General features: G+C 39.5%; 3 protein-coding genes and 1 long non-coding RNA gene across 4 annotated transcripts; 1 reads left to right on the top strand and 3 right to left on the bottom strand.

Moving 5' to 3' along the window:
* Nucleotides 1-5,839: 5,839 nt before the first annotated feature.
* LOC149068579 (uncharacterized) lies at nt 5,840-21,412 on the bottom strand. Its single transcript, XR_016195159.1, has 3 exons — nt 21,307-21,412; nt 6,630-9,938; nt 5,840-6,103 (listed from the first exon to the last, which is right to left on the bottom strand). It is a non-coding gene; the product is annotated as an uncharacterized LOC149068579 (long non-coding RNA).
* Nucleotides 21,413-26,330: 4,918 nt separating this feature from the next.
* Nucleotides 26,331-27,317, bottom strand: LOC149068580 (putative elongation factor 1-delta). Its single transcript, XM_089250791.1, has one exon. The coding sequence runs from the start codon at nt 27,207-27,209 to the stop codon at nt 26,391-26,393; it is 819 nt and encodes a 272-aa protein (XP_089106917.1). The 5' UTR covers nt 27,210-27,317; the 3' UTR covers nt 26,331-26,390.
* A 3,812-nt stretch (nt 27,318-31,129) lies between these two features.
* LOC149068581 (condensin-2 complex subunit D3-L-like) lies at nt 31,130-68,082 on the top strand. Its single transcript, XM_089250607.1, has 6 exons — nt 31,130-33,110; nt 34,552-34,883; nt 40,929-41,164; nt 47,164-47,315; nt 51,342-51,522; nt 62,705-68,082. The coding sequence occupies exons 1-6, from the start codon at nt 31,305-31,307 to the stop codon at nt 64,645-64,647; spliced, it is 4,650 nt and encodes a 1,549-aa protein (XP_089106733.1). The 5' UTR covers nt 31,130-31,304; the 3' UTR covers nt 64,648-68,082.
* Nucleotides 68,083-89,290: 21,208 nt separating this feature from the next.
* Nucleotides 89,291-91,585, bottom strand: LOC149068582 (uncharacterized). Its single transcript, XM_089251069.1, has one exon. The coding sequence runs from the start codon at nt 90,946-90,948 to the stop codon at nt 89,785-89,787; it is 1,164 nt and encodes a 387-aa protein (XP_089107195.1). The 5' UTR covers nt 90,949-91,585; the 3' UTR covers nt 89,291-89,784.
* Between the last annotated feature and the right edge of the window lie 52,594 nt (nt 91,586-144,179).

The raw sequence follows: 144,179 nt of genomic DNA on the forward strand, positions 1-144,179 counted from the left end.
AACTTGGTGTTGCCATTTGATATTTTCGAAATTTTCTCACTGTAACCGTAACTGTTAGAGTGACACTGTTGTTTTCCATATCATTCTTGAGCGCATACATCAAAATACCTTGTGCCAAAATTTCATTCAGTTTCTGTGAATGGTATGATAGTTAGGGGCCCATATGTTGGGATAGTTTTTTTATAATCACCCTGTATATGTCTACATAATACATTCAATCAACCGCACACATCTTTGATGTTGGAGGGGATTTTGCCCTCTTCTCTTCTTTCCCCTATATTTCCGCTCATGGCAAAAAGGCATAAATAAATTGAAACCTTAAGAATTTATTCTAAAATTCAAAATCTTTTGCATATATCTTTCTTACCTCAAGGTTAAAGCCGGGATTACACTGTAAAAGTTTGATAAAAAGTCTTTTACAAAACTTGAAAAAAAAAAAAACATCAGTTACATTCAAGCATATGTAATTGATAATGTACATTGTCAATTACATAAAAAGGATTACGTAATCCTTTTTATAGTGTAATCCTATCTTGAAAAAGGTTCTAAATAATTTTGAGACCCAGTTTTACTCAAGTGAAGTAAATTAGTAATTTGAAGTAGGCCTTTAAAGCTTATGAAAAGAAAGCATATAAGACAACCAGAGGCGATTTTATGGTTTTTCCCTCGTGTGGACTACACAAATTTTGCTGCCCTTGGCTACAGCTAGCTTCGCCCCCCCCCTACCCCAGCACTAAATATGCCTTGGTACCTCACCAACCACTGTCTAAGTCAATCTTTTGTCATTTGCGTGTTCACACACTATTTTAGTCACTCACATTCTTTAGTTCACTCACTGACCCTTAATTTGCTCTCTTGGTCATTCATTTACCTGGCCTTTTGCTCTCTAGATCACTAGAGGCTCTTTTGGTCTCTCTTCACCAATTGATCACTCTTTTCATCCCTTACATGCTTGAAAATTCTCCAGGTCACTCTTTTGGTCATTCACATGCTTAGGCACACTCTAGGCTAGGTGACTCTTTTGGCTATTTGCATACTCTTTTCTTGGTCATTCACATACTTACATATGCTCTGTCTCTTTTGATCACTCCCATGATTCAAACTCTCTGTCACTTTTGATCACTCCCATGATTCAAACTCTGTCACTTTTGATCACTCCCATGATTCAAACTCTCTGTCACTTTTGATCACTCTCATGATTCAAACTCTCTGTCACTTTTTCAGTGACTCACAGCTAGTCACCTGTTTTGTCACTCACAGACCTAGTCCCTCGCTCTTTAGGCAGAGACGGATTTAAGGTTTTACTGCCAGTGATCTATAAAAGTTTTGTAGCCCTTCTCCCATCCTACTAATTTTCTTTTTTTTTGGACATCCATGCAAAATTTATGCCGTAATAATACCTATAGTGCATGTGTGCAATAAATGGAATCAAAAGTTGAGGTTCAATGGCTAAAGTCTTGTGGCAGCACCTGTTCCGTAATTTTTATAATTTTTCTGATGGTTTCCAGTCTGTGGATAGATGGCACCAAAAGTGAAATGTTTTAGAAATTCTAATATTCCTTATTAATATTCAACTGAGAAAAAAGAAATTGTTATGGGGAGGGGGCTGTCTCAAGGGAATCACCAACAGGCTTAATATTGAATTATATATATATGTTCAGCATTACTCCCCCCCCCCCCTTCCCCCAGTGAATCAAGGTTCTACTGTACAGTAGCAAAAGCCAGAAATTGAGCAGTTTGCGAAGTGGCCGGTGATCCCTGTCCAAATAATTTTCAGTTAGAAATTCCTTGGAATGTATGGACTGGGTGACCATTCGGTTAGGAAGTACAGTAGTAAGTGATTTATGAAAAATAATCAGTTATATGCTGAGTGATTGTAATTAAAAAAAGTTCTGATTCCCTTCAAAACACAAATATGATGCTGTACTTGGCCAGTGGTATAATGTATTTTGCACAACCACATCATTTCAGTCCTTCAACTGCATCAGTGTGTGAACAGCAGGGCTGGACAAATCCCAGACATAATGGTGATTAGAAAATCGGTTTTGGCACCTAAAATTTTATATGCATCATTGCTAAAATGAAGTGTAAGTATAAGACAATTTTTTTTTTTTTTTGGTTTCGTAATATGTTTTTCAACATGAGAATGGGTCATAAAGTCCCCCAGAAAAGTAAAAAAAAAGCCCTGGTGGATAGCATGTTTATGAAAATGCACATTGCAACACCGGCGAAGTAGCTGCCGACGAACCATTTCGACAATAATAAGACGACACGACACCTGGCCTCCATGTTCACCTGAAAAGTGAACGCTACTATAATCCTTGCAACTTTTTGCTTTGGGGATACCCCAAAAGTTATGTACAGTGGTCGAATTGCAAACTTTGGTGAATTGAAAGCACTTCCACATCATTACCATGGCATATATAGGCGTACTCAGATCTGTTGTTGAACAAGCACTTTTGTTCTTTCACCTCACAGCCAGAACATGGTGGACCACATTATTAAACATTTCTTGGGAAGTTTTTTTTTTTTTTTCAAACCGAGCACAACTCAGGTCTATTGCCATAAGCAATTTACTACCTAGTGAGTTCTTGGGAAGTTGTAGTTGTTTAAATGACTTCATCTTTGTGGTTCCCACAAATTAAGAAATCGTGTGATGTGATGCTAATTAACCCTCAACTGGCGTGGTGGGGACCAATTTTGGTGGGGGGCAGTCATTTTGACCCTAGACATTGCTCAACATGCCACTCCCTTGATAAATAAAAGTATCCAGTGCATCCTATCATCAGTACCTTTCAAGCTAGTTGTTTACACGTGTTTGACAAATTTATGAGGTTCTATTTCTTCTTTCCGTTATTTCTATTTGTCTAAGTTTCCCTGAGGTCATAATGACCTCGCCATTTGCGTAAAACATTTTTTGTCTGACGGATGTAGTGTTGAAATAGAAATGTCTTCTCGGAAGAGCGCCAGTTTTCTTGATAACATTTTCAAATTAATGGTGAAACATCGGATATCTGAGGTGAGCATGAGGGTAGTTTTGTTAGTGAATTGTACATAAGATCCGTGTGATCGATATTTCATGGGTTTTTTTTTTTTTGCAAGTACTGTGTTTTCGACTTAAAATAAGACTAATTTTGGTGCATATGAAAATATAGTAAACATTATTTTAATTTGTAAATTTTATTTCCCGAGTATATTTTAATCGTATCTGTTCAGTTTTTAATCATGAAAATTGCATTCAAAAATTTTAATATATAATTTAAAAATTTCAAAAGTCATGTAGTCCTCCATTTTTTTTTTTTGGATGTTTCTTGATAAAGTTAACTTTTTGGGAAAATAATTAAAAATTATTTAGTGAACTAATTGATGGATGAAGGCGTGTTAAAAAACCCATTGCTTTTATGAAGACTCTTTTTGTTGATTTTTAAAATGAATTAATACTTGCTTGACCCCACGACGCCAGTTACAGGTTAAGTTATCATTTTACCCTGACTGGCTATCGTTTCCATTCTGCGAGCGAATTTCCCTTATGCTGGATGAGTACAGCATCTTCTATTTTACATTTTTAAGTATTTCACCCCCCCCCCCCAATACAAAATTTCATTGCTTCAGTGGTATCCATGTAAATATTTGAATTATTCTGATTCGGTTTTTATTTTAGTGTTTTGAAATCTGAATTTTAGTTATAATCACCCTTTATATCATAGTTTTCCCACCTTTTTTGTCCCATCATCCCCTTCTCCATAAATTTTTTTCTCTCAACGCCCTCCAACCCATAGAATCCTATGCTATATCCGTAGCTTCTACCGGCCCCCTGAAACAGTCTACCGCCCACGTTGGGAATCACTACTTTATATCATAGACCATCGCCAATTAATCTGCATTAATTATGCTTCATTAAACACATTGTATTTGCCTAGTTTTTATCACAGTTTTTGTAAAATAGCTTTCTTAATTAAACATATTGAAAGTAACTAGAGAAAACATCTTTATTATAGGGTTAATAATGTAATAACATTAAGAATTTTCAAATGCAAAATAAGTCCTTGAGTTAAGATATAAAAAAATTAAATTGCAAAAGTTGGTTTTTGTTAAAATTTAAGAAATATTTATAGATTAATTAATATGGGAATTCTGTTAATTACATCAATAAACATTTTAGTTTAGTTAATTATTAGAAGTTTGAATTTTTCAGAAATTTTATTGTTTTTGATGTAAATGCTATTAAAACCTATTTGATGTAAATGTTAAAAAACAGGATTTTTTGGCTTAAACCCCCAGTTTTAAGCCGAAAAACCCTGTTTTTTTACCAACCCTGGGAAAGGGTAATCACCCCCGATAGGAGTAAAGTTATTAGGAGGGCTAAAGTTATTGGAATTATTGAGGGTGGGGAAACCAAACCTAACATTTCCACAGGTTATTATGAAGATAGTGGCAAATGTTGTGGGGGGGGGGGGAACCAACAGTAAATTTTACTTGACGGAGCAATTAACTCTTCTCAACAAATTGCTACCATAACACAAATAACAGATTCAACAGGAGACAAGATTGTAAATCACATTCAGGCGGACGTTGCCCTCTCCCCCCAGCTTTAGAAAATACACTAGAAATGGTATATATATACGTTGAGTACATGTTCTTTGCCCCCCTCCTCGGAAAAAGTTGAAATGACAGCCTTGATCACATTTTCATAGAAATTCTATAGTGGCATTGATTATCATTATCATAAGAAGTTTTAAAAAAATTGCCATCTCCACAAGATTTTATATATGAGAATTAGCCTTCCAGTTTTAAATAATATGCCATTCAAATGGAATATCTTTACCATTTATGAATTTCCGATTTTCAAACTACTTCATCATCAAAGTCCTTTTGAGTCTGGTCGCATCAACTGTTGACATTTTATACAGTACAGTAGAACCTCTCGATAACAGACACCCATGGGACCAAAACTTTTGTCTGCTAATGGGTAGTGTCCACTATTGGGAAGGTACGATAAACTGTAGAACACTGTTTATACGACCTTCACATTTATATGGCGTTGGGCTTTGGTCACAATTGGTTCCTATATGTTACTGTGTGTAAAAGTGATACACTGGTGGTTATGCATACTCATCAACCATCTCGATAAAGAAAGTTTGATTAAATCTCACTACATTTATCACTTTTGCCAGTGATTATGCATAATTCCTGAATAAAGTCTGAAAAAAATGAAAATTTTTTTATAACCTTTCTTCTCTTCATTAAACCCATTAATTATTTTTATACATACATGGTACATGCACTACACATATTTTCCAATAAAAATTGAATTAAGTGTGAAGAAGAAATGAACGCGCGTTCATAACAACATTATCAGTTATGTTGGCTTTCATGCACATGTTGATGTGCAAACAAAACCAACATTACCACTCGGAATGAGTATCCTGGACCATAGGTATGTTTAGTTAATTAAGTAATTAATTTATGGATTGTCATTTACCAATACGAGTTTGTGATTATAAATAATCACCATTGAATACGATAAATTCTTAATTAATGAACAAATATTCAACAATTAGAGTTTGGAAAAAAAAAATTAGTTTGTCCAATTTTACTGTCTGCTATTGGGGAGTAAAATACATTAAAGCCCTTTTCCATGGGACCGGGGATTTATAAAGTGTCCGTTAACAGGAGGTTCTACTGTAGTATGAAATACTATCTGCTGCATGTCAACATTTTTTCCCCAAATGTTCCAAAACTTTTCTCCAAAAAATATTTAATATCCGTTCTAATTATCTATCAGTGAAACACTATTTTTTAGAAGGAGAATTAAGATACAGAGAGCAAAACACACAGATGATTGGATCAAAGTTGATTATTTAGGTGAAAAAACTACATCAAACTCATGACAATGGCAATTAAAAATACAACTATCAGGTGATACAATAGTTTTTATCATATTGAAGGTCTGCCTGATTTCTGCGGAGAGACTTTTTCAAATGGGAAACCAGGGCTTGCATTCACATCTCGAAGTTGGAAAACTGCAGAAAAACGACTTCTGCCAGCTTCTAATCATTGTCTTTTTACAGCACTCTCACACGAGTTTCTATTGAAGATCTTTCTGGAAAAAATTAAAAGTCATGAATATTATCACATTCATAAACCCCAGTTAGATAATTGCAAATGGGCTAACAATTTGGTTGGTGATGTATATTCTGCCCCCCCCCCCCCCCGAAGCAGACATCTTTGATGTTTCAGACCCCCCTTCCTTGTAGTGAAAGTTCATGCACTGTGGGCCCCGCGGTGCAGGTCAATGCTCCACAGACTCCCCATAGCATCATAAGTTAAATTCCGATGCCACCTTCCCATAAAATCTTTTTTTTTTGTATAAATTTGCACATCACAAAAATGGAATAAATTAAAATTTCAAGCACAAAATGCATCATTCCTGCAATGGTAAGAAGTGAATGACTGTGCTGTGACATATGTCGCGCAGATTTCAGCATATTCTGCTTTGGGGGATGAAGACCGCTGCATACACAGTTGGCAAACACTGCTCTCGGATAACCACTATGAAGGTTAGGAAATCACATGGAAAAAGAGGGAGAGAAATAGCTTTAGGAAATTTAAAAAACAATCTCACTCACCTTTTTCTTCATTGCCACAGACTCAAAATGGCTTGTTTCTTCTGTTTTGGCAGAGCTATCATCTTCGGGTTCAGAATGGCTTGTTTCTTGTTCGGTCTTGGTGGGGCTTTCTTCTTCTGACTCAGAATGATTTGTTTCTTTCTTCTCCCTCTGGCTTTCTTCTTTGTTCTTGACGGGGCTATCTTTTTGGTCTCAGAATGGTTTGCTTCTTTTTCTTTGAGATTAGAATAGCTTGTTCTTTCTGTCTTGCCGGGATTATCTTTTTCTGACTCAGAATAGCTCGTTTCTTCTTTGATCTTGGCAGGGCTTTCCCCCTTTGGGCTCAGAATGGCTTGTTTCTTGGCGGAGCTTTCTTCTGTATTGGTAGGCTATCTTCTTAAATTTGGCAGGGCTTTCTTCTTTGGGCTCAAAATGGCTGGTTTCTTGTTCGGTCTGGGTGGGGGCTTTCTTTTTCGGACTCAGAATGGCTTATTTCTTAGATCTTGGCAGAGCTTTTCTTTTTTCTTGGCAGACCATCTTCAGTTTCTGCAGGGATTTTTTCTTTGGTCTTGATGGGGCTTTCTTCTTCGGACTCAGAATCCGTGCCGTTCTAAGTCATGGGTCCACCCAAGCACGGCCCGGGGGCCTCAAGTGAAAAGGGGCCTCACAAAAATGAGATCTGGTTGAGATTTTTGAGAATTTACCTGGTAGGGCCTCAGAAAAATCATTTGGCCCGGGGGCCTATGATGCTCTTAAGACGGCCCTGCTCAGAATGGCTTGTTTCTTCTGCCTTGGCAGGTGTCATGTGTTCATATTTGTGTATGGCAACACTCACGAAAAAACGGTGGTCAAGGCTGCTCGTATGTAAGCACCAAGTCAAAAAGAATAAAGTTCATGTTTTTAGCTGTGTTTTCTACCTAGAACTTAATGCTGATTATGTGTCAGTAATCACATGTGAAACAGTGGCGACGAGACGAAACATAGAAGGAGTGTGGTTGCAAGCACGCATTTGTTGTTCCTTCACAATCCATACTGTTTTGCTCCCGCAGAGAGTTAGGCCTACCGCGGTGCCAACTGCTGTTGCTGTCACGTGCGACCATGGCTCTTTTTGGGAATTTGACTGCAAAAAGGAGTCATTCTTAGAATATTTGGAACATCTATCTCAATTTTTCGTGGCTAATGAAGCTGAAGATGAGGACAGGTAACAGGCGATTTTCCTCTTGATCATCGGCACCTCAACCTATAGCTTACTGAAGAACGTCTTAACACTGGTGATCTGTCGAAAAGCAGATGAATCAGTTGCTACATTCATTGCAGAACTCCAGAACCTTGCTAGGTACTGTAATTATGCTACACTGTCCAAGATACTTTGTGACAGACTGATGTATGGCATTAACGACGAAACCACTCAGAAGAAATTGCTAGCTGAAAGGAACCTAACTTTCGATTGGGCATCTGAGATAGCACTATCCATAGAAGCCATTTCAAGAAACGCATCAAATCTTTGTGTGGACATTGCGTTGTCAGCTGAGTTTTCATGGTGAAACAGAAGAACACACACAGTAGAAATTCAAAGTCACAGTCATCTGTATCAAAGGTAGGAGTCTACTGTTACTCAACAAACTGAAACGATTTTGGGAGATCGAATCAATTCCTTGTGTAAAGGTTCCTGAACTAACTCCTGAGGAGAAATTCTAATGAAAGACATTTCAAGAAAAATGTCTTGATCAACAAGAATGGACGTTTTGTTATGAAGCTTCCAATCTACAAACTAATGTGAAATTGGGAAATTCTTATGACTGTGTATTCTCGCGCCTGCAGTCGATGCAAAGAAGATTCAAGCATGATCCAGAATTTTCTATGGAATACAAATCGTTTATGCAAGAATATGCGGATTTTGGTCACATGCACTTGGCTGATGATGACTGCTCTATGATTCCAGATGATCAGAAATTTTTTTTCCCTCATCATGCATTCCAGTTCAACCACAAGGTTGAGAGTTGTTTTCGATGGCTTGTGTGCTAGTAAGAATTCTATCCTTGGTGTTGGTTCCAAACTACAACCAGATATATTTAAAATATTGTTGACATTTTGAGTGCATAAAATAGCATTTTCGGCAGACATTGCTAAAATGTTAAGACAGATACTTGTCTCCTTCTGATCAATCATATCAACTTATTTTATAGCGTGACAATTCCTCTAATCCTGTCGCTATGCACAAATTGAACTACCTACGGTTTGTCGTGTTCGTCGTTCTTGGCTACCAGATGCTTGAAGCAAATAAGTATTGACAGTGAAGGTGATTATCCGGATGCAGCAAGAATCATTTTTAATGACTTCTACGTAGATGATTTGTATCCGGTGCAGATGCTACGAAAGATGCCAAGCTGTTGTGCTCACAAGTGTCTTCATGACTTTGAATCAAAAGTTTTGAGCTTCGTAAGTGGAGATCAAATTCACAATCACTGCTAAGGGAGCTAGATGCAGATTGTGATGACCACAATATTGCAGTTGACAGCAATGAACAGTCCAAGGTATTGGGATTGAACTGGAACTCTGTGGATGATGCATTTTTCTTCACAACATGTTTGAACATTGATGTTCCCTTGACGAAACGCAAAGTCCTATCTAGATTTCCTCAGATATTCTATCCAATGAGATTAATTTCCCCATGTATAGCATGGATCAAAATATTATACCAAAAGTTGTGAGTGGTGAAATGTGGTTGGGATGATCCATTACCCAATTTTCTAATGAAGGAATGGCTTGAGTTTCAAGCTCATTTTAATGCAATTAATGTGCTACAAGTGCCTTGTTGTGTATCAGCATCAGAAGGTCCGGTATCATCAGATGGATTTTGTGATTCCTCTGCTCAAGCTTATGCTGCTGCGATTTATTACTGTTAAGGAAATTCTGAGCATACTAAGGTCACTTTGTTTGTATCGAAGACTAAGGTAGCACCTGTGAAACAGCTGTTGATCTCAAAGCTTGAAGTCTGTGGTGCATTCCTGCTAGCTCAGCTGTTTAGATAGGTGCTGAAATTCATCAAACATTCAAGTTTTTGACTGGACTGATTCCAGAGTGGTTTTGTCTTGGTTGTCGTCACATCCACGAAGATGGAAAACCTTTGTCGCCAACCGGACTTCAGAGATTCTCAATACGCTACCAGTAAGTGCATGGAATCATGTTGCATCAAAGGACAACCCGACTGATCTTGCGTCTTGAGAAATTAGTCCCGAATGTGAACTCTGGTGACATTAACCACACCATTTTTCCGTGATCCATCTACGGCCTGGCCTAAGACAAATGATGACTTGCTGAAATCATCACCTATACGTGAAGAAAGACTAGATGCAATGTACTCATACGCAACATCGATCAGTGCCACCCTGTTGTATCTGGCAACAAGATATAAAGACAGTGGTCAAGACCGTCCATGTTTGTGTTTACGTCCTGTATCAATCCCAGTCACATTGCCGGTTGATGCATTGTCTCTTTGTCTATATTCTATACATTAATTATTAATCAAGATTGTTCTTATTATGTTTTCGTTGATAAATGGTGTATGTTAATATTTCATGTCTTAATCAGCCTCAGCTCAGATAAAATAATTGGCGACGAGATAAAGAAACTTCAATTCCGCTAAGTCGCTTTCTTTTTTGGTATTGAACTAAGATGGATCCTGAACAATTCGATAAATTTTTGAGTGCGGTTCAAACTCAACAACGTGAATTATTCGAAGCATTTTTATCGACCCAGACACAGTTAAAGCAACCGGCCATGATTCAAACATTTGATACTTTCAATACAAAGAAAAATCTTTCATAATGTATAATCAGCGCTTCAAAAATTTTCTTGATATGAAAAACGTGTCATCCAACAAAGAATTGTGCGCTCAAATACTTCTGAACTCTGTAGGTGTCTCTAATTTAGCAGCATTGGTTTCGCCACGCCTACCGAACGAGCTCACATATGACGAACTCATCAAAACATTCGAAGTTCATCTGTGTCCAAAGAAGAACATAGTAGTGGCACAACATCAATTTTTGTCTACCTATCAGACGGAAAATCAAACAATCGCGGATTATGTAGCAACTCTGCGACAGGATATTATCAACTGTGAGTTTGTGTCACCTTGTCAATGCAAAACGTCTATAGCGGATATATTTCTACGTGCGCAGTTTGTTCGTGGAATTCGGGACAACTCGATACGTGAGCAACTTTTACAGTTTGAAATTCTTGAATTGAGCGATGTAATTGAAAAATTCTCATCTCTGTCCAAAATCATTCATATCGTTGCATACTTTTTCAGATTTTTGTCAAAATGCTTCTGGGCAAAATCCACTGGCAGGAACACCGCGAAACCCACTGTGAAGCCATTGCAGTTGTCTGAGGTAGAACATGTAAAGAAAGTGAGCATTCTGTGGGTTCAAGACTGTTTCTTCAAAGATAAGTTAAATTGCATTCATAACGGAAGACCATTGAACTGTAAAAGCATTCTTGGATCATTGAATACATTTATCAATAAAGATGGTGTTTTACGGGCAGGAGGTAGGATTCGATGATCCAAATTGACTGGAGCTAAACATTCTGCCAAAAGATCATCAAGCTTCCCTTGTGACTCTAATGTATAATAATTAATAGTAATTAATTAGGGCAGGAATATGTTTATAGTTCAGTAATGTACCATAAGATGGTGTTTATATTCTATTTTTATTATAATTTTTTTTAATTTTCTTGTGCGGATGGTTGGTCCTCAGCACTAAGTGTTACCACCGTTTCAGAAGTATGGCAGCTTTTTTATCCGATCAATTCGGAGTTCAATAAAGTTTTTTTTTGTTTCATTTATACCCAGAATTCTTCTATTCTTTTGCAGACACCAACAGAAAGTCGAACGGGAAAATAAGGTTGCGTGGTGATTTTAAGCTGACTGCCAACATATCGCTACTGACCTGGAGCAATACCCTCTTCTAAACGTTGAGGACTTATTTGCACGTCTTATTGGGGGCACAACCTTTTCCAAGATTGACTTGTCAGATGCATATTGTCAGCTGGAGCTGGATGAGGCCTCTAAGAACATCCTGGCAATAAACATACATAGGGGTTTATTCCGTTATACATGGCTACCATTCAGAATACTAGGTACTACCACTCTGGAGATAGCAGAGATTCAGCTTCTGTGTGTGCTATCTTCCAGAGGGAAATAGATAAGCTTCTGCAGGGACATGATAGCACTTTGTGCTATTTATATGATTTGCTCATCACAGGTAGATCAGCAGATTATTTAAGGAATCTACAAAGGGTCCTGACAACCTTGCAAGAGGCTGGCATCAAACTGCATCCATCAAAGTGTTTTCATGCAGCCATCTGTAGAGCACAGGATAGATTCAGATGGTCTGCATCTTGTCCAATTGGATGCTATTGAGAAAGCACCTGAGCCAGCCAATGTGGGGGAACTCTGATCCTTCATGGGGTTACTGACTTACCATGCTAAATTTCTGTCGAACATGTCATCTGTGTTATCTCTGCTGTATAAATTGCTGAACGAGTCCTGGATGTGGACTAAGTTGAAGGAAAAAGACTTTCTCTGAAGCTAAAAAAAGATTATCTTCCTTGCTGGTGCATTTTGACAAGACCAAAGAAGTGCGCTTGCAATGTAATGCTAGTCCATATGATGTTGGAGCAGTACTATCACATCCGTCAGTTGGTGGAGATCGTCCAATTGCCTTTGCTTCCCGATTGCTTACTAAAGCAGAGCATAAATACAGCCAGATTGAAAGAGAAGCATTGGCTCTGATATTCGGCGTCTCCCATTTCTGCAAATATTTACTCAGAAGGACCTTTATATTGGTCACTGACCACTTTTGAGTCTATTTTCAGTGAATAAGCCTGTGCCATCTATGGTTGCTTCTCACATTCAAAGATGGGCCCTGGTCATATCAGCATATTTCTATGACATTGTGTATTGAAAGGGGTCGTCACATGCCAAAGCTGATGCGTTCAGCAGACTTCCAGTACCAGATACTTGTGCAGATCATCCCAAGCCAGCTGATGTGGTTCTGTTGTTGGAAGCTGTCGACAACAGTCTAATGACAAAGTATCATTTCTAGAGATCGTTAGATTCAGATACTGTGTTGTTGACCGTAAAAAAGTATGTTGGCCAAAGTTGGTCCCAGTAGAGATTCGTCCTTTCTGGCTTCGTCGAGCTGAGTATTGGCACTTTGGCCATTGACAAGTGAGCAGTGGAGTCATATTCATATTGATCATGCAGGGCCGTTCGAAAGCCGTGTGATTCTGCTAGTGGTAGACGCTGATACCAAGTGGCTGGAAACGACTAGTTACATCGACATCATCCACAGCTGCATTTACATCTTTGCTAGATTCGGCTTGCCAAGAACTGTTGTGTGATAACGGAACATCCTTTACCAGTGAAAAGTTTTCATAATTTCTTCGCCAAAGGTGTATAACTCATGTTCGTACGGCCCCATACCATTCCCAGTTGGATGGGCTGACAGAAAGGGCGGTGCGTTCAATGAAGGATGTCATGAAAGGAATCAAAGGTAGTTCTTTCCAGAAATGGTTGGATAAGTTTCTGTTTCCTTATAGGCAGACCCCAAACGCATCAACAGAAGTGTCTCATGCAAGGGCAAATATTTAATAAAGCATCGGGAGTCGTTTTGACTTATTAAAACCTGGAAGTCATCTACCAGTTGATAGAAATACAAAGTTCAAGTCCAAGGATGAGGTTTGGCGTAGAAATTATGATAGTGGTCCAAAGCCGGTTCCCGGGAGAGATTTCTATACTGCCATTGAAAGAGTTATGCCTGGAATAAACATAGCATCAGGCTATGCTGTTTTTCATAGAAACCAGTTGTGAATGAGAAATTCGAACACACCACCACCTGTAGAAACAACTGAACCATGTGAACCAAATCTGCAGGCTAGTCCCGAGGTTTCACAGTCAGTAGTCTTCTCAAGAGGCGGATCAGACTACTCTAAAGACTATTCCAGTCTTAAGACGCTCACAACGTTCTTGTCATGTGCCTCTGAAGTTGTTTTTTGTTTTAATGTACGTAACACATTTATGTTCAGATATATAGCACTACAAAAAATCAACACTTGCTGTTGATGATGTTAAGGTAAACGATGTTAAATGTTTTGAGTTAAGTCCTCAGCAGATGGTGCCACATTGTTCTTCTTCACATTTGTCCTATTTCACAGTATTATTAGTAGTGTGTGTGTTTATTGTCCGGTATGTTCAATAAATGGGTGTAGCTCCAGTCTAAGCTTAAAAACAATATAAATGTTATGGGTTTTCCGCACAATAAAATACACAGAAGAGACTGAAAATTGTGGAGTTTTTTTCAAGATAATTCGGTAATGTGATTATTTCCTGGAAAATAGCCATTGTCACGGCAGGTTTCGTCAATCAGCCTTTTTGGGTGGGAAGAAAGCATCTGCCAGCAGCCATCGTAAACAACCACTGAAGAAATGGAAAGCAATCGGCACTTATCCGAGAGGTACTTTCGTTTGCTTAAAGAGTTCCGGTTATCTGCTAAATTGAATTTTCATGCAGTCAAATCTTAAGTTTTTGTAAAAAACAAATGGATTTGAGCTGACACATCAAGCCTCTGACTAGAAAGGGTGACTGGGTGATATGGAAAAGGAAAATACATGATGTGCTTGATTATCACGAGGGCGCAATTGACGTGATTGATGGCAAGCTGAGGAAGGCAGAGCCTCTTGGTGAAAATGCAAATGGATCAGAAATTAGGAAGCATAAATAACTTTGTGACTCGTTCCAGAAAGTAAATAGTTATGTCAAGTCAATGATTGCAAGCACGGTCACTGACAGTGTGTATCAAAAAATCATGGACAATGATTCAGCCTATGAAACGTGGGAGGCTTTAAAGAAGCTGTTTGAGGCAACTGCAAAGGATAAGTTATTCAAAATATGCACAGAATTTTTTGCATTTGGTTGGGTTCCAGTAGAAGATGTTTCCACACACATAGCAAAGCTAAGGAGTCTCTGGAATAATCTGAATAATGGCCTTGAAGCAAGAAGTGAAACCAGATTACCGGACTTAATGCTAGTGTGCAAGATTTTGCCAAGTAAATTTGAAACCTTCAAATCAAGTTGGATGTTATTTTAATTGGGTTGCTACATTTTTGAAATATATGACATCCATATTTTTATCGGCATCTTTTTCTCAGCCACCTCGTTCGGCATTTTGCCTGTTGTGGCGTTGTATTTGTTATTGGCTAAGGATGTCAAGAAGTCATTCGAAGAGTTGTCAGTGCAATTGTGCATGTTTGAGGGAAATTTCACCAAGGCAGAGGATAGCAGCAAATGTGTACAGGAGGCATTAATAGCGGCAAGAGCAGAAAGTCAGAAACATGATGGTAAAAACAAGCCGAAACCTTGGAAAAGAATATGCAACTACTGCGAAGGCAAAGCACACTGGGTAAAAGAATGCAGGCTGTGGATCGCTGATGGAAGACCACCGAAGAATAAAACCAGTGAGATACAGGTGAATGAAGCAAGTGATACAGCAGTACAAAAAGCTGCAGCAAATATAGCGTTGATGTTTGTCTCTGAAGAAATCCATGTAGCAGATAGTTCAACACATCATATTTGATCAACAATGGGGCAACAAGACGTGTCACGAACTGCTCCAGGTATTTTGTTGACTTCGTGAAATTTGATAATCCTTGTGGCATCCAAGCTGCTGGGAGTGAAATTTTAGTCACAATAGGAAAAGGCACCATCAGAGTCAAAACAACTGTTGGCAGAAAGAACCAAGAGATTCTTTTGAAAAATGTTTGGTATGTTCCAAATATTATTGGTAATATAACCAATTTTCTGTTCTCGCAGAGCAAGATAGGAATAAAAGCAGTGAATTTGTGTCAACTCTCACAGAATACTGGCTAAACGTCAACAATCAAGTAGTGCTTCATGGATCACGCAGTGTGAATGGTAGTTTATTCAAGGCAACTATATTGAACCAATTTTGCCCAGAAAAGAGATGGAAGTGCATACTGCAGTAGACAGCTCCTTGTTACAATTATACTATGAGAGATGGGGGCACCAAGACAAACGCCACATCAAAAGGACACTACAGAAGGAGTTAGGCATCACCGTGAGCCTCAACAAAGAACTGTGTGAACCATGTTTATGGCGAAGCATGCCATTTATCATTTGGAACCAGAAAGAAAACCTCTGAGCCAGGCGAACTCATTTCCGCTGATGTTTGTGGCGCGTTCAGAATCTTTCCAAAAGAAACTGTATCTGGTGGTGTTTAAAGACAGCTTCACCAAGTTTTAATATGACTACTTACTGAAAGAAAAGTCAGAAGTTAAAGATATGTTGGAACATATGCTTGCACATGCCAATACAAAAGGACATTCAGTAAAGAATTCTTCAGTGATAATGGTGGTGAGTTTGACAATGAAGATGTGCATGCAATCCTGAAATCGAGAGAAATTGTCCGAAGACTGACAGCTCCATATACACCTCAGTAGAATGGAGGCAGTGAAAATTAAATGAGCACCATTGTTGAAATGGCCAAAATATTAAAATCCTGAGGCTAACTTCCCTGCAGCTATTTGGGCTGAGTTAGTAGGCTCTGCCATATATGTATTGAACAGAACAGGCAAGTCATCAATGGAAGATAAAAGTCCATATGAACTTCTGCTTAATAAGAAACCCAGGTTGAAACACCTACGAGTGATAGGGTCAACATGCTATGCCCATATTCCAAGCCAGAAGAGGAAAAAAATGGATAAGAAGGCCATCAAAGGCTACCTGGTGAGATATGATGAAGATGAACGCTACAGGATCTGTGTCAAGGAAGATCATTGTGTAATTCTTTCAAGAGATGTCTTTTAAGAAAGGCCAAGCATTATCAGATAGAGCAGAAGAACCAAATCAAGAAAAGAGTGAAAAGCATGAAGTTGAGATAGAAGATCCTGAAAAAGAAAACAAGAGGCAAGAAAGCATTTTGAGTGATGATGAATCACAAAATGTCACATCAGACAGGCAATTAAGAAATCGTTCCCTTCTGCATAAGCCTAAATGTTTTGAGGATTACATCATGGAAGCAGAGTCATTCCTGAGTGACGAAGATAATCCCCAAACATATGAAGAAGCAATCAGCAGCAAGTGCAGCATGAATTGGAAGAAGGCTATGGACAGTGAGATGAGTTCTCTTAAAGAAAACCAGACATGGGAACTGACTGACCTTTCACCTGGAGACAGGGCGATACCCTGCAAATGGGTTTTCAAATAAAAAACAAACCCAGATGACAGTATCAACAAATATAAAGCCAGACTCGTTGTTAAAGGATTCACTCAATGCCAAGACATTGACATACAGTCCAGTAGCAAAATTAGGCACTATACGAGCAGTGTTGAACATTACAGCTGAAGAAAAAATTTATTTAACACAGTTTGATGTATCAACAGCATTCCTTTATGGAAAATTGGAGGAAACAATCTACTTGATGCAACTGGAAGGTTTTAATGATGGCACAGGAAGAGTGTGCAGACTCAAACGTAGCATCTATGGCTTAAAACAATCTCCCAATTGTTGGAATAAGTGCTTTGGAAAGTTTTTAGAACAACTCTGTTTTCAACCAAGCAAAGCAGATCAATGCTTATACATTCGTGAGAACAAAGGTAGAAAATTATTGATAGCATTATATGTAGATGACGGGTTAATTACTGTGTGTGTGCATCTGATCAACATTGAAACGTTCATCAAGGAGATAAAAGTAAAATTCAAGGTTCCCGTTGGTGAAGTCCTCATGTTTTCCAGGACTTGAAATTGAATGCCATGGTGACAAGTCAATAACAGTTAGCTAGAAAGGATATGCTAGAAAAATCCTTCAGCATTTTGATGAATGAAAACCTTTTGCAACTCCTATGTTAAAGAATTCAGAAGTGCATAGGACTGAAGATACCAGATCTATCTTTCCATACAGACAAGCTGTAGGTGCTCTGACGTACACTCGTGTTCAGAATTAAGAGAATTTGCATATTGTGTCTATTTTCACAAAAAGCACTGAACCAAAGATACTAATAATGCCACCGAAGAAGTATGCAAATATTCAGTGTCGAATATGTAAGCGTACACGTGCGTGTGGGTGGAGCTGTGACCATGGAGGGAATAATAAGGGCACAAGGTGTTTTTCACGATTCATGTGCTTGTACTCCTCTGCGACATTTGCTGTGTTTCTTGCAAGAGTTTGGTACATTTTATTAACCATCAGGTAAAATGAGTAGCCACAAATGTATGGATGATGGAATGAGATTGAGAATCGCTGGTAGATTGTAGGCAGGACAATCACAAGTAGCAGGTGGCTAGAGCTTGATCTAACACCCAGCGTCATATGCAACAGTCTGGAAACAGTTTCAGGACACTGGATCCATATCGAAAAGACCTGGGCAAGGTCGTAGTTTGACCACAATGACCAATGGGGATCGTCATTTGGCACTTTCAGCATGGCACCACAGGACTGCTACAGCATCACAGCTCTCACATGAGCTGCATGCTACCACTGGAACTCGAGTTTCACAGTTTACTGTTGCCCGAAAGCTTCACGAGAGAGGACTTTATGCCAGAAGACCCGCTGTTTGCATCCCACTAACTGCAGCACACAAGAGAACATGTTTAGCATGGTGCAGACAACATCAGCCTCGGACCAGACTTCAGTGGAGCACAGTGCTCTTCACAGATGAGTCAAGATTCAGCTTGGACACTGATTCTCGATGCACACTCATCTGGAGAGAACCTGGTACCCGATATCATGCCTCCCACATCAGGGAAATGGACCACTATGGTGGTGGAGGTGTCATGGTCTGGGCAGGCATCATGTTGCATACCCTTCCATGTGTTTGGCAGAGGATCAGTAACTGCTAGGAGGTATAGAGAGGAGATCTTAGAGCCGTATGTTCAACTTTTCAGGGACACAGTGGGCCCTCGGTTTCTGTTCATGGATGACAACGTTCATCCACTTCGGGCTCACCTGGTCAATCATTATCTGGAAAGTGAGGATATTCGGCGACTCTGTGTACGGATTGGCCAGTCAGATCTCCTGACCTAAACCCTATAGAACATGTCTGGGACACTGTTGGGAAGGCAATTGCATGTCGCTATCCCCCTCTGAGAACCATCCCGGAACTGAAAACTGTTGCTTCAGGAGTGGGACTGATTGCCACAGGGACTCCTCCACTGCCTCGTGTCCAGTATGCGGTCGCACTGTGCAACCTGTCTGTGAGATGGGACCATAAACCATATTAGGCTCATTTTCGGTTTGATCTCGCAGTAGATTTTTAACATTCCTGCAATGATGAGCTTTACTGACGATCATGCATGCGTACTATGACTTTTGTATGATACAGCTTTCTCTGTTATATAACTGTGTATTCGTATCATATTTCATTAAAATCTGTCCACTAGTTTTTCAGAAATTGGACATAATGTGCTAATTCTCATAATTTTACACACGAATGTATCTAATGGTAGGAACTAGACCAGATATAGCCTAGTGTAGGTTATTTATCTCGGTCACTGGAAAATCCATAGACCGAGATAGACTTGGAAGTCTGGGGGGGGGACATGATGTCAATTCACATATACATTAGATCAGTCAAACCCCCCCCCCCCCCGTATCTCCACCCATGGGAAAATCCAGCAGCAGAAGATATAGTTAGAGTAAATAGAGTGTTTTGCTACGTCGCTGGCACAGTTCAATATGGAATCACTGATTGTGCAACTGATACAAAAGGTGTGCTTCAGTGTTAGTGACTCAGATTTTGATGGATGTACAAAAACTGGTTGGTGTCAACATCTGGATATATGATGATCATAGGCATACGCAGAATTTTCTCGAGGGGGTTCAGATTTTTATCCTTCTGTTTTTTCCTGCAAAATAACACTATAATCTTGGTTCAAGAGGTCCCCCCCCCCCCTTTGCATACGCCAATGGTGATGATATGCTGGAGGAGCTATCTTTTGGCGAAGCCAAAGACAAGCTATTGTTGTCACAACTGAAGCTGAAGTTGTTGCAGCATCAGAAGCAGCCAAGGAAGTCATTTGGCTCCAAAGACTTCTCAAAGATATTGTGAATTTAAAGAACATTCCCATCCTTCAAGTAGACAACAAGACAGCAATAAAGTTATCACATAATCCTGAATACCATCGGCATACTAAACATATTGAACTAAAACACTAAACTACTTTATCCATAAGAAAGTGCTCAGAGGAAAAATTAATGTCGAACAAGTGTCAACAAAAGAACAGGTGTCAGATACCATGATTAAATCCCTAATGGAGTCAAGACTATTGACTTTATGTTGCCAAATGGGACTTTGAAGATACAAATCAAACGGTTAACAGGGAAGAGTGTTAAGGTAAACAATGTTAAATGTTTTGAGTCAATTCCTTGGCGGATGGCGCCACATTGTTCTTCCTCATGTTTGGCCTGTTTCACAGTATTATTAGTTGTGTGTGTATACAACTAAATGGGAAATATCTATTTAAAATAAAAATACTTATATTAAAAAAGATTGAAAAATAAATATAATGATAATCTAAATATTGTTTATGTTGAAAAACCAGGAGGTGGTTTCAAAAAATACTAAATGGAAATGTATTAAATTTAGAAAATGTATTATATAATAAAAATATAAGAAATTACGAGTTTACTAAACAATGTGTAATATTATGGAAAAAAATAATTTTTTGTAATTTTAGTGGAAATACAATAAGCAAATATGGGTTTAGGAAAATAAATACGATGTAGTAATAAATTTAATGTAAATGCATTCAAAATTTAGCTCATTAAATACAAATAATGAATTTGCATAACGATTAACAAAATCAAACAGGAAAACATGTGTGAAAAGAAATAGTACCTATAGTAAAGCTGTATTAAAGATTGAATCTTGAGCCGCTTTGGTCTATAGCAGTGATTCCAAAAGTGGATGTTAACGCACGCCCCCCCCCCCCCCGGGAACGATGGAATATTCCAGGGAGGCTGTGGAAGCTATAAGTATAACATAGGATCTTACAGGTTAAATTACGTTGGGAATGATGGGAGGAAAAGGTTTCTGAAGGGGGCGAGAGATGGGACAAAAAAGGTGTTGGGAAACTGATCTATAGCATAGTTTCCCAACCTTTTTTGTCCCATCGCCTTCTTCTTCAGAAATTTTTTCTCCCAACGCAATGTAACCTGTAGCTTCTACAGCCCCCCTGGGGGCGTTAATGCCCACGTTGGGAATCACTGGTCTATAGTGTGGATAGAGCCAGTACTTCCTTGATAGTGCACATGCGCGAAAAATAGGTAAACTACGTAGTTGTGTTCCGAGTTCCAATTATTTATAAAAACATAAAACTCGCATCTATAGTACTATCTTCAAACACTGGACGGAAAATAATGAAATATTTTTCACACGGAAAATATATTAGTCAAAGCATAACGGCTTTCGGAAAAACTCGAGCCGGACCATATTTACATCAACTATGCAGATAAATAATCAGCGATATCGTCAGGCTCTGTGTTCTAATGCCTCAAAATTTTCGATTTTACTCCAAATTTCATTGAAGAGTGAAAATACTTGTTTAAATTTCAGGGTTATTTTAAGTTATTTCTGTTTTTATTTTTAAAAAAAATGTCCCTCTTTTATACAAGCTACCGTTAAAATTTTGGAGAGGAGTGAAGTTACTCTTCGAAATTATTTTATCCCATGCCACTAGTCTAACTGCGAAATCCATCGCGTGAACAGCCATGATTGTTGACATGAAAATTGGGACGGCTTTGACCAAAGCTGCATTAAGAGTTCAATCTTTCAAGCGGCTCTGACCAAGAATAAAAATACATCTTATGTTATGAATTTACTGCCATCTGTGATTTAGATACAGTATTAGTTGAGAGTTTTTCGTTTTCTTTTTAAATAATAGATGAAAAGATAAAAGCAAAAGCTGCGATATTCTAACAGGAATTTCAAATTGCATTTGTCCATACTAAGTAGTTAGGATTTCCAGATTCGAAAAAACGATGCCTGCACGCTCATCCCTAGTAATGTCGCTATTTTCGACAGATGGCGCCACTATTCGTATCAATAAAGCTGGTCAGTCACAATAATCACTTTTCGAAACTACAAACACAACCGCTAAAAAAAAACATTTCCGGGAATTTCGACGGTATTGGTGGATAGAGAAAAACAAAATGCTTATGTCAATGAAGAGAAATTTTTTAGGAGAAAATAATCCTGAAAAGCAGGACAAAATTGTGAATTTTCCGAAACGTAAGAGGACACCCGGTAACCCTACAACTGATCACACTTCTCCCGAAAACATACGAGAATTTGGGATCTCAAATGCGGGAAAATACGGGCAAAGTTGCCAATTCTCTCCATAAAATGACAAAGCTCTGAAATATTGCCACATCGCAGGAAATGAGTCTGAGAGGGAGCACATAACTAAAAATACTTATATGTGCATATGTTGATGTTGCCCTCCCCCGTATCTCCGCCCATGATGGGTATGCTTGGCAGATTTTCCATGACCTAGACCAGTGATTCCCAACGTAGGCATTAACGCCCCCCAGGGCGGTAGGGGCTACGGGTATATCATAGGATCCTTTTGGTTAGATTGTGTTGGGAGCGATGGGACATAAAAGGTTGCGAAACTATGGCCTAGGTCATAGTTTCCCAACCTTTTTTTGTCCCATCTCTCGCCCCTTCAGAAATTTTTTCTCCCAGCGCCAGCGAACGCAATTTAACCCAGAATCCTGGGTTAGATTGCGTTGGGGGGTGTTGCTATACCCGTAGCTTCTACCGCTCCCCGGAACATTCCATCGCACACCAGGGGGGCATTAATGCCCACGTTGGGAATCACTGACCTAGATCAATGTTTCTCAACCCTTTTCAGCCTATGGCCTTCTTTGGGCCACATTTTCTTCTTGTGGCCCATCTTACCCAGGGTCCTGGGCTGGGATCTTTTACGGTCTCCTTTATAGCGTGAAAAAACGGATGATAAGGATCGTTTCAGGCCGTCAGCCCCACAAGGGGAAGTCTCTCGTCATTTTTTGCTTTTTCACGTTATAAATTAACTGTAGAAGGGCCCGCAAAAGATCCCAGTCTAGGGGGCCCTGCCCTATGATGGGGAGGGGTGGGGGCATGCCCTCATCCAAGAGAGATCCTTTCTACTTACCAAATTGAGTTTAATCAAAACTAAATTTATAATGAACTTGAACTAAAAAAAATCTTATGACTCATCTGTGGAACCCTGGGCCAGGCCCATAGGCGCAGATAGACTTGCATAGCTGCCAACTTTTGAAAATGAAAATTCGGGAGATTTTCGCGCAAACCCGTATTTTATGCTAAAACCACTCCCTAATAAATACAATAGGGATTTTTCCAAATAAAATAGGGATTTTCCAAACATAAAAGTTAAAGCGTAGGGAATAAAATCCCTACTCAAAAACTGAAGTCAAATTAAAATAGGGATTTTACACACATGGAAGTTAAACCCTTGGGAATAAAATTCCTACGCAAAAAACAAGTGAAATTGGAGCCCAAAACTTCAATGATGTAAAAATAAATATTGTGTTCAATCAGAAACGCTGTGACCAAACATTCTGCGCGAATGACCCCAAAATCATCGGAAGAGATAAAGGGGAAAAAGCGTCAATTTTTGAAGAACACTGACTTTTTGTGACACTTGCTTGATGGTTTTTTTTTCATTTCACGAGTGATGATGGCAGTCTTTCCATGACCGATGTTTATGTCCGTAACACAACTTGTACAAAAAGGAAAAGTCGGCCCTCTTCTGGAACGTTTGATGAAAGGAAATTCATCGAAATAAGTATCTTTAAAATTGATTAAATATGTTTTTGCTTATCAGTATTCATGCTTTGTTATATCGCACGTACGTAACTTCAACAAAAGAAATTTTGACCATATACGCGTCACTATAATCTTCAATTATTATGCAGGACTATTGGCTGCTAAGCCATTTCCCTGCAGGATAAGACAACTTTCTTGTTACCATCAGAGGGTTTGTAAAACTTCCTTAAAAAGGGAATTTCCCCATTTACGACGTGTGACGGCATTTAGAAAGGGAAAAAAAAAGAGGCTTCATGCAGGGCCGTCTCTATTCCCTATTCTAGAATAGAGACGGCCCTGGCTTCATGCCCCACAAGAAATTTCTTAGGGATTGTTTTCATAAGCGGGGATTTTTTTTAATGAAGTAGGGAACATTTAGGGACAATTAGGGATTTTTGTGATTTTCGTAAAAATTCGGGAGATTTAAGAACTTTTCGGGAGGTCGAGCGATGAAGCTAAAATTCGGGAGACTTGGCAGCTATGGACTTGGAAGTCTGGGGGTGGGGGGCACGACGATGATAATTCATATATACAATTAGATCAGTTGACTCCACCATTGATGCTGGAGGGGGGTGTGCAATGCTTCTCCACATTCTCATATCTCTGCCCATGGCCAGGCCAACACCATCTAGAGAACAAGGCCTCTGCATAAAGCTTGTGACGTTACTGAGATAGGCCATCTTTGGTGTTGGCCAGAGGCCAGACACAGATCCAAAGGGGGAGGGGTTAACCCTTCCAAGAGCCAGATTATATGGTGAAACAGTGATGCAGCGAACCTGGCAGTAAATCAACCTTTCAAACACACTCTAAGCTGGAGTTCAGTGAGCTTCCTTCTTGTGGGGGTTTATGCATGGCAATCTCAACATCATGGGTTCCCGGTCAAAATGATGTTCTGGGGCCCTATGCATAGCAGGAAGTTTTTAAACTCTCATTTGAAAATTATTTCTCATCGTACTGGTCCCCTATGGATATGAGGCTTGGATCCAGGATATAATGGGTAAATAGTATAAGTTAGTTTGATTGTCCTGTATTTTACACAAGACAGACAAATTATTTTCCCTTATTAAATTTGGTGGTCGTTCTTTTCAACCCCCCACCTGAATCTGACCATATGCAGACATATTCAGCTGCAAATGGAGTGGAGGCAGACATTCAGATTCCAATGGAGCGAAGATAGACATCTTTACCTGCGAATACAGTAGAGCCAAGCAACTTCAGCCGCAAATGAAGCCACAGCAGTTATAATCAGCTGCAAACGAGATCATGGGCCCACTGCTGTCCCAATGAAGAAATTTTAACAGATGATCAAAGAAGACCACTGCGATGCAGGGAAATGTGAGTATATGTGTTGTATATCTAACATGAAGTGTTTGCTTGTTATTGTGCTGCCATCAACTTTTCGAACTTCAAGTGAAGTGTAATGATTAAATAAGTGTGCTGTTGTTGCTCTATTTTTAACAAGTAGATTGGAGCACATTGGTGCCTAAGTTGTGAATGAGGTTGAGGTACACATCTTCAGCTGTGAGTGAAGCTGGGGCAGACATCTTAAGTCAAAAATTGAACGGAGGCAGACAGGCAGCTGTTGCTGGAGCAGAGGTAGACATCTTCAGCTGTAAATGAGCTAAGACAGATGTTTCAGCTGTGAATGAGGCCAAAACAGACATCTTCAGCTTTGATTGGAGCGAAAGCAGACATTCGTCTGCAAATAGAAGCTGATAGATCTAAGGTGATGTGCCAGAAAATTGACTTATTGTGCTGGTGCATTGGGTCATCCCATATATTTTATAGAACAGAAAATGTTCCAAAATTATTCTCTGATCTTGGGAGGAGCTATCGCCCTCCCCCTAGATCAACACTTGCAGGCCATGTCCACATGGGCTAAGATGTCCCTCGTTTTATGAACATCTGTTGGCGAAAATTTTGGAATTTTTGTGTGTGTATCAAGATTAGGATTAAAGCTAGATAAAAATTCCTAAAGCAAAAATGGGGAAAAAAATTTTAGCAAAATGCTACAATGCTAATGATTGATGGTTGGATGTTTACTTGTTTCGTACCTCCTGTACGCATTTTTGCAAAAGTGACTACTACTTCTTCGCATTTTGTAAAAAATGTGACCATAGCTTAAACCTTGATCAACATGAAAAGCCATACTAAAGAAATATGTATATATTTCGAACCATTTTGCTCAGGAAAATTTAAGAGCTTACAGGGTCCTGAACATTTCATTGGTTTTTAAAATTTATGAAACGTGCAGAAAATGTCATCTCTCTGCTGCGCATACTAATTTCGCGACAGTAACCTACTTGGGACAGATGCTGGCTAATTTATCACATCCTGCCCGATTACCTGTACATTGTAATGATATTTAGTTACGGTTTGGAAAACCAGAGCAAATTTATATTTTTGCCACCCATTTCCCCTCCTTCTGGCACATTTCTAAATGTTATCAGTGGTGACTCCTATCGTCCCACCAATAACTCCACGGGACTGGCAATCAAAAATAATCACAACACCATAGTATACCATAGATTGAGAATTTGTTCCAGCAATACAGTTGTTTAACGATAATTTTTTTTCATCACCAGACCTAATTTGCCAGTGTCTCAGACAGGATGATAAGTACACATTTTAAGCCTAGGAAGAACAATGTTGGTAACATATTGCTGTTTTGGTGCAATAAAAAATGTAGAGACAAAGGTGTAGGCCTACAGTATATTGGGAGTTAATCTTAATTTTTCGGTCTCCATGCTGTCTAGTCTACAATTTGTCAAGCCATAGTCGAATGCAATTTTAACAAAACTGAGCGATAAGCTGAATGTTGACAAGAAAAATTACATCCATAACATTCTCATTTATTTCTCATACCATGAGCGGTACTCATCAAACCATCATTACAACTTGTTGAAAGCAGCAATATCAACACTCTGAACCAAATCTTCGATTTCTTGGATAGTCTCTTGCAGCCAATCAATGCTAACTTTTTCATCTTCTACTATGGCCACTATCTGAAGTTTATGGATCCCGAAGGCTAATGGTACGGACTTGCTCGCTCCCCACACAAGACCATCCATCTGGATTTCCCGAACTTTAGCCTCCATCAACTTGAGATCAGTTTCGTCGTCCCAGGGCTTCACATCCAGGACAACGCTGGATTTAGCTACCAGAGGTCCCTTCTTCGCTTTCTTGGTCTCGTACTCTTTGAGTCTAGCGGCTCGGCTTGCATTGACCTCTTCGTCATCCTCTGATCCAAAGAGATCTATATCATCATCGTCATTCGCAGGTTTAGATGCTGGCGTAGATGATGTCGCAGTGGGCATGCCCTGAGACTTCAACAGCTGCTCGAAGCTTTGCAACGTATCAACGGCCGTCCTCATGAAAGTGAAAAGTTCATTTACTTGGGTTTTCATTTCATCCATCACGGACTCGAGTTGCTGGACCCTTTGGTTGATGGACGCGGCTTCATCCCCGTTGGCTTTCAGGTTGGCGTTTTTCAGAGAGTTCTGGATCCGTTGGCGGGTTTTGGCGATTTCCTCGGCAATGGTAGAACCCATTGCGGATGGATCTTTACTCTGTAAGTTGCTGTCCCCACTTCCGGTAGAGCCCCGTCTCACCTTTCTTTCTTCGTAAAGACGCTCGGCCTCGTCGAACTTGTATTTATCGAACCAAATCGTTTCCTTCATCAACGGCAAAGCCATGTTACCGACCAACATCGTGGAAGAGTCGAGCAAATCCCAAGGTAAAAAATATAAATTATCCTAGACACGTTGGTCTTACGTTACACGCTCTATGTACGGAGACGAGAGGAAAGAGCTGGCAACATTCGTAGTGGTAGTTTTCCTTACTTGACTTGACTGCATGCGCATCCTTCAGACCTTAGAGTCAATCTCAGTCATTCGGCAATTTTTCAGATTTCTGCCATAATTTAGCTGTTTTAATCTCCTTTACCATAAGTTTTGGCAGCTGTTTGTAATTTCCCATACATGAACTTCCTATATGTTTTCTGATGAAATATGGTCAGTTGAGTACTAAAGCTGGGAGTCCATGAGAGAATCCTTTAGCTCATGCTGCCATCTGTCCAAAACATTTTGAACTTAAGTATTGGATAGCAAACAGAAGAAAAAATGGGACTCGTGCTGTCACCTATTATTCAGAAAGCAAACGAACAGTATCATTTTTGAACTATAGATGGCAACAAATTCATGATGTGTGGCATTTCTTTTACCATCAGTCAGAGCCGTCTCAATTCTATAGGTAAATAAAGATGGCGGCGCACATGTTATATTCGGTTAAGTGGCCTTGATGGACAGTGAAGGCACTAGAGCACCTTGGCTATTTTTGTAAGCAAGTTTGAGCACCCCCCCCCACCCCAGAATTTATTAACGGTAGAGAATTTCCGGTATGAAGATGAGCACACACAGTTCTAAAAGTATTACCATGCCTATGTTGATAAAATGTTCCTGCTGACACAGGCTACCATCGATGTAGAAAAACTTTCTAAAAAGCGTGTATAAAATATAAAATAATATATTCAAACAAAATAATACAAGGGGTGATCAAATGAAAAGGTACGAAACGACGTAAAAACGTTACAGTTAAATATTGCATATTCCGCCATGGGAGAACGTAGCGAGACATCTCGGGATGCGATTGGAGTCTCTGACTGGGATCGGAGCATGCGCGGGTGCCCGCATGCGCAGGAGAGAGCAGAGGCTCATCAAAAGCGCCGTCCAAATGATGCGGCAGTCCGTATGAGGACAAGATGGCGTTCGTGTTGCAAAATTCGACGATTGAGGAGCAGCGAGGTGTTATCCGATTTCTGACAGCGGAAGGTGAGAAACCGGCAGCTATTCATCGCCGGATGGTGACAGTTTACGGCGAGAAATGTGTCTCTGACAAGTCTTTCAGAAAATGGAGTTGGAGTGCCCGTTTTCGTGCAGGCCGTGAGAGTGTGGGTGATGACCCGAGACCAGGCCAAGCAAACACTGTCATCATGAGCGATCTCATCGACAAGGTGGACAACCTAGTGAGAAGTGATCGGCGTGTCACATTGCGAATGTTGGTGGTGAAGGTGGATGTCAGCTATGGAACCGTGTGGACAATTGTTCACGACAGGTTGCGATATCGGAAGGTGTGTGCCGCTTGGGTTCCGAAGCAGCTCACCGACCAGCAAAAGGAAATGCGTATGGGGCTAGCACTGCAACATCTGTTTCGGTATCAGGAAGACCCCGCTTTCATGGAGCGGATCGTCACAGGTGATGAGACCTGGTGCCATCACTACGAGCCAGAGACAAAGCGGGACAGCATGCAGTGGAAGCATGCGTCGTCACCTCCCCCTAAAAAGTTCAAAGCCGTGCCGTCAGCAGGCAAGGTGTTGCTCACCGTCTTTTTTGACGTTCAAGGTCCTCTACTTGTGGAATTCCTCAAGCACAAAAAAACCATTAACTCCGATGTGTACTGTGAGACACTCCGACGCCTACGCAGGTCCATCAAGAACAAAAGACCGGGGCTGCTCACGAAGGGTGTGGTTCTGCTCCATGATAACGCGCGTCCACACGTCTCTAAAGTCACACACATGGAACTGGCCAAGTTCAAGTGGGAGCCGTTGGACCATCCGCCCTACAGTCCGGACATGTCGCCCTGCGATTTCCATGTGTTTTGTCCACTGAAGAAACACCTGAAAGGGAAGCGCTTCAACTCGGACGACGTACTCAAGGACGCTGTGAAGGACTGGGTCTCGTCACGGCCACAGGAATTCTGGGAACAAGGAATCCTGCGGCTTGTTCATCAGTGGGATCGTTGTGCTCAGGCCTATGGTGTATATTTTGAATAAAGTCTACATTTGTACCCACCGTGTCGTTTCGTACCTTTTCATTTGATCACCCCTTATACATCCAATATTTATATATTTCAGATGTAAACATGGTTGGCACAAGGCACAACTTAGTTTTTCTATGACAGCTGTGCGACTTTGACAATACAATTTTATAGTGAAAAATATTTACTGCTGTTATCTAGCTTTCAAAGATGAAACTAGATGAGTTTTATTTTCTGTCTATAAATGTCAGATGGCAGCAGCTGTTCCGTAATTTGTTAATTTTTTTTCCATGTTGTTTTCCAGTCTGTCGATAGATGGCGTCAAAAAATCCCAATGCCAAAACATTAAATTCACATTCAAGAGTTGAGCGAAAAGACCCTCCTCTCATAATTTAGGGATTTCTTTCATTTCAGCAACAAAATAAAAATTCAAGTAGGTGTCGTTGATTTTACTGGAAGCAATGAAGTATTTTTATGGACAAAAAAAGTCGAATTGCTAAAAATACGGCAACGTTCCAGACATCATAGGTGAAGATAGACTTGGAAGTCTGGGGGGTACGTTCATTATTGTTGGGAGGGAGGGGGGCACGATGATGATGTCAATACATATATACATTAGATCAGTCGACTTCACCTTTGACGCCGGCCGAGGGGGGGGGGGGGGAAGAAGCGTGCCGTCCTACGCTCTCCCGTATCTCCACCCATGCCACGCATATGGTCATGATTATGCGTTATGGGTAGAGTGACCATACGTCCGGTATTTCCCGGGACAGTTCCGGTATTTCCTGGTTTTTTTTCCCGCCCGACTTTTTGGCAAAAGTGTCCCGGTTTTTCCCGTATTTTACATGAAGCCTACTTGAATTTTTATTCTTTATTGAAGTCAAAGATTGACATTATTTTTCAACTCATAAATTATTTATGATAATTACATCTATATAAATGAGAATACTAATCTCCCACATTTGCCTTGGTGAACGTTTTTTTTTCGTGGAATACGTTTTAATCCACTGCAATTTGCGGTAATGCATCATTTGCGCCATTGAGATTTTTCCGTAATTTCAACAATATTTGGCAACTTTGTTTGGTTTTGGCGTCGTTTTTGGTGATAATTGGCGATGTCCCGTATTTCCCCGTATTTGGAATACCAATGTCTCGTATTTCTCTCGAGGAAATATGGTCAGCTTAGTTATGGGTGAAGCTTTTGGTCTCAGATCAGAGACCTGTTTTGTACCGCTATTGTTTTCAGCAAATATGGTCATTCAATTTTGCTATTTTTTTTGCATTGTCAGGGTGACCATACATCCCATATTTACCGGTTTTTTCTGGCCGTCCCGGGTTTTTACGTATTTTCAACGAAGCCAACTTGACTATTTATTCTTCAAATCAACGATTAAAATTATCTTTCCAACTCAAGAATTGCATTACGATAATTACGACTACAAACAAGAATATTCATCTCAAACATTATTTTCCTTTTCTTTCTAATTTAATGAAATTTGAAGTGGTGCTTGTTTCCTGCGATTGGCGACTTATCTCATTTTAGCATGAGCTGGCGACTTTGGTTACCTGTTGGCATCAGCTTTGTTGATAAAATTGGCAATGTCCCGTATTTCGAAGCTGAATTTCCCGTATTTTCCTCAAGGAAATATGGTCAGCTCAGGCATTATGGAATATGGCTATCTCAAACTGTCAATTTAATCAAAACAAAATGTTTTGAATGCTTTGAAATTGACTCATTCTTTTAAAATAGCGTTTTATAAAATAGGTTGAAGAGCTTCTATAAAGTCCTTTACCTTTTTTCACCCTGTAAAAGGGAATGCTTGTGTGGCATCACTTCATTTGATTTGAATGAAAGGTAAACGGTTGACAGAGGTGTTGTGGAAACCATGTTTGTTATTTGTTTACTAAAACAAAACAAAATGTGAATAATTTTATCATCGCCCTAATATTAAGGAATTCATACAGAGCGATTTATTTATTCGTTTTAGAAGATGGCCGCTGATCTCGCTGCTGAACATCTAATAGCGTCTACCATTGACTGCGTAGAAGAATTGCATCTACTGGAATTGGATGAAGCTTGGATGAGCGAGATCCTCTGCAATGACTTCTCATCCTTCGAGGAACATCCGAAGCCCATCGCGAGGATTTTTCCCACCGATTTCGGGGAATCAATCTCGAGGTTTCTGAGCGTATGTGAGAGATGGTGCAACAAGTCCGAAACTGGAAACGATGGGGCAATGGATGAATCCAATGCCGTGGATGACGACGTTCTGTGGGACGTGTTGGCGAGAAACAATATAGACGTGAAGAGCATACTTTGTTTATTGTTTATGTTTTGTTCTAGAAGCGCCAAAACAACCACTAGGTTGTGGGAGAAACAAATCGGGGTCACCTGTGCCCAAGTGTACCTCGCACTCATCCGAATTCCGGGCAGCACAGCTTACAGTGTCTATCATCCTCATTTGTTGAGAACTGTGATGAACTGTCTTGTTTTTCCCAAAGACAAGACATCGGGCAAGAAGCGGCCGCATCAAAACTACAGTGGGAACGACTCGTCCAGCCCGAGAAAACGGGGCAATAAGAGGACAAGAGCCGTTGTTTTTGATGATACGGATGATGGCGACGAAGAATCGCTTGAAACTGAACCTGTTGAGGTTGAGTTATCTGTTAGAGAATATGAAGAGCTTTATTTTCACTATACAGCTTTGTTGAGAGCACTTATAATAGTTTTAGAGCAGTTTTCGATTAGAGATGAGGAAACTCTGGATCAAATCATTGTTAAGCTTGTTGAATGTACGACTTGTAACAATCAGCATAGCGATTTTAATTTTGGGCTGAGTGCAGATGATATCCTGAGTACTAGAAGGAGAAGGGACACTACGCATCTGGTTTCGTCCCTGGCGTACTGTGCTCTGCTTAGTATTCCCCAGCCGCATCATGGGAATCCTAACGAGACTTATCTCAGTATCTTGAAACATCTCAGTGATCATATATTGTGTGCGGGAGCACGAAATCAGCCGAATTCCAACATACCCGTAAGATATATCGTTCTCAGAGACAGCGCTGTGGGGTTCATATGTTTCAACCTGAATGAAGAGTTTGAATACAGTGTACCATGTACCCGAGTCCTTATCCAGCAGTTGTGCATGCGTGTTAGCGACAAGTCAGATTTTCGGGCAAAGGTTGCTTGTGCTGTTGTCCGAATATTGAGACATTTCCCTGTCCAAGCATTTGCTGAGATGAATGAATGGTTTGAGAGACTCATGTGTCAAAGCAGAATTGGTGAAAGAATGATAGGGTTGGAAATAGCGTCCTTGTTGGTTAATGAATGTAGACGGGAAATTACAGATGATATACCCGCCCAGTGGGTGCAATATGCTACGTATGTACCCATAGCAAAAGCAATCATTCATAGATGTCAAGATAAGGCTTCGACTGTCCGTACTAAAGCATTGAACATCCTTGCTAATAACATGGAGAAAATATTTTCCGTTCTGAAGGCAAACAGTGGCAGCAACAACGAGCAAGAGATCGAGACATCGTCATCTATATCATCGTTGAGTTCAGATTCTGAACTTGAGGTCAGCTTGTTGGTGAACAGGCACAGACAAAAAAAAGCAAACCGAGACAGAGATACCAGTGGACAGCAAGTTTCGGAAAACACTGTTTTCAGTGAGCTTTATACTGCTTTGATTTTGCGGTTTTCGGATGGAGTCTATGTTCGCAAAGCTGCGCTGCTGGTTGTTGAAGCTCTTATATGTTTGGATGAAATATATCTGAAGGACGAAATATTGAGTGTAAGTATTCTGTTAATTTTCCATAAGCATGTTCAGTGCCAATGTGGAGAATTTTTTCCATGCCAAAATTGGCAACCCTGACCGCTGAATTAGTCTTTACTAGTTTTGGCAACCCTTTATTTTGTTTATATATATTTTTTTATATTTTCCCCCACATATTTCAATTGATTATTACATATTTCGGAACAGGGTTGCCAAGGCCATCTCACACCAAAACCAGCATAGAAAATATAAATGCTGAAAACCGAGAAACATAATAATATCGCTATCTAGACTAAACATCAAAACAACATGAGGTATCCACTCTTTCAAGTAAGAAAACTGTCCTTCATGTTGTATAGTCTGCGGGAGAAGAAATAATGACCAAATAGAACGACCGCTACTTCAAATTTTGAAAAAATGTGCTCAAACAAAAGATAGAACTCGTTTGGCGGAACTGTATATATATAGCGCCACCTGGGACCGATCATCCTATAAATTTAAAAGATACTTCAACCCAGTGCCAGTATGTCTGTTTTGTGCCCGAGTGGCATGGTGGTAAGATGCTCGTCTACCATCGTGAAGGTTGTTGTCAGGGTCCCGGGTTCGAACCCAAGGGAGGATATAGATAAGATATTTTCCCTAACGAACTCGAGGCGACCACCGATAGACAGCGCCTTCACTTCCAACACATCTCACTAATGGCAGTAAATTGCAATATAGCGATATGGCCAGAGTTGGTGTTTGGTGAAGTAGTAGTATGTCTGTTTTGGCAACTTATTGTCTGGTCAAAAAAGTCACCTAGGGAAGTGGTGACCAATATCCAATCTGTACCCTTTAATTGACTGCATCAAGAGTGGCAATTTCTTGGCGCAAAAAAATTTACCCTCTGCACTGACCATGCTTATGGAAAATGTACCAATTTCTGTGAGGATTGTATTTTTTTGCAGTTACAAATTTTGTTTAGTTTACAAGTTTTATACTTTTATTGAGAAAAAATTATCACCTTTGGGTGTTCAGGGTACATTTGGACAGATCTGAATGGTTTCCAACATCTGGCTGAGATACTGTAATCGTGGTTGTGCCAAATTTGGTTATATTTTGTTGCCAGTAGATTATCTTGGCGCTTTTGTCTTTCAGTTTTTCATTGGTAGCAATAATGTTTTTTCGTAATTCCTTTTTTTTTTTCAAGCCAATGCTATACTTTTCTATTTAAGTGCCATTTCAATTTCTCATTGTCACCAGCATTTTATTGTTGCTGTTTTTGTCATGATGCATTTTTGCTCATGAATTTTTTAATTTTTTGTCCCAATTAATTAATTTTTTTTTTTTTTGGCTATGATAGCGACCTGTTGTCTCGGATTTGTCAAGCGCTGCTGCTGCACATATTTATTTAAGCTTTGTGTCTCTGTATAGTACAATTGAACAGCTGTTGTCTAAGCTTTTTTTTTTTGTTCAACAGTTGTTTTGTGATGCTGCTCGTGACAGTTACGTGTCGATACGTAAAGCTTGCCTGGGGTCTATCACATCAATACTGCAAGCACATCCAGATGACGAAAAGGCTCAGTCAACGTGGATAAAATGCGTTCTACCTCTTGTGTTAGATGCGGAGAAGTCGGTCCAAGCAAAATGTTTGGAAGTGATAGAGATGGAATTTTTGTCGAACATCCAAGGCACCACAGTTGAGCGACGTTGTGCGTGGAAACTGCTAAACAGTATAGCCATGTGTCGTGAGAACACTCAGCGTCTCATCCGGAGAGCGTTTTGCCATTTGAAAGCGGAAGGGAAGTTAAGGTGAGTAACTTGTAATGATATACAAGTGCAAATCTTGTATATCATTACAATGAAATTACAATGAAATGCAATGAAATTACAATGAAATTACAATGAAATGCAATGAAATTACAATGAAATGCAATATCTTGCAAAGTCATATTTTTTTCGCTGCATATAATTAAACACTATACTTAATAGAATAAGAAAATAGGAGAATTTCTTTTTTATTTTCACTTTTAATATTTTTACACCATTTTTTATTTTATGATTTTGAAATGCAAAAACCCCTAAATGTTTGCTTTTTAAAAGTACATTCTTTATGGTATGAGGAATATTTTACATATGTTACAAAATTTCTCTCTGACTTACTATAAATTTTGAAGTTTACAATTTTCCAAACTGTTCATAAGTCTTTTTTTTTTTGTGTGCTACAATTTGAAGCATGGTGAAAGGCAAAGTCCTACGTGGCAATCAGGGTAGAAATATGTTTATTTCTTTTTGAACAGCAAACATTGTCTTGCAGGCTTCAGTTTCTTATCTGTGGGAGCAATGATTTCTATAAAATGCCTCTCTGTCAGTCTCAGAGGATTAGGCTCAGAACCTGGTCGTCCATGCCTGAAATTGATTCCTGAATGATATTTTTCAATAATGCTGTCAATGAGTTCAAGTCTAAACTCTAGTTGTGTTTTTCCCTCCTTTCTTACAATAGAGGACATACAGGTTCCATATAGCAATGTCCAAAAGGTGGGAAAAATCTTTCTGTAATATTTCCCTCCTCCCTTTTTTTGATAATTTCCCTATGGTCTACTCCTCCCATTGTATTATTATAGTTCATAACGATTTTTGGTTTCTCTTACGTTTTAGAGTGGACTTGAATTTGAGTATTATGAATTGTGGAAAGTAATGAAACAGTTTTTTTATCTATCCACTTCATCACAGTAACTTTTCCTCTCTAAAAAGCTATAATTTCCCCTGTTTTTAGTTTTTTTTCCTGCATTTCCCTTGGGACTTCCTTTTCTCTTGAGGTTTAGTGTACCATATGTGTCTGTTCGGCATGAAACAAATTTGTCTGCTAATTCCGCAAAGAATAATAATTGTCTATTGTAAGACGGTATCTTTTATGAAGCAAAAGCTTTTATTCCAACATTGTCAAGACAACTTGTGATGAAATGCAGAGATGAGAATACTCAGGTTTCAGAATTGTGTCTTTATCTGTGCATATTATTATTGACCACACATAACCAGAAATTGATTCGCACAACATAAAACATTTTACTTTAAATCTTGCTCTTTTGAGGGGAATAAATTGTTTCCATCCTAGTCACACTTTGAATAACATAAGGCTCTCATCTATTGTTACATCTCGCTCTGGTGTCACAGATTCGCTAAATTTCTTATTGAGATGTTTCAGAACTGGCCAAAATTTTACTAATTTAGGCATTAACAGAGGGCATTCATGATTTTGTGGGTCAAATGCTGCATTATCTGAAAAATGCAAATATTGTTGCAAAAGAAGGAATCAATAATGAGACATTATTTGAGCGAAAAAAGGTGTGCAAGTTGAATGCCTTTTGCTCCAATAATGATCAATTCCAGGTTTCTTTACAATTCCTTGAAGTATATTTAGATTGAAAAACACATGCAGCTTTTCCAGAGTTGTTTCTTCCCAAAATTTACTCTTTGAGAATTTTCTTTTGACACCTATTCGATGCACTGTTTAGCATATTTATTTGTCTCTTCCACGATTGTATTTATAAGAGCAGAATCTATGAATGCTTCATAAAATGAAAGAACATTAGAATTGTCATCAAGTTACACATGTACAGAATGAATACCTGTAAATTTGAAATGAGGACAAGGAGGAGGTGGATTTTTCACATTTACCTTGGTAAAAGTTCTGGCAGATTTCAATTCTTCTTCATAGCTGAGCTCACTACAGGTGTCATCAGATGAGTCACATCAGACAAATAATAAAGATCATTGGAAGAAAGTTCTGAATCTGTATTAGAATCATCTAACAAGAACGTATCTTCGTTCTCTTCATCCATAATATCCAAAAATATTACAACAGTTTATATCAATTTAACAAGCGCTGCATACACTAGAACAAAAATTCTTTCTTCCATAGAGAAAAACGCTTTTTATTGAATGGCCTTGCATCTGCACATGTAAATATATATTTTAGGAAAAAACCCGGATGAAAAACATTTCAATTTCATGGACAAGTTGTGCCATCTGTTGAAAAATATTTATACTAAATAATCTTCACAAGAATTAAAAATATAGGCAAACCAAAAAATGAAAGGAGAAAATATTGATGCCCGTACGCTGTACGAACAAACCGGTTAAAGGGTTAATGAGATTACGGTTTATAAAATCAGAAATTTTCTTTCAGAAACAAAATCAGATTAATCAGAGCAAGATCATAACCTCTGGACCATTAAAACATCTATAAGACACTGATCATTTAAAGCAGTGGTTTAACCTTCTGTCATTCACGGCTCCCTTGCTTCAGTCAAAGCTTAGTTGCAGCTTCCCAGAATTGCCTGATAAGGAATCGCTTCAGTGAGCTGAACAGGCACACACCAATATAATGTTGACAACATTCTGACACAGGGCCGTCATTTCAACTTTTTCCAGGGAGGGGCAAACATTTTCCGGGGGGGGGGGGGGGCAAAGCACATGTACTCAATGTATGTATATATATATTTGTATGTATATATACCATTTTTAGTATATTTTCAAAAGCGCCTTCCCCTAAATGACGGGCCTGTTCATACAACTACTGTTTTCAAAGTGCTCGTTTTTTATTACAGTCAATCTCAAACGGTTAGACACTAGATTTTTTATAATCTTTTAATTTTTTGTTTTTTTTTTAAATTTAAATTATTATTTTTTTTGCTTGTGATCAGAATGCAAAAACCTACTTTGAAGTTTGGTTAATGTCGAGAAAAATAAGTTTGGATTTTGATTTTTTTTTTAACTCAAAGTTTTGAAAAATAGCCATCTCAAAAGTTTAGAAAAACTTCCGATTATAGACAAATTTCAAAGATTGCATCTATATGGTGTATCAGAGACGTTGTAGTATAAGAAAAAGTGGAAAGCTATCGAATTGGTTTTCATTATGCCAAAGTCATCACATATTTTGTACAGTGAAATCCTTTGAGTACTCCATTTGAAAACAAAAAGAAAGGCTGTAAAAGGTATTGCTATTGCTGTAAGCCAGGGAATAAATGAATTAAATTTGTGTGTTGGCTGCTGTTGCATGACAATTTTTATTGTGGAATAAAATTTTGGGCAGATCAGAAAATGTAAAATATCAAATTAGATATAAAACACTTTAAGCTATAGAGATATAAAATTCTCGAGGATAATCTTTTGGAGAATATTCTCATCGAGGAGATATTCTCTGCTAAGACTACTATTATAAATAACTTGAGAATATTCTTATAAGTTCTTGATGAGAGTATTCTCTTATTTACAATATAGTTACATATAATATACAAATACAAATACAACGCCACAACAGGCAAATTGCCCAACGAGGTGGCTGACTTAAGAACATCATGAATCCCAGAGAAATTTTTTGGAGGCCCTACCTACTACTGCTACACCACACATGCACCCCGCTGATTATGATGCAGTTCCACAATAAATCAATCAGAGACAGATTTCTCAAGACTGCAAGATCGAAAAAATTGCGAGTATCTCATATTGACAATAGACTTAGACCCATATCCATTTATTTCAATTCTCATTTATGCCCATATATGAAAAAGTTTTTTATCATTGCAAACAATTTAAAGAACCGAATAATTTCAAACATTGCTGGATCAGAGATGGTAAGATTTTTTTTTAGACAACATGATGACTCCAGGGTGTTCAGAATCACTCATATGAGGATTTGAATGATGTCTATTAATTTCAGCTCAAACAACACTGATCTGAGCACCATGGACGAATTATATAGATTCCTCTCTCCCAGCAATAATAATATTCCATACTCTTCATTAAATATATTCCACACTAGCATTCGTAGTGTTAGAGCAACTTCTGATCAATTATTAACTCTTTTGGGTGGGAATTGGAACTTTAAATATTACTAGCTATAATACCCGGCGCTGCCCGGGTTTTCTTCAATGAGGCTTTTTTGGATAACGTGATATCTCCCTCTCTTTTTCTTGAGGGACATACAAACCGTGTCCAAGTTAACCAATATGGCGACCTGCGCGATTCATGAAATAAACAAATCTAGATTTACACAGAAACGTAGAAATGAATATACATTTTTCTTTTTTTAAGGGGCGCTAGGTATTTCGATCCCCCCCCCCCGAACTTCAAGTTATCAATCTGTCTGTTCCAGCTTCCAAAAATCCTTAGCTGTGGAATTTTTTCGATGCACTTTTCACGGGCTCATAACTAATTTTAAAATATCCTAACCCACATGAATTTATGCAAATAAATATCAAAAGAGACAATATGGAGACATTAATTTTCATACTTGAGAAGATATAAATGAAATCAATGATATTGCTCGAATATCCAACTCAAAAGTATAGGTTTGGCTAATTACTTCATATTTAATCTCCTGGGCTTCGTATATCTCTAAGCGAACTGAATATTTCAAAAATCGAGAATTCAATACAATTTTTAAAATTATTGATGGGGTGGAAAATCCCACTAATTTCCGCATTTCTACAGTAAAATCGACAATTTTAGCACTGATTTCTATGAGGATCACCCTTTTCCTGACTCTCAAAGCGATGCTGATGATGATTAAGACGTCTATTCAAAATGCCTCATTACTGAGAGTATATTGAAAATGTGGCAAACCATTATAAAGGCATAAACTATCATACATATACTAACAGGGTTAAAGAAGTGACAAACCGTTGTAAAGGCATATACACGTCTGAAACGCATTGCTAGGGAACCACGGTAACCAAAGTAAACGTTCGGAAAGTGATTGTTGAGGCCCAAAAACCAGTTTTTTTCCCATTTGGGGCATTTGCCCTGGGCTGACGAAATTTTAAAGTAGCCTATCGTTCAAGTCGGGTCCCATTTGGTATATATGCAAAATTTGGCGACGATGGATCTAAAATTGTAGATTTGTATAGAGAACATACACAGACATACAGACAGACGGAAAATCAATTTTATATATATAGATTGTCTTGTCGGAGGTATGGATTTTTGATTATGAAACCAAATTTTTTAACATTCTTAGATTTAAACTATTTTCATGTTGTTGTCAATATAATAGTTCAAGAGGTATATTGGTATACATAAATGAATTGTTTAATTTTAATCAAATATCTTCAATATCTATGCATACTGCTGAAATGATAGCCCTAGTTGTACCGTCTTTAAACTTGACATTTTATCTATTTAAAAGTCCCACTCATTTCCAGTAATGGAATTTATCAATGAATTGAAACTTATTTTAAATAATGTCAAATGTAAAAATGTTATGATCATTGGTGACACCAATATTGACCTACTGAACACTGAATCGATTATTTGCATTGAATATATGGACTATCTATGTAGTTTGGGATTTCAACCTTCGATTCAAAATATAACCAGACCTGAATCAGGAACATGTCTTGATCACATTTTCTTGCATCATTCCCCAATAATTACTAATATTTATTCTTCTATTTTTTTCCACTTTTCTAACCAGGGTTGGGGTTTTTTGGACAGGACATGCTAGATAAACTGTCCAAAAGTGTCTGAAACCTCCACGTTTCAAAACGTTAAGCAAAATTTTTCTTGTTTTTGATTTACAAGTCCTATCATTCCGAGTCCTATATTCATTGAATATTTCTATTTTGTAAAAATATGCCATACATTCTGAGTAACTATTATGAGAAACTGACAAAAATCTCTAGGTACAGGAGTACATTTTCTTTTCATCAGTGAATTTTCCTTGAGATTTGAAGCAGGGTGTGTTCAGCTCATGCTCTTTACTTTTTTTTTAATTTCATGAATGACACTTAGAAATTGTGATTAATAAGTTATTAAATGATTTTTCTCATTTCAAACTTATCTTGTTATTTTCAGACCCGGTCTAAGCACAGTAGTAGAGCAAGAAATCGGAACCGAAAATAATGCTGCAGCATGGTTGCTATTATGTATATTGTCTAGCAATGTTGAGATTAGAAGGACTTCAGTTATCGTCGATTATTGGATGAATCACTCGCAGGAAAATCTGGACTGGCTGACTATGAGGAATATGCTGGAGGTCCTGGGAAATTGTGCCAAAAATATTCCTGTTCAACAACTTACAATCATTCAAGGTTCTTTTATTATCATTTTTATTGCAGTACAATTTTGATAATACATTTACAAAAAAATGGTCCTTTATTATGAAACCAGGAGTATCAAAACTCTGTAACTAATTACAAGGTTCTGTAAGAAACATTGTAGAAAGTTAAGAAAAATGTATTCTTGTAGCGTAAATCTTACTTATTGACTTTAAAATTTAACCGGTTTCAAAATTACTCGCAATTGGTGCTATTCTTTGTCAGTGCACTGCTGACAGGGAGTTTGGCAGTTCTTCATCACTGAAAAATCCAGGGCTGCAACTAGGGGTTTTTTTTTTGCAGGGGGAGCAGACTTGTCATATGCTGTGGATGGCTATGAACATGTGGAAGGTAATCTCAATGCTACAGAGATCTTTTTTTCCCTTCTTCTGATAATCAAAAAAATGTCTTTCAGGTTATCATAACATTTTTTAATTTTTTAAATCGCAACAGTCTTTACTGACTAGCATTGGCATCTTGAAAAATTTGTATACAATGAAACTTACGTATGCAACGATACTCTGCGGACCAAGAAAAGATATCATTGTAGAGGGCTTATCGTTATATCTGGAGGTCGCATAATCATCAGGCACTACCAAATTTATGCTGTTGTTGGCATCTCTTCTGAATTGGCATTGTTAGTATGAAATGAATTTTTTCACATTTATTCGGTCGCAAAAAATTGTAATTGATTAATTGATGAATAAAATTCAGTTGGTTGTTTCACCCTGTGAAGTTTCTTTTTCCTCCTGTTTCTCGCAACACTTTTGTGTACGACACTGGAAGTAGCTTCTCTTGCAGCACTTTTGTGTACGATACTGGAAGTAACTTCACGGCAACTTCATTAAGACTTTTGGAGGGTAGATGGTGCAGAATACCCTTGTCATTAATCACACTTATAAGAACAAAAACTGGCAAGGATTTAGAAATATATTGAAGGTGATATTTTGAGTGAAATATAACAATCTTCATTGTAGCAGTTTCACAATCTCAAAAAATATCAATATGGAAGGAATTTATAGGCACTTTCAAGCAAGATTTGGAAAAATATTGTAGAGGAATTTACCTTTGTATCGAGTATTGTTGTAGTGAGGTTTCACGGTGCATGTGTGACAGAACACACGAGAGAAGATGTTTTATCAGACTGGAAAAGGATCAGTAGTGATCAAATTGGCATATCTTTTTCCATTTAAAAAAAAATGTGATGCAAAATTTCGCTTGATTGAAAGGAATATGTTTACAGGCTAACAATGCTAACAATCCGGGCCACGGATGTATTATCATCTTTAGTCAGTGATCCAGGCTGCCAATAGAGCATGTCAATTAAGTAAATAGTAAGTGCATAGTTTTGGGACGTGTAAAAAATCTGAAAAATATTGAAATATTTATAAAATCTGTGCTGAGGAGCCAGGATTGTTTGGTTTAAACCAAGTGGTTTTTTTCAAAAATCAAATCAAAGTGGCTTAAATATAATTTTTTTCCTTGGAAAATATCATATTGGTTCATTTTTAGCCAAAATTTTTCATTCTTACCACATTTTATATTCTTGGAGGCATTCTGATGATATATCTTGAAATGGTATAAGGTGGTATAAGTAATTTTTTTTCCAAAAAAGTCTCATAAAAAGTGGCCTGAATGTATATATTCTTTTCATATAAAGTATCAGTTATTTAAAGTGATATACAGAAGTCAGAATTTCTCATTCTTACCACGTTTCCTAACTTTTAGCTACATTCTGATGCTCTATCTTTATCAAATTCATGAATAAGGATTGCATTGCACATCTAAATGCAGTGGTACATTATCTCACATGGTTTTTTGTTTTTTCCCTTCACAAAAAAAAACAGCAACAGTATTGACACCATCATGCTAGGGGCAGGTGAATAAAAACACCAGCTGTCCCTAAAGGGCAAAGACCAGTGTACTAGTAGCTACATTACATCACAGACATTTTCCATAAGTAGTAGCACATGTCATACTGTATATCACCCAGTCTTAATAATCAATAATTTTTTTTAATACTTTCACTTTTAAGCCCAATTAATCAAGGTTCTACTGTATAGTAGTAACTGATTTGTGAAAAATATATATAATCAGCTATATACAGGGTGATTATAATTTAAAGTTTTGATTCCAAAACTATACAATAAGAATTACTGGTCAGAATGGCTTGAAAATTCGCATGGGTACTCCTGAAGCAATGAAAATTTCTTTGGCAAAAGAAAATTAAAAAAAAGTGCAAAATGTGAAAGTAGATGATGCTGTATTTGGCCAGCAGGATAATACCATTTTGTGTAACCACATCATTTTGGCACTTCAACAACATGAGTGTGTGGATAATACAACTTTTATCAAGATGCACATTGCAATACAAGCAAAGCAGCTGCTGAAGAACCATTTTGACAATAACGTGATGACATGATACCTGACTTTAACCCTTGCAACTTCTGGCTGTGGGAGGGGGGGGGGGCGTACCTCAAAATATTATGAATAGTGTTCGAATTGCAAACTCAGATGAATTGCAAGCACATCCACATCATGACCATGGCATACTCTGATCTGTTGTTGAACAAGCATTTTTGTTCTTTCACCTCATAGTCAGAACACGGTGAAAAACATATTTAAAATTTTGAGTAAGTTGTGTATAGTTATTTGTTCAATTACTTTATTTTTGTAATGTTCCCATAAATTATTAAATCATGCAGTACTAATTAAGTTATCATTTTGCCCTGACTGGCTATCATTTCCATTCTGCAAGAAACTTTCCCTCGTGTTGGATGAATACAGTGTCATTAATTTTATATTTTTAAATATTTTTCCCCCTTTGCCATGTAAAATTCCATTGTTTCAGAATATTCATGTAAATTTTGAAGTCATTCTGATTTTTTCCCGTCCCAAGCTTTTTTTTCTCCCTGGGGTTTTTTTTTTTGCACTTTTTGAAGCTGAGATTGAACCATTTTTTACCCCATATGCTATCTTTATTAGCCTGCAGACCAGGGTTGGTAAAAAAACCAAAAACTGGGTTTTTTTGGTTTAAACCAGTTTTTTGTTTTAAATAGTATTAACATTAAAAAGAATAAAATTTCTGAAAAATCATTCAAACTTCCAATTATTAATTAAAGTAAAATATTTATTTATGTAATTAACACTATTCCCATATTTAATTAATCAATAAATATTTCATACATTTTAACAAAAACTAACTTTTGCAATTTAATTACATTCTACTTAACTCAATGGATTACTTCGTGTTTGAAAAAATTCTTTTAATGTTATTAATAATTATATAATATAAAGATGTTTTTTCTCCAGTTACTTTCAGTATGCTGAATTAGGAAGCTATTTTGCAAAAACTAATAAAAATTAAGTGAATATAATGTACTTAATGAAGCATAAATAATGCAGATTAATTAGCGATGGTTTACTATATACAGGGTGATTATAACTAAGGTTTGGATTTCAAAACACTGAAAACAGAACAATTGTCAGATTGACTTGAAAATTGACATGAATATTCCTGAAAAAATGGAATTTTATTTGGTAAAGGGGAAAATGTTACTTAAAAATGTAAAATTAATGACATCATCCAACACTTGGCAAATTTGTGGGCAGAATGGAAACGATAGCCAGTCATGGCAAAATGATGACTTAATTATAGCATTTCACGATTTCATAATTCATGGAAACATCACAAAAAACGAAGTAATTGAACAAATAACTACAACTTACTCAAGAAATGTTGAATATGGTGTCCACCATGTTCTGGCTATGAGGTGAAAGCACAAAAATTCTTGTTCAACAACAGATCAGAGTATGCCATGGTCATGATGTGGATACACTTGCAATTCACCTTTATTAAACCAAACTCGCAGCATGTTAATATTCCTGAGGAACTTCTAACATATAGGGGATGCGCTGGCGATTGCAATTCACCAATGGCATCACAACATTTTGAGGTGCGCCCCCCCCCCCCCCCCACAGCCAGAAATTTCAAGGATTAAGATGCATCCTGTTATTGTCAAAAAGGGTCTTCAGCAGCTGCTTTGCTGGTATTGCAATGCGCATCTTGATAGAAGTTGTTCTATCCACACACTGATGCTGTTGAAATGCCGAAGTGATGTGGTTGCACAACATAGGTTATAGGCCTACTGCTGGCCAAGTACAGCATCATCTACCTGCACATTTTTCTTTTGCTGAAGATCCATTGCTTCAGGAGTATCCATGCTAATTTTCAAGTCATTCTGATCAGCGCTTATTGTACAGCTTTGGAATCAAAACTTTAATCATAACCACCCTGTATATAGCTGATTATTTTTCATAAATCTGTGGCTACTACACAATAAAACCCTGATTGGCTGGGCTTAATGGGTGAAAGTATAAAAAAAAACTATTGAATATTAAGACTGGGTGATGTACACAGTATGAGATGTGCTACTTCTTATGGGAAAGAAAATGTCTGTGAGAGATAATGTAACTACTAGTACACTAGTCTTTTGTTCTTTAGAGACAGCTGGTGTCTTCATTGGAATATAAGACCACCTGACCCTAGCAGGATGGTGTCACTACTGTTGCTGCTTCTTTGTGAAGGGGGAAAAACCCGTGAGGTATTACATCACTACATTTAGATGTGTGATGCAGTCCTTATTCATGGATTTATTAAAGATAGAGCATCAGAATGTAGCCAAAGGTTAGAAAATATGGTAAGAATGAGAAAAATTTTGGCTTCCGTATATATAACTTTAACTAAGATATTTCATGTGAAAAAGTATATATATACAGGCCACTTTTATGAGACTTTTTGAAAAAAACCACTTATACCATCTTTTGCCATTTAAAGGTGTACCATCAGAATGTACCCCGAGAATATAAAATGTGGTAAAAATGAAAAAATTTGGCTAATAATAAATGAATATATTTTTCAACGAAAAAATTTATATTTAGGCCACTTGTATTTGATTTTTTGAAAAAAACCACTTGGTTAAAACCAAGGTTTAAACCAACGTGGTTTAAACCAAACAACCCTGCTGCAGACTATGCAAGAGGTAAAAGGGCATATTCACCCCCACGTTGAAAGACATTTCCGTACTCCCGTTTTAGTTGGAAAATGAATTTTCTCAGTGTAACTTTTGTTATTTGAGCTATTCTGTTTTGGTACATAAGGCTTTTTTGGTCACTTTTGAATGTATGTCAATGCTGCTGTCAAGCTCTTTTTTTTAAAGGGAGCCATAGAAATCACCTATTCCTCTCTCTCAGAGTTTTTCATAGTGACAAGTTAACCGAAATTAGTGACTAGTAAACAAAGTTTTAATAACATTGTTGTCTAAGAAAGCTGGATGGGACTAAAGAAAAATGATGACTTAAACTGGGTGACAACTTATTTAGGTTTTACTATATTTACAATCATTCATTTGAAAAAAATACAGCACTGAAGTGTAAGAGGAGGGGGAAATGAAGCATCCGGTTTTAAACGGGATGTATGGTTAATGTACTTGCAACGTGACTTTTCTCGGATATAGTTGGTTATTGCTATCAAAACCCAGAGTTTGTATGCAGTCACATTGAGTGCCGTCGACTGTATTAACATGTCTGAATGAATGAAGCTGGGCTGGAAGAGATCTCTGCAACAGGGTAAGTCCAGTGGCAAAGTTCTGGCGTTCATTGTATTAGCATGTCTGGGTGGGGGAATTTCGCTGCTCCATATTTTCCTTTCTGTCTAAAAAAGTTTTTTGATCTGGAACCATCAATTTTATTGTTGATGAAAATGAAATTGAATCCAGGTTATTGCTTCCATTAAAATACAGCAATTTCATTCATTTAGACTTATTTCATCGGAAGGAGGTTATGGTATTTTAAAAATTGAACAAAATAAATAAACAAACACTCTCTCTGATTGAAATGTAAAATTGTTGATGATTTGCTTCATTTCTTTGACTGCTCTTGAAAATAATGACCTTGATTAAACCTTATTTTGTAATCAACTTCATTTTTCTCAGGAGATCTAGAGCGAAAGATTCACTCTATGGAATGGGATATGGATATTATATCCACTTCAGTTGAAACTCTCTTTAAAATATATAAGACACAGAGTTCCAAAGATGATGAGTATCAGCGGCTGTTACACAGGTTCTCTTCAGAAGTTATGAAGGTATAAAATATCTGTTTGTGTATTCTGGATGAGTCTGTGACCATGTGATTGTGGGAGCTTTATGTATCCTGGAAAGTTGAATTTGTTTGTTTTTAGGTATGACTATGTAAGTAGCTTCCTGATGATCTTTCTTCACTCCGGGTGAAGAAAAAGCATTGCATTGACCAATTCCTGATAATCTTTTTTGATACATGTTTACATGTTTCATTTTCCCTCCTCTCTAACAGCATGCACTATATCAGGGCCAGGGTTTTAAGCTAGATAAAAAATTCCTTCAGCAAAAAAGCAAAAATGGGAGAAAAAGCTTTAGCAAAATGCTACAATGCTAATGATTTATGGTTGCTGAAGTTGGTTTCTGTGGTTCCCAATTTCGAGGCGCAAATGCGAGCCGATCTCCCCGTTAAAAAGTCTCGCCACAGAGAGCAACAGTCCTACAAACAGTACAAATATTTAGTCACTACACTTCACTCCTGAGATATAGATGACAGCACTGAAAAATCATACACAACACTAGATACACACTCAGACTGTTAGGTACTTACACTTCCGGCACAACTCACTAGGTAGTAAATTGCCTATGGCGATAGACCTGAGTTGTGCTCGGTTTGAAAAAAAAAAGGAAGATTTATGGTTGGCCGCTGTGATGGTCGAGTGGTCATCGTGACAGACTTGCATCGCGGGGACCTGGGTTAGAGTCCCACCGTCACCACAGTGGTGGTCAGCTGAAGTTGGTTTTCTGTATTTCCCAACTTCAAGACGCAAATGCGAGCCGATCTCCCCATTAAAAAGTCTCGGCACAGAGAGCAACAGTCCTACAAACAGTACAAATATTCAGTCACTACACATCACTCACTTCACTTCTGAGATATAGATGGCAGCACTGAAAAATCAGACACAACACTAGATTTGCACTCAGACTGTTAGGTGCATGCACTTACACTTCCGGCACAACTCACTAGGTAGTAAATTGCCTGTGGCAATAGACCTGAGTTGTGCTTGGTTTGAAAAAAAAAAAGATTTATGGTTGGATGTCTTCTCGTTTCATACCTCCTGTATCATTTTTGCGAAAGTGGCTACTATTTCTTTTGCATTCTGCGAAAAGTGTAACTGTAGCTTAAACCCTGATCTGGGCCGTAACAAGGATTTTTGCCACCCGAGACAACCATGATTATGCAGGTCCCACAACTTTAAAAGTCAATAATTTTATAACATGTTCTTTGTTCCCACTTAAAACTGTTGCCCTCCCCAGCTTCAACCCTGCACTATATAGCCATAACTCTGTTTAGACATTTTCTTGAAAAATACTGTAGGAATCTTTCTAAAATTTTGGTTGTGTAAACCCTATTCTTGTACTTACAATTTCTAGTAAAAATTTAGTCATTACTATATTTAGGGGACAGACAAAGAATAAAATGTTTTTTTTTATCAGCCCTGTATCAGAAAAAGCAGCAAATGGTTTGTAATGTTCACAAAATATTTTATCTGCTATTTTCAATGCTTGTGTGAATTTTCATAAAAATTGCACATTTTTTTTGCTTATGACAAGTGGAGTTTTCAACCAAATTCTACAAGACTTACAGAAAAATTGATAATGTTAAAAACTGTATACACATTACACTGAAATTTGAGATGAAAATATTCAATATACTATTGAATATTAGCATTCGAAAGTAATAATTTTTTTAGTATGCATGCGCAAAAGATATCAATTTTATTTTTCATACTTTGGTTGGCAACTATCAAGAGCAACTTTCATGAATTTGACATTGAATTCCATTCAAAGTGGATCTTTAAAGTGCAGATATCTGAAAACCAGGAGTTTTGAGTTGTTGCCATTTTGAACTAGGCTGTCGATTTATATTGTCGCAAAAATTTGCAATTTTTACAAAAATTCATACAAACATTGAAAATAGCAGGTAAAATTTTTGTGAAAGTTTCAAATCATTTACAGCTTTTTCTGATACAAGGTTGATATCAAAATTTTTTTTTTTCTGATTTCATTTTTTGTCAGGCCCATAAATACACTCATGATAAAATTTTTACTGGAAATTACGAGTACTAGTGAATTTTAGAACGATTTGTCCAATATTTTTCTATATAGGAATTCAAGAAAATTTCTTAACTCTTAAGTGAACACACACTTATAGCTATATAGTGTATCTCCTTATGGCCCAAAGCGTCATAATTTTGCAGAGATGCCATTGATGCGCTATAACGAGGCAAATACCTGGAATTTCGGAAAAGGACACGTAAAAATTTTGTTCACGCGTCCTCCGGGACGCATTCTTTCCTAGTTCTAAGAAGAAAAGGTAGAGAGAAAAACCTCCCCAACATGACTTGCAAACGGTTTCCGGGTTATTAGGCCATGGTCTAGGAGATTTTCTTCCTGATGTTTCGCCCACATCTGTGGCAGGCATCATTTGAGGTTATTTGGACGCAAGTCTCCGCGGCAAGCGAGAAAGGCTTTGTACATCTACTGTCATTGACTTGTTCTCTATATGCACTTCTGAGACCTGATCGGCCGCAGAAGAACCACATTGGTTGGCTTGTGTGGATGTATTGTGCGCTGATTGGCTGTCTAGGTCATTTTCTCTCTGGCATTCATCGGGAGTACATGTCGACTCTCTATGTCGCGCGATCATGATCGCACAGACCTTGAAAAACTGATTTTACTACTTTGTACACTGTGCTGTTTTGATATACACACAGGTTGTTGAATAATAAGATGAGGGTTCTCTAGTTGCTGCCCTAAACGAGGGGACGTGTACAGAAGTTTCAAATTTCGGATTTTTTTATTATCCTGCAGATTTTCTCCCTTCCGGTTATACACGGGAAATTATGGTACTTTCGGGGATATCGGCCGGCATTCAAAGACCGCGTTTATATGGCGTAAATTTGTCTTGTTCCTATAACATTGCAAATGCACGGTTTTTTTTAAATCGTAAAGGATTGGAATGCCCGTTCAAATTGTAAAACCTTCTCGATATCGTGGAAAAAACCGAATCTGTCAAAACTCGACCTTGAATATCCAGTTTCATCATCTAGCTGCTATGCGGTAGTCACCATTTCACATCGCTAAAATCATGGGTGTGTAAGCAGAATCGGCTTTTGGAGGGGTAAAAGGATCTAATTCTTCACAGATAGTATAAAAGAAATCTTATTCTAATATTTTAATTTTCTACAAAAATATTTTTATTTGATCTCGGGGGGGGGGGGAAGAGAAATGAGTTATTTGATTCACAGATACCTTCTTCTCGACCCACCGCTCAGTGTCAACGAAGAAATATAAGCAGGTGATCAAAGACCTGGGGCATGCTGGAAGAGAATTCGTAGAGATACCAGTGAATTATGGGGGGGGGGGGCATAATTTTTTTCAAGATAATTTATTTTTTTGAGAGGGACCCACCTTCACTCAAAAAGGACCCAGATTTTTCAAATAACCCGGGTCAGCATATCATAGCTGCGCCATGTCCCGGATTTTCTAGGAGGTTATAAAATTTCGACCTCATCTCCTGGACTCCTGAAAAATTCTTATATGTTCCATATATCTGCCACAATTGAAGAAAATATGCATTTTTGCAGGGGAAATACTTATTCCCAAAAAAATTCATCCTAGGAAAAAGTCAGTTGCTTGTATTCCCAGAAAAAAAAAAGACTTCACAGGCATAAGTAAGTTGTCGCCATTGCGTTGAAGTGGAAAGAAATATTTCATTTTGGCAAGAAAATGACAAACAGTCTGCGTCAGTTTGGCCTCTTGGCAGGTGAATCGATGACCATACACCCATTATATCTGTCACCTCCTATTTTTTTGGGCTTGCTGATATCAGGTTGTCAGGTTGATGGTGATTTTTTGATCTTGTTACAAAATTTATCTTTGCTGAGTCAAATTCAATGATCGATATTATTTTGAAAAATGTGCGTATGCGTATGATCGTTATTGTTTGGTTTTTTTTGTTGTTTTTTTTGTCTAATAAGTGCTTTTCTTCGTATAACATTGGTGTGAATTTTTTTTTCTTGCATGATAAGGCAATCGATGCTTATCTGTCTAGTGTCATAACTCAAGCAAATTGGAGCGAAGTTACCCAGTTGGAAATTCGCAAAAACCTTCATACATTTGGAGAATTAGCTCAGATGTCACCCTCATCTGTCTCAAAGAAAACCCGATCTATTTTACAGAGGATCATAACTCCGAATTCTATAAGTTCAAGTTAGTATTCATGAAATAATTGACGTTATTTTATATGTGTGTCAACTTTGCTGGATGTTCGCTCAAGTTTAACCTTTGAAAACATACACAGTTATGGTCAGGTCAAAATTTTGATCGGGGATGCGAAACCTATCTTTTGTAGGATGAATATTCACGCACATTGTCATGATTGTCATAATCAGCTTGATTTCAGTAAGGAGCCGTTCAAGTATTACGTCATCATCGATGGGGGGGTTTGGATAATGCTTATGTCAGCAACCACCCTTTATGAAAATATGAGTTAGGATTCAGAGGGGCGGAGCTGATGACGCAAATTTTTCTGACAAGGGGGGGGGGGGGAAATTCTCTTCATCCTTTCCTGATGAAAGTTTCGTCAGGACATTCTTGAACTTTCATAGTTTTTCCTGATGGGTGATTAAGGCTGTCTGTAGACAACTCAGAATACGTCAACTTCAATTATAGAGACATTGTGCTGTACTAGCATTGGTAAGATTTCCTTGATACTGGAAAATATAAATCACATTCAGACTCATTATAGGGAAGTCGAAGGAACCCTTGAATTTTTTTTTTTACACACGCACACCAGGGTTGTTTGGTTTAAACCACGGTTTTAACCAAGTGGTTTTTTTCAAAAAATCTAATAAAAGTTGCCTAAATATAATTTTTTTCCTTGAAAAATATATTCGTTTATTATTAGCCAAATTTTTTCATTTTTACCACATTTTATATTCTCGGGGTACATTCTGATGGTATATGGCAAAAGATGGTGTAAGTGGTTTTTTTCAAAAGTCTCATAAAAGTGGCCTGAATATATATTTTTTTCACATGAAATATCTTAGTTATTTAAAGTTATATACGAAAGCCAAAATTTTTCTCATTCTTACCACATTTTCTAACCTTTGGCTACATTCTGATGCTCTATCTTTAGCAAATTCATGAATAAGGATTGCATCACACATCTAAATGTAGTGGTGTATTTTCTCACAGGGTTTCTTTTTCCCTTCACAAAGAAGCAGCAACAGTAGTGACACCATCATGCTAGGGGCAGGTGGTCTTATAATCCAATGAAGACACCAGCTGTCCCTAAAGAACAAAAGACTCGTGTACTAGTAGTTACATTATCTCTCACGGACATTTTCTTTCCCATAAGAAGTAGCGCATCTCATACTGTGTACATCACCCAGTCTTAATATTCAATAGTTTTTTTTATACTTTCACCCATTAAGCCCAGCCAATCAGGGTTCTATTGTGTAGTAGTCACAGATTTATGAAAAATAATCAGCTATATACAGGGTGGTTATGATTAAAGTTTTGGTTCCAAAGCTGTACAATAAGCGCTGATCAGAATGACTTGAAAATTAGCATGGATACTCCTGAAGCAATGGATCTTCAGCAAAAGAAAAATGTGCAGGTAGATGATGCTGTACTTGGCCAGCAGTAGGCCTATAACCTATGTTGTGCAACCACATCACTTCAGCATTTCAACAGCATCAGTGTGTGGATAGAACAACTTCTATCAAGATGCACATTGCAATACCAGCAAAGCAGCTGCTGAAGACCCATTTTGACAATAACAGGATGCATCTTAACCCTTGAAATTTCTGGTGGCTGTGTGTGGGGGGGGGGGCACCTCAAAATGTTGTGATGCCATTGGTGAATTGCAATCGCCAGCGCATCCCCTATATGTTAGAAGTTCCTCAGGAATATTAACATGCGGGCGCGTTTGGTTTAATAAAGGTGAATTGCAAGTGTATCCACATCATGACCATGGCATACTCTGATCTGTTGTTGAACAAGAATTTTTGTGCTTTCACCTCATAGCCAGAACATGGTGGACACCATATTCAACATTTCTTGAGTAAGTTGTAGTTATTTGTTTAATTACTTAATCGTGAAATGCTATAATTAAGTCATCATTTTGCCATGACTGGCTATCGTTTCCACTCTGCCCGTAAATTTCCCAAGTGTTGGATGATGTCATTAATTTTACATTTTTAAGTAACATTTTCCCCTTTACCAAATAAAATTCCATTTTTTCAGGAATATTCATGTCAATTTTCAAGTCAATCTGACAATCGTTTTGTTTTTACAGTGTTTTGAAATCCAAACCTTAGTTATAATCACCCTGTATATAGTAAACCATCACTAATTAATCTGCATTATTTATGCTTCATTAAATACATTATATTCACTTAATTTTTATTAGTTTTTGCAAAATAGCTTCCTAATTCAGCATACTGAAAGTAACTGGAGAAAAAACATATTTATATTATATAATTATTAATAACATTAAAAGAACTTTTTCAAACACGAAGTAATCCATTGAGTTAAGCAGAAAGTAATTAAATTGCAAAAGTTAGTTTTTGTTAAAATGTAATAAATATTTATTGATTAATTAGCATGGGAATAGTGTTAATTACATTAATAAACATTTTATTATAGTTAATTATTGGAAGTTTGAATGATTTTTCAGAAATTTCATTGTTTTTAATGTTAATACTATTTAAAACAAAAAAAACAGTTTAAACCAAAAAAAAACCCCGGTTTTTTGGTTTTTTCAAAAACCCTGACGCACACACAAGAACTTTGTTATATACAGTACCACATTTTGTCATGGACCCCCTGTAGTGAAGGTCAATGAACCGCAGACCCCTTATCAAGTACTCACAGTCCCCGGGGGACTGCGGACTACAAGTACAAGTTGAAAAACGCAGCATTACTGAATTTTGCAACACAAGGTTCGTAATAAGTTCGAGTTTCTTTCCTCGATCTTTTTCCAGTTTCTGCCTTTGATTTGCTCCATCATCTAAAATGAATGATAATTTTGTAAAATATACATCCTAAAATATTTGAAAAAAATAAGTAATATACACAAAATTGTTCAACAGCAGAAAATCAAATATATATACCGTTGCTATCGTTGTCATCTGAGAACTACGATTTTGAATACCTTATATAAGCAGGCTGGTATTCTGGATCATCTGAATCTTATGCCCATATCGATGATGTTTCGTTGAATGGTTCGCACGCTGACACTTGTTGATGGCCCAGCATTGAAATCTGCAGCAATTTGCGGAAGGGTTGCACGTCTGTCACGTTTAATGATTCTCGTCAGTCGTCGTTGGTCCCGTTCTTGCATGATCTTTTTCCGGCCGCAGCGATGTCATAGATTTAATTTTTTACCGGATTCCCGATATTCACGGTACACTCATGAAATGGTCGTACGTGAAAATCCAAATTTCATCGCTACCTCGGAGATGCTATGTCCCATCTCTTGTGCGCCGACTGTAACACCACGTTCAAACTCACTTAAATCTCGATAACCTGCCATTGTAGCAGCAGTAACCGATCTAACAACTATGCCAGACGCTTGTTGTGTTATATAGGTGTTGCCGACCGCAGCACCATACTCTGATTGGTTTCATATCTCTTTATTTGCATATGCATGCGTTTACCAGTTTTTTTGGCTCTTCAGTTTATATATATAATTTTTTTTGGAGAAGATTTGTAGATTGTGTTTAAAAACACTAGTAACACACACATATATATTCAGTCATTTTATAGCTACAAGAGTTAAAAGCTAAGCCTGAGTCTGACTCTGGCTTAGTTCCTTTAAACAAAAACGGCATCCCGAGTCAGGCTTAGACCCGAAAGTGTTAAACCTGTCACTGAGTTTCCTTCGTTGTGAGTAGGCAAACTGCTTGTTCATTCGTCACCTGTAGTCTGTCAGCACTTTCTTGACAGGAGTGTTTGCTGAAGTGAACGTAATGTGTTCCCTATTTATGAAGAGTGCTTTTATTTTGATCTTCGCCGCACTCAATTTCTTTGTACAATATATCAGCTTCACATGTTGTTTGGAAAGGTATTGTCATTGACGACAAGAAGAAATGCTGGCAAAAGTTGACATATGAAAGCCTGCATATACTTTTTATCTACTGCCCCATCTCTAACTTTGATTTGTGCCTTTACAAGTGAATGGATTATTAAATCTCTGTGATGGGCACTTGAATTGTATCTTTCTCTCTACCTGACATGTCTTTAAAATTTCCATTCAAAAGTATCACCCTTTCAAGGGGGTCACATTTTTATTTGCCGGTAGTGTAAAGCTGTACTAACTGAAACAAGGATGTTACATAGCTGCCAACTCTTCTAGATTTTCTGGGAGGGTTGCAAATTTCTACTCCATCTCCCGGCCTCTCAAAGAATTCTTATACCTCCCAAATTTCGACTGTGATTGAAAAAAATCTCTACTTTTGAGGAAAAGAATTATTCTCGAAGAGTTTACCCGAAAAAAAGGCAGTTTCGTTTTTAATTCCCCGAAATGATATCACAAGAATAATGTAAATTGTTGCCATTGCATCAAATCAAACAACTAATTCATTTTGGGGGGGGGGGGGGGGAGAAGAGACAAAGTTTTTCAAACATCTAGCTTCACTTTGGCTTTTCGATCTCTGACATCGGCAAGGGGATATGTATATGCTTTGATCATATATCCAGTTTCAGGCCAGACCGGGATTTTTTTGTCTGTGTGATTTGATTAGAAAGTAGTAATGAGATAGGTAATTTAACCTACTGGTTGGCGCTAACTAGCAATGGCTTGCATCTCTGCAGTTTCACTTTTGTTAATGAAAAATCCCTCTTTTTTTACAAAAATCCTTTTTATATTTATTGTTGTACAAAATTCGGATCCTCGCAAAAAATCTCTCTAATTCTCATTCTCCAAAGTTGGCAGCTATGAAATGGTGTCCATCCCTGAAGAAGCAGCATCCCTTCTGAAAATGTTCACTGATCGAGTGGGTGAAACAACATGGGGGAAAACAAAATAAACTGGAAAAATCCTATATAATGACACCCTCTATAACAATATTACTCTGTGATTCTGATGCACTTTTCATGGTATAATTAGTATAATTATTTAATGTAATTAATATAATTATTTACTATAATTAATATAATTATTTAATATAATTAATATAATTATTTAATATAATTATATATATAATAATACGATTATTTATAATATAATTATTTCATCTATAATGGTAACTCTTTTATAACGATATGTTTCTGTAGTTCCTTGGGTATAATTACAGGGTGGTTATAATTAATCTGACGCTATTCAGGCCTATGTAGGGGGCCCGTTATGGTGGACGTATTTTGTTGAAACTCTGTATATGCATTATATGGATCATCAGGAAAAAAAATTGTTAAATTTTCAACCACCAAGTGAAAAAGTGGCTCTTAAGAAACAAAACACAAATCATAAACATTAAACATTATAGCATTTGTTCAATATGCATTCATTCGCGTCAATCACATGTTCAAATGTGAATATTGAGGAGTGCTCTCCTCGAAACCCTAAAAAGTGATCACAACTTCAGCAACAAGTCAATCCCACCTTAAAGAATGTTTAGCGACTAATTTCTTCATGTAAGAAGGTGTAACACCCCGTATTGGTCGACAAGTGAGTTAACCGTTTCTTGCTGATGCTTGGGCAATTTGGAAAAGTTTATGGATGTGTCACTGGCATAGAAAGTTGAGTGCTGACACTTAAATTGAAGTGGTGATTTATCCATACATAGCTCAAATTTGACTCCACAATAATTGTTTTATTCCAGATAATGGCTAAATATAAAGTTTATTAATTTGAAGAAACACACGGTACGTTACACATATAAAAAGAAACGAGAATACACGGACACATAGAAAATGACATCTTGACTCTGCAAGAAACGAAAGCCTTCTCTCTCAAAACAGTGAAAGAGGTAAAGAAAAGGTGCGCTCACAAAAACAATGTGTTGACAGATTTATGATATTGGAATGGAAACACCTATGCACTCTTGCAGACAGCACTGCCACAAGTTTTCCCGAATGAATGGGTTCCCCCTTGTTCTCCATATTTCAATCCCAGTGACTTCTGGTTGTGCAGGATTCGTGAAATACTGTTTCTATGGAGGAACCATACAGGCACTTCCTGAATTGAAAGCAAACATAACATGCCATGTGCCATGTTGCTGCAATTCTTCTTGAAATGCTTTGCATTGCTGTTGAGTATACTATAGCACGTTTTGAATATGTAATTGATGCAAACGGAATGCATATTGAAAGGCTGTGATTGAATGAAGTTTTGTGTTTACAGTTTTAGTCTCTTATTTTTAATTTTAATCACCACATTTTCACTTAGCGGTTGAATATTGAATTATTTTTTATTGCTGATTCATTTTCACAGCCCATGGCCCATGCAATGTATATACAGTGGAACTTTGATTAACGAGAGATTCGCATAACAAGCAAAAATTTTGAACAAGTTTTGACTCATTAACAACAGGGCCATCTTGAAAAAGCATCAAAGCATCATGGGCCCCCGTTTTTTTTGGCCCCACCAGTTCTAATTTTTGTGAGACCCTCAGGCCTTGTGTTAAGATGGCACTGGTTAATGAGCAATAATTTGCATTATGAGCAAAAATTTTGCACTTTATTTAGTTTCACATTATCACAACTAAGCTTATGGTTTTTTGCTCTGCACACATACTGTGGAATTGTGGGTAATATTCTCCCACGCTGATCCGATTTTACTTCCCTGTCTGATCAGCATGCCTCACTTAGGAAATGAACCGAAATAAAGGAACCCAGATTCACCCATCCTTATGAAAATGCTTCGATACCTTGCAAAAAATATGAGGTGGGGTGAATCTGGTCATTTCAATGTTATAAAATGAACACATGTGCAAGCAGGGCTGTTTACGATACAAAAATAGATGTAGTATTATAACCATGCATATGTGTGCTTGAAGGGGTTTTTTTTTTAAACTCTGCTTGGAAAAAACTGGGTTGATTGCATTATTGAATGTGGTTTTGAGAGGATAGCTCATGAACAGAAGCCAACATTTGTCAAAATGATTGTCCGGGGGGGGGGGGGGAGACCATGGGGACTGAGGAGATGCATGAGGATGGCATTCAAGAATCTGTGGTAAAACATGGCCACGAGTTGACCACAGACGAACTGATGAATCTCTGTTGCATTTCCGTTAAAGGAATTCATAACTCTTCAAATGAAAGTAGAGAGATGTGTTGAATGTGGGAAGCCGATCAAAATTTTGTAGAAAAGAATCAAATGAAGCTGTAGCAGGTGTCATTGTGATCAAATCTTTTTCAAAATCACACAAAAAGAATAGGCCTGCAGACAACAGTTAGTCTACAAATCATCCCAAACGATAGTCTTCCTCTCTCTCGTCATTTAGAGTAAGTTAATTTGTAAACATTATTGCATGTTCAGAGTTACCAACTGCTATGGATTGTCCATAGTTTCTACTGATGATTGCAATAAACTACAGCGCTATAGGAGATACTCCCAATTCTACAGAAATCAGTTGAAAAAAAAGAATAGGATCTTTGAGTTTCTTGTGTTTTACTTACCTTTATTATTTTTTTAAAATCACATTGATCTTTATACCATAATAATGAATTTGTATACACATGTGAGAGAGTTGAAGAGAAGACAAACTTGGAGATCTATTTTGTTCACGCGCGGAAGGCAATCTGCAAAGATGGGTCCAAACAAGCCACTTGACCGGCACCTCCTATAACTACAGATGGCTTTAGCGATAGATGGCATTGGCTGTACTCAATTTCAGAATGCCCAAAAACATGTTTAACGTTAGCTCTGTGGATTAAAAACAGGTTTTTGAATGATTCAGCGTAGTGGCTGCACCCAGCTTCAATTGCATGTGCATGGTCGAGCTCACTGAACTTGTGTCTGAAAGAATGTTTCACCATAGAAGCTCTGATGCAAAAAAAAGGGAGTTTGGGGTCTATTGTTGCTAGACATCCATATATACACCCCGCTCATGTGGCCTGAGCCCTCTAGGTTCCAGTGACTATGAAGTGCTGTATTTAAATGAACTTTCAATTCTATATATAAAAATTAAAAAATTAAATTGTGAGTGGTTTTTTATATTGTACCATGATTATGTTGTCCTGGGGGTAGAGATGTGTGTAAGAATATTCTCGGAGAACGAGAATATTCTGAGAGTATTCTCCTGGATGTAAAAATTGGAGAATAATCGACAATATTCATTTTTCTTTAAATAATTAAAAAAAAAATTCTAATTTGGTTTATATTGGGAAATATTGCCTGAAACATTTACAACAAAACAATTTTTGGTATAATAACCCCCAATGACAACTTTTAGTTCAAGGCAGGGGTGGGAACTCTGCGCCAATTGCGCCGCACTGCGCCAAAACTGATATCTTGCGCCATCCTGCTCCAATAGCGTATTTTCGTATTTTTCTGCGCCAAATAGCGAATTTTGCTTCAGTATGCCCGGAATTTCGGAAAGGAAGAAAAAAAATTTTTGCTCCTGCTTGCTACGAAACGATTCTTTCTAAGAGCGTGTTTTATTCCACTATGACTAAACTATTGCCTTAAATTATCGGCCCCTCATCGGGCTTTCCATCGTGAAACCCCGATATTGTCCGTGATCGTCGAACTGAAGATGGTTTGCAATGTCTTTCAGCGTCAAAGTGCAAATGCGAGTGCTTCCGTTTAAAAAAAAAAGTCGTCACTGGAAGCAGCAGAAATTACTGTAGTCGATCGTCATTGTGTTAAATCCCGATGTTTCGTGAAAAGAAATTTCATTCCGGGAGTAAAAAGCGCATGTCCGCCGAATTACGAATGTTAGTTTAGAAACTTTGGCGAATAACGAGCGTTAAATCGTCAATATCGCCAAATAACGAGTATCAGATCGCCAATTTCGCCAAATAACGAGTGTCCGATCGCCAATTTCGCCAAATAACGAGTGTCGGATCGCCATTTTCGCCTAATAACGAGTGTCGGATAGCCAATCTCGCCAGATAATGAGTGCTGAATCGCCAAACATCGTGTTGATTCTTCCGAAATTCAATTCCACTTTGCAACAAAATCTTTCCAAGTATAAAAAAATTGAAAACTTATAAAAATGTTTTAGCTCATTTGAAGTGCTGCTGTTCAAGGCAGCAAATAGTGCCCTCAGTAAGCAAAAATCATCTTAAATAGACAGTTGCAAAAAATTTTATGACAGCCGCTCTTTCAAACAAGGTGTCAAAAGCCTAAAACACCAAAAACAAAAATCAAGCTGACAAAAAAATGTTTGATATCAAAAGACAGTGCAGTTTTATTTTGAAAAGGGTTGAGGGTTAACGAAAATATTCTTGTTAATTTCACTGTTCCAATTCATAAATATCTGCTCCGAATCCCATATTTTGCTGCTCCAAAACTGCTCCGAATCCCATATTTTGCTGCTCCAAATCCTGAATCTTGCTGCTCCAAAGTGGACTTAGTCACTTCCCACCCCTGTCAAGGGTCATGATGAGAAGTTTTAAAAGTTTGGTTTTAAAGATTTTAGAAACATTTAGATTAAAACCTTAAAAAAAAAATACTTTAAAATTAAATGAATTTTCAGAAATAAGTTCACAATGAAAGAACCAAAGTTGTTTGATAAAGGAAGCTATTCTTATACAATAACCTTCATTCTAAGATACAGAACTGTTTTCTTCACAATGCACATTTTCTTAAATTCTGTATCCACTCACATTTCTTTAAAAGTTGTGCAATTCAGCCCTGTTGGTTTCATTTTCTTGCTTTCAAACTTTAATATTGTGGTCTACAAAGTTCAATATACCCATCTTCTTGACGGGAACAAAGAATATTCTTCCTTAACAAAGGACTACTATTATAAATTACTAGAGAATATTCTTATCAAAAATAATTATTATTCTCAAGTTATTTATCGAGATTATTTATTACTAGCTATAATACCCGGCGCTGCCCAGGTTTTCTTCAATGAGGCTTTTTGGATCACGTGATATCTCCCTTTTTCTTTGAGGGACATTCAAACTGTGCCTAAGTTAACCAATATGGCGACTTCCAGCGTGAATCATGAAATAAAGAAATCTAGATTCAAAGAAACATAAAAATGAACGTTTTTCCTTTTTTCAAAGGGTTGCTAAGTATTTCGATCCCCCTCCCCCCTGAAATTCAAGTTATCCATCTGCATGTTTCTGCTTCAAAAAATGCTTAATTAAAGCTGTGGAATTTCTTTGATGTACTTTACGGACCCATAATTAATTTTAAAACAGCTTAAACTATATAAATTTATGCAGTTCAGTATCAAAAGACAATACAAAGAAATTAAGTTTCATGCTTAAGAAAGTTGAAATCAATGTTATTTCATGGATATCCAACTCAAAAGTAGGTCCGGCTAATTATTTCATATTTAATTTTCTGGGCTTCTTATCTCTAAGCGAACTCAATACTTCAATACAATTTTTAAAATTATTGATGTGGCACTGAATTCCCACCTTTCTATAGTAAAATTGACAATTTTAACACAGATTTCTATGGGGATCATCCTTTGCCTGTCCCTCAATGTGATGCTGATGATGATTCTGACGACTATTGAAAAAGTGGCAAGCCATTGTTAAGGCATAAAGTATTGTAAATATACTGGTAGCATTAAAGAAGTAACAAACCATTGTAAAGGCATATACACGTCTGAAATGCATTGCTAGGGAACCATGGTAACCAAAGTAAACGTTCCGAAAGTGATTGTTGAATTTTTTGCCCATTTGGGGCATTTGCCCTGCTTTGACAAAATTTTAAACTAGCCTATCGTTCAAGTCGGGTCCCATTTGGTATATATGCAAAATTTGGCGACGATCGATCTAAAATTGTAGATTTGTATAGAGAACACATGCACGCACAGACAGACAGACGGAAAATCAATTTTATATATATAGATAATACATGCTATTACATATATTCTTGATAATACTCTCTGGAAAGATTTCAGTAACTGAAGAATATTCTCATCGAGGAGAATATTCGAGAATATTCTGTGGAAGGACTATTAATAACTTTTCTTATTATTTTCTATAAGAATATTCCCCAGTAATTTATGAAAGTAGTCCTTCCAGAGAATATTCTCAGGTTATTTCTCCTTGGTGAGAATATTCTCCAAAAGATTATTCTCGAGAATTTTACATCTCTACCTGGAGGGGGGGGGGGGGTATCCCCCATGGCAAAGCTAAACATTAACTCAGTAACATCTGCTTAAAAAGCATTGAATAGTGATGTTAATTATTATATATAATTAATATTTTTGTGCATATGTTGATTTAATGGGCGTGCGATTTCTTTTGACAGTTGGTTCAAGTCAACGAAGTGGATTGAGCCAGAGCAGTCAGTCGTCTGCATCATCCCAAGGAAGACAATGGCCACCAGAAATCCAAGCAGTCGCTTTAGTGGCTCTTGGAAAACTTTGCCTCCAAGATGAAGATTTAGCCAAGGGCAGCATACAAGTACTGGCTTGCTTGTTGAAGCAGTCCCCACAACCGATGATACGAATGAATGCAGTTTTGGTTCTTTCTGATTTATGTGTCAGGTATACCGCAGCTGTCGACTTGTATATTCCGATCATAAGTGAGTGTTTGAAAGATGTTAATCCGCAAGTTCGACAGCAAACACTGACACTGTTTTCACTTCTTCTCCAAGAAGATTACATAAAGTTGAAAGACTCCTTGTTCTACAGACTGCTGTCAACAGTTATCGAAGAACAAGATGGTGTCTCATCGCTCGCTGAATACTGTTTTGAAAATGTGATATTGAAGAAAAACAAATCTGCCTTTCTGCATTCTTTCGTTGATTGCCTTTTCTTCTTCAATGCATACTTTGAAGCTGGCAATCGTACTGTATTTGCACATGCAGCAAAAGATTCCGAGTTGTTTTCTCTTCCTGGAAACAGGAATCGGGAGAGAAGAATGAAGATATACAAATTTATGCTCAAGCACATGGACAATGCCCAACTTTTCGTACTCACTATAAGTCTGTGGAAAGAAGTTCTTGGTAGTTTTTCAGAGAGCTTGATTCCGTTAGACGGCCGGAGTGAAGCAGTGTTCAAAGATTGCATCGACATCCTTTGTTCTGATGAAATCAAAATAAAGATTGTACATGCCAACAACGGCGAAGACGATGATGATGAAGTCGAAAATGAAGCCGCCCCAGTGGATAATACCAACAAATCGATAAATCGAGAAGTGCTAGTGCCTATTGCATTGAAAATAATCCCAAAGCTGAAAAATTTATTGGAAAGCATGCATTCGAAGCTTACCAATAACTTCAAACACTTGGTGCAGGATTTATTCAAAGAGTACAAGAACGAACTTAAGGACATCATAGCATCAGAGAACATACTTAGATCAGAGATAGAATTTGATATTCGCCAATTCGAGAAGAACTCAAGAACTGCACCAGATGCAGATGATGAGGACGAAGATATCGATTACGAACCTTCCTCTCAAAATCTAAATCATCACAGGAGAAATCCAGAGCTATTAAAGTCTGCTGAAAAGAGTGCCATGCTGTCACGTCGTATCAGTCTCAGAGCTGGGCAAGAGATAATGCAGGTGGATTCTCAGAATGATCCTCAGCCGGGACCCAGTAGACCTACACACACTAACAATTATAGTAGGCCTGCTTGTAAGCGACGGGCCGATATTTTGCTCGAGGCCTTCCATGATGCCAGTGAATCCAGAAAGCGCAGTGATAGAAACATGATCCGGAAATCTCCTTCACCATTTCGTGCAGATATCATTTCCATGCAGTCTAATTTTCAACCCGTTGTTCGTTTGGTGCGCCTCAGTGAAGATGCCTTGTCTCTTTGTGGCTCAGAGCGCGCTTCTAGCCCAATAAGAGAAAACGAAATTGCATCCGCTGATGATCCCCCGAAAATATCTGATATTATACCCAGTACTAATCTGGCAATCAGTGTTATGGGAAGTGATTTGACCGGAGTACCTACTACTTCCACTCCCCGTGAAATACAGGGTGATACACATTCTTTGAACCAATCAGAAGGGAGTTCAAGCGGAGATAATATGAGTCCCGTGGTTATGGTGGAAAAATTAAGAATTCCGCCAAACACTAGGTACGTCAATGTCAGTAACTCTCCCCTTTTGAGATGTGCAAATATAAATTCGCTTCCGGAAACGGGTAACAATCACATTTCAAGCAGGACAAGTAACTCTCAAGATTCTGCGCCAGCTGCACAAAGTCATCAATCTTCTGAACAACCGAGATCTGATCTGTGATATACAAGATCATGTCCAACTTTTAATATAGTATTGAGAATTTTCATCATTTATAAATATTTTTGTAAGACGAGATTGTAAATATATATCTATCTCATTTTTAACTTTTTCCGCAATTTTATCACTAAATTCTGATCATTAATTACGAATAAGTTTTGTCTTGTTTTATTATTATTTTTTTTTCATGTTCATATTTTAAAAAGGATATGCTTGTCTCATTGTTCTGATATTATGCCATGATCACAGAAATTGGTAAGCAAAACCCTGATTTAAATGAAAGTAAAATGGTGTGAGATTATAACAATTTCAGTTCTTATTAGACTGGATTTTTCAACATTCTAAAACTGGGATTGCACTATAAAAGTTTGATGAAATATCTTTTATAAAACTTGAAAATCCAACCAATAAAGCTCATAGGTTACATTCAAGCAAATGCAACCAATAATCTTATTGGTTGAATTTTTCAAATTTTATAAAACAACTTTTAAAAAACTTTTATAGTGTAATCCCGACGTAAGGGACACTTTTTTTTATCTGCTAATACACTGCTGTGCAAAAATTAAGGACGAGACGGTTTTTCTAATGTAACGCAGTGCAAGACTGTTTCAAATTGACACAAGAAATACCATAAGCAAACTCATATTACCATAAGATCCCCAAGACATGGGAGAAGTAAACAAAGCTTTTCAGAAAAGAAATACAAAGGAACTTTATTGAAAAATTAGCTTTGAGCACAATTGGACAGAAGATCAAACGTCCATGTAACAAGTGACTGGCAAGGAAAATCTGGCCTCTAGTAGGGTTATATGATTTATCCTGACTGCTGTACAGGATTTACATCGTCTGCCCATGCTGAGTACAAGGTTGTCAACGAGCTGTTGAGGCATTGCTGCCCATTTCTGTTGTAGTGGCAATCACAGCTCCAGAATTGTTACTGGCGGCTGGTGACCTGCTGCCAAGCATCTCCCTAGAGTGTCTTACATGTGTTTGACTAGATTTAGATCTGGTGACCTTGCCGGCCAATCAATGCACTGAATATCTTCACTCTCCAACAGCTCTGCAACAGCCACTGTACAATGAAGTGTATCGTTGTCGTCTATGAAGAGGAACGGCAAACTTATAGTACCTCTAAAAAGATGCAAATGAGGAAGAAGAACCTCGGTAAAATAGCATGCACCAGTGACTGAATCACCTTGGAAGATGTATGGGCACCAAACATGATATCTCTCAAACGAGAACTCAGCCACCTCTAAACCAGTCCCTTTCCATGATGTTAGAGGGGGTTATAGCATGCTCCCTGCTCTCTTCAGATGGTAGGCAGACTAAATCTGCTTTCATCCGTAAAGAGTACTCGCCCTCCATTTTCAGCTTCATTCTTAATTTTTGTACACCAGTGTAAATATAGTTAGCAGCGAAGTTTGTTAAAAATTTCTGGTGAAAAAAGAATGATTTTAGTTTAACCATGTTAAGAGATAGGCAAATCCAATGAGGAATTTTGCCTGTGTTTCAGAACTAACGATATTTATGCTTGACATTCGCGATATATGCTCTATCTATTTCAGTATTTTATTTTAAACTTGGACAAGTACTGATATCTTGGATTATTATTTTTTATCAATTGCATTTTTATTTGTTTCGCTCATTCTTTTTTTCGTCAGTTTTTATGGGAAGAACAGATTTCTGATTTGTCTTTGTTTTGCTAGAGCACAAGTTTCATTCTCAAAGCAAAGCCTTTAGATCAGTAGTTCTTAACCGGGGGTGCAAGAAAGCATTTTTGGTGGTGTGAGATGGAGAAAGAAATTACAACATGTTTACTCAATATTCAGGAAAATTGAAATGGTAAAAATTAAATTTTTCTATTTCTCAAGAAATATGAATCGTACTGAAATTTTAACATCTTATTTTTCAGTTTTCGCTTGTAGGAAATGTGTCACATGAAATTTGCATTGCAAAAGTTTCTTTTTCTCTAAGCAATCCTATTTGTTTTCTATTTTGATTAATAAAATAACACCATTGATATCTAAAATATTTTGTGATTTCTTTACATTTGTACCTCGTGTTATCAGCATGGTACGCTTCAATTTGATACTAGGTGAGAATAACTGAAGAGAAACGTTAAAATATTTTAAAACGTTACACAAACATTTATGTGTTGTTGTTTAGGCTGGAACCAATGAGCCAACTATTCATTGAATCTTTTTCCAGTTTCAAAAAAAATGTTAAAACATAGTAACTTTTTTTTGGTTTAGTTTTTCAATTAATTTTCAAAAAAAGTGTCAAAATTGAACATTAAATATAGCCAGAAGCGACATTAAATAACAAGTAAAACTTTAATGAAACTAATTACAGAAAAACTAAATTTTCTAACAGATAGAAAGCCTATTATCCAAGGGAGTGTGTGTGCGAGAAGGTAAGTCGTGCTGCACTGGGGGTGCAGGATGGAAAAAAGGGTTAAGAACCACTGCTTTAGACGAAACATTACTGCAGTTTGATGTTGCAACCAAGAAATCTAGATTTTTTTTTGGCCCCCCCCCCCCCCCCAACTTATGGTCAAACCTTATGTCTGGCTACCTAATCCCAGGACAAAGACATATTTACATGTTTCCCAACACTGATAAAAAAACTAAGCATGAAAGAAACCATGTAGTTTCAGACATGATAGAGGTCTCTGAAGTGAAATGTAGAGTTAAAATAATTTCAATTATATAATTCCTCGCAAGATAAGTAGCCAGGAAAAGGACATTCAATGAAGATACTGATCGCTTTCTTCCTGAATAAACCTCTCAATTATTTACAATTTTAATTGATTTAAAAGGAGGTTCGAGTGATTGTTCTACATTCTCCCCTGAACCTTCTCAACGCAAAATTTGATAGGTGGCAGCTGGTGTTGTAGGACTTGAACCAATGTTTTCCAAATGTCACAAATCGGGGGGGGGGGGGGGCTAAAAACTAGATTAAAAAATATTTAAAATTATGGAAAAATGAAATATGAAAGTTATACTGGTACCCTAAAAATATATGCTATTGAAGAAAAGAATATATTTTTGTTTTTTGGATAGAAATTAATCTAAATTTATTTAAAATTTGAAAAATGGGGTAGGGAAAGCCAGGAGAAGGACATTTCCAGGGCTCCCTTTTTTTGTCCTGTTTTTCCTACTTTTTGGTAAAATGTCCTACTCTTCCTAGGTTTTGTCCTACTTTTCAACCAATTCCTATCGACAAAATTTGTGCAATTGATTTTAATTGAGAAGGGAATCATAGATATATTGCCAAATAATACAAATAGTAGGTATAGTAGTATAAATAGTAGTAGGTTGCAATTAATGATTCTGCCAAAGCAGAAATTATATCGTTTTGCAGGTTATTTGGGCGGGGGGGAATGATAAATAGAATGGTGACTTTTGAGAAACTGGAATATAAATAGAAAGTAACGAGAAAAAACAAAAAAAAAAGCTTAGTGTCAAATATATTTAATGTGAACTGCTAAGAAAACAATTTAGGTCAATTTTGTGAGACGCTCACATGAGAGGAGATAGATTTAGAAGTCTGGGGGGGAGGGGGGGGCACGATGATGATGTCAATTCATATATGCATATATACAGGGTGATTATAAAAAAACTATCCCGACATATGGGCCCCTAACTATCATACCATTCACAGAAACTGAATGAAATTTTGGCATAAGGTATTTTGATGTATGCGCTCAAGAATGATATGGAAAACAACAGTGTCACTCTAACAGTTACGGTTACAGTGAGAAAATTTCAAAAATATCAAATGGCAACACCAAGTTTTTTGTATTGGAATGTGATCTCCATTGTGAAAAACCCTAAATAGCGTTCGAACGGCAACTGTAGCATGAAAATCACCGGCGGTAGATAGTCTAAAAGTGAGGACAACCAATAAGGACAGAGAAGCAGCATAAACTAAAGCATTTTATTGTGTTTCACAAATTTTCCACATGACCTTGTGGAGCAGTGTTTCTTAACCTTTTTTTGCCCGTGGCCCCCTTTGAACCATATTTTTTTCTCGTGGCTCCCCTGTCCTACCCAGAGTTTTCAACTCTCATCTAGAAGCAAGACACTTTATACGTATTGAAATGATTTTTTTCAGTGAATTTATACTGAACGAAAATTTTGCAAAGAAAATTGGCCTCCAGACCACTAGCCTAGAATTTATTGATCTCCCCACTAGTCTGAGTTCTATCAGGACTGTCTCAACATCATGGAGGCCCCCCTCCTTAGGCAAAGTGATGCTATGGTAGTCCCATATTTTAGCTGGAAATAAATAGTCTACATATTTTCTACTTATTTTCAAAATTAATTGTACTATACAAAATATCATAAGGTGGGTTCACTTATGGGCACGAGGCCCCTGGGCACGACCCCTCACAAGAGTGGGACTAACAGAGCTACAGCCTGGGGCCTAATATGGTTTTCATCTTATTTTTTTGTTTTTCATACAATAAATTTTATATAGAGAAGGGGGTCTGAAAAATTTAGCCGGGGACTTGAGAAAAACCCCATCCTAAGGAACTTGTTGCAAAATGTAGGCCATGAGGCCTGGGTGGGTCCATGCCCTGAAGAAGGCCCTGGTTTTATGGGTGGTTTTATTTGATTCTCTCTCTCACTGTAAGTGTTAGTGACTAATATAAAATATTTCTTTCTTCACTCCTTAATTTTTCTTCTCAGCTCTCCAAACCACTTGTCATGGCCCCTTTCTCCATTTTCTTCCGTGGCCCCCTTGAAGTATTCCAGTACCACAAGGGGGCCATATGGCCCCCGATTGAGAACCACTGTTGTGGAGGACTAATCAGGCTGGGATCTCAGCCGAAGAAACGGTGTGACGAATGAAACGAACATTAATGCTCTGGTGCACGGCAAAGTCCTTTTTACTTTTTCCTTGCCTAGCTCCGGGGATTTTCGTGCTACAGGTGCCATTCCAACGCTATTTAGTGTTTTTCAGTATAGAGATCGCATTCCAATACAAAAAACTTGGTGTTGCCATTTGATATTTTTGAAATTTTCTCACTGTAACCGTAACTGTTAGAGTGACACTGTTGTTTTCCATATCATTCTTGAGCGCATACATCAAAATACCTTATGCCAAAATTTCATTCAGTTTCTGTGAATGGTATGATAGTTAGGGGCCCATATGTCGGGATAGTTTTTTTATAATCACCCCGTACATTGGATCAGTCAACTTCACCTTTGTCCCCCCCCCCCCCCCCCCACCGTATCTCCGCCCGTGCTGGCTTATACACGGTGCCACTAATGGGACTGAGCAAATGTAGTCATTATTGGGAGACTACAGTTGTCTAGAGATTCAGTATTTCTGAAACATAGATTAAATTTTTTTATTTCTTGTAGATGGGTGTCTTTTGAGAGGGATCTCCCTTCTTCCTTTTTTTCTCTAGGAGGTGAAAAAAGTTTCCCATGCAGGTAATAATCACAAAAGCAACTCCCAATCTTGCTCATGGAAACAGAGCTATAATGCTAAACAAATGCCTACAGTGAAATATTAAGACCATTTCGATCATTTGCAGACACACCTTGTACACCGTATAAGTAACAAATTACTACACGCTATTTCCTGCTATAGTAATTTTAATTTTTTTTTTTAAATGGGGAGAAAGGGTCTATAACTGAATGTTTTTGAATGCGAGCGGATCCTGCTTTTCTCTATGCATTATGGCACCATAGCGAAATGCTATGTAAGATTCGTCATAAGTGTTAATCAGCTTACAGAAAACGCTGTCCTTAACGCACAATTTGACAACTTGTGAAAAATATTCATGCATAATTTGATTGTTGAATTAAGCCTAGCCGTTAATGAGACAAAAATACAACAAAATAGCATATTTTTTCAAATCTTCAGGACTCAAACACAGTATTTCAGAAAATTTTCAGGTGTCCTTTGATTCTAATTCAGTTGTACATGAAAACATTTAGGTGACCTTACGTCTGGGATTTGTCAAACCCTGCCATACAAACAGTATTTTTCATCAAAAATGTGAACATTTTATAGGGTTTTTTTTGTCGTTTTGTGCATACAGCAAATTATTTATCTTGAAAAATTATATATATATATATATATATATATATGGTCAGTTGTAAAATTTAAATAGTTAGTCATAACTTATATATACAGTAGGACCTGCTTGTAACGAAGTCTGGAAAAAACCGAAAATATTCAGTAACTTGTTGTAATCCATAATTTTATTGTATCCATACTGTTATTCTGACCACAGATAAGCAATAGAAAATTCATGGGAAATAGAAAAACTTTGTTATATAGTGAAACCTCTGTATAACGGTACTTTGCAGACCAAGAAAAACTTTGTTATAAAGGGATTTATTGTTATATTGAAGTATCATTGTAGCGAGGTTTCACTTTATGTGGAAATTCTTAATATCTGTGTTAGTTATAAGCAAGTCCAACTGTAGTTTTGATGTATCTTTTTTGATCACGCTAAATACTTGACCATTTTATTTTGTACTATATGTATTACCTTTAGTTTTTTGTCATGTTTCGGTTTGGAGTCTATATCATAAAATTGTTTTCAGTGTCAATTATATGGTGGTTAAGTGATGTATAGATTATACAGATCAATACATTGACGATAAATTTTTTATTTTATTCATTTTGAAATTTATGAATAAAGAAGTTTTTTTCTTCTTCATGAGGTGGTTATCACTGTGAAGTCTTCAGGTTTTAATTTTGACCGTTTTCCGAATTGCCAATCAGTACAGATTTTGTTCCCATTGATTGGATAAAGTTGAGCTATCACTCAACATAGGAATCCCATCAATGTCCAATTATTACTACTAAACCACATATGTACCTCGTCCATATTCCCCTTGCAGACCTGCCAACTCTCCGGATTTATGCGGGAGACTCCGAATTTTTCATCCTTCCTCCCGCTCTCTGGATTTTCACAGAAAATTAGATTTTACGTGAGCTTTCACGTAGTCATGGCATTAATGACTGCCGTCATCGTTAGGGAAAACACCCACAGAGGACAGTTGTGGTCATTCCCATCGAGCAGCCGTAAAAAAGTCTTGGTAATCGCATTTAAGCAACTGGCAAAGACGTTACTTTGTTTACGTAGCGTTTATCTGCAATCATTTATCAGGGGCATGACCTTGGCTGCCGAAATTCCTGTACAATCTTTATTGTATTCCATTAACAGCTGTGCGGTATATAAACAAGTTTTTTCATCAGCAGCTTTGTATTCTGAAGTTTTTTAATTGTTTCCTTCGATTACATGTGTCTTCAGAAAGAATATAAAACTGCTTTTAATAGTTCATATACCCAAGATTATCAATCACTGATAGCATCCACAAAAGGAAACACTTATGTTTCATGAACAGTATGTAGATGTGATTTCTCTATTTTGCATGGGAAGACTGATATGGAATTATATTCTGCTGGGGGGGGGGGGGGGCAATGCAGAACCTGTCTTGTGGGGAATGGAACTTTTTCTTCCATTCCGGAACCCCCCTCCGGGAGAATCTCTGGATTCCAAAGGTTGGCATGTCTGCCTATGGAATCTCTAACGAATTGGTATATGTTGGAATGTGTGTGTGCGTGCTGCAAACCTAGCATGAAGTTCGTTTCTAGGTAATTAGGATTACCAGATTTGAAAACAGAAATGAGGATGTCTGTGCACACCCTTATTGCGTTGTCTTCCCAACTTTCACAGGTGGTGCCACTATATTGACTCCAGAATAAAACGGACCAAGGTTTCTGTTTTCTCGACTGAAAACAACCATTAAACAAAGCAAAAACAGAAAAAAATAGAACAGTACTTGATCCCTCTCCCAGAAATGAACTATTCCTGCTGTCTGGTCAGTTTTATTGCTTTGCTGCCATTTACTGGAGATTGGCTTGCATTAGAACCTCTGTGACCTCAAACTTTGAGGCGGCAATGCGAGTTGATCTCCCATTAAAAAGTCTCCCCATAGAGAGCAGCAGGCCTTCAACAGTATAATTATTCAATCATTACCCATCATTCAAAATTGATGGCAGCACGACACATAACAAGTTATAATAGAGAAACAAACTTCACAACGCATAACACACATTCCAGAATGTACCAATTTTTTAGAAATTCCATAGAGAAATGTGTATAATGTGCATGTACGATTAAGTAAGAAACATTCGTACCGATTGTGTAGTATTAGAATGTGCGGGCGCGGTAGTCCAGGTCGATAAGATACTTGCCTAAAGTACCAAAGGATGTTTAGAGGTGTCGCGAGTTCGATACCTGGTTCGTCCTTGTCAGAAAACTTTCCTGGCTCAGGGATGCAACAGATATGACGGCATGACCACAAAAAAATTGCTACCGCAGGAAGTCCGCTATCGAGGGGTTAGTGCACCGACCTCTCGATGCGTATAAAAAACAAGCCTCCCATTTGGAATCGGCAATAAATTTCAGGTCCCGGTCTAATTAGCCCTCGTGTGCAGAAAATGGCAGTGGTGTGACGAAATGATCAACGATCAATGCTAGTGACGATTTGCTATAGGAATCTGCATTGATTCTGCTGTTTGCATGTAATTTTCTTTATTTCTGAATGGAAGAGGTAACACCCTCGCGCTCCCACATCAGTATACACCATTTGTTGCTGGTGAACAAACAATGATATTTTCAGAATGGTGGTGTGGCTTTCTTCTACCAGAGTCATTTTTCGTCTTTTTCCTAAAGCTAGGGTTACCAGACATCCTGTTTTTGATGTCATTTGAAGCGTCCTACATTTTTGAAAATTGGCCCGTTTTGCCCTCCAAGTTTCCATAATTATTTATATTTTTTCTGGGGAATTGTTTTTTTTCTTTCTGAAACATATCACTTAATTAATATGAGTGTTTATGTATGTGATTTTTTCACAACTTTCACCACTCATCGAAAAATTCCCAGAATGCAAGAACTAAAGTTGCCTTCAAACAAGGCAGATGCTATTCTAACCACCACCCAGCTTGCTCTGGGGTAATATGAAAAAGACAACTCGAAAAACAGCTTCTAAAAGAAGGAACCATATAACATCCATTCTGAAAATATTGTTTGCTCAGTGCTATTCAATAACTAAAACCATATATTTAAGTGGAGAAGGAGGGCAGTGCCATCTCTAATGCATAGTCCTACGGCCTCAAGTGCAAAAAGAGCTTCATGATAATGAGATCTGGTCAAATTTTTGACATTGAGTATGTAAATTGGGGAGCAGATATTTCTGGCTGGGGGGTAGAAAAATGGCCTATGATACCATTAAGACACTCTTGAAGGAGGGGAATGTTACCTCTTCCATTCAGAAATAGAAATTAGCAGTTTAAAGTTCCAAAGGATTCTTTTTTCTTGTCACTACAGTGGTGGCAAAGCTTTCTAGCTTCTTTGATTGCATCATAAAATTTTTTGCTCCTCCTTTTAATTCTGCCATGGCAGAGTTAGGAAGGACTGGCTTCAATATTTTCTCGGCGCAGGCTCAAGAGACATTCTCTTGAAATTGAGGTGTGTGCGGAGAGACTAGACTTTATCATTTTTCAACAATGCGCTTCAAATTTATCCGAATCTAGTGACATGTGAAAACCGTTTCATCTGTCAATCATTAAAATGATTATCAATTCGAACGCTGTTGAACTGTAAAGATGGCTACAACATGACTTTCTAAATTTAATTTTGGACTCCTCGTAGAAGTGGCAACATGCTCTTCCAACCTAACCTACCGTAGTATAAACGAAAGTATACTACGATCCAGACATGTGATGAACTGTGTAAATTGTAAACTTTGACTACTGACATTGATCGAACAAACTTTCACCTATTAAATTCTGTCTTCAAGAAGCCATATAGACCTACATAATAGAATTATACTAGAGTATATCATGGCCTTCAAAGAAGTCTAAGTGTCATGTGTATTATTTTTATGTTTAGTATTATTTTCTTGTGTGAATTCTGATTTTTCTATTTCATTTTTACTGAGTTCGCACAAATAGTGTTCTATATGTTGAATTGCGGTCAAAATTTTTCTAGCCAATACAATACAAATACAATGCCACAACAAGCAAAATGCCCAACGAGTTGTAGCTGAGAAAAAGATTGTCTAATTCTAAGTACTATGAATAGTTCTCGATTTACCCCAACATGTTATTGTATTTCTTTTTAAACGTGTCAATTGTGTTAGAATTTACTACCTCCGGGGATAAGCTATTCCATTTATTAACAACCCTATTAGAGAAAAATTCACTGTGACAGCATAACCTAGAATTGTCTCTTACGAATCGACACTGGTGTCCCCCTTGTAAAAGCAGTCGATTGACGGTGTACTAATAATTCATGGTCCACCCTATCCACCCAGTTGAAAATTTTGAACACTTCGATCATATCTCCTCGATACCTGCGTTCATCCATTGTAAACATATTAAAAAAAAATGAAGTCTTTCTTCATAACTCAAGGTCTTTTGTCTAGTTTTTGTCTGTGAACCAATGGAATTTCCAACTGAGTTGCATACCAGATTGAACTTTGATTTTTTGAGAATGATATTTTTGAATTGCCATTTTTTACTATGTTTATTGCCAACAATGTATGTTTATAATTCTCCGTATATATTTTATTGATATCTTAATATATTATCCTGTGAAATATAATTCCATATCTTGCATCATTCATATATATTCAATTCAGCTTGTTATATTTTTATAATTTTTTTTTTTAAACTGGTGTTTGACAAAGTCCATTATACTGACTGTTGTTAATTCCCACTCCTGAACCTCCCCCACATTTATTACTATATGCTGTGCTGTGTTCTTTTTATGTTATCGTTTTAGGTGGATGATGCAACTGCTCGATGTGGAGAGATTCCAGAATAGGATTAGACTGGTTACTTGGCCAGCAAACTAGGGATTGAGTGCAATGATGATAATGGTTTAATATGTGCCGCTGGATGAGGAACGAACGTACGGTTCTTCCCCGTTGATCCGATGGACGGGGAGTGACGGATGGTGTCGTCCTGCTGTAGGTCCGGTGGGACCTTGGGCTGCCGGGTGTTCTTACTGGTCCTTTGCGTGGATCGGAAGTCCGGTGATGCGATGCCGGCCAGCGTTAGACCAGTGGACTTGGTGGCTGGCGGGGCTTTCCTTTTCCCAACACGGCCCAGCCGTAAGGTGACCTGCTTATATTCCACAAGGGACAGAGCGTGGGCCATGTTTGGTGTTTGAATAACTCAAGCCCCGTGTGCCAATAAGGACACGCGTAGCTCTTCTCTGCACCCCTTCAACCAAGTCTATGCCCCTCTGTAGGTATGGTCTCCAAAACCTTACGGCATACTCCAGTCCCGGACGAACCTCGAAAAAGCGGAAGAATGACTTTAGGAGAACGCGAAGAGACCTTTTTGAAAATGAGACCGAGCATTCTATTCGATTTTTTGACCACCGCTGAACAATGTTCAGAAACCCTAAGCCGCTCGTCAATGAGAATTCCCAAATCGGTGACCCTGCTTGCATCCGGGATAGTGACACCATTCACCTCGTAAGAGAACCGTGGGTTGTTCGAACCAAAATGAGCGACCATGCATCTGTCAACGCTAAAAAAAAATATCATAAAGGAATAAGGCTCAAATAAAGTTAGTTTTTTGTAGCGTTTCATTAAAATTTATTTTTTAAATCGGCTTCTCATAGAGAGGAAAAGTCTTCAATCATTCCTTCTTTCGGGAAGGTCTAGGGGATGTTTATGCAATTGGGCTTTTTTCACTCTTGGGTCATCATCACAGTCAAGCGGTCCAATGTCTCATTCATTTTTCTGGAAGTTTTTGGAGCACTAAATAAGGAATGATAGACGGGGATATAAAAGAATCTTTTTATTTTTTCCTTCTTTTTCTTTCGATTCATTAACGGGATTTGTTGCAGTGTACAATGATCGAATGTGCACGAGGTGCATGTACGGTTAAGTAGTAGTAGTTTACAATGGTCATCCTTTGATTTGTGCAAATTGACTAATATATTTTTGCAGGTGGCAGCCGGAGTGTGTGAAAATGCTCTAGTTCAGTATTTCTCAATCTTTCTAAAAACAATGACCAGTAAAATGTCTGAAAAAATTTGACGGACCACCTTGTATCCCGTATTTCCAGGCATACCTGTAATTTTTAAATACATTTGTCCCGTTTTTCAACGATACTTATTTGAATTATAACAATTACTAAAATCGTAATGCACATCGTTCTCATAATATAAATTATATTATGATAATTATGATGGGTGATTGTCATTGAGAGGAAATATATCACCTTATTTCTCCTCTAAGGTGATTGCATCTACTTTTGGCAATGTTTTTGTTATGACGATTGGCAATGTCCCGTGTTTTATGAATTATTATTTAAGATTCCAGTTTAACGGTTTTTTTCCCCTTAATGAGAAATATGGTTAACAGATTATTTGAATATTTCTTTCATGAAATAGGCCTACTGTATATTTTTGTTGACTACGATTTGTAGCAGCTCTTTATACCCGAAGCCGTACCTTTCAGCCATTTTAACAATAATTGGAAAATTGCATTTAAACCAATAAATTTAATTTTTTGTCAAACTTTATTCCCAGAAATAAATTTATTCAGTTAAAAAAAGTCTTGATTTTTTCCTGAATGAGATTGGGGGAACTGGCCCCCCACACAAAACGAAGTCATTTTGCATAATAATAACCTTTTCAAGGAGGAGACACTAAAAAAAAGTCTGCGCATAGCCCGCTACGCCCTTCTGATAATATATATATATATACAGTCGTATTCCGTTTTAACGAATACCGTTATAGCGAAAATCTCGTTTTAACGAATGTTTTTCTAATCCCTCTAGATAACTTTACATAGGAACAATGCAAAAATCTGGAATTCCGTTATAACGAAATTTCGTTAAAACGAAGTGATTTCTGCGGTTTCTTGGAGTTCGTTATAACGGGATTCGACTGTACATATATCGGCTTTTCGTAGGGAGATTTACCCCGAAACTGTAGTCCATATTTTCCTTCCTAGATGGCAAAACAAGGTGAAATGTTTTGGACTACTTTTTGGCTACTTTTGAGGATGATTTTGGCTGGAAATTCTATAAGGATATCTGGCAACTCTGATGTACGAGCACGCTGCCACGAGAAGACTAGCTATTGTAAAGGCTAGACACGTATGCCGGGGCAGAATCGTTGTTTTCATGTCTGGAAGCGGGTGATATGGCTGTGTGATAGTATTAAAACAGACAGTGAACGTAACATGGTGCCGAAACGAATTTGAATCGGAAGAAAAGAAAGAGACAGGCACACAGAGTGAAGTAAGTGGAATCGCTTCGAATCCGGCGTGTCCAGAAGCTTCCGTGAGTGCTCGTCTGCCGCCGTTTGGTTTTGGCCGCGCCACTGACAGCAAAAGCATGGCGGAACTTGTATCAACAATTCGAACGGTAATGATCGTCGGGCTAGAAAAAAAAATCCTGTCGCGATGCAAGACGCTTTATTTCTGTCGGCAATAGGGGCGGGAGAATATGCGATACGTTTTCCGACGAGCAGAAAGAAACTCGTCGTTCGATCGTAAGCAGTTTCGAAAGTTCCTGCCAAAAATAAAACATTACGTACGAGCGCTTCATAGTCAATCAAAACGTACGAACTGCAGGTGAAGAGTTTGACGAGTTCGGGTTTTTGTGACGAATCCAGTATCTGGAGTTTGGGGACACAGATTGGTGAGGGAACCACACAGTAATCGGTATTGAAAACGAAACCGATCGGGAAAAATTGCTGGTGGAAGAGGATTTGACTGTGGATAAATCGATTAAAATCCGTGAAACTCGCCCGTTATCAACTGACAATGCTGAAGGATGAACCAAAAATTGACATGGTGCGAAACAAGAAGCTGCCGCCCGAGAACAGTAAACTATCACAACAAGTAAAGAAACTGCACGCATGCATGAGGTGAGGTGTAAGACAAACCATGGAAAAAGGATGTTGCCCAGCTTATAAAAAAAAAAAAAACACCATGTTTCCAATATCACATGGACGGACATTTTGTTCATTTGTTCAAAACGGTACAGTGTAAGGTGAAAGAGGAAGGAACTGAGGAGCTGCAAATTGGCAGTTTAGTTTCCCGCGAATTATTTGGACACGTGCAAAAATTTAAATGAGAGTAAAAACATGCAGTCAAATTTTAAGAAACATCGTTCTGGAAAATGAACTCTTTGATCATAACGAGTTGATAGTGTTAGGTGGTTTTCTGTCGTCCATTGTGAAAGCAGAGTCGATTCTGTCTATAGAGACTGAGATGGATTTTCCATTCACTTTGATTATAAAAACTTATAGCGTCTGGCGTAGATTTGAACACCTCGTCAGAAAGCAGATCAGAGAGGCAATCGCAGAGTGGTTCGTACACCAGTTTGGCACAGGTAGCTTGAAGATCATCTTTAAAATCAGATCATATACCCAGGAGGACTATAGAAAGCGATTCTGTCCATTTCATATTGTTGTGTGCGATGAAATCACTCAATCAGACTGGGATATTCGTTTTACTAAACTACGGTACTACATTTCAATAGTTGAATTCCTCTTACGCTCTGATCTCCTCCAAGATCTACCAAGTGAATATGTAGGTGCTTGTTGTTCTTTGTCATCATCAAGACGTTGGATAGACTGTGTTGTTTATGACTTTCACTGAAGCAAGAGTTGAATGTTCAAGCCGAGATGTTTCTTCAGGTGATTGATCACAAAGTTCATGTTGATCAATAGTTGGTTCATTTTCTTTCTCAAATGATATGCATGAACACGTTGATCATCTGTAGTTGTATAAGACAAAGAACCTGCTCGATGCTGTATCACCATAGAGGACTTGTTCCTTGGCGTAATCATACTTTGTCACCAGTGTTGAATTTCCTGTACTGTGATCTTTTATCATGGTACAGTTTGGACTTTAGGCGTGTTACATTGTTTATATGATCTGGTTTCAATGCCAACATGACCTTCATGAATTTTCTTCACCACATAGTTCTTTAACTTGTTTGGTATTACAGTGCGATTGTTCACTATTAAAATCCCTTGTTCATAAGACAGTTCATGTCGTTTCTCATAAAATGGATGTAGGTTCTCATCCAGTTTGTTCTGTGCCCATCCACGTTGTGTGCAGAATAACTTTGCGTAGAACAAGATATTTTTCTGTTTGGGATTTGAGAATTCTTGGTGTTAGAAAGAGTTCATTTATTGTGTGATTCACAATTCTGTAGACAGCTGCACCGATCTCAAAATCACTGATGTTTTTTTCAGGCAAAGGTAGTTGAGACAAATCACACATCAGGAACACATTTCTTTGCCAGGCTGATGTTTAATTTCATCATCAAAAGCACTCAGAGTGATAGCCCATCTTGTTAACTTTGAAGCAGTCAAATGAGGTATTTCCTTATCATTGCCAAGAATGTGTTTGAGCAGTTTGCGATCGCTTTGTATAGTGAAGTGGTTGCCTATTGAGTACTTGTAAAACTTTAGCAGTCTAAAGATAATGGCAAAGGCCTCTCGATCGATGCTGGAATAGTTCTTTTCGGCCTGGTTGAGAGTTCTGGAAGAAGCAGAGATAGTTTTCAGTTTGCCATCAACATGATGGATAACAGCTCCCACACCTCTGGTTGAAGCATCGCAAGATATTACGATTGGTTTTGCTGGATTGAAATGTACTAGCAGTATGTGAGATGATATTTGCTCTCGGATGTTTTCAAAGGATGACCATTGATAGACCTTGCTCCATTTCAAACTTTTGTTCTTTTGCAGAAGTTCACAAAGCCTTTGCATGTGCTTGACAAATCTACTGTAATAGTTCGTTGAACCTAAGAAAGATCTTAGTTCTGGAACATTTGTTGGTGCACTGAGAGCTTTTATTCTGTCGCTATCAGGCAGAATACCATTCTTGTTGATTCTGTGTCCCATGAATTTGGTCTCTGATTTGCAAAGCTGCACAACAATTTTGACTGTTGTGTCTTCAAGCCTACCTTTCGAAAAATATCAAAACCTTTGCGAAGTCTTGATCAGTGTTCTGCTGGATCCACCAACTGCAATATCATCCTGGAACCATGTTATTCCCTCCATTCCGACAAGAAACTGGTCCATCAGTTTCTGGATCATAAATAATTGGATCACATTGTACTAAATGGCATGCTGGTGTAACGGTAATAACCCCTGTGTGTCAACATTACCAGATACTTCTGTGAATATTTGTTGACCTTGACTTGAAGAAATGCGTCCTTCAAATCGATGACACTAAATTCCACATGGCCATTCAACTTTGCAACAACATCCTCAAATGTTGGATATGGATACGATTCAGTTATCATGTAAGGATTTATTATGGATTTGAAATCCCCACATAGACGAATTTGTCCATTTTCTTTGTGACGTAAACTACAGGTGAAGCCCATTCAAGCTTTTTCCCGATTTTGTTATAAAAAACTTACGGTATGAGTGATTTGCTTGACCCAATGTCATACTGAAATTTGACATGACATTTGTTCACCAAGGCATTGATTTCATACTTTTTTCATCTTGACTGACATGAAAAATGTTATGCACAAATGCACAAACTCAGCATTTCCAGATTTCTTACAAACTTTATTGAAATGGCCTTTTCTGGAACATGCTTTGCACAGAACATTTTCGACTTTACATTTCTCCCCTTTCCCGTGTTTTGCTCCTCTGCAACAGTTGCACACTTTTTGTTCACGATCGGATATCACCGTGATTTCCTTCGGCTTGTTTACCTTTTGATTTCGTGGTGTTATCGCAGATGGTTGTGTAGTGGCGCGTGCATGTTCGCAGATTCAGCAGCTTCTCTGTTTAATAGAGCGATTCTTAGTTGGCAGCTGATTTCACAACTTTGTTGAGTGTTGCTGCTTTGTCTGCGTGTTTTTTTTCGGAATAACAATTCTTAAATTTGGGAATTGTTGATTCCTGGAATGAGTTGATCCTGTAAACATTCATCCAGATTAGTTTTGAACTTGCAGTTCACCGCCAATGTTTGCAGAGCCGATACGTACTACTTGACGATAGTGCTGCATGAAATCTGTTTGCTCCACGTGTATGTTCGTAGCTGGCTTATAGTAGGAGAGCAGAAATTCCTTGGTCTCGACATATGTTTTTTCATCCGGCGAGGCAGTATCGAAATTATTGTTCACTAATTTGAAAAGATGCTGTCCCATGCGTCGGAGAATAAGATTGTACACATCAGCATTGTCCATTATTCAGAAAAAGCGCAATTCCAATTCAAAAAGACGAATATAATAGCATATGTTATCTTTTTCAAAAATAAACTCACTGAAGTGAAACTTGGTCAGATCGCAGAGTTGCTTTTTCGTTCCGGTCTGTTAACAGCAAGTGCAGATTTGATCCGGTCTATTAACAAAAGTTTCGCATTTACTTTTGGGTTGACCAGCGTTATGTCCGGGCTTCCTTCTTTATCGTCGTGATGGTATGTATCATCTCTCCACTATTGAGAATATAGAGGTTTTGGCACCTTATGAAATCGAGGAGCTTTCTGCCTCTGAGTTTGGTCTTATATCCCAGCAGTGTATGAGGTCCATTTAGGTCTGCTCCGATGATTGTTGGTGTCCTGTCCGCCCTTCTATTAATCACCTGTAACTCCTTCATGTTGTTTTTAAGCCTCGCGTACAGGGATGAGCACACCAACACGAGGATATATTCTCTGTTGTTGAGGCTGGTTTTGATGGCCACACTGTTTTCTAGTGTTGAGAATGTAGTGCCCTTAATTTTGTTATTTGCGATGATTATGGCTGCTTTGTGGTTGAGGGAGGCCCATTGTGTCCATTTGCTTGGTAGGCCTTTTAGGCTGTTGTTGTGGGCCTATGGCTCTTGGAGGAGAGCGATGTCTATTCTATTCTCTGTGATATATTTAATAAGGAGGAAGGTAGTCTCCTTGCACCTGTTACTGTTAAATTGAAGAATTTTTGTTGGCACTTCCTTGTTGCCGGTTGGTTGCATGGTTATTTGTTGTTTTCTTAAGAGGGTTAGGCGCCTTTTTATCGTATAGTTCGTTTCGAACGTACGTTGGCATGTCACTGTTCTGACAGGGCTATTCTTTTCCTGTCTGGTTTTCCCAGGAATCGTGATTGTGACCCTTGGCGTCTTCTCTCTGTGATCCTTTAGGAGTGCTCCATGCAACCAGCCTTTTATTTTGTATAGGCTCCTTGTATGGTCTTTTGGTGGCATTCGGCGCTTCTTCCCTCTCAATAATTCTTTCATTCCTCCATTTCCATCTGGGATGGTGAGGTGCTCTTCTCTTTCTGATTTTTGCACCTGCCCTTTTCATTTTGGGCCCTTGCCATTGTTCTTTGTGATCTTTTTGTCGCTTCCTTAAAGATTGGGCAGTTCGTGGCTGAGGCGCTGTGACCCACGTCATATCGGGTGCCCTTTGTTTGGTTTTGCATAAGCCAATTTATGCATCTCCTTCTGGAGCTTTCACAAACGGATGTTGTGCACATCTGGTGCACCTTGGGTCCGTGCTGTTGCAGGCTCTGGTATGATGTGTCATCGCCTGGCATCTGGGAGTGGTGGAAAATTTCTTTATCTGTACTTTTTCTTTCTTTAGCCAGGTCACTCCTTTCCTGAGAGCCCTGTTTGCTCCGACTTCTAGTACGAAGTGGGTCTTTCCCTCGATCTTGGATCTCAGCTGAAGCTTGTAGTGTATTTCATCACTTTTGTTTCAGTTCTTCCGCTAAGTCATCTGTAATTTTCTGGAGATCCTCGTCCCTGTTTCTGTTCAGTAGCAGGATGAGTTTCCGTCTCATCTTCAGGGGCCTCGATGTCATAGGTTCATTCAGTTCCTCATGCTCTGCTACTTTTTTGGAGATGTTTTTTGCATCCTCCTCTGTCATGTCTACGGCAAAGCCCTTTTGTATACTCCTTATCCTGATTATTTTCCCTTTCAGGTCGAGCTTTCTTGCGTGTGCTCTCAGCACCCCTGGTAGTGCGCTTCTGTCCTCTTCATGCCTTGGGAAAAGAAGCACTGTGAAGACCTTCGCCCCCTTCTTTCGTAGCTTTTGCGTATGAGGCGTTTTCTTCTCTTCTTGATATGGGGTGGGGGTTTGCATGGCCATTTCTAGTAGTCTCTGCTGTATGCTACTCAGCTCGCTCCTGGGATGTTCTTTGTTGGCATTATCCTGCCCTTTACTGTTAAAGTCCGCCCATCTCACTTTTTTCTTCTCTTTTTGCCTCTTTGGGGGGCGGGGGGTCATCTGGCTGGCTTCCAGGATTTCTCCTTCCTCTCTTTCATCTTGTCTCCGTGGGTGCAATTTCCTCCCTTTCGTTTTCTTCTGTTTGTCCTCTCCTGTTTGGACTTCTGGAGGCTGCTGGTTCTTATCCTTCTTCCCTGTTCTTTGGGGTTTGGGAGATCCTTTGTTCAGCAGCAGATCTCTTTCCCACTCCCATCATTCTTTGTCATTTTGTGTTGGGGGGTCTTTTCCCTCTGTGTCTGTTTGTGGGTTCTCTGCTGTTGCCCTTTCCTCTTGTCATTTGTTGTCATTATTTTGGGTCTCGCACTCTGGCTTTCCCATTTCTCACTGTGCGACTCTTGCCTGGTTTCGTTTGTTGTGCCTTCTAGCGCAGGCTCCAGCGTTCTATTCTCTCCTGGGTTGTCTGAGGGTGTCGTCTGTGTGCCTTTGTTGGTTTGGGCCATTGTTGCTCCGGCTTGCATCCCTGTGTCTTGTGTCGTTACACCTGTCTCTACTTGGTCCCCGTCTCTCTCCTGGGCCTTTTCTTCCTCAGTTGGGATGTGTGTTTCTGGGGACGCCGTTGGAATCTTTCCTCCTTTTCCGGGTGCAGTTGGAATGTCCAAGATGTCAATATTTCTTCCCTGCCGCTGGTTGGGGTACTTGTTAGTCTTTCTGATTCGCCACATGCTTTTGACATTATCACCATATTCTGGATCAGGGTCTTAATTTCGTCATGGTATTTCTGTGGTATTGGAAATTTTCCAGATCCATTTTTTTCTTGAGGAGACGACATAGGTCATTTGCTGGCTTCACGTCGAAGAGATTGTAATTTTCCTCCTGTTCATCTTCTTCCTCCTTGTCTCTCTTCTCGCTTCCCATTGATGACCAGCTTGCCCTTAGGTTCAGCGATACCCTGGATTCTTGGGTATCCTGTTCCTGTTTTGCGTCATTCTTATTTCTCTTTTTTGGGACCTTCATTTTCTCGTGACGCTGCTTGCCTTTTACTCCCACTTCGTTGTCGGAGGTTGAGGAAGATGCTGTGGATTCATAGGAGGTTGAAATATCATTTTCTCCTTCGTTGTTTGTTCCGGGGTTCCACCTCGTAATCCTAGATTTCTTTTCCCTTCTGCTGTCTTCGTCTTGTGTTACGCTTGAATGGTTCTGCAGGCTGTGAGTTTTCCACTTCATTTGGAACAGGGTCCCCTTTTTCTTTTCTACCCTTGCTGTTTTGGGGGTTTCCATGAGACTCTTGCTGAGTTTGCTGGTGTTCTGCATCATTTTGTTGCTGGTACTGGTTTGTGCAACCTATCCATACCTTCGGCTTAAGAGGGATTGTTTTATTTCCTCAAGTGATGTTTTTTGGATCTTGCGTTGGTTAGCCGGATGCTTGGACGCTGTGTGCAAGTTGTTCCGTATTTACGGTACTTTGGATATCTGGATTTCATTTGTGATGCTGTCCCGTATTTTTGGTGTATTGAAAGTCAGGATGTTGAAAGTGATGGAATGTCCCGTATTTCGGTTCGATGCGATGGAATCAGGACCTCTGGACTAGATGTTCACCCCAATATTTTATGGTGTTCGATTCGGAATGGAGGCTGAAATATCCTGAATTTCAAAGAAAAATTTATTATTCCTGCAGGGTTCCCAGCGACCTGGAAAGTCAGAGAAAATGTTAAATATTTGTCAAAAGTCAGGGAAAATGTTAAATATTTGTCAAAAGTCAGGAAAAATTCTAAATATTTGTCAAAAGTCAGGAAAAATTCTAAATACTTGGGAAAAGTCAGGGAAAATCTGGAGGAGAAAAAAATCAGAATAAATCTACATTCAAGTGGTTCACCCTCACTTTTTTCCATGGAAGATTATTTTTCAGATCCTCAGAGGGAGGAAAAAAAATCCTTATCAGCATTTTCTTTGTAGCAGTCTTCTGCTACAAAGAAGGTAGTCCAATTGATCATAATATTGTCACGTTTATTATAAACGGATCAAACACGGTGAATTATTTTATTAGGCTAAGCACAATACAGTGACGAAAGGAATAGCGTGACCGAACACAACGAATACGCAGATCAAACTCTCCAAAAAACAAAATAATCAAAAAGAATTCACTTAAGTCACCATAGCAACCAATAGTTCAAAGAAATGAGATGGAGAAGACAGTCCTTTGTAAAGGCTTGTAGCCCTCATACGTTGCATTGCTCCCTCTTCACAGAAACAGCGTCCTGCTGTTTGTACGACGGCTCATGAGACTTGTTGTCAGCCTTGTTGCTCTCCTTGTTCCTCCTTAGTATTGTCGTCGTTGGAACAGGAACTGTCCTGAGCGTCCGGGTCATTGTACGGTTTCATACGGAGCACATGAACAACATCTCTTGATTTCCGCCGCCGTGAAGCAGGATCAAAGTCTTCTACCGCATAATTCACATCTGATAATTTTCTCAAAACTTTATACGGGCCAAAGTACCTCTTCATCAATTTTTCCGACAGCCCGACTTTTCTTACAGGTGTGAAAATCCACACTAGATCTCCAGGCTTGTAGTCTACCATTCGGTGTTGAGAATCATAACGTTGGCTGTCATATTGTTGAGCCTGTAAAGTTCGCAGCCGTGCTATCTGCCTTGACTCTTCTGCTTGTGCAATTAATTGGCCAAGATGATCAGATTCCGGTTCACCCGAACTGTATGGGAACATAGTGTCTAGGGTAGTTTCAGCTTCGCGTCCATGTAATAAATAAAAAGGTGTAAATCCAGTAGTTTCTTGTCGAGCAGTGTTATAGGCAAACGTGACGAATGGTAGGATTTCATCCCAGTTTTTCTGCTCGACATCGACATACATGGACAACATATCTGCTAGCGTTTTGTTAAAACGTTCTGTGAGGCCATTCGTCTGAGGATGATACGCCGTGGTCAATCTGTGGGTCACATTACAAAGCCTGTTGAGTTCAGCAACGAGTCTTGACTGAAAAACCTATCCCCGATCGGTTATAAGAGTTCTCGGAGCTACATGTTTTAGCATAATTTCTTCGACGAAAAACTTGGCTACCTCTGGTGCATCTGCTGAAGGCAGTGCTTTTGTTATAGCATACCGGGTAAAATAGTCAGTACTCACAATGATCCATTTATTTCCTGCTCGAGACTTTGGAAACCGTCCAAGCAGATCCATACCAATACGACAGAAGGGTGCTTCTGCTGGAGGAATGGGAATCAAACGGCCCGGTGGTTTTTGAGCTACGTTTTTTCTTCGCTGACATTCCTTGCAATGCAATACATAGCGATGTACGCTTCGATATAGACCGGGCCAGGAGAATCGCTTTCGTATTCTGTCGTAAGTTTTCGCAAATCCCAAATGGCCTGCTGTTAAGGAATCATGGAAATGTCTGAGGATGTCCAACCGTAGATGTTTCGGAATAACAGGTAGCCACTTTTTTTCCGCCGGATCAAAATTCTTCTTGCACAAAACGCCATCGATAACCTCAAAGTCGGTCTTAAGAGAGCCGCTTGACCCTTCATAAGCATGGATCTTATTAGCTACATCGGGATCCTTGAGTTGTTCACTTGCTAGGTCGAGGACTGAAGTTATGACACTAATGTCCTCTTGCACGGAGCTTTCGTCAATGGGGTACCTTGAAAGGCTGTCGGCATCATTATGTTTTCTTCCGCTTCTGTATACTATTGAGACCTCGTACTCTTGCAGTCTCAGCGCCCATCGTGCTAACCGTCCGGAAGGATCTCTCAGGCTGGCTAGCCAGCACAAGGCATGATGGTCGGTAACAATCTTGAAAGGCTTTCCGAAAATATAGGGTCGAAATTTTGTAATGGCCCATATGACCGCAAGACATTCTCTCTCCGTGGTGGAGTAGTTTTTCTCGGCTTTTGATAGAGTTCTGGACGCGTATGCTATAACTTTCTCTTTCCCGTTCTGATGTTGGACTAGCACTGCTCCTATTCCGTAACCACTGGCATCGGTATGTAACTCTGTTTCATCCTTCTCATCAAATAGCCCTAATACTGGGTCGGAAGTTAGGGCTTTCTTTAGAACTTTAAAAGCTTCTTCTTCATCTTTTTCCCAACGAAATTTTACGTCATTTTTCAATAAATTTTGCAATGGAGCAGCTTTCAGACAGAAATCCTTTATAAACCTTCGGTAGTAAGAGCTGAGCCCTAAGAAACTCCTCACATCTCGGATGTTTTGTGGAACAGGAAAATTTGTAATGGCTCTTACTTTATCTGGATCTGGTCTAATTCCCCCGGCATTCACAACGTGGCCAAGAATTTTAATTTCCGGTGCTGCAAACAAACATTTCTTTGGGTTCAAGTGAAGACCTGCGTCTTGAATGAATTGAAAAACAGCTGTTAAACGGTTAAGATGTTCATCGAATGTCTCGGAAAAGACGACGATGTCGTCGAGGTAGCATAAGCACATATTCCACTTAAGGTGACGAAGGAGGTTGTCCATCATGCGCTCAAAATCTTAACAGCTGTTAAACGGTTAAGATGTTCATCGAATGTCTCGGAAAAGACGACGATGTCGTCGAGGTAGCATAAGCACATATTCCACTTAAGGTGACGAAGGAGGTTGTCCATCATGCGCTCAAAAGTTGCTGGAGCATTACATAGTCCAAATGGCATCACCTTAAATTCGTATAGTCCTTCTGGTGTTACGAAAGCAGTCTTTTCACGGTCAGCTTCATCAACCTCAATCTGCCAATAGCCACTGTATAATCCATGGTGGAGAAATACTTTGCGCCCTTTAGAGAATCCAAAGTATCGTCTATACGAGGTAGTGGGTAGACGTCTCTTTTGGTAATTCTGTTTAATCTGCGGTAATCGACACAAAATCGCCAAGTGCCATCCTTTTTCTTGACAAGAACTACAGGAGAGGACCAGGGGCTTTCAGATGGCTGAACGACTTCTTTTTTCAGCATCTTTTCAACTTCCTCTTGAATTATTCGACGTTCGGCAGGTGATACCCTATAAGGTCTTTGGTTGATGGGAGAATGGTCCCCAGTGTTGATTTTGTGCTTCACGTTGAGTTTGTAACTCCCCACCTTACCTCCATCACCAAAAGCTTCCGGAAACTGTTCTAGCAAAAGAAGCAATTTCTTTTGATGTTCACTATCAAGATCCGTTGACAACATTTGCGAATAATCGACTGGACTCGCATTACTCTTGCTAACATTCTCGTACGACAGCACTTCCGATAAAGCATTCACATAGTTACAGTCAAGTTGTTCGGCGTGGCCAACGCACATGTTCTTCAAGATACGTCGAGGTTGGGCTAGCCCATTAGCGACCCACAGTTCCCCTTTGTTATTAGCGAGGCTCATGATGGTTGATGGGATGGCAACTTCTTGGTTCATCTATAAAAACCTATTATTTTCTACGATAGCGTCAATGTCATTATCCAGCATAGGAGCAGATACTTGTATCTTAGTTACTGAACGTGCTGGTATGGTATAATCCTCTACAGCGTACAATCCCCCTTTCTGCGTAGACCGATGATCATGTAAGATCTCTTCAAACGTGAATTCTAACTTGCCACAGTCTATGATTGCTTGAGACGCTTCTATAAAATCCCAACCGAGGATGACATCATGGCTACATTTCGGCATAATGGTGAATTCCACTGGTTGACTGTGACCATTGACGGTGAGACGAAGAGTACAGGTTCCAAGAGGTTTTACATAACTGCCATTAGCGACTTTTAAGATAACATCTTGTGAAAAACATTGTTCACTATTTACAAACATAATTTTGCGTAAATGACGTCGAAAATCTTCTGAGATCACAGAGAAAGAGGCTCCAGAGTCTACTAGTGCACGTATGGGATGGTCGTCGAGGATAACATCAACATGATTTCCGAGCATCTTAGCGACATTGGGAGGATTTTGAAAAATAGCGGCCTCACCTCCAACAAAGGTCGCGCGGCTTAGTTTTCCTCATTTCGTCGATTTGGCGACTGACTAGAACGTCTATACGCTGACGGGGATCTGTAGCGGCGTGTCGGCGATCGTCCACGAAACGGGCTGGATGGAGGGGTCCTGGCGGCTGGTATGCTGGTCTCGTCGGTTATGCGGCTGTTACTGGGGTATGACGAAGCATGACGGCCTTGGCTGTTGCGGTAGGTGTCAAAGATGGCCCTTCGCTCTCGGCAATAGCGTACGACGTGTCCGGGACGTCCACAGTGGAAGCAAACGGGACTATTGTCCTGTGTACGCCACACATCAGTTTTCCTCGGAAGTTGTTCCAATGTTGGTTCCAATCTTGCCGTCCTACGGGTATGCGTCAACTGGCGCTGTCGTCTTGATCCAGTAGAAATCGGCCGTTGACGTTCTCCAGACAGAGAAGCAAGCGACTTTCCCACTTCATCCCTTACGACAGCCTCGATCGCTTGCAGTCCTGGTTGGTGCGTCTCTGCCGGTGGCATGGTTAAGCGCTGGATCTCCTCATGCACAATTTGACGGATAAGAGATGACAAATCCTCTTGTTCCTCGATAGCAGCTATAGGAACAACGTTTGGGAGTCTGGCAAACTTGTTTCGTCCAATCCTTTTCTGCTGCATTTCTTCTATGTAATGGCACCACTTGACGAATTCAGCAGTGGTGGTGACTTCTCTCATCAGCAGCGCCTGGTATACGTCCTCGGCCACTCCTTTCATGAGGTGAGATACCTTGTCCTCTTCTGACATGGCCGGGTCTACTAGATGACAAAGTCCCAATACGTCCTGGATGTATGATGGACTTGGTTCGCCACTCCTTTGCGCTCGACTCTTCAGCCGTTCTTTGGCTCTTCGAACGTACAGCTCGGTGTCACCAAAGGTTTTCTTCAGTTCAGCTTCGAACGTTGACCACGAAGTGAGTGTGTCCTCGTTGTTTTCGAACCACTGCCTCGCAGTACCTTCGAGGAAAAAGTACGCATTGGCCAAGCGATGACTGTCATCCCACCGGTTGAAGTTCGACACTCTCTGATACTCCTTCAGCCACCTCGTCGGATCTTGGTCAGGATGACCTCTGAAAATATTCGGCTTCCGGGTCTCCTCCATAAGAGCTGGAGTGCGTATTGTAGAACGTTCTTCTTCTCCTCTAGTCGTCATGGCTCGAGAACGAATAGTCCTTGTAGATGTCACGTACAGTCCGTATTCAGGAGGAAGATTCTGTAATCGATTACTCTGCCGAGAATCGTCGTTAGAAGCCAGGCTGATCACAACTGTCGTTACCCGGCGCCTCCACCAAAAATGTCACGTTTATTACAAACGGATCAAACACGGTGAATTATATTATTAGGCTAAGCACAATACAGGGACGAAAGGAATAGCGTGACCGAACACAACGAATACGCAGATCAAACTCTCCAAAAAAACAAAATAATCAAAAAGAATTCACTTAAGTCACCATAGCAACCAATAGTTCAAAGAAATGAGATGGAGAAGACTGTCCTTTGTAAAGGCTTGTAGCCCTCATACGTTGCAATATTATGATGGGAAATAGCAAAAAGATTAATTTACTCTTCTATAAAGGGAAGGGGTAGTGAAACGTCTCTTTCGTCAGAATTTTATGCAAGTAAAAGTTGATTTCATTGGTTTAAGAAACGATTTGGATTACACAATGTAAAAATCACTGGCGATCAAGCCACTGCTGACCAGGAGGCAGCTAGAAAATTTCCAAAAACTTTGTTGAAAAGTATTGAAGAGAATTTGATATTCACCTCAGCAGATGTTTAACGCTGATGAAACTGCACTATTTTGGAAGAAAAAGCCGCAGAAAACATATATCACCCATACGGTAGTTAAGGTAGACTTACTATGTTGTTTGTGCAAATGTGTATGGGTACATGGTAAAGCCCACCATCATTTTTAAATCTATGAATCCGTGAGCATTGAAGGGAAAGGATAAGTCAAATCTCCCGCACAGTATTTTTGATGAACATTGGAAAAGCTTGGACTACGAAAACACTTTTCCTGGATTGGTTTGAACCATAGTCTCCCAAACTTTTTGTTCCATCACCTCCTTCATCAGAAATATTTTCCTCTCATGGCCCCCCCCCCCCCCAATTCAAGTAAACCCATAGGATCCTATGTTAAATCAGTAGGTTCTATCGCCCCCTTGGACCATTCCATCGCCCACTTTGGGAAACACTAGTTTAAACAATGTTTCATTCCAAAAGTACGGAAGTACCTTGAGAGGGAAGACATGCCATTCAAAGTTTTTTTGGTACTGAATAAAACTCTTGGACACCCAGATGTCAATTAGTTCAAAGTTGATGGTGTGGAAGTCTGTTATATGTCTTTTAATACAACATCTATCATTTAGCCCCCTTTGATCGGGGGTGATGCGAGCATTCAAGGCTCACTATACATGTCACTCAATGAAGATGATTGTGCATGCAAATGCAGAAAATATCTTGAAGGTATGGAAGAACTACGCTATCACTAATGTCATTATTGTCATCAATAGAACCATGACAGCTCTTAAGAGAGAAACAATCAACTCGGTTGGATTGATCTTTGGCCACAATGTGCACTCCAGGACACAACCATTTTTACAGAGCCAGCCAACTGAAGAGATTATAAAATACATTGTCATGTTAGCGAAACAGGTGGGTGGAGAAGGGTTCAATGATATGGATATAGAAGAAAAGTCGAACAGCTAATTAATAGCAATTCAGAGGCATTGACCGAGGAAGAATTAATGCAATTGATTTCTCATGAAACAAGCAGTACCAGACGAATCAAAATAAAGAAGTAAAATACAAGTTCACCATGAGTAACATAGGGGAGGGCTTCGCAAGTTGAAGTCAGCGATAGATTATTTTCATGATATAGATCCCTCTATGGTACATTCTTCATATGTAATTGTAAAAATTGGTAGAGGAAGTCTTGTCAACACACTCAAACATACTTGATGATATGAAGAAGAAACAACAAACAGAAATTGCAATGTTCTTTCAGAAAACATCCCCAACAATCAATCGCTGCACCCTCTTTTACATTCCCTTATACTTTTACATCGTCCTGCTCTCCTCATGATGTTCAAGAAACGAGATAAACAAATAAAACTGTTTTCGGTTATTTGTAGATTTTCCCCACTCCCGGAATGTAACCCCCATGAATACGGGGGGAGGGATGATAATTTAGAGTGATATTGGATGGTTTGGAAAATTATTGTGTGCATTACAGTGTGCGCTATTTTGGTCAGGGAAATTTTTGAATTTGGTCTGGGAAATGATCAAGCAGATTTTGCTGGGAACCCTGTCCTGAAAAAGATCTGTTAGTGTTGTATTTCTTCTATAGCTGGGTTGTCAGTTTCGGCAGCGGGTACAGTGTCCCGTATTTTATCCTGACCGTAGATTGATTAATTTCCTAATTTCATGGCCAAATAGTCAAACCTTGTTAGTGAGTCACCCGGTTAACCCGTCACTCCGCTTACCGGGTCACTTTTTTGAAGTCTCAATTGTCCTCTATGGCAGTGGTTCTCAACCTTTTTGGAACTGCGGCCCGGTGAATCAAATTGCTGTGAGTTTACGGCCCGGTCTGGAATAGTTTACTCGTTCAAAAGTTAATAATTAGTAAACAACCAATTACATTTTGATTGCGAGCTGATTAATTAAAAACCCATTTAATCAATTAATTAAACCCTTCTTTAATTGATTAATTAATTTAATCTATTTTAATTAATTAAAACCCGTTTATAATGAATTCATTATTTTCTTGCGGAGTGATGCAACATTTTTTTCCCGGTAATGTATTAATAACGTGCAGAAGTCAAAACATAAACGAAGCATTTCATCAGCAACTGCAGTAAACATCATCATTGCTTAAGCGCCGGAACCTGGGTACTGAGGCTGTTTGAGCGCCCCCAATATATTTTACGAGATGGCTGAGCTCTCGCAAAACGAAAACTCTCGCAATGTAATTTACTGCATTTTTGCAAAGAAAACAGTATTTGAGTTATCACCAGTAGTTATGTGCACCTTGATGACCGATTCAAAAACACACTATTTTCTGTATACAGATGGTGCTTCACTGATTAGTCTCTGAGATTTGCCACGCATATGTGAAATACTTCGTTCTTTTCTGAGAACACATACTAAATCGTAAAGAGGTTTTTACCACGGGCCATAAATAAACGGGTCCAATGGTCGATGGTGGTTTTCTATTGCCTGGAAATTTTCCTAATCACTCACAATTATTCCCCTTTGAAGTTATGCAGCTTGGCGAGTAGCACAGATGTTTTTCCAGTCTCCAAGGAATGTGGGATGCTGAGTTTTCTCATAGCATTATTGTTTGTCTTCAGGACATTTTCTGTTGTGCCGACAATGGCAAACCATGGACGTGCAAACGACAGGGCCATCTGGTTGTCAACAGAGAGAACCCTGAAGCAGTAGGATATTTTGGGGAAAGGGATGGAGAGTATGGAAAAACATTCCCCACCCCTGCTGTATTGTTTGGGTCTCATGAAGACGGATACACAAAAATACGAAAAGAAAAAAAAACAATTAAAAATACTAGTTTCGAGGGGGAGGGAAGGACCAGAGAAATGTTTCCTTTCCTTTGGGCCTTGCAACAAAACGAAGGATTTTCAGTGCGATAAGGGGAAGAGGAATCCTCCAAATTCTTATAATTTATAATTGCATCTGGAAGCCTTTGATCTGGAACTCTAGGAGGGTTTTTCATCTTCCTTTGTATGATTTTTAGACTGAAAAACTAAAGTAATATGTACCATAATAGTGAAATAAACCAATTAGCTATTCGTGAAAATACAATACTTTGAAAAATGAAAGGGTAATGAATATATTCTCACGGCCCGGTACGATTGATGTCACGGCCCGGCGGTTGAGAAACACTGCTCTATGGGGTGCTAATGTTATTGAACTCCTGATAATGCATCACTCTACTCTGCTTAATATGTCACTTTTGCGAAAGCACCCTTTATTACCATTCAAATCCAAAATTCTTCGTACAATATACATGAAAGTTTGTCGTTCACTCTTGCTGTGTCAAAGATTTATTATACCTATAGCTTTTCTTAAGCAGAAGCCACTGAAGCCGTCTCCATTCCCCCATCCATACCTTTTACTACAGGCTTGTTAACAGAATCCTTCTGTCAACATTAGGCTGTTTCATATTTGGGAATGGTTCAGCAAGAATTTTTTTTTTTTTAGGAAGTTGTGGTTTTTGGGCAGCATTAGCTGAAAAAGCAGTATCCATGGCAGAAATTTGCCAGCGCTGTTGTTGTTTTTTTTTTTTTAAGGGGAAAAAACGTTTAGTTTATAGGGCGAATTCAATATTTTTGGCTGCTTTTTGACGTTTGAAACAAATCTTGGCTAGACGATTGTAGAGCATCTATTAACCCTGTTGTTAATTACAGAAGAAAAAATCATAAAGTTTATTTTTCTAGTTTTCACCAGACATACACAATATAGTTTTCTGTGTCCGCTCTCGTCCTACTGTCAGAATATTCTCCAAATTTAAAAAAATTTGTTCACCATTAAAAACAAAGCAGCATTAGTGGTTGAAACCGTGAAAAATCGGGAATGTGAAAAGTTGCATTCGCTAAGATGAAGGGAGTACAAGGAAAAATTTTCGAATTTTGAAAAATCGAAAAGGTAATATTTATGTGTTTTCAAACGCGTAATTATGTAGCAAATAAACATTAATTAATTAAGAAACTCGAGTAATCAATTTTCATGATTGAGCACGTTTAAATAACTAAAATTTAGGAAGGCAGGAATTGGCACAGCCATAGCTTACTCCGTTTAACGAGTCACTCCGCTTACTAAGTCATATTTTTGCTCTCCCACGAGTGACTCATTAACGAGGTTTGACTGTATATGTCTCGACAAGCGATATGAAGCTATAGGGGTCTTCTACCAGTGTGTAGATGTGTCCTGTATGCTTTATCCGATGAAAAGTATTTTTGTTGCAAGGTAAATGGCCACTCCATATGCTCTGTGTTACGAGCCAAGTCACGTGATGTTTTCTTTACCCTGATTCAGTTATCAGAAGGTTGTATTGTCCCCTGCCTGTTCCTCCCATTGGCAGTCACTTCCTCAGTACTAGAGGCTCGGTTCTATTATCCTCTCTGTGGGGGGGGGGGGGTTTCTCCGCGGCCGTCGTCACTAATCCCTTAGGAAGCGAATGAAATGGTTCAATTAGGGGAAATTTCAAAGTGCTCCAATTAATTAGCCGTAAGTGCTATCTTAATTTTGTTTTCGAAAATCGGTCCCTCAATCCTCTGATTGTAGGGATACTACACACTAGTATAATACTCCCATTAGAGCATCAGAAATACCAAAAATCTGGCAGCAGCCATTTTACTGTTTGGAACGATTTAAACTCTCTGCCGTTTTTAATTTAGATTTTTCAGGGCTCTGCCACTGAAATATGGTTCTGAAACTAGCTATAATACCCGGCACTGCCCAGGCTTCCTTCAATTACAGGGAGGATTGAAACTGACAAACCATTATAAAAGCATACAAACTATTATACATACACTGACCGCATTAAAGAAGTGACAAATCATTGTGAAGGCATATAGCATGTCTGAAAAGCATTGCAAGGGAACCACGGTAACCAAAGTAAACATTCTGAAAGTGATTTTTGAGACCTAGGAACCATTGTTGCCCACAACTTCGGTCCCCCCCCCTTCCCGAAATGACCAAAAAAAGGAAAAAAGATGGCCAAATCTAGTGTTCTATCACTTTGTTCCCCCAGAAATAAAAGTGGGCCCCCCCTCCTCGAACGAAATTTCTGGCTACGAGCCCGTAAAGCAATGTGGCTAGTGCGTAAGAATTTTTTTGATTTGTTAAGCCCTGCCATAAAGATAGCCTCGTATTGTTATCATATGTGGATGTATAAAAGAGAAAAACATGCTATAAATTCTAGTAAAAGTATCTTTATAAATAGCAGAGGCAGATTCATTCTTAGAATAAGACAAACATAATTATTCTTTATGGGCATTGTATAATTTTTATCACGAGTATATATTGTTTATAATTTTTGTTAATTGTATTTTTAATTGGGTTGCTGTATTTTTGAAATATATGACATCCATACTTTTATGGGCATCTTTTTCTCAGCCATCTCGTTGGGCATTTTGCCTGTTGTGGCGTTGTATTTGTATTTGTATGACTTTCTCGCCTGCTGGCTATTAGAATATTGCCACCCTTCTCGTGTTTTAATTTGATGTTTTTGACCACAAATTACTTAAATTCACTGCCCTGTGCTACAGACCGCTTATGGCCCCTTTCCTCCGTAAATAACACCTCTGATAAATAGTCATTTAAAAAATAATTGTATGAACCCTTATTGATAATTACTGATTTCATCATTTATCATAATTGAAACTGGTTTGTAAAAAGCAACCCTCCCCCTTATCAATCAATAATAGTTTTATTGTGTACCCATTTTTCAGGCACAAATGTGAGCTGATCTTCCTGTTGAAAAGTCTCGCTGCAGAGAGCAACAGACCTACAATGGCATACTATTCAATCATTACACTTCATGCATAGTTAGAAAAATCGATGCAGATGGCAGCGCTATACATAACAAACATTACACAGATACAAACTTCACGGAAGGCTCATTACATGCATACACGCACATTCCAACATGACCAATTTGTTAGGAGTTCCGCAGAGGATGGTTTAGTAGTATTATAGAATAGTAGGTGAGATAGCTGCTCCATCCCACCTAAAAGTAATATACAGTGAAACCTTAATATAGCAATACGCTGAGACCAAGAAAAAATACTGTTATAGAGGAATTTAATCGTTGTATCGAGTATCGTTGTTACAATTTTTCACTCAACACACAATAATCTTATATAATCTCTTCTATATCAATATTATTCTCTGTTAATATATCCTATGTATAATGATAACGTGCTTATAGCAATATGTTGGTCCTTTTGGTTACCACTATATAGGCTTTTCACTGAAGTGTGTGTAAGTTGTAAATTGCAAAAAATACAAGTTATTAGAATTTATACATACAAAGAGGTAGAAAAAAAAGTTTTTACATCAACCTTATATAAAGTTTGCCGCTGATGACTGAACATGGTGGTAAATCGAGAAACTATCCATACTTAAGTTTATTTGAATTTTTTATGTTAATTATTATTTAACACTAGATTGCCCAAGGAAGTCATTTTGACTGCTTTTTAATTTCAATTAGAAAAACAATTATGTTTGTATATAATGACACAATTTCTTAGAATTTTGTGACTTTTTGTACAACATATAAATGCGTTTATTAATAATTGTAGTTACCTCCCCCTCCTTCATTTCCGGTATATATATATATATATATATGTGTTATACTTATATTGCCCAAAAGCAGTCATTTTGACTGCTTGGGAAATTTTAAATAATCAAATGACTCTTATTATTGAATTGAGTAAATTTCTTATATGACCAGTTCGGCTCTGTATTGAAATAACAGTTTTCATTTTTTTTCGATTACTGGCACATGATAACATACAAGTACATGATAAATTGTCGATACTTGATAAGTTGCAGTTGCTCAATAAGCTAAACTAGCACTTGTTGTTCGAATCTTTATGCAGTGATACGTGTTCTAATAAGTTGTTTATTTTATTTCTTTTGCGCCCTATATTCATGAAAGAAATGTCGAATAGAAGTGAGTTATTGGAAAAGCTAACGAACATAAGTGAAGAGTGCTCGATATAGAATCAGATGCAACAAATTCTGAACTATCATCTGAAGATGAAGCTGGTTATATTCAAAGTGAAACATCTGACACTGAAGATAGCGATGAAGAGAGTCGATCACCAATGATGAAAATGAAAGTGTCATCGATATGCCCAGGAAAAGGTGTAGGGTGCTAAGTAGTTCAGACTCTGATGAAGAAACTGAAAACACCTTTCAGGAGACCGAAACAGCTGCCGATGGTACTGTGTGGTCAAAATTTGACGAAGGTGGTATTCCTGGAAGGTTACCATTTACTTGTATTTTCAAGGGTGTGAAAGGGCCAACAGGCTACGCAAAAAGGAATATTATGGCAGATAATCTTATCAGTGCATTCTCGTTGATAATAGATAACTATATTATCAAACATATAAAAAAGTGCACAGAAGAAGAAGGCTGCCAAATTTTGAGGAACGATTGGACAACAACATTACCGGAAATACATGCATTTATTGGGATTTTATATGCTCGTGGAGCCTACGAGGCAAAAAATTTAAAACTGAGTTATTTATGGTCAGCAAAGTGGGGTCCAGAATTTTTTAGAAAAACTATGGCCAGAGAAAAGTTCAAGCAAATCCTACGATTTATTCGTTTTGACAAAAGAACCGAAAGAAGTAGGCGCCTACAAACAAATAAGTTTGCCTTGGTTTCAGAAATATGGGACAAGTTCATTGAAAATAGTCAAGCTTGCTATCAACCAGGGCAAAATATAACAGTTGACGAGCAATTATTTCCGTCAAAAGCCAGGTGCAGGTGTACACAGTGTATGCCTAATAAACCAAACAAATTTGGCATCAAATTCTAGCTTGCATCAGATGTTAGTAGCAAATATGTTTTGAATGGTTTCCTTATTTGGGGAAAGATGAACAACGACCATCGTCAATGCTTCTCAGTGAACACGTTGTTCTGAAACTTGTCGAGCCATATACAGGCTGTGGAAGAAATATCACGACCGTAACCTTTTCACTAGCATATCATTCGTGACAAAATTATTGGCCAAACAAACAACTCTAGTTGGAACTATTAGAGGAAACAAAAGAGAACTACCCAAAGCAGCCAAACAAACCAAGGATAACATGCCTCGTTTTTCCACTCTGCTATATAAATCAGAGAATTGTGTTCTTACAATATATAAAAGCAAACCAAATAAAAGAGTAGCTGTTCTAAGTTCTAAGCATAAATTTGTGAAAATTGATAAAAGTAATAAAAAAATGTTACCGGAATCTATTCAATTTTATAACAGCACAAAATTTGGAGTTCATATGGCGGATCAAATGGCCAGAAAATATACAGTAAAAGCTAGTTCTGGTAGATGGCCCCTCCAAATATTTTTCAATATTTTAGATTTGGCTGCTATAAATGCTTGGATCCTTTACAAATAAACGACAGGAATACAAATACAATGAAAAGAGTTCTTGTTTCAATTAGCAGAACAGCTTTCCACCGAATACAGAGCTGCAAGACAGAAAAATTCATCAGAACATGAAGACCCACAAAGATCAACTGCAACATCATCAAATGCAACCCATTCTAACAAACGCAAAATTTGTCAAGTACGACTTTGCCACAACAACAAAACAAATAATATATGTGAAAAATGCCAAAAGTATGTTTGCGGAAGATGTACACATAAAAAGATTTCCACTTTCATTTGCATAAAATGTACAAATAATAATGCATAAATTATTTTTTTTTCCAAGTGAAGTAAATTTTTTTTATTGTTAATATTTACTAATAACTTGTTATATAACTGTAAATAATATACAAAAAAATATTAAAAAATAATTTTAAACAAATTTCTTTATACATTAGTTATTCTTTTGGGCAATATAGGTATATGCTAAGTTTCAGTCTTTCTAGTGTTAAACAACCATTAATCATTAGTTAAAAAAAAAAGCTGTTGCTGTGCATGTTGATTATCAATACTAAGATGCTAATCATATGTACAAGGTTTTTACCGCAGTATATACCTAGTTTTTACCATGTCCTCTGGTTTTGCCAGTTTTTACCAGTGAAAACCTGACCCTGACTTGAGTGGTGAAAACCAGAAGTATGGAAATGGAGAACCACTGAAGCAGCTGACAGCGATGATGGCCCAGTGAAAGTGAGCATGGCCAAACTAGCTTCAAGGGTTACCAGCAAGGATGATGTTGCCAATTCTACTGCTGCCATCAATGCATCCATCACTGCTGTCAATGCATCTATCGCTTAATTAAAAATAGACATCTACGAAGTAAACAAGAAGTTAGAGTCAGTGCGTGTCACTGTCAACATGTCCATCGCTACCACAAGGACGATGTCACTCATCGCATCCATGAAAGCAAACATCAGCCAGAATCTGGAAGAACTCTACAGAAGTGTCAAGATTGAGCATGGAAATTCGTAAGCCAAGCCTGCGGGAGATGCAACGCCACATGAGGAGATCTTGTCCGATTGCTGCTGTTGGTGAAGGAAGGGCTCTAGGTTGAGTGGACTACAGCTCACAGCAGCCTGGTGGAAAGCTTGGACTGTAAGTGCAATTCAAACGTGATGGGTTTCCGTGCTGGATAGGGATTGTCCCTGGACCCAACGTCAGTATTGTTTGGAGAGACACCTGTAGCGAAGATTCCAACAGCTACTTCCCTACATACCCCTGTCATTGACCCTGCAAAAATTCACTAGATGGAAAAATGACTGTGTATAAAAAGTTGGAAGTCTCAGCGAAGTTTGTGTCAGTCAGCTATCACTATGCCGTCTTCCGAGCAGACATCCAGGACTCACACTGGACGACTTCCTCAAGAAGCACAGATTCTCCTAGGGCATTCAGAGTGATTTGTTGCACACACTGAATGACCACATTGTCCTACTCAAGAGGTGGTCATGACGAAGTTCTTCTGCAGAAAGTGATAACTGTTTTTTAGAAGCAGGAGTCCCCATCGGGGACGTGGATGATGCTGTGATCAGAATGATTTTCTTGATAAGGCCAAGTGGCCAGAAGAGGATCCACAATTGTAAGGTGACATAAATTTTTTTTTTTTCATTTCATACTGTACACAGCCCAGGCTTTATCAACCATGCTAATGTTAGCCATTACCCTGGATGAGGGGCCGCAGGGTGTCTACCATCACGGAAAAGTTACAAAGTTCCGGAAAAGTCATGGAATGAGAAAAAGGTCACAGAAGTCTCGAAAAAGTCACAAAATTTGAGTGAAGGTGACAGAATTTTTTGATTCTCCAGAGATTTGTTTCTCCTAAAATCTAGGTTTTGGAGCAGCTGTGGCATTCCATATTTCTTTTTTCTCTCTCAGGTTCTATTCATTCTTTTTTTTGCCCTGGAGGGATGGATGGGTAAGTTGCAAGAGTAAAAAACAATGCCAATATGTAGCCACCCTACACTTATATGGTAGACTTATATGGGTGGGGTAAAAAAGCTATTTAGACTGGATGAACAAAAAAGGGCTTTTCTTTCTTTGCTTGTCCGGACCTTTCAACATTTATAATATTCTCCCTCAAGCAGTGTTCTCAAGATCGTGTGATAATTCCTAGGGGGGAGATTGTAATACACCACAGCAGTGGGGAGCCCTCTTGGGAACAATATTGGTTTTTCATAGACATGACTTTTCCCCCCACATCGTGGAGCAGGGCTGTTGGATCCTTGGGGAGTCTGCAAGCCAGAGTTTTCACTACAGTGGGGGCTCTGTAGTGAATTTATAGCATGGAAAAACAATGATGGAGATTGTCCCAGGGCTTAGGGGTTGCAGCCCTGTCAGCCCGCCGCTGTGGTGGTCCACCAGTGATGGACTCGCGTTGCGAGGTCCCGGGTTTGAACCACACTGTTGCCACAGGGGTGGTCGACTGAAGATGGTTTTCTGTGTCACTTCAAGGTGCGAATGCGAGCCGATCTCCCCCGTTGAAAAGTCTTGCCACAGAGAGCAACAGACCTATAAACAGTACAAATTGTGTTGTGGCACAACATTTAGACCGAATTTAAAGGAGTGACACAGTGTTTCTAAAAGTGTTCATCGTGGCTCCTACTAATGTTGTGGCAAGCTGAGAATATTTATTTGTGCACCTATTTATGCTTTCAAGTTGTTTTACATGGTTAAAATATCTGCCAAACTATTTGGGAAGTCACCAATGAACCATGAATTACGCAAGACAGATAGCTGACGAAAGAGAACCATTGGAATACGGTGAAAAGTTTGCAATCTAGACTGACACCTAGACATGACGATGGAGCAAATAACAAGCGCCTAATATTAGACTTCAAAAAATGTGAATAGGAAAAGGAATATGCAAAATCCGCGTCCTTCGGAAGGGCTCTTGGTTGGTCTAGTGCAGTGTTTCTCAACCGCTGGGCCCCAGCATCTGCCAAACTGGGTCATGAGTGGTTTAATTTTTACCCATTTATTTCCTATTACTTTTGTATATGCCCAGGCCTTCCAATCAAGAAAAAGAAATCAACCATGCCGCAGGATTTTAAAGGTTGAGAACCACCTAGGTCTAGTGGCCTAGTGGCCCCACATCCTGCAGTAGGGCCCCCTAAGTGGAGATCTTTGACAGGCTCAGAACAAATTTTTCACGGCCCCCATATAGTGATTTTATAGTGTGAAAACAAAAATGAGAATTATCTCATTTAGGATTCCCGGGCTCCCTACTGTGCTTCCCTCCTAATTGGAAAATCAGCCAGACTATGTTTGTACCCTTACACGATGGTTTCGGATCTCATATATAAGAAAAGTTTCTTCTAATTTGTTTATTTTACCTCTAGCACATGCTATTCAGATGGTGTTTTCTTCTAACGTACATTTCTGGCGGGCGCGTCGACACCAAACTGCAGATTTCGACAGTCAGCGCCGATCGTTGGACCGACTGAACAAACTGCTTTATCAATTACACTTTGCTCCATTCAATGTGATTTGGGTCTTTTGCTGTGTTTTGAGCCCATTATTTCTATGTGTTGTAGCACAACGCTGTTGTTGTGCACATGGCTTAATATCGATCAATGAAGTGTTCAGTAATTTTGCATTCGCAGGATGTGTTTCCAACGAGCGTGGGTGCTCCCACGGCACTTGCTTTGGAAAGTTTTGTTTTAGATGGCAAAGAAACTCTGATAAGACAAAAACGATGAGGAGTTGGGATCTAAGGTTGCCAGACATCTGTATATACGACCTGCAAGGGCGTATGCAGGAAGTATGGGGGGGGGGACCAACTTTAAATTTAAAAGTTTTTGAAAATTAAATTTTTTTTGTAAATTTGCTTGTCTTCCCTCTTTCATTAAGACACTATTTGATTAACCCAAACATCCTAGGTGGTTGCTACTCACACTTTGGGAACCACTGATATAAGAAAACAGTCCAGCGTGAGGTTCATTTTGACGAATGCAAGGCTCCCAGTTGTCCTACTTTTTGGTAAAATGTCCCACTTTTGTCTTACTTTTTTAATGAAATCCTATCAACAAAATTTGTATAATTGATTTTAATTGAGGAGGCAATCATGGACATAATGCCAAATAATACAAATGTAGTAGTTTTCAATTAATGATTCTGCCAAAGTAGAAAACTTGTATTGTTTCTAAGTTTATTTGGGGGGGGGGGAGGATGTATGGTGTACATGGATCACATTTGGTGGTTTAGTAATTTTTATTTGCAATTTATTTTTTATTTATAACATTAAAAATTTTTTCTGCCTGGTTGAAAATTTTTTTTTTTTACTATACTTCATGATTTTGGACAGTAACATTCATGGTTCAAAATTATGGTGCACATTTTGTGTATAGGTGAAACAACAGTAGATGAACGAGGGACCCGGGTTCGACTTCTGGTAGAGGCAGATATGAGTTTTCCCTTCTTTAAAAATTTTCCAACATCTCAAAAAATAAATATCTTCACAACATCCAGTTTTCTGTATATCTTGCATTAATAAGTTGAGATCGATATCGTGTCATAAATAGCAATAAAGTTACTAAATTTTCCTGATTCGGTGCGGTTATATGCTTTTCAACCATGCCTCAATGTTGCCGGCCAAAGGGACTTGTAGGCTCCCAGTTGAGTCCCTCAGCACTCAGTAGAGCTTCGAGAGTAGAGTTTCAGCCATGCTTCGACGTTGTCTACCGGCCCAGGTGCCGGCGAAAGGTAATTCGTGTTGCAGGCCTCCGGTTGAGCTTTTGCCGCCTCATGTCGGAGGTGCCAACCAAAGAGCCTTTGTGTTGCGGGATCCCAGTTCAGTCCCCATCGATCGGTTGAGCTTTTCATCCATTTGTCGAGGTTGCCGACTGGCTCATGTGCTGGCCAAAGGGACTTTGTTTTCAGTATGCTATTAGAAGTCAGAGTCTCTTGGCTCTCAACATCTCTGTTCCTCTTTCTCACTGTCTAGCTCCATTCTTCTCTCTGGTTCTGGGTCGTTGATTTTCCTTTCTGTCTTATTCTTTCGCTGCTTCTTAAGTATTTCATGAGTTCCTTCAACTTTCAGAGTGTGACTTCATCTCTTACCTGCCTTTCAAACCAAGCTTTCTCCAGCTCTGGCCGTGGCTTGAATAGATGGATTTGAACTGTCTGTTCACACTCTGTCGCATAGTGTAAGGGACTTCCACTTTTCCGCAGATACATTTATCATTATTTGAGATATTAAATCTCAGAAAATGTGTCAGGACTGGCCCGTGTCTGGAGAAGAAAATTGTCTTTCCCCGATTCTATTGTTGCGCATTCCACTGAACGCAACGCGGGTATTACTTGATAGATTAGTCTTCCTTTTTGAATCTGGCACATCCCAAATGCCTTGCCAGTGTTGTACCATCGTCTCTTTTATTCTTCTTTTCATCATTGCTGCAGGTATCTTATTTTTCTCCGTTCACCTCTGGAAATTTTGTGGCTTCCTTGGCCAGATCATCAGCTTCCTCATTTCCCCGCCCCCCCCCCCTCTCCAGTGTGGCCTCTTATCCATATTAGTCTGATGATGATGTTCACCCTGCAATATGGTTCTTATTCTGGCATCTCTATGTCTCGTTAAAGGATCATGGATTGCGTCCAGGCTGGATTGGCTTTTTGTGTATATCCTTACTGATATTTCTGTCATCTCTGCTCTTTCGATCATCTTTCGAAGTGCTAGCATTTCTGCCTGAAAAACTGTGCATCCACTTTGGAGCCTGCTGCTCTATGAATGCTGTTCCTATTCAGTCTTTAGTTTTCGACCCGTTGGTGAAGATGGTCTTTCCTCTGTAGCACAGCTCCTTCCCCTCTTCCTCTGTAATAATTTGTATGTCTGGAACTTCTTTCGCTGTGAGAGTGTTCCAGCCTATTGTTCTCTCCTTGAGGTCGTCTGGGTCTATAGTTTCATTGCCAATCCTAATGGGTCTCTTCAGTTTGGTTACTCTTGCTGCCTTTGCTACATGTTCAGTTTGCAGGCTGAGTGGGGGTACCCCGGATGTAACCTGCATTTCGGCCGTGGATATTTTATGATAAGCTCTCATGAGAAAATAGGAAACCTACAGGGTGATCAGCGAATAAGCCCTTATTTCAAAATTAAATATCTCTACAACAAAGATCAATAGAATTATGTGGTAAACGGTACATTTATTAGCAAAACTGTAAGAATGTTGTACAGAAATTTCGAAAATTTAGTTTTTTTAAAATTTGAAAAAACAAAACAAAACTGGAGATTTTGGAGTTCCGAAAATCCTCATTTGTGTGAAGAGAAACCACTGCATTCGCCTAAAGTTACTGCATGGACTGCGGTATGCGCCATGTGTGCTGACAAATTGTTCCAAAATTGTAACGTAACGTTCAGTAGTAATCATTTCTCGCATGAAGAAGGGGCCGATTATGCCTCTGGCACATACCACAGCCCATGCAGTAACTTTAGGCGAATGCAGTGGGTTCTCTTCACACAAATGAGGATTTTCGGAACCCCAAAATCTCCAGTTTTTTTTTTTTTTTAAATTTAAAAAAATTTAAAAAAAACTAAATTTTCGAAATTTCTGTACAACACTCTTACAGTTTTGCTAATAAACGTACCGTTTACCGCATAATTCTATTGATCTTTGTTGTAGAGATATTTAATTTTAAAATAAGGGCTTATTCGCTGATCACCCTGTATGTATAATGTCAAGCCTCCTTTTTAGTTTGTCTGATTCCTTCTGGTACCATGCAACAGCTCTATAGGTTATGATTTTGGTGGGTACTTATAGTCATAGCTTATCTTCCTGAGCCACTGCTTGTCAGGAGTTGCAAATTGTTATTTGCTTTAACTCCTTGTGCCTTGAGATTAGGTGTCCAGTCAAGATCCTGGTCCAGTATTTATAATATTTATTGTTTAGGGCCAATTGCCTCATTACAAGGAAACAGGGTGAACATTAAATTTTTGTTTTATATGAAATACATGTGTGAAAAAAAAAATATATATATATATTTACAAAAACAAAAAGTAAAAATGAAAAAAAAAAACAAGTGAGAAGCATGCATGAGTATACGTTCCACCAAACTAAAAGAAATATATACATATATATTAATGATTATAAAAAAAAATATACAAGTCAGAAATGGTGGGAAGTTGTGCACATAAATGAATAAATACACAAATATATATACACATTAAACATGTTTACAAAATGAGATACAAGATAGAAACAGTCTAACAGGAAAATACAAAAAGAATAATAAAATTAATTAGAAAAAAATGCTGTTACAAAACAAATAGCATATAAATTTATTCAGGGGGGGGGGGGGGAAATACCCTGTATGAATATAGAATTTTTGCAATGTTCTTAATTGAAAGAGGACCCTTTTAATCGACAAATAAATTTTCGAGAGTATATAATCCTCCACAAAGATCTGAGTTTTAAAAGAAAACTTGTTGTGAGAATTTCTTATGTTATTTTCCATTGCGCTCATATTCTTTTGGATATTTTGTTCAATATAAACTTGTAAAATCTGGGGTAGATATTTTGCAGCTATGTTAGGGTCCTTCCGATAACCAGATGAAGGCAAATCCAGAGTTTTCCGAAAGAAGTTTGAGATCTGAGGCGTAGCAATTATTTTCTGTAATTGAGTTACTAAAAAAATGCAGATAAGAGATCTTACAAAATCTAGATTTAGGCATTTTAAGAATGTGTATGAACCTCACAGATAAAGCAGTATAACCGAGTTCTAATCTTATCATATAGCCTGGTGTGTATTTTGAGAGATTGAATAATTTTTTTACAAAGATGCAGAAACATTGCTCTAGAGCAGTGTTTCTTAACCTTTTTTTTGCCCGTGGCCCCCTTTGAACCATATTTTTTTCTCGTGGCTCCCCTGTCTTACCCAGAGTTTTCAATTCTCATTTAGAAGCAAGACACTTTATACGTATGGAAATGATTTTTTTCAGTGAATTTATACTGAACGAAAATTTTGCAAAGAAAATTGGCCTCCAGACTAATCTAGACACTAGCCTAGAATTTATTGATCTCCCCACTAGTCCGAGTTCTATCAGGACCGTCTCAATATCATGGGAGCCCCCCTCTCCTTGGGCAAAGTGATGCTATGGTAGTCCCATACTTTAGCTGGAAATAAACAGCCTACATATTTTCTACTTATTTTCAAAATTAATTGTACTATACAAAATATCATACGGTGGGGTCACTTATGGGCATGACGCCCCTCACAAGAGTGGGACTGACAGAGATACAGCCCGGGGCCTAATATGGTTTTCATCATTTTTTTTCATACAATAAATTTCATATAGGGAAGGGGGTCTGAAAAATTTAGCCGGGGACTTGAGAAAAACCCCATCTTAGGGAACTTGTTGCAAAATGTAGGCGGCTTGTCCAGACCTTTCAACATCTGTAATATTCCCCTAAAGCAGTGTTTTCAGGATCACGTGATAATTCCTGGGAAGGGGGAGGGGGGCTGTAATAGACCATGGCAGTAGGGAGTCCACTTAGGAACAATATTGGCTTTCCATAGAAAGGACATAATCTTTCCCCTACATCGTGGAGCAGGGCTGTTGGCCTAGTTGTTGCATTTCTTGTGGATCTTCTTGATCACTGGTTGAGCAAATACTTTCATCTTCCTGTCGCTGAATCAATTCCAAGGTACGCATGAAATTTCGTTTAAGAGTGCACTTATAGTGCGAGATAGATTTACTCTGTCCTGTTACTAGTCGAACTGGCTGATGATGTGACAATGACAAGTCCAGTGGTTCCATCAGACTGTAGCTATTATCTTCGTTAGGCACTTTCTTTATTGATTCAGAATGCGTAGACATCTCACCGTCACTCAGCATTCTTCATAGTTTTCCAAACCGCATCATGCCTGATTTTCTTTAAAGACGATTGAATTGTCCTATGAATCTCCTCAATGGCCACTGCCAGGCATCCAATCGTTCGGATAAGGCGCGATGAAAAATCGTCATAACTTTCCAATGGACCGATTCACACAAAATAAAAATCTACATGATCGATGATAATTTCGGAAGAATCACTGATAAAGATTTAAATGAAACAAGATGATAATCACATGAAAAAATCAAATTCCAGTGGATCTAGTCCTACTGCAAATGTTTACTCATTCAAGATTTTGTATCGGAACTATATAATTTGTGTTGGATTATGTTTCTATATCTGTATATAATTGAACCCACATGGTGTCTGAATATACTGTCTCTTGGAACCTTAAGTAAACTATCCACTTCACTCTCTTGGGATCCACCCCAGTACTGATCTTGAGAGGGGAATGTATAATAATATAGGGAAATTTACCTCTTTCCCCCTTGTTAGGGGGGTTTCTCTTTTTTCATCCCAAAAACCTATCTCTCCTCTTGCCCAATCATGAACCAGCAAAACTTGTTTGTAGCTGTCCCCACACCCCTATCACTTTTTTCTGCTTTTATCAAAACACTTTGGACTCGTGGGTCCCGGGACCCAGGTTATTTGAAAAATCGGAGTCCTTTTTGAGTGAAAGTGGGTCCCTCAAAAAAAATTTATCTTGAAAAAAAATTATGCCTCCCATAATTCACTGGTATCTCTGAATTTTCTTCCAGTATGTTGCAGGTCTTTGATCACCTGCTTATATTTCTTCATTGAGACTGAGCAGTGGGTCATGTTCTGGGTAAGACAAGAAGGTATCTGTGAATCAAGTATAATTCATTTCTAAAAACATTTTCTATCGAAAAAGGTTCATTTACTTTCATTGTCTACTAGTAGGAAAAACTTGCAAAGAAGCCCATTAGCACTAAGAATTTAATGTATGGAATTCCGCACATGTAACAAATATACAGTTGATCCCATTTAGAATGTTTTTCCACTTAGTACAACTTATTTTCATAATTGTCATTGCGATTTCCTGTTTAAAGTGTTTTCCTATTTATAACATTTTTATGACGGTTTTTGAAAAACGTTATAAGCAGGATCCACTTTAATTAACAGTTGAAGGCACATATTTATATATTTACTAACAATCAATGTATAAATTCCCTTCTGATTGATTTTACATTTTGTTAAAAATATCTTAGCATTTTCACTTGTGCTTCTGATCAAATTTAAAGCAAAAATCAGATTCTCTCTCTCAGACACTTGTCTTCTCATTCCCTATTCACATACTTTGGTTATCCTGGTAAAATAATTTTATTTTCCTTCCCTGATGGTACACCATTCTGATCTGTCGTCATTTAACTGCCACATATTTTAACACCTGATTATGGGAGCTATGTCAGATTTGTGTTGGAGAAAGTTAACAGTGTGGTTATGTGTGTGTGTGCCCAGCATTTGGCATATTTTGTATTCAGTAGGTGGTGCCATCTATCTGGCGCTGCAACTGGATTCTCAAACGGGGCAAGTACACATTTTGGCACACACATGTAAAGTAGAAGAAGCCGTTATAAAGGGTGAATTTAGTGCCCCCCCCAATCCAGAGCCCAGGACACTAGGCCCGCCAGCCACTCCCAGTTGCGGCCCTGCATCCATTCTCCAAACTGGTAATGCGTGCATTTGAAGTTCAATGTACGCATATTTGTGTTGTAGGTCTGTGTGATCGCCGTGGCAACCAGAAGAGTTTTCAAAGAAATAGCCAACTCAAAATTTTAAATCTTAAGAAAATCACATTTTTAGCCGATTACCAAACACGAATTTTCACCAAAAGCAAAATTTGGGGGGGGGGGGGGGAGGAGGGAGATTATAAGGGGCCTCATCCTTCCACCCCCTTTCGGAGATATAACATTAGAAATATTTTTGTAGAGAATTAAAATATTGGAATAAAATAATTTCTTTCATGCTATCTGTGAAGAATTAAATCTTTGTGCCCCTCCAAAAGCCGATTCTGATTACACACCCATGATTTCTGCGATGCGAAACGGTGAATACTACAAAGCAGCTAGATAACAAAACTGTGGATATTCAAAATCGAGTTTTTGCAGATTCGGTTTTTTCCACGATATCGGGAAGGTTTTACAATTTGAACGGGCGTTCCAATCCTTTACGATTTAAAAAAAGGGGGGAAAAAAAACGCGCATTCGCAATATTGTAGGAAAAAGACTAATTTACACCGTATAGACACTGTCTTTGAAGGCTGGCAGATAGCCGCGAAAGTACAGTTATTTCCCGTATATAGCCGGAAGGGAAAAAATCTGCAGGGTAATAAAAATCCGAAATTTGAAACTTCTGTACACGGCCCCTCATTCAGGGAAGTAACCAAATATCCCTCATCTTATTCTTCGAGAACCCGTATCATATCAATACATTAGTGTACAAAGTAGTAAAACCAGTTTTTCAGCAATCATGATACACGGTAAAAAAAAAAAAAAAAAAATTGGGGAGATTTTTCTCTCTACTTTTTTCCTTAAAACTAGGAAAGAACGCGTTCTTTTCCGAAATTCCGGGTATTTGACGCGTTATAACACGTCAATAGCCGGTTATAAGAGCGTCGTAAATATGGCCAAGAATTCACGTGAGCCTCCTAGGTCCGATCAGCCAATGTAATGCCATTGATTCAAATATGAACGGGTTGAATCCATCAGATAATATCGTTGATGTATGGCCAACGCATATATAGAGGATTGGGCAGACAGATGTAACAATTATGAATGCAACCTAACTAGAAATACTTCTGCCAATCCGGTACACAAGAGCAGGCGAATCGTTGATGCTGGTAAATAAACCAGCTAAACATCATCTAAATAAGTCAGAAGAACGGGAGCGCAGCGTGATCAGAAATACTTGGATTATAAATACTCTTATACGCAGGAGAAAACGATCTGCTGATGTTGGTAAACAGTCAGTGAAGAGTTACGTCAACACAGTGAGTGAACGGAATTATTGTGAGCACAGGTCCCACAGAAATTCTTCGGACAACTGGACAATCAGGGGCAGTCAGTCAGGATTGGTAAACAGCCTGCTACGTGCATAATGTAAGGAAGGGGTTACGGTAGATTGAATAGCTCAACGCAAGCACAGCGGAAAGAGTACATACTACATTACGGTACACAATTACGGAGCATTTTGTTGCTCGGAGCATATATAGGGTGAGAAAAGACGCGATGAAGATATGGGATGGCATAACCGTAGAAGAGGTGACCCAAGGAACATCTGGAACAGACAAGAACGACAGACACGCACAGTATCTACTAGGACAATCTATTGGGGTACGACTGATAGCACTCATGAGGCAACGGGGACTCACCCGAGACCGGAAAGAAGATCAAGGGGTCGCTGTATCAATTGCTTGCTGTTAAATAAGGCCCAGGGTCTGAATTTAAGCACTAATCACTGTAGCACCAGCAACCTCCTCATTCAAGGCCTGCGATATCAGGAAAATTGCTTATGGGAGACAAGATAGATTTTCAGGGCCCCACAGTGACGGCAGTACCCTTCGTCTCCGCCAACTCAATATGGATAAATCAAAGGACTGCACGTATCATTTGAAGTTTTCTATAGAGAATAAAGTAATTATATCGTGCTTGTTCAAGAGCCATGGATCAACAAAGGTTCCTTGTGCTTGCCACAACGATGGTCAACCTGGACTTATTTTGATTAGCAATAACACTAATAAATGATTTGAACTCAATGTTCAACAATAAAGTTTGTGAAAAAAAAAATGGTTTTGAAATTAACAATCGAGCCACTCGTGATACATTTTTTTAAATATTGTACCGGATGATTTTTCTACAAGATTGCAAAACAAGAAGCGGTTCGACGGACAAACACAGATTTATTTACAGAACAGCAATTTACACGTATTTACAACCTAATCAGAGAGCTAACAACTTTCTCGCAAATTTTAAACACAACTGACTTTTTATTGAATCTCTACAAAATCTCTTTCTCCTGTAATTACCTCTCTATTTATAACCCTGGTGGAAACTTCGAGAAAAAGAATGTTCTACAAAATTCTATTTTAGTTTCCAAGTCGGCGGTGCCACCGTAGGAACTGTCTGGAAAGGCGGGACCGTCTAGAATGTTTTTCCAGCCCTCCGCTAGTTCTCAGCCAATCCCATCCGATGAACCGAAACCGGTATCAATTCTCGTTGCCAACGGAAGATTGCGATAAAGAATTGCGCCATCTATCGTCTATAGTTCGTAGCATTGCCCCTCTCTTAGAATTGTTCGTCCCCACAATTCAGTTCTGCGGGTTACATTCGCTGTGGTAAGAGGCCAGTCTGTTGAAGTGGACCACCTTGTACATCGAGGAAGGCGTTTTCTGGATTCGAACTATGACGTCGTTCAGTCTCTTCACGACACTGTATGACGTCTGAAGTTTCGGACACAATCCTTTCCAGAGCCAGACGATCTCCTTGAAGTCATGAGACGTGGCCTTCGCATCGTAGAGGTTCTTCATCTTTTCGGAGCCGATGTTGATCCTGTCTCTGGCGATTAGATGTATGTCCTTGAGGCGCTCCTGGAGTCCCTGGACGTATTCTTCCGGTGGAAGAGAAGCATCTGGCGGTCGTCCAAACAGCAAGCAGCCGGAGATCTCGTCCCATGAGCATCTGTGCTGGTGAAAATCCGGTGCTTTCGTGGACGGCAGTTCGATAGGCTAATAGGAAAAGCGGCAACTTTGCGTCCCAATCCTGTTGGTTCTTTGACACGAAGATGGTGGTTTATTACCGGTGGATTCTTTCAGGTCCATTGTATGTCGGGATCTGGCTGGGCCGCCCGGGTGTTCTCGTTGCTCCAAGGATCGTCACTTGAGACTGTAGTGACGGAAATGTTCTTCGGCTTTGACGATTGCGAGCAGCTCTTTCCTCGTGACGCAACAATTTCTCTCAGGCTTGGACAAACTCTTGCTGGAGTAGGCAATAACGTGTTCATTGTCGTCCACTTGCAATAGAACAGCTCCAATCCCGTTGTTATTTGCGTCCGTATCGACGGTAAATTCTCTCTCCGCTCGTGGGAACGCCAATATTGGAGCCGATGTTAGGGTTTGTTTTAGAAACCTAAAAGCCCTTTCGCACTCGTCAGTCCACAGGAACTTTTGATTGACTTCAGTGAGACGGTGGAAGGTTCTCGCTAACTTGGAGAAGCCTTGGACGAATTTTCGGTAATATGTGCAAAGTCCCAGGAAGCTCCGAAGCTCCTGCACATTCTCTGGCCGCTTCCAGTCTTCCACGGCTTTGGTCTTTTCAGGATCTGTCCTTATTCCTTCTCGGGAGATGTCTAAACAGACGGCACTTTGTTCGAGCTCAATTTCAAGTTGGCATTTCTCAGCTTCTGGAAGACTTTGCTCAAATTCTCTAGATATTCCGAGAATGTCCTTCCCACAATGATTATGTCGTCCAAGTGCACGAGACACGATTCGTAAGGCAGTCCATATAAAACCGTCTCCATTAGTCGTTCGAAAGTAGCGGGGGCGTTGCACAGGCCGAATGGCAACACCTTGAACTGGCACAGCCCTTGTCCAGTCGTGAAGGCCGTCTTTTCCCGATCGTCCAGGTGTATTTCCACTTGCCAATATCCACTCTTCAGGTCCAGGGTAGAGAACCACTTATGTCCAGAAAGCGTGTCAAGAGTGTCGTCGATCCTTTGCAGCGGATAACTGTCTTTCTTGGTGACGTCATTCAATCTTCTATAGTCGACGCAGAATCGTGTGGAACCGTCCTTCTTTCTCACCATTACGATCGGCGATGCCCATGGACTCGTTGATGGCTCGATGATGTTGTTGACTTGGATTTCCTGTAGTAGTTTATCAACTTCTTGCTTGGCAAACGAAAGTCTTCTGGTGAATGGTCCCCGGTGTCGATGTAATGTAAGCTGGGTTGGCCAAACATCAGCTAATGACGTGGAGAAGATATCTCGGAATTTTTCGATGGTCAACTTTGCGCGTCTTCTCTGGTCCCGATTCAGTTGAGCGTCTTCTATCATGTTGAACAAACTAATGGAGTCTGGTTGATTTCCCGACGAGTCACCAAGCACACACGTGACGGGGACACACTTAGCGATCTCTTCGCCCTTCCGAATTTCCTTCGGCTTGTCGTAATATTGACTAGTCTGACAGGGACGACGTCCTTCGATGACTCCACCAGAGCAGCGCAATCAGCAGGCCATTCTTGCTTTCCCCAGGAAAGTCCACCAGTCCGAGCTGAAAGTCCCTGGCCGTCCCGGCTGTGCCATGGATGATGCTTTGCATTCTGGGTGGAATCGTGAAGTCCCGAACAGTCAATATTTTCCGGGGACGGTTCTCTTCGCTGTCGTACCCAAAGAGGGTGACATGCTCTTTCGGCGTGTGCAGCATTAAGGGAGCTTGATAGCTCAGGTGCCCTGATTTCCAGAGAAAGCCCAATAATGCATGGGTCTTGAATGTCAGCCACGAAGACGGTGTGACGATTGGGGACCGCAGCGAATTTCACCGGGGCTTCCATCTTCCCATGCACGGTCATCTTGTCTCCCGTAACAGTCTAGCGTTAGTGAAGGTCCCGCGTATAGGAGTCGTCGGAATTTTTGAGTCACATCAGTTCGGACGATGCTCACATTGGCTTCGGTGTTGGTGACCATCCGGCAAGGAAATCCGTCAATGTCACCTTCCGCGTACATTCCATGGTCTCCGCCGCTCAGCTGCGAGATATGGTAGACACTTGATAGGGCATCTCCTTGCAGCGACCTCCGCCCCGCGAGATGGTCGCGTTTCAGTTTAACGGTTCGGAGCTCCGGAAGGTGTCTTGTCTTTCCGATTTTCTCGGTCGTTTTTGGCACTTTTCAGTTCTTTCAACTCTGATGATGTATGCCGTAGCGTCCTCCGCAACAGCGCTGCGTACCACTCGACGTTCTCGTCTCGAAGCTTGATGGGCTGCTTCGAACTTCATGGCGTAGACGATGGAACTCTTGATGACCTTGTATCCCTCAGGCGCAACGCCTGTTGGATGTCCGGATCCTTGACGGCGTCGACGAAGCATTGTAGGGTCAACCCCTCTCTGATGTCCGGTGGGGAATCCGGGTACGCCAACTGCGAAAGCCTCTCTATGTCCATGGCCAGTTCTTGCAATGTTTCCCCGGTCTTTTGCTGCCTGGTCTTAAGTTGCAGCCGGTGGAAGTCCTTGAGATAGTTTTCTCCAAACCTTAGCTCCAGTGCATGCGTCAGAGCTTCATAGCTGGAGCGGTCCTCAGCGGCGAGCGTCTGAAGCACTTCGGCAGCTTTCCCTCGAAGAGAGGCGGCTAGGTGAAAGGCCTTGAAAATGCAGTCCCAACGTAGGGTCTTGAATTCTCTTTTCGAGTTCCAGTGTCATTTTTCAGAGCTTATCGTCAACAGCATTCATTTCCTGGGAAAGTTCTGTCACGGTGTCATCTATTCCGTCCACCTTGCTTTCAACGACAGCGATATCTCCCTTTACTCTGGCGATCGATGTGGCGATCTCTTCCTTTACCCCGGCAATCGATGTGGTGATTTCCTCTTTTACGGCAGCGATGGACGTATTGACAGCGGTGACTTCGTCTTTCACAGCAGCAATGGACGTGTTGACGGCTGCGCTCGTAGCTTCTATCCTGTCATTCACGGCAGCAATGGAGGTGGTGACATCGTCTTTCATAGTTGAGCTCGTTGACTGAATCTTCTCTTCGATGCCTGATTTCATCTGGCCCATCACAGACGTCAGTTGATTCAGCTGTTCTCGCATTTCAATCATGTCCATTCTTCTTGTCTTCATGTAAGTCTTAAATTGCCCCACCCGACACCAAATTGTTCCCGATAATTTTTCCACAAGACTTCGAGATTGCAAAACAGGAAGCGGTCCGACAGACAAACAGATTTATTTACAGAACAGCAATTTACACGTATTTACAACCTAATCAGAGAGCTAACAACTTTCTCGCAAAGTTTAAACACAACTGACTTTTCATCGAATCTCTCTACAAAATTTCTCCTGTGATTGCCGCTCTATAACCCTGGGTGGAAACTTCGAGAAAATAATGCTCTACAAAATTCTATTTTACAGTTTCCAAGGCGACGGTGCCACCGTACGGACTGTCTGGAGGGGCGGGACCTTCTAGATTGTTCTTCCAGCCCTCCGCTAGTTCTCAGCCAATCCCATCATTTTCCGATGAACCGAAACCGGTATCAATTCTCGTTGCCAACGGAAGATTGCGATGAAGAATTGCGCCATCTATCGTCTATAGTTCGTAACAATATTACTTTATTTTCTGTTATATTTCGGGTGTGAACTGTTCCACAGGAGAAAATGAGTTTTTTTTGCCAAACAATGTAACAAGATAATGAACAAATAAAAAAAAAGATGTCTGATATTTTATTTGATTAATTTCCTATCCAAAACATCCAGGCATTATTCACGATATAGCCAAAATATTTGGACTAGTAAGGAAGTCAGAGAGAGAGAGAGGCTCGAATTCCTTTCTTGCACAGGGCCTCCTCGTGTCTAGGTCAAACACCGGCTATCTGTCATTTACCTTTCAAAGCACCAGTGTTACTGCAATATTATTTAGGTTCAAATTTTAAAAAAATTTAATTTTGCATAATTTCAAACGCGCAGGTTTCTCTCTCACTTTCTTGATTGAAACAGCAAGCATCAACGGGGGGAAGAATCATTTCAATTGATTATTTTCGTTTACATTCCATTCTCAAATTCTGAATGAATCTCATTGAATATTTACCATTGTTTCATGAACACAAAAATCTCAAATTTCAACTTTCAGCTAAAACATTTAAAGAAAAAAATTAAGATGAAACCGCACTAATTTAAACAAAAAAAAACAATCGAAAAATTCTATGAGAGGCATATGTTTGGTAACATAATTGTCATTGAGCAACGCTATTAATATTCTATAATAATAACACTATTTCAAGTTGAGTTGAATAAAACATGCATCTTTTTTTTCAAGGAAAAACAGTACATAACAAAATTTTCAATTGAAAAAAAAAAACCACTAAACCGACGCCATCGCGAGAAGAAATTGCTATCATCCGATGCTGAAGGGACGCATATAGATAAGGAACGTATCCTCCATCCATGTATTCCTCGGAATATTAGGAGAAACCATGCTTATTTTTGGAGATAGTACCAAAATTTAACTTTTATCCATATATTGTCGTATTCGGTGTGGATACGTTCTTGATAAGCATGAAGAGATAGTACCGCCCAAGTGTTTTACTCAAGACAGGAAAGTCGGTTAGTATAAAAGGATTTAGTTGACAAAAATTTTGAAAAAGAAAAAACATTGTACTTACGGTGTGGATTCAATATCTTACGCATAAATTTCATTTCTTTTCGGACACCATCGAAATTACAAATGCAAACACAAAGACCACAACAGGCAAATTGTCCAACGAGGTGGCTGAAATTGACCTGCATGTTTGAACCATCCGTTGTGTCAAATCACTTTCAATATGAGAATTTTTAACATAAAAATTGAATATTATTCGTCTGCAATTCATATTTTGGCACTTGTTATCCCCAGGTTTGAGTAATTCGCAAACGTGCATGAATTCATTAAGAAATTTTTCCATTACGGGCAGCGTTCCTCAAAGTGAGCGTCGTGGCTCCCAAGGGCCATCACCAACCTCTATTAGGAGCATCGCGACAAGCTGTTGACCATTGATGTTTGCGTCTGTGCATAAGCGACTCTTTTATTAATGCACAATAGCTACTGTTTTTCCTGGAAGCCGCAGATAATATCTATTACTAGGAGCCTAGGGTAAAGGGAGCAGCTGATGACAAGTTTGACGACCACTGCATACAGCGATGACGATGAATGTCATTATGTATAAAAAAATCACATGCAAAAAGACCATAGCCGTAGATGAATGAACAGTGATGCTAAGATCCGGCCGCAGGGTCCGCTACTCTAGTGAAATTTTTTTTATTTCAAATTTATTCCAGTTCAAGATATGTAATAAATTACAGTGTAAAATATATTAGTCGACAAAAGGCCGGTGCCTGTACAGTCGACCGTAGACAATGATCAAACTTTTAGTAAAACGGAAAGCGTAGATGCTAAATTTGTTAAATATAATACATCAAACAGTAATAAATAATAATTATAAGTACATTCATTATATCCAACTACAATTTTCGTATAACACATTCAAATAAATTTCATATCTGATGCTGAGTTAGATAGGATTATGGCACACGCAGGCATAAAAGTAATAAGAATTTCGCTATATGGTATGAAAGTATACGTCAATATCGTCTATTGATAAGATTAATTTGCAAATGGCGTTTTTGAATTTTAAAAGGTTTGTAAAGTTTAGGAGCGCTAAGCAGAGTAGAAATATTTCTGGAAAATTTCTTTTCGTCAGTGCGGTATAGTAAAAATTTCAGTTGATCGTCGCAGTGGTACATTATTATTTGCTTTACATAATGACTTATCCCGGTATAGAGTAAGAAAAATCGGTATATTAAGTTATTTCTAAAAGATAATAATTTTAAGGTTCTGTATATTTTGGAGTATGAGAAGAACTAACAGTATTCATGGTTCTAAAACATTTATTTTGAATTAGCCATAGTTTATAAGCGGAATAAAACAGTGCATAATATAAATCATTCAAAAACTTGGTTGTAACTTTGTGTTTAGGATAAAAAAGTTTATATACAATAAAACGGAGTTTTTTTAAAATTTCGTCAGTATGTGTTTCCCATTTTAAATTCTGATTGATATGGAGACCCAGGTATTTAGTTACTTCAACTTCAAGTATTCTATTACAAGAGCAATCGGGGTTTAAAGAATAGGTTGGGCTATGAAATTTTAAGTTTAGATCAATTTCAATGTTAATTAAATTGAAATGAATATATTTAGTTTTAGCAAGATTAAGGGTTATATAGATCATTTGCAGCAAACCATTTAAAAAAAAAAAAGGTTTTGGTTGATCCCAGCTGTTAATGTATTAATGTCGTTTGGAGAAAACAATATTACCGAATCATCTGCATACGTCATCATCGCTTTCAAGTCAATTGTGTGTCCCTCTCGAATGGGGCGCGGGCCTTATTCGGCCCTTGAGCCCTAGTGTTCTTGTTAGAGTCAATGGCGGCAGGGATAGCTTCTTTGTCCTCTTCATGTCGGGGGTACAACAGTGCCGTGTGTATTCGTGGCCCTTTCATTGCGTCTGCTTAGGAGTTCGGCTGTCTGGCTCGTTGTCCGGAGGAGGCTGCAAATTCCAGTAGTCTTTCCTGAATACCTTTCTTTTTTGACATATTTTGTGACTTCGGGTGCACTCCACCCACTTCACTCTTCGTCGTGTTGTCACAGAGGGGTCACGTTCTCTTCGATGATCTCTCCTTCCGCTGTGTTCTCTGCTCTCATAGCTTCAGCTGTTTGGTAGGTAGGGATGTCCATGCTCGTTTGTTCCGTCATTATCACCAACCCTGTTTCTGACAGCTGCGGGACCTCCCGTGTCATCAATACTGGGTCCATCGCGGTTCTTTGCACACCTTCAGTAGTTGCCCTGGTGCCTCTTTCCTCTTCTGAGGTGGACCCCACCTCCGTAGATGTATCCTTGTCCATCCTTGGGAGGTGCTCGCTCATAGTCTGGATTGCCACTTCTGTTTGGGTGGGTGAGACAACGGTCTGGGCGGCCGAATCCGCCTGTTGTGGTTCTCTTGTTGTTTGTGTTTGCTAAACATCTTCTGGGAGCCGTGTTTCAGTTTGAATCCCAGCGTCTACTCGGTGGACACCTTCGTCCTCTTTTAGAATCGCAACCTCTTGGGTCGTTCGTCGGTAGCCTGTTCTGGAGGGCCTTCCCTGTGATACCCTACCGCTGGTGAGTCTCCGAAGTCCTCCTTGGGAGTTTCCGGCACGTCTTGTAACCCAGTTCCGTCGACTGCTAAGACATCGTTCCGTCGGGAGAATAGTGTCTCCTTGCCCCGTGTCGGGGTGCTAGTGAGCGTCACCGATTCATTCATGGATATCGAAATCGCTATTATGCCTTCTATGAGGCTTTTCATGTATTCATGGCACTTTTGTGGAACCCTGTACCTTGCTTTAGGAGCTTCGTCCATTTTCTGTGATTACCGCCCACAGTTCGTTGGCAGGCTCCATTTCGGAGGGGCAGTTGATTATGTGAAATAATCATTATGAAATGGTAATTACAACATTTAATGAACACGTAAACATGGACGGTTATTACAACACAACGGGCACCATTGCTATCCCGACATCGACACTCACTCTTGTAATACACACATATTATTCTTGCGAGATGAAGCCCGTGCTGCCATTTGTCAGTCACTTTTTAAGTTAGTAAAATTTACAACATTCCATCCTCCCTGAAGAAATCGGTCAGTTGACCATTGAAGATCTTCGAACTGGTGCTGACGGTATCACCTTTGTACATCTGTTGTCTTCGTTCTTCAATCCACTTTCTGCATCTGCATGCTCTGTAGCTGAAGGAACACCGATAGAAGTCGTCTCACTGTTGTATTTAGTGCCTCCTTGTTTTGTGACATATGGTGATGGCATGGCTTCACCACGGTGTAGCTGATCCGCGTGCCTGAAGGGAGAACTCGAAGGTGTTTCAAGACGCACCATGGATCTACCCGTAGTACCACCAGTTCCTTTAATGCAACGCGTACCTCTGCCGAAGTTCCTGGCCCACACCTCATCTCCAGGATGAAAACTTTTTGGATACTTCCTAACAGGCAAAGTAACTTTTGCAGGAGTAGACTATTGTCGTCGCTTGAGAGGAGTTTCGCTTTCAACGCATTTTTCAATACTCTCAATGAATTTTGCTTGATGATTAAATCTTCATCCAACCGATTGTCCAACCGATGTTTAACATTTTTTCTCAAATTCTCTGATGTAAAGCATTGGCTCTGTGATCTGAGAATCTTCTGGCAACTGATTATTCGATTGAATACTTTCAATATACTGGCTTTCCCACTCTTAGATGTGCACTGGTCATTGTGATAAACTGAAACCATAATAGATCTACAAAATCTTTGGTGAAGTCTTCCAGCACAACCATCATATTGGTAGATTGATACGAATTCCATTCAGCATAGCAGAAGAGCATTTCATGTAGAAACATGGGCCAGTCTTTGGGAAGTCTATTCTAGCTATTGTAGATAGACATGTGGCCATCAGTTTTGGTCTCTAATTTCAAGGCCGACAATAGAGACCCTCGAATTGATGATTTTACCTCTTCTGATGGGAGAGAACCTTTGAATCTTTGACTTTTTTTTACTTTTAATACCAGACGCTCCCCGCTCCCCATCAGATACAGACATCAGAGCGTTCCCGAAGGTCGGGCACGCCTGGAAAATCCAGGCAATTTCTTTTTCGTCAGCGGACGAATACTAAATCGTAATCACCGTCCGTGGACAGATGTATATAAAATCTGAATCGTCAATATAGAAATCGAAGAATAGATGACTTGATAATCTTCGTCTTAAGCGTCCTGTGCGCGCCCGTCGTCACGCCGGGATCTGTTACGCCTAAAAATAATAATAAAATCGCAGTTGACAATATATGATTAAGATCTTGAATCTTCATCAGTAATGCTAACGATTGAACTGTTCTATTTTTCACGTCTGAGAGCTGAATTCTTGATGCTCTTCCGTTTGTCTACAATTATCTTATTGGTCCTGTCTTCTACTCTTGCCCAATTTCCAAAAATCGATGAAGTCTTAAATGGCAGGGCCCATTTATTTTTCGATCGTGATCGAGTTACTGGTGGAGAACTACGACCTTGCATATTAGGTGCCGCCGTCGATCTTTTTCGAGGAGGAGAATATGACGGATCTATTTCTTTGTTCCGAATCTTTGACTGCAATGTATCAAAATTACATTCCACATATTCTTGTAGAAAAATGATTGTCAACTCCACATCGAACAAAATATCCACGAGATGAAGTGGGAAGTATGTTCGACGACTACCATCAGCAGTGTTTTCCGAGAATATAAGTCCTCACTGGAAAATGTACATTTCCCACACTGAACTGAAATGATACTTGAGAGCAGTCACAAGCTTCTAGTCGGTCAGGTCCTTGATGAATTTCCCATAGTTGACTCATCTTGATGGCACCACATAGCGATGACATTACTTTCTGGAGTTTCAACTACCTCTCGGGGCTGTTTCCTGTGGTTCGACTTCGGCTCTATCGCTGGCCTACCACTCGGGGTGGCCACCATGCTGGACATCGGGTTTCCTCCGGTTCTCTGTCCCTGGCTTAGGAGGTAGCCACCATGAAGATTGCCTGTCGACGCTTGGGTCCTCTTAGACGGGGTGGAAGATGTGGGTTACATGTATTATTTTTTTCAAAGAGTTCTGCTCATTTCGAGAGCCTGGGGACCCCCCAGGCGGGTTCTGCCTCGCGTCAGGTCGAGGTGTACCGGGAGAGTATTTCGACGGTCTGAACGGTGTTTCTGAGTCGACGCCCATGGCGATTTCTTTCCCTTCGATGTAGCAACACACCAGTAACGGTAGTGGAGCCTGTCCCACAGGATCGATATGAAGCAAACTAATTTCTGATGACCTGAGTAGGAAAACACAGTCCCTCGATGACTCCGCTTGTAACTTATTGACCTCCGGGGTATTATTTTTCGATTTCGATTGACATACCCGTACGAGATGCCCGATTTTCTTGTAACGGAAGCAAGTTGAACTTTTGAACCGACAGACGTTAGACAAATGCCGCGGATCCCCACAACGATAATAGCTTTTGCTCTCTGGTGGAACACGTTTCGATGCCGAAACTCTGGATGCCTCGCTCGTTAGTTTCTTTACACGAGTCGATGACGAAACCTCGGATCCATGGCCAAGAACGGAGCACAGGTGCTACCATAAGTAACCGTAGTCAGTCTATAGTCCTTCAACTCCTCACTTGGATCGTTTCTTCCTCCACATTATGCGTTGAAACTCCAAGTGATTCCTCTGAACGGGAATCTGTCGAAACATTTTTTTACGTCGGCGGTGAGTGCAACAGCATGCGATCTGAATCGTATAAGAACATCAAAGATATCTTCCTGTAGTCTCGAACCCGAATGCAGAATTTGATTTAGTGAGATACCTGATGACGTCTTGACGTCTTGTACGAGGTATGGAACACCACCGTCAGTTTGGTCGTGCTGCTTTACTGTCTCAGGACACAATGATGCGACATATAGAAATGCTCAGTGCAAGGAGTATTCACGCTTGATTCTGGAATGAGCTCGACATGACCCAGTTCTTGGTACTCGTTCATGAAGTCCAAGTATTTCTTTTTTGAGTTTAGGTTGGCTTGGCAAACGTCTCTCCAGTGCCTTGAATCGTTTGACTGCTATGGATCTAGATTCTCCCACCTCAGCAGTTGCAGATTATAATGGCAGACTCGTTACATATCGTCCCGAATCTCTTCTATCGACATTTACAGAGTAAATTTCCTCACACATTTCCACAGACAACTCTTCCCTTCCGGCAGGAATCGCTTCCAGTTCCGTCCTCACTGGCACTACATCACTGAGTCTGAGTACAGCTAATTTCGAGTCTTTGATGTGTCCGCTTAGCCGGCACTCTCCCAGTCAGTATCCATCCCAGTTTTGTCCTCACTGTGAAGCTCCAGGATATCGAAAAAAAACATTTGCACCTAGAAGTGTATCGATCGGCGTCGACTTGTAGAATTCAGGATCGGCAAGTCGAATGTCGCGGAACATCTCCTCAGGAACGGATATTTCGAAGACAGTTTTTCGGCAACTAATGTTGTATGGATTTAACCCTTGCCGCAACTTGCAATTTCAGATTCACTTATACTGTGGAAATGTCGCATATTTCATCACTGACGCCCAGAATGGAATGCTTAGATTTGTTGAATATCAGCCCTACTTTCTTGCAACAATCCTTGGTTATGAGAGAGGTCTGGAAGCCACTATCTAATAGTGCTCGACATTTTACATAATCACCACGGCACTCACGGACATTTATGACTGCTGTAGACCAGTGGTTCTCAACCTTTTTGGAACCGCGGCCCGGTGAATCAAATTGCTGTGAGTTTACGGCCCGGTCTGGAATAGTTTACTCGTTCAAAAGTTAATAATTAATAAACAACCAATTACATTTTGATTGCGAGCTGATTAATTAAAAACCCATTTAATCAATTAATTAAACCCTTCTTTAATTGATTAATTAATTTAATCTATTTTAATTAATTAAAACCCGTTTATAATGAATTCATTATTTTCTTGCGGAGTGATGCAACATTTTTTTCCTAATTTCCATTCCGGTGTCTTTTTTTCAAATTCTTCCTCATTTAATGTGAATCTTTTGAGGGTCACTTTTGCCTGTGACAGGTGAAACTATATTCCTTAGATCTGCCAAAACTTCATTTGATGTCAACTGTTTGGGTGTTTCACCTTTGATGGCGCACAATAAATAGTGGACTATATTTGAATAGTTTCAGGTTCATAAAAAGCAGAACAGGCTCACTTAGAAATTCAACATTTAATTATAAATATGAAATTAATGCGAAACGGTTTCCGGAGGAACGCTACAGACACGTCCACACCTGTACTCACACACAATACTTAATATTCATAAAAAAGGAAAAACGAACAAGCAACTACATCGATACTAAGGAGATGCTGCCATCTATGAGATAAAGTACAAACAACAACCTGGGCTCCAACAACCTTCATTCTTGGTGTTCGATACCAGCCCCCTCAGGATTTATTCTAGAAATTTATCGATTGTTGCCCTGGCTTCAGGAGTAATCGACACTCATTTTTTCCCTTACTTTGCAGAATGAGGGAGCGAAGCTTGTTGCGGGAACAAATTTAACTTCTCGGATGTCGTAGATTCCTCCATAGGAGCTCTTATATTGGCTGTAGTGGTTTTTATATAACTGGTTGGTCTTTGTTTCGCCGTTAAACGCAGAGAGAGAGAGAGAGTATTCCATCATTCCTCCCATTCATACTTCTGATTGCACTGGCGAAGATCCTCCGTACTTGTTGATAGTCTGGATTTTCAGAAAATCCCAGAGCATGGGGAAAGCGTTAAATACCTCACAATGCCACCCAGACTCTGTCGCAAAAAGCAACGTAAGCACTTCGGCCCCGCGGGGGAAGGGGGGGGGGGGGACAGGGCATCTCCGGTAAAACCAGAATTTATTGATGTGTCAAGATTACATATAGTGCAAGGAAATCAAAAAATCAAGTTAAAATCAAAGTGCAATGGGCACGGATAATAAATAATCATAGAAAGTTGTATAAAATCTTATCGCTAAAGGCCCAATCAGAAATTTTATTGATCAAGGATTGTATGACAGAAGTTTCAGAGCACCCCATTGCGCTCGGGCAGTTCATTACACTCAGTCGAATTCGCTTTTGATCACCGTTGAAGATCTTTTAAAATTCACAATGCCACTGCATTCCCAAAGAATTCTTCGGGAAATTCATATCACTGAAGTTATGTTTTAGATGGGCTACCTGGCCAGCATTACTAGTATTTTTCCACGGCAAGGACCCTCTCAGCTATTTAATCACATTATTTCCCAGCATTTGAAAATCTATTCTTCTCGAAGCGCGGCAGCCATTATGTATGTCTTTGCTCATAAGCTCCAAACATCCAAGGTAGGCCTTTTCTAAGAAAAATGTTTGCTCTTTATGGCCAGTGGCAGTCCCGTATTTTGCACGCATGTCAAAACCTATGACGTTCATTCTGTATCTTTAAATCAATTTTTTTCCTCTAAGTAGATGGATGTGTGTGTTGACGTTGCAGTGGATGAATAAATCCGAAACGTCCACCACAGCAAGGGAAACACTGTATGCTGTCTTCACATCCAATTTTTCACAAACATCCAGATACCGCAGGAGATCGGTACCACATCTTTTTAAAGCCAAGAATTCCATTCTATGGTCTTCGTATTCATAGAAGAACTGCAAATAAACAGTCGCGTGGCCCCAGTTGCTATGCAACTGGCACTATGGGAACAGTTTCTGCCTGATGTCTCTCTATCATTATCATCATATCGTAGAGCCACCTCAGCAGATGCCATATATCGACAGATATTCTTTTTCCTCTGGAGCTTTCCGAACTTCTCCCATGGAGAGCCTCTATGTCGAATGCAACGAGCCATCACTGACATCAAGACGCCAGCAACTTTCCTTGAAATATTTTATCAAGATGAAGTCTTTACCAGGTCACCCACTTCATCGTGTCATTTTCAATCCGTCATTTCATAGACTTTTTGCTGCTCGACCTTCATGTGTTCCATCGTACGGTCTTCGTATGAGGGCACTTGTGGAAGAACTAGAATTAGACATCAGTCGTGTGGCCCCAGTTGCTTGGCAACTGGCACCATGGGAGCAGTCTCTGCCAGATGTCTCTCTTTCATTATCATTATACCCTAGAGCCACCACAGCAGATGTCATATATCGACAGATATTCTTTAGGCACAGGGGTAGGTACAACAGGTACTTCCCCATATATACCGACGGCTCTAAGAGCCCTGGGCATGTCGGTTGTGCCTACATCTGCTGTGAGGAGACATCTTTCAAACTTCCCGACATATTTTCTATTTACTCGGCAGAGCTGTACGCAATCCTTCAGGCTCTACGTCATATACGACGCAAACGCCACCGACGATGCATCATTTATAGCGACTCTCTTAGCTCATTGCAAGCATTGTGTTCTTTTACTTTTCACATTCATCCATTTATTCATGCCATTTTTCATGAACTGCATCACCTCATTCATCACGGTACCACAGTAAAATTTTACTGGGTACCAAGTCATGTAGGAATACCGGGCAACGAAAAAGCAGACAACGCAGCTCGAACAACAACTAACATTGACAATAGCCTTTTGGTACCTGCCAGTGACCACTTCTCAATCCTCCGGGAAGTGATGCATCGCCACTGGCAGGATCATTGGAACAATCAAGTTAATAATAAACTTCATGCCATCAAGCCCACACTTGGCCACTGGCGTTCGAGCTGCAGGACTAACCGAAAGGAGGAAGTTCTGCTTGCCCGGTTGCGCATAGGACACAGTCGCCTCACACAATCATATTTATTATTACGAGAGAGTCAACCAGAGTGCCCTCATTGTCAAACTCCATTGACCATTGCTCATGCTTTTACTTGTTCACATCATCGTCATCATTTTACGACCGCTTTTGGTCATAGTCATCTTTCACTTCATGACATTTTAAATGACAATAGCGATGCATCTCGCATTTTTAAATTCATCAAAGCCATTGGTTTATACGACAAATTATAGTTTTTACAATTTATGTCATTGTTTTACGTTTCATGTTCCGTTTTATATGTTTTAGTTTTTTGACATGACAGAATGACATTTTTCTCATTTTTATGTCTTGCTTTGGCGCAGTTTGACCAAATTGGTCCTTGCGCCAATAAATTGAAAATCCAATCCAATCCAAACAGATATTCTTTAGGCACAGGGGTAGGTAGAACAGGTACTTCCCCATATATAACGACGGCTCCAAGGTCCCTGGGCATATCGGTTGTGCCTACATTTGCTGTGAGGAGACATCTTTCAAACTTCCCGACATATTTTCTATTTATTCGGCAGAACTGTACGCAATCCTTCAGGCTCTCCGTTATATACGACTGAACCGCCACCGACGATGCATCATTTATAGCGACTCTCTAAACTCATTACAGGCACTGTGCTCCTTCACTTTTCACACCCATCCATTTATTCATGCCATTTTTCATGAACTGCATTACCTCATTCGTCATGGTACCGCAGTAAAATTTTACTGGGTACTAGGTCATGTAGGAATACCGGGCAACGAAAAAGCAGACACCGCAGCTCGAACAACAACCAACATTTTTAATAGCCTTTTGGTACCTGCCAGTGACCACTTCTAAATCCTCCGGGAAGTGATGCATCACCGCTGGCAGGAGCACTGGAATAATCAAACCAATAATAAATTACATGCCATCAAGCCCACACTTGGCCATTGGCGTTCGAGCTGCAGGATCAATCAAAAGAAGGATGTTCTGCTTGCCCGGTTACGCATAGAGACAGTCGCCTCACACAATCTTATCTTTTACTACGAGAGAGTAAACCGGCATGAGGGCATGAGCCCTCATTGTCTTTGACAATGAGGGCTCATGCCCTTTACAAGCTCATGCTTTTACTTGTTCACCTCATCGTCATAATTTTACGACCGCTTTTGGTCAGAGTCATCTTTAACTTCACGACATTTTATCTGACCATTGCGATGCATCTCGCATTTTTAAATTCATTAAAGCCATTGGTTTTTATAACAAATTATAGCTTTTTACAATTCATGTCAGTGTTTTACGTTTCACATTGCTTTTTATCATGCGCAGTCTTATTTTTTGACATGGCAAAGGGACAATTTAATTTTTCTTGTTTTTATATAGTAATTTTTTTGGCGCAGTTTGACCAAATTGGTCCTTGCGCCAGCAAAATCTAATCTAATTTTAAAGCCAAGAAACGATACATAGCAATGCTATGGGAGAAGGATCTTTGCCTGTTAAAAGGCGCAAGGCCGAGATGACTGTCAAACCGAAAGATACCCAAGCCACATCGCCATATGGCAATATCGGCTCATTGTCCACACGGACTGGATACCTCTGGCAATTTATTCATAAAAAAGCATACATTACAAAATATACATTACAATCATAACAACTATAAAATCATAATCTAAGTATAAAATCAATTGCGAGATCACAAATCTACGTATATAATCGGAAATCAAGCATATAATCCTATATATTCCATATTAAATCTTAATTCGAATATAAAGTCCTAAATCACATATTGAAATCAATAATAAAAATCAGATAAAATTCATAATCGATTTCATCCTCAATTTAAATCGTTCGATTTCCATGACATTATACTGGTCTTGTGCTATCAGTCAGTCTTCTTTGTAGTTGATCAGTTTCTTTTTTCTTTGTGAGCGGCGAGGTGGGGCAGTTTGTACTTGTGCTATAGGCTGATAAGGCGTCCGTGGGATCACTTTGTCTTCATTGTCTTCTATCCATCTAATTATTTTCTTGACTTTATTTATTCTACTTTTGTTTTTAAAAAATCTCTCTGATCCAGAGTGTGGCATTTTCAGCAGCGGGCACATCCATGTGCTTTAGATGTGCAGTTAATGTACATGTTGTCAAGTAATGGATGGGAGTGCCGATTTCACCACAAAGGCAATGATCTGTTCCTCGTTTTTTGAAGCGGTGAAGGTAATTTGGAAAAGGTCCGTGATTGGTTGTAAAAAATACAAGTTCTCTGCTCCAATTTTTTGCGTTGTATGAAACTTTTGGTACTATTTTGTGGACACTTCTTCCAGTTTTGGCATCATTCCATCGGGTTTGCCATAGATTGAGTATTTCTTTTCTTGCCTTTTGTTTCGCTGTTGATGATGGGGCCGAAATGACTGAGTTTTTCGTCTTCCATTCATGATTGAGGTTGATTTGGCTGGGCGTGGTTGATAAAAATTGTATCTCTCTGGTTAGATATGCATTTCCTCGAATGCTAATTTTAATGATGAGGTCACTGGCAATATACAAATTCGTATTTTCGCAGAATGGATGTGATTTTCGATCCTCCACGTCAGTTAATCACATTATTTCCCAGCATTTGAAAATCTATTCTTCTCGGAGCGTGGCAGGCATTATTTATGTCTTTGCTTATAAGCTCAAACATCCCAGGTGGGCCTTTTCTAAGAAAAATGTTTGCTCTTTATGGCCAGTGGCAGTCTTGTATTTTGCACACAGATCAAAACCTATGACGTTAATTCTGTATCTCTAAATCCATATTTTCCCCTCTAAGTAGATGGGATGCGTTGATGCTGCAGTGGATGATCCCACGTGAATGAATATACAGTCGGCCCCCTGTATTCGCGGGGGTCACGATCCGTGGGTGACCGCAAATACGGAAATCCCCGAATAACCGAAACCATAGGTTTTTATACATGGTTTATAAAAAAATTGTATACCTCTCGTGAGATAATGAACGCCAATTTTGATGATCAACTCACTATTTTCTTAAACTGGGTCACTGGCAATATACAAATTTGCATTTGCGACAGAATTGATGTGATATTCGATCCTCCACGTCTTTCCGTCTGAGTCCATGAGTTGAAATCCGTCGCGAATATTACTTGCGTCATTTCAAAAATATTTATAACCAACCTAAGGCTTTAGGACGAGGGAGAAAAAGAAACAAATATAGTTACTGTGTTAGACTGTTTGTTTTTTAGAACAAGCAAGAATTAGATGCATTAGAATAGTATTTCTCAACCTTTTCAGCCCATGGCCCCCTTTGAACTATATTTTCTTCTCGTGGCCTCCTCGTCTTACCTAAGGCCCCTACGCACCTTCATGAAGGGACGAGACCCTTTCCATTGTTGAATTCAGTTTAGTCAAAACTAAACTTATAATGAATAAAAATTTTATAAACAAAATCGATCTCTATTACCCTGGGCAGGGCACTCATTCAAAAGGGAGGAGATGGCCATTCCGCTCAAGAGACGAATTGTATGAGAATAATATGTCTGTGTGAAACACTAGACGATTCAACAAACCTACACAGTAAATCGCCTCTCCTGACACATCACTATAAATTCGCGCCTAAATTGGGCTAGAATTCAGTGAGCTTCCTTCTTCTGGGGTTCTATGCATGGCCGTCTCATCATCATGGGTCCTCATATTTTGCTGGAAATGACCGACACAGCTTACATATTTACACTCAAAAATCATAATACCAGATGTCATTATGAATTGCTGTATGGACATGAGATGACCCAAAGCCATGCTCACATAGGTTTAGATGGCTTCCTTCCTCATGAACTTCCCTGTTGGATTCTGGAACTATAGTCACATTTTTTCCCAACATATTTCACTTCAATACTTTATTTCTTTACATCTCTCTATGGTCCCCTTCACCACTTGTCGTGGCTCTCCTTCTATCCGAATTTCACCCGTGGCCCCCTTAGAATATTTCAGGACCGCAAGGGGCCCACATGGCCCTAGGTGGAGAACCACTTCATTAGAATACATAAAACATACCATACAATTGGAAGATAGTAAATATCTTACACATACATGTGGTATTTTAATGCGTTGATTTAAATTGAGATAATGACATAGCAACAGTCATAATACAGTCGCAATTCTTTACCATCGAGAAAAATGAGAATTTATTCAAATTGGCGAGAGCAGATAAGAGCTGCTGCCAACCATTTGCAAAAGACAAACCTCAACTGGTGCGAGTATATGGATTTCTTCTCTACACTCCCACGCACAGACAGCTTGACCTATACTTACATTACCGTTTTCAAGCACATTCCAAGAATCCGAAAACGTGGGGTACATCAGGGAACGTTTCTTTATACGTAGAAATACAACATACACTCCCCCAATAACAAGAGTGAAACTCTGCATTTAAAGGGAGGGTGGCTGGGAATACATAATAAGAATATAAAAATATATGAGAAATATCTGAGAATGGCATTGCAAAATTAAGAAAAACATAACAGAGATACAAAATAATAATTTCTAAAGTAAATTAAAAAAAATTCACGACTGAATGTAATTTTGGTTATGTACAAATCCTCTGACATGACTGGGGTGTAATGTGATAGGCCTCCTCGTGGTGCACTCTGGGTAACGCCAAATCTATCACACGTCATTGTCATCGCTTTTTGTGCTCATATACTTCACCTTCAATAGCCCAAATTATCGCCGCTGGCAGGATCATTGGAACAATGAAATGAATAACAAATTACATGCCATCAAGCCCACACTTGGTCATTGGCGTTCGAGCTTTGACCTTTGAAAACCAACACACTCCGCTTCCCATCTCATTGAGATATCGAAGCGTTCCTGGAGGATGGGTGTGTCTAGAAATTTTATGAAATATCTTCAGAATAATAAATAAAAATATTACATATAGATTGCACATATAAATTCACTTATAATCAATGTTCGTCAATGGACGTATCATAATATACGGAGGAAGAAATTAAAGAACTCCGAAAGGTATAACCGCCAGATCACGCTCATCTTATAGTAAAGAGTTGATTTGAAATCGTAGTATCGCCAAGACTAATTAAGATTGATTGTCTCTGGAATATAATCTCAATTTACAATTTGATTAGACATTCGTCAGTACAAAATGTCGATAGGCGCAACGTCGCTTGGCTCTCAATAGATGAGTTTCAGCGACGAAGCCGCAGATCGTACATTCTAGTAGGGTCCGGGCGAAAGGACCCAGCTGGTACATAGTCGTCATCAGCACTTCGTTTACGCTTCGTGCCAACCCATTTGGTATGGATATGATGAAGATTTTTGTCCAGGAATTGTATCAGCTGGCGAAGTCGGCCGAACTTGATGGGGCTTTGAAGTACGCGTCGTTTCCAGCAAAGCTTTCCATTATCCGGAATGTGGCCGAAATGGAACTGTTTAGTATGCGGGCAGGAACACAGATAATGCTGTAATGTCCCGACTTGACCACAACGACATTTGTCATTGTTGGACTTTTTGAAACGTTCTAAATATACTGGTAACGGTCCATGCTCTGTAACCATAATAATCTTTTCACGCAACCAAATGAAAGGATGCCAGCGAACATGCCGTTGGATTCTATATGCGTCTTTCGGGACGTTATGATCCCACTGTGCTTGCCACTTTCTCAACAGCTCACTCTTTAATTGGTATTTGACGTGGCTGCGTGGCAGTAAGTGTTGTTCCTCTGTGGTCGAACTAGTGGCATTCTTGGCCAGACGATCAGCCATCTCATTACCTGTAATTCCTGTGTGAGCTTTAACCTATATTATACGAATCGAATGATGGGAGCAAAGTAGCTGTCGGATCCTACGAATATCCTGATGTGTTGAGCGGGGATCACAGATAGCTTGAAGGCAAGAAGCGCTATCTGAATGTATGACCACCGGGGAGCTTTGTTGCGAGGCCCAGATGACCGCATTCAAGATTGCATACGCCTCCGCTTGGAATATACTTGCGCCCTGCGTCAGACGACTACTCCAAGTCTCTTTAACTACATCCGATGAATCGAGGACTACGTATGCACATGCCGTTGCCTCCCCGATCCGAGAGCCGTCAGTGAATATCCGTACTGTCTCGTCGGTAACCAAAGATCCCTTCGAGGAACCGGTAGAGTTGAACCACGTAACCTGTAGAGGCGCGATGTCAACACTTGGATGATGTAGCCACTCCATGTGCTTCTGCTCATATTGGGTTGAACTGATCGGGTGATCATTGATCTGGATGTCCTCCCCAAGATGCAGAACTTCTGTCCGACGTGCTTCATACTCCATGAATAAGCTGAGCGGTGGGTTCCCCGTAGCAACGTATAGCACGTCGTTAGTCGTGGTAACGTATGCCCCCGTTATATATAAGAGGAAGGGTCTCTGTGCCACATCCAATGTATTTCGCATCTGCTGCGTTGGATTTCTATACCACACAGCACATCCATATGAGAGCTGCCTCTGTGCGACAGTTCTATACAGTATATTGCGAAATTGTCGACGTAGACCCCATGTGGGTCCAGCGAGCCTGCGCATCAATTGTAACGTCTCTTGCGTCCTGTTGACCTGCTTAGTTATATGTGTGATGAAGCTGAGATTGTTGTCAATATGTATCCCTAGATACCGTATAGACGGAGACGGCTTGAGCCTGATGCCGTCGATCTCGATGCAGGGACGCGTAACCTTCGGATGAGGCCACAGTAGCTTTGTCTTGTTCACTTCCAACTGGAGATGATTAGAATGAAGCCAATCGGTGAGTCTGTTGAATGTTGCGTTCGCCAGCGGTCCGATGTCCTTGTATTTCTTCGCCGCTAAGATAAAAATAAGGTCATCTGCAAACGCTTGCATATAAACTTCGGGGCCCCAGTCAGTTTTCAGAAGCGAATCTAGAACTATGGACCACAACAGAGGTCCGCTGCAGGAACCCTGTGGGCATCCGTATAGCTGCCGCTTTATTGTCGGACCGGCGTCTGTAACAATTGTGACATGGCGATCCCGCAACATGCTTTCAACCATTCGTACGAGGTTTCCCGGTATCGGAAGTCGTCGCATTCTGTTGATTATGATTTCGTGTCTAACTGAATCAAAGGCTCCTCTGATGTCCACCGAAACCAGGGCTGTCAGATAACCTTGTTTCTGTCTACGTCTAACTTCATTAAGAAGTGTGGCCACTGCCTTCTCCGCAGACCCTTCTGCTCTAAATCCAAATTGTAACGGACTGAGCCATTGCTGTTGCTCGAGATAGTGTGTAATACGTTGGATGATAATCTTCTCGAAAATTTTACCCAAAGTTGATAAAAGACAGATAGATCGATATGACTGCAGCAGCGCTGGGTCCCTGTCCTTTTTCAGAAACAGTAGAATCTTGCCTCTTTTAAAATGTCCAGGGAAAATTGATAGCTCCAGTAGCCTGTTGAAGATTCACGTCACAGTTTTGTCATGTGCCTCAAAAAGCGCCCTCAATAACGGGATACTGATGTTATCTAAGCCAGGTGCTTTTTTATTGTTCAGCTTTTTAATAATGTGTTGGACTTCCTGAACAGAGACCGGCAAGTCCGTTCCATGAATAAGCGGCCGGAGTGGAGTCAGCCCAATTTCATCAGTGGGATCTGGAAAGATAGCCGACAGCTGGTGCAGCGCAGTTTCCAGCACCGTAGCTCCTATGTGGGGTTTACTGGTCATCATAACCTGTGTAGGCAGTTGCTTTGCCTTGTAGAAGGACTTATAAGCAATTCCATATGGTCTGCTTTCGTCCTCACAGAGCTTGGTCCAGCATTTGTTTCTGGTCCTCCTGACCATTTTAATGTATTGAGCGCGGTTCTTCCTGAATGCAAGTCCTGCCGTGATTTTGAGTTCCCCTTTGGCTGTTATAAACTTCCGTTCCAGTGCACGTACCTGTCTTCTTCGAGCTGCAAGTTCATCAGTCCACCAATTGGGGAGTTGTTTAGTTGTTTTTTGTACATATCCTAGCACTTCCGTGCATCGATGATGTAACTCCTGCATGGCTGCATCGACACATTCATCAACCTCCTCCTCGGTGGTAGTCATGTGCAACTGGTCTCGGAGATTCTGAAAGATGGGTCCTGAGACGTATCGAATTTTGGCCAGTCTTCTTGATGAAGTACGAAAGTAAGAGGTTGTTTGGCGTATTGGTGCGGCACGGAGTAGCAAATGTATGTATTTGTGACAGCTGTGAGAATCTTCATCTCCGATCAATTAGTACTGGAGAGGATTCCTTCCGAAGTGGTAAACGTGAGATCAGGCCATCCCTTCGCGCGTTCAGAGTCAGCAACAATGTTGGTTTTGATTTCCGCGGGTTAAACAGGAACAAGTTTCTGCCCGAAAGAAAATCCTGTAGTCTACGGCCTCTGGGATTCGTATCCTTATATCCCCAAAGCGAAGAATGGCAATTCACATCAGCGCAGAAGACGATATTGATGCCGCCCGCTGATTGACAAAGCTCATCCATCTCATCTATACTGACCCTTGATAATGAGATGACTGAAGCACTCGTTGCTCATCCATTTATGGCTTGTATTAATTGACATTTCGTATGCCATACTGTAGAGCTTACAGTTAATGCAGCTGTGAGAGACCCTCGCTTTGTTCAGTGCTCCAGACCCATTGACCTCCGTATGCTGCCTTCGCATTACAGTACGGCTTCTTACCGGTTGAAAGGAGTTTCTTGTTTTTGGCACTGGTCGAGGATCGTCATTTGGCTGAAGAATCCAATGAGGCTGGATGTACCGTTGATCCCTGGTCGGTCTATTGAGCTGGCTGTCCCTGAACTGGTAGCCTCGCTGACTATGCTGCCACATTTGGTCATGTCCACGTGCTGGCCAATTTCTCTGATTTACTATTCTTACTGACCTGGCCTGATTACGTGCGTATCTCTTCGAATCCACCTCATACTTTCGCCACGTTGAGGCTCTACTTGATGCCAATTTTCCAGTTTTTCGCACATAATGGGACTCTTGGGTAATGCCTTTCGGGTCTTTGTACGGTGTCCATCTTTTGCCACTAACCACCTCACTGTATGATCTAAGCCCACCGAAGACAGGACGGCGGTGTTTATTCGTATGATTTGACTTGTAGAACAGTTCATCATATTTCTGAACATCTTCTCGCTGTGAGTCCAGCTTCTTGTGTCGCTGAACCGGTGCTCCTTTAGCGTACTTGCCTTTTAGGGGGGGGGGGGCAGCTGTTTGTAACTCGGGGCCCTGACTGCTCAGATTCCTGGCACTTACTTTGGATGTTATTACAATTGCAATTCAAGTCCATCATTTCCTTTAACATACTAGCTGTTAAAAGATGGTCTCTCCCTTTAGCTCGATCGTTGGAATTTGTATTTGCAAATTTAGGCGGTTGCTTGTTCCTTACCCGAAAGACCCGCTCTATAGTGGGAGATCTCGCAGACACGTGTGTTTCACCGTCATGCAATCGACTCGGATCATCCGTCTCTGTTTCCCCTCCTATTATTTTTGGCCATCTATCATGCTCTACGAAAGTTCCTGTTTCAAGATCTATTGATGGCAGTGTGGAGAGGTCTAACACTGACTTACGTCCGAGGACCACCACTGGATTATACTTGGTGAAAGTTCTCTTCTTTTTAGTATTCGATCTGTTTCGACTGTCCAAAGGTTCAGATTGTCCTATGCTTCGATCTAGTTTATCCCGAGCTTCTCGGTCAGATACATCTATTTCTATTTGAGATGAATTGCTGTGATGTGGAGAAGATGCATGGGTATCTTCATATGCCTGTTGACTATCTACTGTCTCCGTTTGACACCCCGTTGATCGTCTAATAGATGTTGCACTACTATCTGTTGGCTCCGGCAAGTGTTTATCGGAAGTCAGCTCACTCCCATTCATGCAATTTTTTTCCGCTTCAGGTGATTTCATTTGAGGTACTTTCAGAATGTCATCAAACAGGACCATCAGTTGTTGTTTGGCCAGTTCTTGCTCCATCAGTGGTATTCGGTATCGTTGCTGTCCTCTGCTGCTTTTCCATGGATAGGTTATGATCTTCCATATTGACTGTACGTCGTCTATTGTTTTGATGAGGAGGTCTTGTAAACGTTCCTGTTCGTTTATTGGCACCCTGCGTCTAGATTTGCCGCGATTGTCAAGGCGCAGGTCCGTTAGCATTGTCCAGAGGTTCTTAGCTGCGTCATACGCGTACGGGCCTCCGTCCGAGTCCGTTGCCGAACCCAGCTCCCTTGGCGCGTCCTGGCTATGTTCGGTGCTTCTTTCGTCCGCAGTCGATTCCTGTTGTGGCGCGTCTTTTGAATGGTTTTGAGCCGAGCGATCCAATCTGCTATTCCGTCGCCGGTGATTTTCTTCCAAGGAGCGTATTAGATTATTTTTCAAAACGTTCTTGTACAACGAGCTTGGTTTGCGCGTGAGTGGAGTCCACGGTATATCAGTTGTGTCCAGTTCATTTTCACCTCGCTGTTGGCTCAGTTTTAGAGATCGGACGAAGTTGCGCTTTAGAGTGAGTTTATAAAGCGGAGTATGTTGCCGCTGTAGTTTGGACTGATGATGGTGTCGGAGTGATGGCTTGGAGAAGTCCCTGGCGTCTTCTAGTGGCCAGGATAGGTCGATTGCATTAACTCGGCAGCTAGAGGTGTGATCATAAATTGATATTTTGTCTGCTGTCCTAATCGTTTTGCCTTGCATCATTTTACGCAGTTTTCTAAAACGCATCACTGCTACCACACATGTCACGAATACTTTAGTCCAGCACTGTATATTGAAATGACGACTAATTTGACTCCGCTGGTCCCTTGCAGCAAATTTCTGAATATATGATCAGAGTTGACTTTGATTTAAGAAAATCGATTCAATAATTAACAATATTTCAATAGGCTCTTACGTATCAAGCCAATACAATGATATCTTATTCTTGGTTAATTGTTCCGAGGCTGAGGCACTTCTGTGAAGAGACTGTAAGTAATACTCGATGTTTCCTAGCTCGAGCCTTGAAATCCATTAATTAGAACGCGAAGAATAAGAGGAGGCCTTTTGATTAATAATAATATGGCTCCAAAGACGAGGAAGTCCCTGATTAGCACCAAATAAATTGAAATTCGAATGATGGCAGAATTTCACACAGATATAAGCTTAATCAACGCAATTTGCGTAAATATAATTATACACAAAAAAAATATATATAAAAAATGTAGAGCGACGATCACTATAAAAATCACAGTAATTATAGTCCAATCGGTAATTGCTTAAGCACAATCGTAAAAGTTCACAATGGGCCAACTTGAAGATGGCCACCATGTCACATTTGACATTTCGCGATCTAGAGAGCGATGATAATTCAGCTTCCACACGTCATACAATCTTGATCTTGACATCCACGTATAGCTCGAACAAAGATATATTAGACGTCGCTAACGTCCGCGCTGTACCATGTGGTGCCGCGCCGAAATCAGCAATTCAATCGGAGCATCTTGCAAACACGTCCAACACTTAAAACTTCCATTGTTGCTTTTTCTGGCGTTCGAGCTGCAGGACTAACCGAAAGGAGGAAGTTCTGCTTGCCCGGTTACGCATAGGACACAGTCGCATCATACAATCATATCTTTTACTACGAGAGAGTCAACCACAGTGCCCTCATTGTCAAAGTCCATTGACCATTGTTCATGCTTTTACTTGTTCACATCATCGTCATCATTTCACGACCGCTTTTGGTCAGAATCATCTTTCACTTCGTGACATTTTATCTGACAATAGCGATGCATCTCGCATTTTTAAATTCATCAGAGCCATTGGTTTATTTGACAAATTATAGTGTTTTACAATTCATGTCATTTTTCACGTTTCACGCATAGTTTTATTTTCTGCACTTGACAAGAATAAGTTTCAGCTTATTTTTAATTAATCATTTGTTTTGGCGCATTTTGGCCTTGTTGGCCCTTGCGCCGTTAAACCAAAAATCCAATCCAATAGCCCAAATTACATGTTTATTTCTACACATTTTGCAGTACATGTCTTGCGTCTCGTTCTGCCCTGTACATGTTTTTGTCTTTTGTGTCCAACCCCTCATTGTGGAGGGGTCCTCCCGGATGGGGCATTGCTTCTAGCGTATGCCCCATCCGGCACGCTGTGAATATGTTCACTGGCATCTTCTGGTATAATATGCAGTCGGTACATTAGGGGTGTAATGTAATAGGCCTCCTCGTGGTGCACTCTGGGTAACGCCAAATCTATCACACGTCATTGTCATCGCTTATTTGTGCTCATATCCTTCACTTTCAATAGCCCAAGATTACATGTATATTTCCACACATTTACAGTACTTGTCTTGCGTCTAGTTTTGTCCTGTTCTCGTCTTTAATGTATCACCTCTCATTGTGGGCCTCGCTCAGGCGGGGAGGGGTCCTCCCAGATGGGGCATTGCTCCTACCGTATGCCCTATCTGGGATGCTGTCTACCTGCGTGTTTGCCGTGCGTGGAGACCCGTAAGGCTGGAGATGGGGTTCCTGGTTAGCCTGATGCGCTAGCTTTGGCCTCGGATTCAGCCGAAACGGGAGGCCTGTATTAGCACCGTCTGGGTCAATCGGTTGGTCGCCTCGGTGGCTGAAGGGGTTACACTACTGGGCAGGTAGAGGGGCCGGGCCTGCTGGACGTCGTTGAGGTTTGTTGGTGCTGCTTCACGACGATCTTGGATCTTAAACGCGTCTGCTCGCCTGTTTCGGTGGTGTATAGCTCTCACCTAACCGGACGTTGCTACTAACCTTCACCGGTTACGTGGGTGCGTCCCCTCGTAGGGCTCCATGGTGGGTGAGAGTAGAACAATACCCATTTAAATATGGGAAAAACAAAAAAGGCACCAAAACGTCAAAGAACTGCTCTTAGTGAAACAATTGTCACAGAAACCGCTTTTTCAAATCTATCTACTGTCTCATTCTTCTTCTTGCATAGTTCTGATACCGATAAACAGCTGTCAAAAGTATCACCATTCTTGATAGATAAAGCTCTCAATGGCGCAGTTGGAACTCTAGAATCAGTGAAGGCTCTTCGTTCAGGAGACCTTCTCATCGAAACCAACACTCCCAGACAAGCCGAACTCATTCAAAAGCTCACATCTCTCGGAGACATTCCCATAACAGTCAAAATCCATCCCACGCTGAATTATTCACGTGGCGTCATCTCAGACTCTAACTTGATCAACATGGAAGTAAATTGAACTAACCCAGGAGCTAGCGTTTTCAAGGCGTAACATCTGCCAAACATATCATGAGCCGCAAAAATGGCTATCTAGCTCCATCACGAAATATAATTCTGACATTTTCATCCCCAACATTGCCGGAAGATGTCAAAATCGGTTATTATAACCTCCATATCCGGCCATACATACCTAACCCTGTAAGATGCTTCAACTGCCAAAAATTCGGTCACTCACGAATGACGTGCCGTAGTCGACCCACCTGCGCAAAGTGCGGTGAGAGGGACCACATTTCAGACAACTGCACTTCAACATCATTCAAGTGCGTCAATTGCGGTGGCAATCAACCCGCATTTGACAGGAAATGTCCGAAATTGAATGAAGAAAAAGAGATCCAGAAGATCAAGGTCCTTAATAACATCTCATATATTGAAGCACGCCGTCGTATAATCCCTAATCAAACTCCAATAGCTAGTGCATCATACTCTAATATGGTAACAAATCCATCAACAGCTAATAAGACTAACAACGTCACCAAAGCATCTGTAACAACTCAGACCGAACCCATAGCTGATACATCCACTCAAACAACATCTAACCAACCATGTAATAGTTGTGGCTGCTGTTGCTCCGAAGAAGAAGCGGAAAAAGGAACGGCTAACACATTCATAAAATCTGGTACTAAACCCAAGATTAATTATGGAAATAAATCTAAAAAGGAACAGTTAAAGACCGGATATTCAAGAAAAGCGATACAGATAGATAGATAGAGCCGCTCACAACCCCGGACTGATGCAAAGCACCTTACTTCTATTCCCTCAAAAGAGGCAGAGTTGTGTCGGAAGAGTTAGCAAAGATTTACAGTGGCGGCTCCCCTTGCCCCGTGCCCGCAAGTTTCGAATTACTCACGTCGTTCTCCCCAGGAAGACAGCCATCAACCAATGCAACATACAAGCCATTTGACAAAAATGGGTGACTGAATCCAATGACAAGGGAGAAAAATTGCACGTGCGCCCAGTGGCACATAAGGGCCGGAGACCGCAGCCTGGGATTGGCAGAAGTATTTCTAGTTAGGTTGCGTTCATACTCGTCGCATCTGTCGGCCCAGTCCTTTATATGCGTTGGCCATACATCAACGATATTATAATCTGATGGAGTCAACCCGTTCATATTTGACTCAACGTCGTCGCCTATTGGCTGACCGGACCTAGGAGGCTCACGTGAATTCTTGGCCATCTTTTGGGCGCTCTTATAACCAAATAGCACGCGATAGCCGTATTGTCTTTTATTAGGGCTTCTGGTTTTGGCCACTTCGGACCAGGATCGCTTTTGTGCATTAGATTCAGGTAGCACATTGTTCGATACAGGGTTTTCAGTTAGTTTTTCTTGGTTTATGGTTGATACCGTCTCACACTAGCCACTAGCTGCGGCCAGGCATCCGTTATTACGTACCCGTTTGGGGAACTCTGATCCCTCAAGTCGTTGTTGTTCGCCTCCCGGAAACATTTTCTCTGTGGCCCAGGCGCCAGAGATTTAGAAACTTATTGCTTTTCTGGTTCCACTCTGTCTTGACCGTAAAAGTTTGTATGCAAGGATCAGGCACCACACATGAGAGATTCAATTCGGTTTTCTTGCTCGACATCACTGCCAAACTTGTCTTATCGCCCTCGTTATTATTAGATTTATTCTTTTTTTCGTATGATTCTGCTGCCATTTTTGAGTAGATGAAGGATCTTGCAAAGAGAGATCCACTTGCTTACATTTGTTGCAATTCGAAAAGAACTCATAGCGTTCGTATGGGACGTACTGGTTTTAGTGTCGACCGTTTGTGTAGAACTGTGGGTGTGGTTGGTTGAATTACTCGCAATCACAGAGTTGAATATAGGCTGTTTGTCTTCCGCACCGTTTTTCAATGTGGGCTGTGGAGCCTGCTCAGTTCTCGTTCGAGTACCATCTGAAAGACCAACAATTTCCCTAACGAGTTCAATTAACAAATGTCCGACGGTGCTCTGATCTTTCAACGACACATTGTGTCGCACTTTCTTTGCAGTGACCTTTTTTGTGGCACTGAGAAGTTCCCAAGTCGACTTAACAGCATCTATTGTATCTTTGAGTAAGCTTTGTAGGTTGGTGTGCTCACTGACAAGAAGACGATAATGGGGTCGGTTCAATGAATCTCTTCTCGGATCGGTCAAATGTGTCGTAAGTGTATGGACCCCTGACAGGTGTCTCTTCCGTATCGGGGCTGACCGGAACAGTCGTCTTCATACAGATCGGACAATTTCTTGTTCCTTTAAGAAAATTTCTCCTCAGGACCATCTTGTAGAGAGGAATGGAACCTTTATCGATCGCCGGCGTCATCGTTCATCAGAAGAGGATTCCCCCCGGGTACATTGGGTAAGTCTAATGCCTCCATAAGTTTTGGAACGCTGGCACTGGGGGTATCTTTGGTACCGCTCTAATCCTGCTGTGGCGTCGCACTCGTCTGAGCTAAATATTGGCTCAATTGATTAAATTTCATATTGACCCTGAAATTCTGGCCAGCTGGGTATGTATTCGGATATTTGTTCACCTATTTGATTTTATTTATTTTCGTGAACTTGTATTTCAGTTCCACCGCATAGTCCAATGAAGAGACGATAGCACCACATGTTGATTTCTGATCTCGAGCTTAAATAGAATCTAAAAGCAATAATAAAGAGGCCTCTATAATCTAATAGAATAAGGGCTGGCCTTTATAGTAATGCTATATTCGCCATATAATGGTAGGGCAGCTCTATTCTAATTACAATGGTAGTATAGAAGATGGAAATTTCAGACGAAAATCACTCCAAAATCGATGAGCGATCATTTGATTATGAATCAAGATGATAGGTTTAGAAACAGCGAAAACCAGAACCACAAAATTAATTAAAATTTAATAGTTATGGGCAAGTTAAGAAGATTTAAAGTACCAATAGGGTCAGCAACCAATATAGCAAGGACAAATTCAGCTTCTTGGCTCCAGAAAACGATATCTTCTTAGCCCGTCATCACAGGAACTTGATATTAGTATCACTGGATTCCTATTGGAGTCGTCGAATTCGG

The sequence above is a fragment of the Pholcus phalangioides genome, unplaced genomic scaffold (genome assembly GCF_987345545.1).
Source record: "Pholcus phalangioides strain wild (caught in Gottingen) unplaced genomic scaffold, Ppha-v1.0 ptg000024l_1, whole genome shotgun sequence".
In the NCBI taxonomy this organism is placed as follows: domain Eukaryota; kingdom Metazoa; phylum Arthropoda; class Arachnida; order Araneae; family Pholcidae; genus Pholcus; species Pholcus phalangioides.

Excerpts from the sequence above, each read along its gene's own strand:
- LOC149068580 (XM_089250791.1), bottom strand. The coding sequence starts at position 27,209 with ATGTTGGTCGGTAACATGGCTTTGCCGTTGATGAAGGAAACGATTTGG.
- LOC149068581 (XM_089250607.1), top strand. The coding sequence starts at position 31,305 with ATGGCCGCTGATCTCGCTGCTGAACATCTAATAGCGTCTACCATTGAC. Across the intron at positions 34,884-40,928 it reads AAAGCGGAAGGGAAGTTAAG|ACCCGGTCTAAGCACAGTAG; the intron begins GTGAGTAACTTG and ends TGTTATTTTCAG. Across the intron at positions 47,316-51,341 it reads TCTCTTCAGAAGTTATGAAG|GCAATCGATGCTTATCTGTC; the intron begins GTATAAAATATC and ends TTGCATGATAAG.
- LOC149068582 (XM_089251069.1), bottom strand. The coding sequence starts at position 90,948 with ATGACGACTAGAGGAGAAGAAGAACGTTCTACAATACGCACTCCAGCT.